This window comes from Leptodactylus fuscus, chromosome 5, assembly GCF_031893055.1.
Source record: "Leptodactylus fuscus isolate aLepFus1 chromosome 5, aLepFus1.hap2, whole genome shotgun sequence".
NCBI lineage: Eukaryota > Metazoa > Chordata > Amphibia > Anura > Leptodactylidae > Leptodactylus > Leptodactylus fuscus.
The window spans coordinates 157946381-158090559 of NC_134269.1; the positions used below are offsets into that span (position 1 = coordinate 157946381).

A 144179-nucleotide genomic window follows, 5' to 3' on the forward strand; every position below is an offset into this window, starting at 1 on the left:
GCTCCCCCAGACAGTATTATCTGCTCCACTTTGGGCCCCCCTTCTGTATTGTATGCTCCATAGTAGACCCCCCTACAGTATTATATGGTCCTCAGTACTCCCCTCCATCCCCCCCACCCACACATACTATTATACTTACCTATAAAGAGCCTCCGGGCGACCTCCTTCTTCTGACTGCAGGCGCTGATAACTTATGACTGCGGCCTACACTGACAGCTTTCTGTACCTGATTCCCCGTTAGTGAGTGATCTGGGCAATGGCGTGCATGCCAGCAGAGAGTGCTCTGCGTGCCCTTTCTGGCACGCATGCTGTAGGTTCATCATTACGGCCCTACACCATAAGGGCCTGGTCCTTACCAGCAATGGGATGAGAAAGAGTTATCTCCCATTTGTTGGGCCCATTATGCCACCAGTGGCCAGGTCCTGAGCAATAATAGTACAAAGCTGCTTCACAGTGACTAGTCTAAATCTCATTGTGCATATTTATTAAGCTACTTGTGTCTTTTATTATGTAAATTGTGCCTTTTTGTGGTCTTTTTCTGCCCTGAACTTCATTTATAAAGTATTTGCTCTTTTTTCCCCCCTGATGTTACACTGCTCTCACAACTTTTGCTTTTTGTTAAGAAAAGGGCCTGTGGCCTAAATGAAGATCCTTTTGACACTGTATTTTTATAATTGTGCCTTTTTAAAATGGGGCAAAAAAAGATACAAATGCCCTCCAGAACATGGGCAGCGTAAAGGAGCCCATCAGGTCAGACTGCATTAAAAAGAGCTTCTCAGATCCAAATTCCTTTATTCCATATATTTCACACCCTGTGAAGAGAGCATTCAAGGAGGATATGGCCCCAAAGGTCAAATTAACTGAAAGGGTTAAAATGTTCAAAAGAGGTGGGGAATACCCCGAATGGTACAGAAGTGCCAAATCTGGTGAAAGTGATATTGCTCACTTTTTGGAAAAACAGAATTCTCTTTCACATACTAATTAATACATTATACAATCCAAGTCATATGTGCACAGAACATAATAGGCATGGCAACCTACTAACAACAGCTTATAGTGTGCCTGAGGTCGGATTCACACCTACGCCGGGTTTCCGTGTTCTGCTGAGAGAATCTGGACAGGAGATGGAAATCCGGCGGTCGGTTTTCAAACCCATTCACTGGAATGGGTTTGCAAAGTGACCTCCTGTAAGCGTCTTCTGCCTCTCTATGGCGAAAGCAATTTTTTTTTTAACCGGACACAAAATCGGACATGCAGGATTTTGTGTCCGGTTAAAAATAAAAGGTTTCACCGTGAAGAGGCAGAAGATGCTCCCGGGCGGTCACTTTGCAAACCCATTCCAGTGAATAGGTTTGAAAACTGACCACAGGGATTCCGTCTCCTGTCCAGTTTCTCTCAGCAGACGGAAACCCAAAAGCGGAGACTGGAGGCAGGTGTGAACCCGCTCTGACTGCGTCACATTGTGCTGAGACAGCTAACCCTTCAAATGTCACGGTTGTGAACCGAGGCTGGATCCCTTCTTGGCTATCTAGGAAACTGTTCGTGTGGACCAAGGGGAGAACAGTCAACTAAATAAAGTGATCCACAGCTCACAGGCAGTCACCAGGTCAAGAATCCCAAGTTCTATGCAGGGAAATTTCTGGGGCAATACTGGCTGTGCATCAGTTTCAATATCAGCTGTTCTTTTATTGCCTTGCTCTCATACACTTTTTTTTTCGTAAAGTGGGGGTGCCAGGGTTGAGCCTTAGTGAGAGGATGTTTGGCCTCAGCAAGTCCAGCAGATTCATCATAATTATTCCAGAAAACAGCATACAAAAGTTTGGACACCCCTGGTCAAAATGACAGTTATTGTGAACTGTTAAGCAAGTTGAAGATGAAATGACTTTTAAAATGCATAAAGTTAAAGACTAAACACACTTGTCTGTAATTGTAAGCAATATCAATGTATTATTTTGTTTGAGTACAATTTTAGAGTTAAAAAGGGAAAGGAGTACTTTGCTAAAGTTTGGGAACCCTTGTAGATTTGTGCGCTGAGATAACTTTGACCAAGGTCTCAGATCTGAATTAGCTAGTTAGGGTTATGGTTTGTTCACTATCCTTGTTAAAAAAGGCCAAGTGATGCAAATATTACAGTTTAATAAATACTCAGACTCCTCTAACCTTGTGCCAAAAAAACAGCAGCTATGGATTCTTCTAAGCAGCTGCCTAGCACTATGAAAATAAAAATGGTGGATGCCCAGAAAGTAGGAGAAGGCTATAAGAAGATAGCAAAGCGTTTTCAAGATGCCCTTTCCTCAGTTCAAATATAATTAAGAAATGGAAGTTATAGGAACAGTGATGGCCAAGATAAGGTCTGGAAGACCAAGAAAAATTTCAGAGACTGCTGCTTGTAGGATTGCCAGAGTGGCAAATCATAACCCTTACTTGACTACAAAAGACCTTCAGGAAGATTTCCAGACTCTGGAGTTGTGGTACATTGTTCTACTGTTTAGCGATACCTGCACAAATATGGCCTTCAAGGAAAAGTCATCAGAAGAAAACTTCTCCTGCGTCCTCTCCATAAGATTCAGAGTCAGAAGTTTGCAAAAGAATATCTAAACAAACCTGATGCCTTTTGGAAACAAGTCCTGTGGACAGATGAGGTTAAAAATAGAACTCTTTAGCCACAATGAACAAAGGTGTGTTTGGAGAGAAAAGGGCACTGAATTTCAGGAAAAGAACATCTCTCCAACTATTAAGCATGGGGGTGGATTAATCAGGCTTTGGGGTTGTGTTACAGCCAATGGCACAGGGAACATTTCATGGGTAGAGGGAAAAATGGATTCAATGAAATTTCAGCAAATTATTTAAGCAAACACCATCTGTAAAAAGCTGAAATTGAAAAAATGAGTAGGATAAGGATGGCTTTTACAAATGGATAATAATCCTAAACACACATCAAAATCCACCATAAACTAACTAAAAAGGTGCAAACTAAAGATTTTACCATGGCCTTCACAGTCCCCTAATCTGAACACCATTGAAAATCTATGACTAGACCTAGAATAGCAGTGCATGCAAGACAACCAAGGATTCTCACAGAACTGGAAGATTTTTCTTAGGAAGAATGGATGAAAATCCCTCAAACAAGAATGGAAAGACTTGGCTGGCTACAAAAAAGCATTTCCAAGCTGTGATACTTGCCAAAGGGGGTGCTACAAGGTACTAACCATGCAGGGTGCCCAAACTTTTACATTGGGCTATTTTAATTTTTTCAAAAGTGTACGATATGAAAATATTTTTTTTGCCCAAAAAAAATGGGAGTATGTCATCTTTAATGAGGATCTTCAAACGGATCATTGAAGATCATTTTATCTTCAGCTTGCTTAACTGTTCACAATAACAGTCATTTTGTCCAGGGGTGTCCAAACTTTTGCATGCCACTGTAAATTATGGCTCAAATCTGTACCAGCTCCTAGCCTGATAGACGGCACTCTATACAGTGAGAGGTGGTGCTCATGGAGGATGTATACAGTCATATTCATCAGAAAGGAGAAATCCAAGCAATTAAGTGCTAAATTTTTTAATTTATACATACAATATGGCTACAGCGAAATGTAGCAAAAGCCAAAATAAACGAAATGGATGAATGTCAAATTAGAATATTATCAAATTAAAATATTATCAGGATAGGCTGTATATCCAGCTTGCTAGTGAGAGAACACGTTCCCAAGTAGCCTCTGCCCGCTTCCAGTCCACCTCACTTAGTCAGAGCTCCAGTCTACCTTCTCTGGGAGTTTTATCTTGTCCGGCCTCAAGTGTCATAGCAGAGAGGATATTCAGTGCTCCCGGGGGAGGTGTAACAACTAAAAGTATAAAACTGTCCACGGGTATCACGGAAAAGATTCTATTTGTCAAAATGAAGCAGGTGTGGATCTGTGAGGATTCTCAAAAACCTCCAACTGATGCTTCAGTGATGTCACCCTCTCCCTTTATCATCATCTTTCATTTACTGTACTGCTGCTAATGCTACTACTAAATAGTTACCAATACCTCCACTGCCACCTCTCAGGCAGACATGTCATGTGGCCTGGTCCAACATATTCTGCACTGTCACACATGTATCATCCTCCTGTCTCTGTTCCTTCAGATAACCCCAGATAACTTTTGTTCATGATGTCACTCCCATTTTCCATCATAGGCATACTTGCCATTTAACTTATATGCTCAGGTAAATGCTGACCAAAGCACCTATGCACCTACTGTTTCACAAAACGGTGATCACCGGTGATCTGATAAAAATTTGAAACAATGTGATGAAAGTAATAGACACTCCCCAAAATGGTATAAGAGAAAAGTATATCTGGTCCTGTTAAAAAAAAAAAGACACCCTAGGAACCCATGAACATGTAAATATTAGAGATGAGCGAGTAGTATTCGATCGAATACCTCCCTTTGCATAGTTATTGGTGTACTCGAACTGGAACTTTTTTTTACACCAAAAATTATGCGGGGGAGGTATTTGGTCAAATATACTCGCTCATCTCTAGTAAATATAAAAATGATACGGGAGTAAGAAAATGGTGACTTGTAGGAAAACTTTTTTTGTAAAGTTTTAGATTTTTGTTGAGGGGTTAAAATGTAAACCAAACTATATAAATTTGGTATTACCTGTATTGTACAGAAGCATAGAATACAGGCGATGTCATTTTGAATGTAAAGTGAACAGCGTAAAAACAAACTCAATAAGAAAGTCGCACAAATGCACTTTTTCTCCAATTCCACCCCATTGTGAATTTTTTTCCAGTTTCCTAGTACATTGTAGAGAATAATAAATGGTAGCTTCATGAGCAACAATTTGTCCCGCAAAACTTAAGCCCTCCTATGGCTCTGTGAAAAATAATAAAGTTATGGGTTTTGGAAGGTGAGGAGTCAAAAACAAAAGTTGAAACATTCCTTTGGTGGGGTTAATGATGTACCATATATTATTTTCTGATTATACATTCCCTGCTCAGCATGTAGATATTTTTGTCTACGTGGATACAGTAAGTTGCCCTGTTTTTTTTTTCTCCATAAGCTATACCTTTTAATTGATAAGTTAGTTGTACATAAACATTTCCTTTCAATTTTTATTATGCTGAAAATGCTATGAATTTTGCAAGATTGTGAAAAAAAAAAATTGATTGACATTATTTTTTGCAATATTTAGTGGTTTGTGGAACACCATAAATGAGATTATTATAGTTAGAGAAATATGAGATGTCTGTAACTTATTACAAGGGTCATGTATTCTTAAAGAGGACCTTTCACCATATCTGGGCACATGCGCTGAGTTCAGCGCACTGTCGGCTTTCCCGATCTGTGCCCGGTGTGAAGAGCTTACGGTCCGGTACCGTAGCTCTTCTATGGTCAGAAGGGCGTTTCTGACCATTAGCCAGAGACGTCCTTCTGCCTCGCGGCGCCAATCATGCTGTGCTGTGGAGCTGGGAGGAACGCCCCCTCCCTCTGCTCACACAGCTCGTCCATAGACGAGCATTATCAGGAGCGGGAGGGGGCGTTCCTCCCCGCTCCACAGCACAGCGTGATAGGCGCCGCGAGGCAGAAGGACGTCTCTGGCTAATGGTCAGAAATGCCCTTCTGACCATAGAAGAGCTACGGTACCGGACCGTAAGCTCTTCACACCGGGCACAGATCGGGAAAGCCGACAGTGCGCTGAACTCAGCGCACTGTCAGCTTTCCGGCAGTATATAACACTGCATGTGCCCAGATATGGTGAAAGGTCCTCTTTAACTACTTCAGAATGGGCCATTTTTCCTCATTCAGGACAGATAAGGTTTTTTTTTGTATGTGTACAACTTTTGAGGACTGCGTGTACAACTATGTGAGCCACCATGATATAGTTCCACTTACAGCACTCACACAGTTCTTGATATGACCTATTATGTCCTTATTTAGGCGGAAGGGGGGCAGAAAAAATAAACAAAAGATTAAATAACAAAAGATCGTTTAGCCTCTACTCTATTATCCATAGTCATCATGTGGACCATTGTAAGAGAGACTATGGGAGAGACTATGATAGGTGTTTGTAGAGCCTAGACATTCCTTTGTTCATCTATCAACCCCCTGAAGAGTCATTACAAATGAATGATGAAACGCATAGGGTAAGAGAGGAGTCTCTATAAGGGTCAGAAGTGGATTGCCCTTGTAAGGGCAGGAGTTTGTGGGGCTAAGGGACATGCAGGATTGGAGTGAGGGCTAGCAAATGCTGTCCTTAGATTGGTGAGGACATGTAGTGTTCCTTTCTTTGTCAGTAACATCTTATTAGTCAATAAGCCAATGTTGTATATGGTAGATATCCAGTATTTATGGTAAGATTGCCATTGAATGGTATTGACAGAATTTTGGATCACAGAAAAGTTTCCATGTTTGATGTTTGGGACTGTATTTATATATCCTCTTAATGGGATGTGTATTAGTATTATATACTTGAAAGGGACACAGCTTTAGTATCCATAGCTACATTTATCAAGAATATGGTGAGTATATTGCATGCTTCACAGTAGCCCCCACACAGTATTACATGCTCCACAGTGGCCTCCACACAGCATTATATGCTCTACGGTGGCCTCCAAACAGCATTACATGTGCCACAGTGGCCCCCACATAGTATTACAAGCTTTACAGTGGCCCCACAAAGTATTACATGCTCCACAGTAACCCCCCACAAAGTATTACTTGCTCCACAGTGGCCCCCCACAGTAATATGCTCCCAAGTGCATGTCCCCCAGAGCAAGTGCTATTATACTCTGGGATCTCTTGATTGTAGTGCACTGTCACTCGGTTTTGTTTGTTTGGGTGCTCAGAAAAGTCATCTCACCGCCATAACAACATATGAAAGGAGTTTCTGGCACTCACAGGGAATCATGAAGAATTTTTGCATTTATTTTCGCTGAACTTCACCTTTCCCACCATGTATCCGTCATACTGATGAAGGTCATGTTGACCGAAATGTTTAATAATTTTGGATGCAATTAAATGCAAAAATTCTTCATGATTCCCTGTGAGTGCCAGAAACTCCTTTCATATACTCTGGGATCTCGTCAGACCCCAGAGTATAACCAGTAGAGACCCAAGAGAATTAATTAAAAATAACAAACACTTATACTCACCTTACCTCACCTCTCCTGAAACTTCCTCTTCATTTTCTGCCATCTGAACATAGCCTAAATTTCATCAGCACTCAACATAATATACTAATTAGATTCTATACTGTCAGGTCAGTAATCCCAGACTCTCTGCTCCAGGACCACACACACAGTAGAAAGATCCTTAAACTGTGATATCCCTTCTTTACCTTTATCTTTTTATCTGTACCTACCATCACTGTGATGTTTCTACCGTGGAGCTTTTGGTACTTGTATTTTATATTACTATTGTACTACTGAATTTCTCTATGGTGGGACTATTAAAGGATTATCTTATCTTATCTTAAAGCCTAATTAGCATATTGGGTGCTGAATATAACTGCACTGATTTCTTAGAAATTGTGTGAACTAGAAAAAAATCCAAATACCCCAGAACAAAGGGAGGGTCACCTATTGAAAGATGTAAAAATTAGAATTTTTTAGAGTTGGTGAAAGTCCACTATTAGGCTAAGGCCCCGTTTAGCTGACGGCAGCAAAAAAGCCCTGGGGGGAAAAATCATGACTGCAACAAATATTGTCAATAACAGTAAAATTAATGTTCAAGCTTTTTATAATCTATGTTCTTTAAAGTACCTTAACATAGCCAAGTATAGCATATAGATAGCAACAGCTATCTCCAGAAGTTCAACAGACTTTGAATTGAGTAGCATTGCACATGCTTGACCATGGCTCCATTCACACAAGGACACAGATATTGTTTTTTTCATGTTTTGTTACACAGTTGTAATTATTTAAATAACTTCAAAACCTTTCTTCACTTCAACCTGATCTTCGGGGGTCTAATATTAAAGTGATTGTCCAGTTTCTAATACTAATGGCCTATCCTTCGGACAGGTCATCAATATTAGATCTGTGAGGGTCCAGTACCCAAGACCCCTGCAGTATGGAGGCAACGCTGCTCCTGATAACATTTACATGCCGGGAGCTATGCTGTATACTCATCATACAATTAGAAGCAGCCAGTTATGGTATTGCATCGCTGTCCATGACCTGGCGGACACTCGCAGATCTAATATCCTAAGGATAGGCCATCAGTATTGGAAACTAAAAAACCTCTTTTAACAAGTCTCAGTGAAATCGTTGTCCAACAACACCTACAGATGGATATGTAATCTATACTGCATATTTCTGCTATGGCCAATAGGCATGGATCCTGAGCAGGTTCTCTTTCTAAGGCCCTATTCACATCTGCTTTCGGGTTTACGTTTGGGGACCCCTGAACGGAAACCTATACACATTAAAAAGCAGTGATCTGGGAAACCCGCAGACCCCATAGACTATAATGGGGTCCGTGTGGTCGCCACTCAGTTTCCACACGAACCATGCGGAGAGAAAAGTCCTGTACCCTGGCAATAAGCTAAATATAACCCCTCTCCGTATGCTTTGTGTGGAAGCTGAGTGGATTCCATTATAGTCTATGGGTTTCCTGAAGGTAACTGCCTTTTAATGCGCATAGGTTCTTGTTCGGGGAGTTCTCCAAGCGTATTCCCTGAATGGAAACCCAAACACAGATGTGAATCGCGCCCAACACTGATATGCCCTACATGTCATGCAGACAGAAGGTGTTTGTATACTTTGCACTTAAAGACATATGTTGGCAGGGTAACGGATGAGATAATGTTAGGGTATAAGAATATGCCATACAGGGGAACCTTCTAAATGTCTCTGTAGCTGTCTGGTCATGGAGCAAATCCCACTGATGATGTCACCAGAATTTGCCCCATGATGTCATAGGTGTGCCCTCTGAACAGCACATAGCCTTCATACAGTATAATATATTGGCACTGCATATAACATACTTTGGACAACATCAGCTTTTGATGCACATGTCAGTAAAATCAATGCATATATGTCAGTATTCTGCATTGATCTGTAATCCTCAGGCTATTGTCACCTGCTGATGGGTTTGATGCTACTGTACCTTTTAGAAATAGCGCCACCCTCGTGTACAGACACACCTGTCAGAATAATACACAGTATGAGACAAGTCTAGCATTTGTATGTCGTGATAGGTATACTGCAGAAATATAACGGAAGCTATAGAGAGTCAGTCATGTGATGTGGATGGGGATTATGTCCATAGCAAGCCAAACACACGCCTCCATATTGGTTGCATCAGTCTCCGTAGCATCATCCAAGACGTAGCAGGTTTTCAGAGAGAGGCGTGTCCTGGGAGTCGGGAGGGCGTGGCTTAGGACGTCATCATGGAGAAAGCAGAGGAGAAGGGACCAGCGCTCCGGACAACGGGAATGATAGACAGTAGTGTGGGCGGGGCCTTGTGGAGTAGGCGGGGTCTATCTGGAACTGGTCCTGGTGCCAAGCTCTTCTATCAGTAGTTGCTGATTGTTCCAGCTCCTGATCTATCAGGCTGTACCCTTGGCTGTCCCTGTGTTGTGGTCACTTCTGTAAAAATGCTGTGGGCTGCGAATCAGGTCTGCAGGAAGTTCTCCACCGCAACTGTGAGTAACCTGGCACTAGCCTGGCATGACCGTACCTTGGCACTAAGGCACTAGGCTAAATATAACCCCATCTGCTAAGGAGGTCTGTGCCATGTGGCTCAGAGAAGGCTTGTACAACATGGGACTATAGAAAATTACATATATCTGTCATATATCTGTCCACATGCAATCACATATATCTGTCCACATGCAATCACATATATCTGTCCACATGCAATCACATATATCTGTCCACATGCTATCACATATATCTGTCATATATCTGTCCACATGCAATCACATATATCTGTCCACATGCAATCACATATATCTGTCATATATCTGTCCACATGCAATCACATATATTTATCCACATGCAATAACATATATCTGTTATGTATCTGTCCACATGCAATCATATATATCTGTCCATATGCAATAACATATATGTGTCCACATGCAATCACATATATGTGTCCACATGCAATCACACATATCTGTCCATATGCAATAACCCACTGTGTACAGAAAGCTGCTGCTGCTGGGGAAGACAGCTGCCTGCAGACACGAGCAGCACACTGCTTACCAGGCACCACTGACTATGGAGCTGCCTAGAAACCACAATGTTGTGTATGTCTCTGCAGTCTGGACATAGATGTCACTGTGCTGGCTATAAACAATAGAATACAACATATCACAGCTAGGAGGCTTTCAGCCACGTTCACACTGGAATTTCTCGTGTTTCTCCTTCTGTTTGTATTGAAAAAATATATTGATTTAAATGGAATTTGAGCTTTGGCAAATCTTATGAAGCGACATGGGTAATCGCTGTGTCATCAGAAAACTTTTTGGGCAAGAGTATGCAGTCACACTATTTACTCTTGTTGTGCCAGAGTCTGGTCCAACTGAAGAGTATGAAGCTAGAATAGTGCCATTGTGAACATGTGACAGATGGTACAAGGTGCCCTCTTAATTGCACAGCACCAAACCCCCTGCACCGTTCAACTAAGACATTTTTAAAAGTTAACATGTTGGTTATCTGCAGCCGCCACAAACCAGATCTTAGAAGGTGCTGTAGTGTAACTGCATACTGTATACAGGCTATAGGCAATGCTACCAAATGCCTATATATTCTATAGTATAGTAGGGTAGGTCCTAGCATTCTGACTTAATATACTTTACCTAGGAATGTTACCAAATGCCTATATATTACCATATAGTATAGAAGCAGGATAGGTCATAGCATTCTGAATATACTTTACCTAGGAATGTTACCAAATGGCTATAGAAGTAGGTTAGACCATACATGTGACTTTTCTCCAACGGATAGAATGTTCTTTACCACCTGCTGACTAAAAGCTTACAACATTGCACCAGCACTGAGGTATTAGAATTAGGAGATGTCTACAAGTGATATATATATATATATATATGTGTGTTTCCCTAAATTTGTAGCCATTCTGTACATCATATTGCCTATAACCTATAAATCAAACAATGCGGTCATAAGCTCCTCTAGTGGCGGTGCACATTTCTGACTTGATGCTCCACCTCAGTTCTTGTGATCGATGGGGGTTGCCTGAATAATCCTTTCAGTATGTGCCTAAATTTGATAATTTAGACCATTGTGTTAGAAAAACAGATTCCCCCCATATCTAGATTTGCTGTAGTCTGTGGTAATTGATAGAGTTGTTATGTAAGCGCTTTGTCTCAGGTGCGCCCTAGATAGTATTGTGTCAGTAAAACACGCATTCCCAGACAATCACTAAATGCCAACAATAGCAACATTGTAACGACTTGTAGCTTTCTTTGTAAGTGGTTTACCTAGACTGTGGTCGGAGCCATGTACTGTCTTAATATGAAAGGTAGGAGGCAGTATTTTTAAATGATTTCAAGTATTTGCTATTCAAGTTCTGATAAGGCATTATATGTGATGGCATCAGGTGACAGTACGATACCAGTATGACTTGCTCATACATGGATGTGCCCGTAAGTTTGAAAAGGCTAAAAAATAGTTGTCACTGAAAATTAAAGCTAATAGAGTAGATTCATTAAGACTAGCATTTCATATGACTGGCGTAGGGCACAACTGATTTATGAAGAGGCTCTGGGTTCTTTAGAAATCAGTGGTACGGCAGTGTACCTGAATGGCGATCTACACTAGTAAGGAACTGGTCCATTATAACTCACACCAGAAATATGGTGTGATTCTGAGGGGCCACACGGTGGTTAGCACTGCAGCCTTGCAGCGCTGGAGTCCTGGTGTTCAAATCCCACCAAGGGCAAAAAAAAACATCTGCAAGGAGTTTGTATGTTCTCCCCGTGTTTGTTTGGATTTCCATCCCATATTCCAAAGACATACTGATAGGGGGAAAATGTACATGTGAGCTCTATGTGGGGCTCACAATCTACAAAAAAAAAAAAGAAAAGAAAATTGGTGTCATTTGTAGTAATTTTGTTGGGCAAGCAAGGCCCAGAACGGAGATTGTGGCCCACGTTTGGCACAATAAAAAAAAAAAAAAAAAAAAAAAAAAAAAAAAGACTGGTGTCAATGAATTGATAAATTTCCCCCATTGTGCATATTTCAGTGGTCAACTTCTCAACTCACCTGGATGGTACAGGTTTTGTTTTCTTTGAACATTCACACACTTTAGTAAATTCCTGTTACTGAATTTCAGACTTTTGCTCAGGGTGATTTTACTCTGGAAATACTGGTATGGGGTGTTAAAATGCAGGAGTAATATATGTCTTTAAATACATAGGTGTAAATAAGGGATTATGAGAGGTTATATATGGGCATTTTATTATTGTATTGGGTATAAATTATCTCCATCCTAGTGGTGACAGTCTTTTGACTTGCTTGGTTGCCAATTCATATGACCATCAATGCAGGAACTTTCTTTGGTCAGAGACTTGTCAGAAACATAGCCGTGATTTCCTTATTGTGGGCAGGTTATCAGGCCGGGACACTACATGTATGAGAAGATAATCCGGCCACAATAAGGAAATCATGACTGGGTTTCTGACAAGTGTCAGATCATAGAAAATTCCTGCATTTATGATTGTAACCATTGTCATTTTGTCTCTATCATTCATTCTTCTATAGTTTTTATATTACTTAGTGCTTCTTATAGCAAACCATTGCCTGTAACATTGTAATTTCAGGAATGTCTGTAATGAGAAATTGTGTCAATGTATATTACAGGTTTACTATCAGAATAAGCTCCGATTAGCACTTATTGGTCAGAGCGTCTTTGGTCAGGAAGTTTACAGCAATCTACGCAAGGAAGGTCATAAAGTGGTGGGAGTTTTCACAGTTCCAGACAAGGATGGGAAGGCAGATCCTCTTGGTAAGTGTTGTAGTCGCAGTTGTCTGGATATTTGTTTCTGTAATATATCCATATTGTGCTGTGAGTCAATGTAATTCAGCTCTTGGCATCTCTATAACTGACCACAGGCTTTTGTTTCATTTTTGATCCTTCCAAAGACATTATTTATTTGTAAGTTACCTTTACATATAATTTATATACTATATCTTTTGAGCAGAAATTCTATACAATTGGTATCAGGATGGATAGCTGTCGTTGGCTAAGGGCATAAGGGTTAAAATTCACACAGTCTCTATGGCCTTAGGAACCCTAGGAACCTCCACCAACACGCTCCATGCCAAAATAACTATCTATACATACACACACACACACACACACACACACACACACACACACACACACACACATACGCACATACACACACATATATATATATATACAGCCTTTACCCATATCTATTTATTTTGGAGACCCTTTAAGTAGTATTTATGCTGAGGAATTGAGACCTGTATCATAATTAAAATTTTCCCTCTAGGACCCTAATTCTGAGAAAAATGGGGCTCCACTGATGGTTATATGGCAATACTATCCCATCCAGTAGAGGCGGGGTACCGTGCATATGGCTGTCTATTTTGAAGTGTAAGGCTAAAAAAAAAATCACAGAATAGAATCATAGGTCCCAAAATCAAAGGACTCAAAAATAATAAAAACCTAACTTGTATTAAATTAGCCGATAAAACATAAATATAATATGTGCTCAAAAGAAAAGTGTCAGAGTCAACCAAAAATGCTAAAAACTACCAGAGGAGACCTATGCCCTATGATATAGCAGATCTGGACCCTCATATGATAGCACATAGGCAGCCTAGGAATCAGGCCAAATTATATGCTAATCAGCTGGTGCTTTCTCGAAGAGGCCCCCCTAGGCATATAGTCCGGGTACGAGGTCCCCTGAACTAAGTCTGCCTAATAATACTGGAAGCTGGCTGCTGCCCTGAAATATACAGATGGGTATGTTCACACAGCTGAATCGGCCTCCTATTGTTTTCAGAGGGAGGCCATTCATCTGGCCCTAAACAGCAGTAGAAAGCCGGGAAGGAATGACAGTGCCCTGCATCGTCATCCCGTCACAGCTAGAGCACAGGAAAATATATGGCCTGCAGAAAATGAAGAAGAATTCCTCCTAATTTTCTGCTGTGTGAACATACTCTAAGAGTGTCTCTCTATCTCCTGGAATAGGGTCCAGAGCTGGGATGGGAAGGCCTCTACCAGCAAAATTTTTATCCGAGAAACACTATTCAGGAAGAGGAAAACTTTGAGTCCTTTATTTTGATGTGAGGTGCCAGGTTCATATCTGCCAAAGCAATCTGAGCAGGGAGGACTATGCAGCTTTTCATTCACAGGAGTCCTCTCCTGTCCTTATTTATATGGAAAGCTGAGTGCAGAAAGCAAGTATTTATTTCTTTATTTATTATAAATTCTTTATTTATAAACAAATTACCAATAAACAAAACAATAGTATAACGAGGCCAGAAAGCAAGTATTTTTAAGAATCACATGAGAGACAGGGCACAGGAAACCCGACTGGAGCCAAGACAGCTGAGTTTATTGCTGAATATTAGTTATTAACTTCTCCACTAATCTACACTAACCTAGGCCACCAGAGAAGAGACTCTTTGACATAAGATATCACCTAAAATAGAACTGTGTACAAGGGACATGAATGTAATATTTTTCCATGATCTGAACAAAAAAAAGTTGAAACACTGGTCCACTTGGGTCAAATCATTACATTTGTGGCCAGCTTGAATTACTTTTCTGTATCTATAATAACTTGTAATATAACTCGTCCATGGCTTAATATGTTTTGCACTAAAAAATGATATAACACATAAAAAATGATATGGACGACAGTCTACTTTTTTTTTCCCATGTGTTGCCTGTTTTCTCCTTTGCATCTGACAGTAACAGGTCACTGCTATTTTCTATCTCTGTTCCAGCGGTGGCAGCAGAAAAGGATGGTACTCCAGTGTTTAAGTTCCCCCGCTGGAGACTAAAAGGAAAATCTCTTCCAGAGGTAGTAGAGGCCTACAAGTCTGTGGGAGCCGAGCTCAATGTCCTACCTTTTTGCTCCCAGTTTATACCCATGGATGTCATTGATAATCCTAAACATGGATCTATCATTTATCACCCGTCCATCTTGCCTCGTCACAGAGGAGCCTCAGCTATCAATTGGTGAGCCTGTTTTAGTTAAAATATTAAAATGAACAAAAATTCTGGAAATATCACAAAAGAAAAGTACTTTATATATAAAATTTGCAAAATAATCATTCCTATAGGACACTATGTTCCATTAATTCCAGTATGTAGGTCTTATGCATTGTGGGGTGTTTCATTTGTATCCATCAGATTAGGTTGTATGTTCTTTTACCTAGAACTAATGGTCAGTCACAATATGGTATTTTTATTGTTTGTTTTGCCATTGATCAGATCATTTAATGAAATACTAAACCCAGAAATGACAGCTAAAAGTCTTATATTAACTTTCACTGTCAGTCGGAAGAATGTTCTTCATGATCCTGACACAAACAGTATATAAATCCTGCAGAGAACAAAGGTGTTCATCTCCTTTTGGGTTACTCCATCTTTGGCCACAGTCAATGGCATGGGGTTTGACTAAGGGCAGTGTTCAATGAGTATTTTGTCCTGCAGACAAGGCACAGCAGGGAGGCTCCTATAGCAGCCACTTGTATTAGGAGGCGTTCACACTTGCGCCCGTGTGTCTGCCCACCGGGTCTCAGTCCTATTCCCCAGAAAAACTGCATAGCGGATGGCTTCCCAGTGGTCAGTTTTAAAACCCATTCATTCAACCGGTGTCCTTATGAGGCCTCTCTGTGTGGAACCATTTTTTTTTCGGGCCAGAGACAAAGTCGGACATACAGAACTTTGTGTCTGGCCAAAAAAAACGAAAACAGTTTCTCGCAGAAAGGCTGCATAAGGACACTGTTAGTTTGCTTTTAAAATCCATTCAAATGAATGGGTTTTAAAAGTTGCAGCCAGCAAGCTGTCCCCTATCCAGTTTCTCTGGGGAATAGGATGGAGACCCGGCGGGCGGACACAGGCACAAGTGTGAACGCCCCCTTACAGACACATGACTGTAAATAGGAGGAGACATGACTGAGCACCTGGGATACCCAGAGTAGATTTTTTTGTATACTTCTCAGTATTATCTGTAATATGAGGTGAAATAGAAATCAAGGAAAAACATAAGATTAATGGAGGAAGAACTGGGAGATTCTTTTTTGTATGCATTTTATAGGTTTAGTGTTATGGTTTTTTTTAACAGGTCAGTTCATAATTTTTCCCATGGGAGAGATTATCCTAATGTACTTATCTTATCCTAATTCACAGGACCTTAATTCATGGAGATAAAAAAGCGGGCTTTTCAGTTTTTTGGGCCGATGATGGATTAGATACAGGGCCAATTCTACTCCAGAGAGTTTGTGACGTTGAGCCCAGCGATACTGTAGATTCTTTATACAACCGGTTTCTCTTTCCAGAAGGAGTCAAAGCCATGGTGAGAGACTTTCTTGATTCTTAATACTATATTTTCATTGTTGGCTAAAACTTTGTATCTTTCTTTAAGTCTGGTTGTTCTGCTATGGGTGCAAGCCGTGGTGCTCTCATGAGAGCCTATTGAGCTCTTTTTACATGTTTAATGTAAGCTTTGGGAAAGTTAATAGTAGCATCCATCGCCCATAGGAAACAATTGGCTACTGGCTTGTTCTGAATAATTCTGTTTGAAAGAGTGGAGTATATTGCTCTATTCCATCCTGTGACAGATACAGCTTATCCAGTAGATAAGGCCAATAGAACATGCCATTGGCATCTTTTGGATAATGTGTCTTGAGTGAGTACCTTTGTTGATCAAGATTAAATAGGCGTGATTATTTCAACAAACTTTAGATAAATGGTAATTGTAAGAAACATTGTAATAAATATCAGAGAGAAATCCCTCTTTCTGGTGCCATCAGCCTGTTTTTCCTGTCCTCCCTTCCTCTGATAAAATAACTTTCACTGTGAAAATCACTTTCCTATCTGTCTTCAGAGGGACTGCATGTCACATGACTCAGACAACTCATATCTATAGAAGTATATGGAGAGGGGAGGATGAGGAGAGAACAGGAAGAGCAGGATATAAAGAAAAATACGGTAGTCATAACCTGCCGTTAAAGCTGAATAGAAAGCATTTAAAAACAAATTAGCACTTTACTATAGGTGTCCTGCATGGTTCTGGGGCTGTTTCTGAGTAAGACAGTTAGTAAGAGCAGTTTCTCCTCTACTTACTGTGTGCAGTGTACGGCAGCTAGCCTACATCCACCAGATGAGAAAGAAACAAGCAGGATTCTTCTCTCTACATTTTCTGGGTGGATATTTGGTAAACCTCATTATAGACTATGGGTTTCCACGGGTAACCCCTTAATAAGTGGATTAGGTTTCCATTTTTCGGGTCCCCAAGCGGACTCGAAGAACAGAAACCCCAACACTAGTGTGAAACGTACAGGATATGTCATAGATTTAATGGCATTATTGTGTGCCTTCCTCTAGACAAGAGAGGCAAGCAGGTCCTAGATGGATACCTTGTCTGCCTTGCCATGTTCTTGTGAGCTAACTATTTATTGATGTATACAGTGTTTACTATATATAAAGTAAATGTAATGTAAATGATCAGCATTGTCTGGAAAAACATTACAATTGTATTAAAGAGAGTTACAAAATATGTAGACAAAGCAGCACAATTTGAAACAGTCTACATGGAATGTGTCAGGTTTGTGTGCTTAGATTTTTTTTTCTTGGGCTGGTTAGGTGGAAGCCGTTCAGTTGATTGCTGATGGAAAAGCGCCTCGTATAGACCAACCAGAAGATGGAGCTACTTATGAAGGAATTCAAAAGAAGGAAAATGCTAAGGTAAAAAGGTTTTTTGTTTTTAACAGTGGTTTTTAAGGAAGTTTGAAACAAGGTTATACAATAACAGTAACAATAGAATAGTAATAATAATATGTAGATGTAAATTATGGATAAATATAGAAAATGGCCTAAATATTATATTATTAGGAGAGAACTATGAGAGAATTTAAACAAAATAGGTCAATAAGGATAAAGTGTGTAAGAAGCCGGGTTATGATTGATCAGTTTTTATATAAATGCCCCAAAGCAATGCTTTATGCAATAATGGAATAGTGTTTGCAATGTGACAAGCAAGCCCTTCTTTATGTAATTTTGGAGCAAAACTCACCTGCGTTGAGTCTATTCTATATGACTGTAGGACAGTATAGTTTTTATCTAACATAAGGTAGTCCTCTGGAACCATACGGGATACTGATGAAGAGTATCCCACATTACCTAATGAGCTAATTATTGCACATCTTTATAGCATAGTTGCACAGAATTGAAAGTACCACCCTATATCTCCATTTGTGGGACATTAAAGTTTTAACCCAGATCAGCCCTTAAAGTACACACAACTTTCTTAAAGAGAACCATTTACCATCTCCACTAAATCCATTGCATCCTTCAGTATGCGCCGCTCCACCGATTTTTTTTTTTTCTCTAGCACACACCCTTCCTGAGCAATCATTTCTGTTAGTTTCAGCTGAAATATAATCTATCGCTGAAGCCTCGTCTACTAATATCACTTTCTTTTTCACTAAATTGGCTAGATATGTTGGGACAACTCTGCTCAGGCAATACACAATTGGATTCGAGGACATGATAAAGTGCCCGGAGCGTGGACGGTCATAAATGATCAGGTATGTAAAGTAAGAAAAAAAGTCTTCAAAACTGCTGATACTTTGTCCTTCAGAATCAAGACAAGACAGATGTACTTTATTATTTTTTTAACAATGTTTTACCAGATAGTAACACTATATGGATCTTCTTTGCTGGAGGGTGCAGTGCCCTCAGGTGAACCATTGCATATTGAAGGAGCCTCTAGATCAGGACTTGTCACAAAAAATGGACTCGTTCTTTTTGGAAAAGATGACAAAATGGTGAGTTGAGTGGTTGAAACCAAGTGTAATTCCAACGCACCCAAATGTCAAATGAGAATAGTGTTGACATATATGGTATATACATACGCTACATCTCAAGCCTGTAACTCTCTAGGTCTGGCAGAACTTCATCTCCAAGCATGTTGTCAGACTTTGTCCTGTGGATCGGGGTACATGTTACTTTAGGAGTTGTTAAAAATCTCTAATAGACAATATATACAAACTCCGAGCTTGGCAAGCTGTGTCTGAGGAAGTTTCATTGGTTTCCTTACAACACAATAGAATTTGTAGATGAAGATGGCCTGGGATATCTAGGGGGCTATTGCAAGGTGCTTTTTTAATATGCTTTATGTATTACAGTTAATAGTAAGAAATCTTCAATTTGAAGATGGAAAAATGATTCCTGCGTCCAATTACTTTTCAATGGGCGATACTACAGTTTTGGAATTAACAGAGGAGGAAAAGGCCATTGCATCACATATCAAGGTAAGGTTTAATGCAGGACTATACAATACATAGGCTGATAAAGAGAATGTAACATGACTGATGAATAAGGGACAAGATCTAGGCTTGTAAATCCTTTCTCCTACTGGATACTGCATTAGTCAGTCATACAGTACATAATGTGTCTCATTTATTTACCTAGGAAATTTGGAAGGGGATTCTAAGCAATGTTGCTGTGATTGAAGATACTACAGACTTTTTCAAATCTGGAGCTGCTTCTATGGATGTTGTCAGGTCAGTGATATAGTAAGAAACGACCGGATGTGCAAGTCAAATGCATATGAGTTTAATGTTTACTACGTTAAAGGATTTGCCCAAGATTGACAATGAGCTATTCTTAGGATAGGTCATTAATTTAAGATTGGTGGGAGGTCTGACATCTACACTCCATACCGATCAGCTGTTTTCAGCTCAGTGTACAGAGCTAAAAGCATATGGCTTCATACACTGCAAAGTCTGAGGACAGATCATTACTTATAAGCTTTAAACACATTTAATCATTTACTGCAGATCTAAGACCTAGTTCACATTCCCATTATTACAGTCCATTGCTCTTATACATCACATGATGCATGCTGGATATGTTCTTCTGTCTATAAAGTGAACAAACATAACAGATGAAAGCTTCCGCCATTTTTTTACATTAATGTGGATGCAGACGAAGCCTCCTCATTCCACCTCCATTTAAGCCTGTTAGTGTCATCTTGTGGCAGATCAGAGCAAGGGACTGTAATATCAGGAATGTGAACTTAGCCTTACTTGATCTTGCCAGCAATCCATGTAATGTTTATATGGTTTACTGGACTTTCCTTCAATGTATGCTGTCAATGGCAAAAAGTATCAGAGAGAGAAATAATGTAAGAAAGTTCAGACAGCTTCTTATTCCGCTCTCCCTATGACAATTAACATGCGTGCTTGGGCAATCTAGAACCTATGAATATTACATTTTCTTCTAGAAATATGAGTAGTATTAAAGTATTAGTATTAGTCAATCAAATAAACATATATTTGTATATCATCAAATAAAGTTATGTTAAGACTTACATTAAAATGCTTAATAGGATGTGAAAAGTATGTGTGAATTATGGTATCAAATGTGCATGCACTTACCCATATTCTTATTCTCTACCAGATTGACTGTTACTGGAGTACTAGTATCAGTCACTCGTATGGGGCTGCTCACATGATGATTTTGTCTTACATTTGTGTGTATGTTGGAAAAGAAAGTATAGAAAAGCATAGTCTACTTTTTATGATGTGAGCCTATGATTGATGTATGCCACACTATGTCACCAATTTAACACCCATGTTAAAACTCATTGCAAGTCCAACACTATTGTATTTATGTACACTGCTCAAAAAAATAAAGAGAACACTCAAATAACACATCTTAGATCTGAATGAATGAAACATTCTCATTGAATACTTTGTTCTGTACAAAGTTGAATGTGATGACAACAAAATCTCACAAAAATCATCAATGGAAATCGAATTTATTAACCAATGGAGGCCTGGATTTGGAGTCACCCCCAAAATTAAAGAGGAAAAACACACTATAGGTTGATCCAACTTTGATGTAATGTCTTTAAAACATGTCAAAATGAGGTTCAGTAGTGTGTGTGGCCTCCACGTGCCTGTATGACCTCCCTACAATGCCTGGGCATGCTCCTGATGAGGTTGTGGAAGGTCTCCTGAGGGATCTCCTCCCAGACCTGGACTAAAGCATCTGCCAACTCCTGGACAGTCCGTGGTGAAACTTGATGTTGGTGGATGGAGTGAGACATGATGACCGGCTCCCATTGATTTCAATAAGAGCCGTCTTTTTGGTCAGAATTTTGAGGAGGATATGGCCTCAAAATCCTGACCAAAATACACCGTGTGAACCCACCCTAAAACTTTTTGCTGATCATTGTAACACTCATTATGTGGACAAGTTGACTCAAAGGATCACCATCTCTGAGATAAGATGATTGACACACATGCAATTGTTCACTTTAATACAGCGGATTAAGCTTGAAACTCAACCAGCTTTATTATCTTCACATATGGCAAGTAAATACACAGCACAGAACAAAGCTTCAGGGGTTGGACAAAATCAGTCCAGCCACCCTATTATTAAATAGTGAAGTTTAACTCTTCCATACACACCTGCAACCACCGGTAACTTCTGCTTCTGTCTGCTGATGTTTTCCTGGTCTTTGCATACTGGGGTGTGATCATAGAACCAATAGACCTCTACACATCCATCAATCAGGTGACAGACGCCCCTACCAAGCGTGCACCAATAATCACTTCCCTTGGAATTCTGTATAGTTTAATATATCACACCCCTAAAACAAATATACAGGTCTTAAACAGAGCAAGTAACAAAGTTTATCAGCAGCAATATAAACTGTGTGACTGAGAAAAAAGGGGATGTCTTGGGAGATAGCAGGTATGTCAGGAAGGGTTAGACTTGACTGTGTAAAAATAGGGGTGTTTGAGTTACCACTGTATACCCTGAGTTTTCCAGCCACTAACTATAAACAACAGCTCCCTAGTTGTTGTTCTGGTGCTAGGACTTCTGCCCAGCACCCTCAAAACATCTAGAGTTTGCTTATAGCAGATCTCTTGCATCTCAGAGCGTCAGACTTTGAGAGAGACACATGGACACATGTTCAAATTTTTAAATGCAGTTTTTAAAGAGAAGACCAGGAATTAATTAAACATGCAAAAAGTACCAAATGTCATTTAGATACTCGCCCTTTATCTTCCACACCTGGTTTTGGCATCAAAATCTGAACGTGTGCCCTTCTGCCGCGGGTTAATTCACACATTCAGGTTTTTGCATGTAGTTTTTGCAACCAGGTCAAACCAGGAGAGAATTGAGGAACCTGGCATTCATACCTTACCTGGTTTAGGCTTCAAAAACTGCCTGCACAAACCTAAACATTAAGGTTTTGCTTACTCAGTGCTATTTTACTTAGGGCTAGTTCACACGGGGATTCCACTGTGCACATTCCATCGCGGCTGCAGTGCAGTGCACGGCATCCTGTCGCAACGTTCCGCTCCAGATTTGGCCCAAATGAATCAGCCGGGGAATCCGCCTGAAGAAAGGGCAGCTCGCTAGCAAACTACATAGACCTCTATTGTGGGGGGGCGGATTTTGAGGAGGATTCCGTGCCAAAATCTGCCCCCTCTTGCCCCGTGTGAACTAGCCCTTATGTATGCAGTTTCTAATTGCGGCCATGAATACTACGTGTTACTTTGAAATTCATTTGTGTTCTAGCAGCATTTAATTAAAAACATTTGTTTTACCAGCATAGTAATTTGTGATACTCACAACTGCAATTAAAAATGACATGAAGCTCTTAAAGAGCTCTTAAATCTTACGAAGAGAAAACTGAACGTGGCTGTGAGCAATGGTGGTCGGCGCTCCCATTCATTTCAATGGGAGCATTGGAGATAACTGAGTGCTGAACTTTGGTTGTCTCTGGCGCTCCCATTAAAGTGAATTGGAGAGCCATCCAGGACCGGTCACGGCCACATTCAGCCTGGCAGCGGTCAAGCTAAATGTGTAGGGGGACATAGGAAGGTCCTCCTGTTTTCGCTTTATTGGATAACCAGTTTAAGTAAAAAAAAATCATATGAACCCAGTCTATTGGTGCTTATTAAACATTCTGTTTTTGCTTGCATTAACTCATGTGCTGTTTTTCTATACCAATGAAAATGACTAACACTGATCAAAAATGCAAAAGACCTGTGTGGTTTCAAGAGATGTAGATGAATAGCAGTACCCTAACTGTGGTGTCGTAGCCGCACTCAGTCTTGAGCTGCCGATCTTTACACTTCTCAGTAAATGACCCTGATTCCTCTGAGCTGTATCTCATTTCTGGCCATGCGGGATCAGCAAGCCGCGTGGACACTTGACATGAATAGGTGTCTCACTTACTGAGGAGTGAAAGCATTGGCAGCCTGGGGACTATAGCCCCATCAGGTTTGTTGTCAAGCAACACCCAATACACACTCTAGGCTAGTTCACACGTAATAACCACCTGGCTTATTTTGGTCCTGAATAAATTAATTCCTAATTAGGAAGCGTTTTTTGACCTTGAGGCGTTTTCTGGAGCGGTTTTTGGTAAAAACTGCTTCAGAAAACGCCAGGCGGTTTTCTCCTCCCCTAAAGTGAATGGACTGTAAAAAAAAAAAAAAACGCTAGGTGTTTTCAGTCGCAGTTTTTTGCAAAAAAAATGCTAGGCGTTTTTCACCACCCATTCACTTCTATTGCTTTCCTCAGGCAGAATGTCGCTTCTTTTTTCTGCTAGCAAAAAAAATGCTAGCAGAAAAAAAAAGCTAGCAGTCTCAATAGACCACCATTGTATGGAGGCAGATTTTGAGGCAAAATCTGCTGTCAAAATCAGCCTCTTTGCCCACGTGTGAACTAGCCCTAAGAAGTTCTCTAGGTTGACTTCTAATGACCTTAATCGTATTAGCCCAGTGCAGAGAAACCCTTCTCTGCCATACAAACTGCCTGAAATATCTGGTTCAACACATACATCAGTTACATGTTTTCTTTTGCGCACAGGTTAGTGGAAGAGATCAAACAGAAATGTGCTGGGTTAGAGTTACAGAATGAAGATGTCTACATGGCCACCACTTTCCAAGACTTTATACAGATGGTAGTGAGGAAATTCAGGGGAGAAGATAAAGAAGAAATGGTTATAGATTATGTAAGTCTTAATTCTATTGTATGATATAAATTTGGGTCACAGAATCCATGGCCATTTTAATATCAGATATCTCCAAATGTTGCAAAACCTGTACAACATACCGATCCTCTGACTTGTATTGGACCTTGTCCGTCTTTGGCACCAGTAGATAAATTTAAAGTTGCAGTTCAGTTTGGACAATCCCCTCTCATATTAGCTGGTATTGTATCTGTGTAATATGGGCAGCGCCTTTGTGGCGGTGTGTGGTGTGGATAATAGCTTTTCTGCCTGGATACATTGCATAAGGCTTGTTTCTTGGAAGTAGATTATACCTTCTCCTCAACCACCCTGAAAACTGTTATTTTCATTAACTTACAAGGATAAGTGCTAAAGAGCTATCATTCTTATCTATTAAAAAAATGTATATAATTGAAGTTGGTAAATGAAGTTGAAAGCATTTTTGAAGAAGCAGTCTGCTAGATAAGAGCGCACTTGTGGTGTGAACGGAGCAGCCTGCCCTGCCCTTGGCCACCTGCCGCCTCCTAGGGCTGTTTGTGTTGAAACCTGAAACACGAGTAGGGTTAATTTAAGGTAAATGACCTTTCTGAACTAAATGCTTAATAAAGCCGCCTCTTAAAGTCACATGTGTATATTAATAAATTGCCTGACTGTCTATCCATTCTTTTCATCTACAGACGACCATAAATGCGAACAATATGACGGTGAACATGCCATACCAGTGTTTTATCAATGGGCAGTTTATGGATTCTGACAGTGGGAAAACATATGACTCTATTAATCCAACTGATGGATCAGTAAGTGAGATTGTTTTACTATAGACGCTAATACACAGAACTAAACATACAAGTAGTATTGTGCAGTTCTATTCTAGGTTCACATGACCGAATTTAGAGAAGAATTTCACTGCCACTTGAGATTCCTTTCTAAATTCTGTCCCTGTGTAACCTGCGGGTTTGTCTGCATATTAACCTCAGGTTAAATGTTACTAATCATAGTAGTCTTGTGCCAAGGGTACTGCTGCTGAATCAGCATGGAATCTGCAGGAAGATTGAGTAGGACGCTTTTTCAGTGTCCTAAAAAACAGACATGTGTATCACTGCTTCCCATTGAAAACAATAGGAGGCAGATTTCATCCAGAATTTGGAGCTGATTTTGAGGCAGAATCTGTGAACAGCCCCTAAGGCTGTGAAAAAATGCTGCAAAGTGAGATTTCAAAAATAGTAGTGTTAATAGTTATTTTTTTTGGCAATTAGCAAAATTAGACCTGGTTCACATTTGCGTTCTGTATTCCATTCGGGGAGTCCGCAAGGGGACCAATCGAACAGAATACCAAATGCATTGACAAGTAGTGAGCTTATTAGAGATGAGCGAACACTGTTCGGATCAGCCAATCCGAACAGCACGCTCCCATAGAAATGAATGGAAGCACCTGTGACGCCGGCTGCCGGCAAAGTCAGCGTCACAGGTGCTTCCATTCATTTCTATGGGAGCGTGCTGTTCGAATCGGCTGATCCGAACAGTGTTCGCTCATCTCTAGAGCTTATGAAAGCACACGGACCCCATAGACTATAATGGGGTCCGTGTGTTTTCCGCGTGGTGTCTGTACGAAACATGCAGAGAGAAAAGTACTTCAAGAACTACTTTAGTCTCTGCATGACTCGTGCGCACACTGCGTAGAAAACACACGGACCCCATTATAGTCTATGGGGTCTGTGTGCTTTCATTGCTCACCGCTTGTCAATGCGTTCAGTCTCCAAGCAGACTCCCCGAATGGAATACCGAACGCAAATGTGAACCAGGCCTTAGCAAAATTACATGATTAAACAAAAGGGAAATCAATATTTGGTGTGACCTCCCTTTGCCTTCAAAACAGCATCAGTTCTTCTCCGTACACTTGCACACAGTTTTTGAAGGAACTTGACAGGGAGGTTGTTCTAAACATCTTGGAGAACTAAGCACAGCTCTGTGGATGTTGGCTTGTTCCAATCTCTTCATGTAACCCCAGATAGACTCAAAATATAATAAGCTGAAGCTAAACTTCAAAATTGGGGCAAAAAGCTAAAATCCATAGAGAGGAAATTATTATCTATGAAAATTGGAGTAAATGGCTGATATTGTGGTACCCAGGGGCGTAACTACCGTGGTAGCAGTGGAAGCGGCCGCAACCGCTGCGGTTGTTTTTTTATTTTTAATAGGCCGTTACCGCTGGAGTTACTCCAGCTGGTAACGGGCCCTATTTACTTACTGATCCTGGCTGGGCCGGGATCGGTAAGTGACACCGCGGGCCCCACAAAGACTATCATTTTACTCAGCGGTCTTTGCAGGGGACAGGTAAGAAACAGTAGGTTTTTTTCGTTTTTATTCTTTTTATTCCCCCGGGTCTCCAATTATTATACTCTGGGGTCTGAAAAGACCCCAGAGTATAATAATTATTTATGGGTGTCCACAGTGGAGCATAATACTATGTGCAGGGGCCACTATGGGGTACAATACTATGTTCAGGGGCCACTATGGGGTACAATACTGTATGCAGGGGCCACTAAGGGACATAATACTGTGTTCAGGGGCCACTGAGGGACATACAGTAATACTGGTGCTGGAGCCACTATGGGACATAATACTGTGTGCAGGGGCCACTGAGGGAATTAATACTGTATGCAGGGGCCACTAAAGGACATAATACTGTGTGCAGGTGCCACTAAGGGACATAATAGAGCACACAGGAATGCGGAGGAGGGGGGCGGTTGAGGTCATCGGTGTGTGTGGGGGGGTGGCATGTCAAAAGTTTGCCACGGGGCCCCGCCATTCCTGGTTGCGCCACTGGTGGCACCCATTTAACATAAGAACTTTTCTTGTATGTGTGTGCCTCATCCCCTGTTCTGAGACTCTCTCACCACATTCTTGGCCTGACATATTTATTATAACTCATGCCAGTTTTCTGGTGTGATGTGAGTAACACAGGAAATCTACTCCAGTTTCTAACTGGCTTACACCTCCATCTTAGCACATGAGTGTGTCTCATGAATAAGTGAGAGGTCAGAGCCTCTTGATAAACCTTGTGTCTGTTAGGCCCTGTATTAAGAATGGTGCATGAAACGCCAGTCTACATAAATGTGCCCCATTCTGTGTGAGTTGGCATTATGAATCTTACGTGCAGATATTGGCTACATCTGGAAATTAGGCAGATTGACTGGATTCTCGCTGTGCTCTCTGATATGGTAGCTGGACCTCTCAAGATTACATGTTGCATGTGGTGTGATCATTGTAGGAATCTGTAGCACATACCCTAAGACATTTAGCAGCAATGTCTAATAAAGCAAAAGCAGCGGCATGAAGAAAAAAGAAAGATATAGCTAAATTTGATTAATAAATAATATAGTTTACAATTTATTCGCTTACAGGTGTTATGCAAAGTTTCTTATTGCTCTGTAGCAGATGTAGACAAGGCAGTGGCAGCTGCTAAAGAAGCCTTTGAAAATGGAGAATGGGGAAAAATGAATGCTCGCGATAGGGGAAGAATACTGTACAGGTAAATATACACAACATATCTTTTGGTTCTGTGCATTGCTCTGTTATGAAATAATGAATTGAATTATTTGGGCCAGATGAACAATTGCTCGCTGGTCGTCTGATCCTATGCACTGTAAAAGATGGAGGACTATTGACAGTGCATCGACTTGTGTTATCCGGGCAGTGCTGACGATAAATCATATAGTTGAATGGGGGAGGAATGATCAGTGCAAGGGTGCATTAACACGGAGTAACACTCCGCTCATTCTGACACATAAACACGTTCAGAGTGACCGCTGTAAAACAGAATCCCTTTGACTTCAATGGGTGCCAGTCTTATGCGCTCTACACATTGAAGTCAATGGGAGGCTTTTAAACCCATTGATTTCAATGTGTAGCGCGTGTAAGACCGACACCCATTGAAGTCAATGGGATTCTGTTTTACAGAGGTCACTCTGACACGTGTTTACGTGTGAGAATGAGCGGAGCGTTACTCTGTGTGAATACTCCCTAAAGATGTAAACTTGCCAGTTTTCTGCACATTGCTCCATTTATTAATAGATAGACTGTGTACCACTTAGATTTATTACATTGCTAAATGATAAATCTGGGGCATCTTTAGACTGTCTAGTTTAGGTTTATACCATCTGTTAGTTGGATTACTTTGGTCCACAATTTTACTTACTGTACTCATTTTTGTATACGGTATATAAGCCATGGTTCATGACGCCACTCCTCTTTTTGAGGGAATCTACAAACACCATAGTAAATGTGCCTGACTGTGCTGGGCTATACCTTAAGAATTCCCATCATCTACACGCACTTACCCTCCTCTAATTTTGGATGTTCTCATATCTGAAACAGCCACTTCAGTTGCATTTCCAATTTTTTTTAGTATTTAATGCATATTTGCTGCTCTTAGTGAATATATATATTTCTTATAACACTAGGCTTGCAGATCTTATGGAAGAACATCAAGAAGAGTTAGCCACTATTGAAGCTTTGGATTCAGGAGCAGTGTATACATTGGCCTTGAAGACCCATGTGGGGATGTCTGTGCAGACCTTCAGGTACTTCGCTGGATGGTGCGACAAAATTCAGGCGAGTTTATTTACTAGCTTACTTTAGTAGGTTGTTGGCTTATTTTTACAATAACTAGATTATGCCTTAGATATATTCTTAGTTACAGTCCATCACGTCCTTCAAGACCAATATATAATTCTACAGCGTAGGTCCACAAAAGGCAAATACTTCTACAGTTGTGGTCATGAGCGGGGTGATTCCTTCTGACTACAAACATGGGAGTCAGAATAAAACCTGGAATAAATGTCCCATATCCTGAAATCTCGTAAAAATAACTCATGACTTTATATCCTGCAAGAAAGACATCTTGGATCCTCCTGAACTTTGTTCAATGAATTAACCAATACAAAACTGTGTAGCACAAAGTTCTTGTCTCACTGCTTTTACAGTTAAGAATCTCCATCTTTGACAATAGTGAATCCCTTCCTCTAGATGTGGAGGATGTCCCCTTATCTTTGTTACAGGCCTAAGTAATAAAAAGATCATTAGACAAATCATTGATCATTGTAGTGGCCATTCATATATTTCTACATCGCTGTTAGACTGCTCCAGAGCTAACTGAATAACCTCATGTTTGATAACATGTTTTTTTTTTTTACATTTTTGGGTATTGAATATCACTTAACATTTATTTTTTTAGGGCTCTACTATTCCAATAAATCAAGCTCGTCCAAATCGCAACTTAACATTTACTAAGAAAGAACCACTAGGGTAAGTGCAATAAGCTACGAAAGTTACTGATAAATTGAGGCTAATCTGTGAATAAATAGGGGTGCGTTTTATATATCCTTTGGATCCATTCAGGTTTGCTGTGCTGTTCAATATGACTTCAGGTAACCTTATTTAAATTCTTGTTGATTTTTTGGGACCAGATACATGTGACTACTATTAACTGGAGGGTGGAAGTTATTTAGGTGTATAGTCCATGGAGAGGTATGTGGGGGGTTCACTTATTTGTCTATAGACAGAAAGCATTACACTTTGATATTCTCTCCCCATTATCCTGTTCCTTGGACTAATTGGAATTTATATCCACTCACTTCTGTATTTATCCACTCTGGTCCATAATTGATATATGATATCACATATTTTTTGGTTACTTAGTAATATTGTTACCATCTGTGCCAGCACCCGTTAGATTTGTCTGTTTTCTCTCTAAAGTGTCTTATTGTGTCTTTGGCATATATTCCATCTAATTGCCCTGCTAATTTATTGGATTGTGATTTTATATTTATGATAAATAAATCTTATTGTTTTATTTATTGGTGATTTTTCATGGTTTTCTGACTGTTGCTTTTTCCTATAGCTCTAATCTGTGAATAAACCCAAAGCTTCAGTTTTCTGCTGCGGGATGCACAGCCGAGTATATTCACCCATTGGGATTTGGAGCTAATTCTGCTTGAAATCTGCCTTTCATCCATTTCAGTGGGAGGCAGATTTTTTTTTAACAAGCAGAAAAAAGAAGGACCCTGCCTCTTGTTCAGGCAGATTCTGTGCCTGCCAGTTTCACTACAAGTAATAATAATAATAATACATTTTATTTATATAGCGCCAACATATTCCGCAGCGCTGTACAATTTGTAGGGTTCAAATACAGACAGAACGAAAGATTATGAAGATAATCTGTTTTCCCTTAGCCCAAACAGCGGCACAACATGGGGTTTTCCTGCCCCTGTGTACTGTTTAGGACAGGTGGAATAAGTTTTCTTAACTAACAAACAACCTCCCCCTCCCCTATATTAGGTCAGAGAGACCTCTCCCCCCCCGTGATAGTCACAAGAATAATTCATCTTCCTTATAGACAGTAAATCTGCATAAAAAGGGAGGGAGACTTGTGCTGCTGTTTGGGCTAAGGGAAAACAGATTATCTTCATAATCTTTCGTTCCCCCTACGCCAAACAGCGGCACAATATGGGGATCTAGCAAGAAATATCCCACTAGGGAGGGAAACTCTGAGAGGCTGAAGCCAAAATGGTACGGCCAAAGGCCACTGCATTGGAGGTGCGCCAGTCAAGCCTATAATGCTTAGCAAACGTCAGGTGCGAGCTCCAGGAAGCTGCACTACATATTTGGTCCACCGAGAGGGACTGCCTTTCTGCGCAGGAGGCAGATACGGCCCTGGTAGTGTGGGCCCGCAGACACTCTGGAACGGGCAGGTCTTGGGTCTGTAAGGACCCAATAATGGCTTCCTTTATCCACTTTGACTTTGGAGGCCTTGTTACCCTTATTGTGACCAAATACGTTTATGAGTAAATTCTCTGATTTACGAAAGGGGCTTGTCCGCTCCAAGTATATACGCAAGGCCCTCACCAGGTCCAAGCTATGCAACTTCTCCTCCTGTTCTGAAGTAGGGGAAGGAAAGAAGGAGGGTAGAGATATCACCTGGTTGATGTTCTCAGGAGTGGGAACCTTGGGTAGGAACCCACGGACAAACCGCAGTTGCACCCTGTCAGAAAAAAATTGAATATAAGGCTCTGAAGCTGATAGAGCCTGTAACTCTCCAACCCTTTTGGCGGATGTTATAGCCAATAAAAATGTTACCTTAAGTGTGAGGTATCTTAAGTCTACCTCAGACAAGGGTTCAAAGGGTGGTTCACACAGTCCTTGAAGCACCGAAGCTAAGTCCCACTGCGGGACTGGCGGTTGCACTGGAGGGCGGAGCCTAGAGGCCCCTTTCAAAAACTGTTTGACCAGAGGATTTTAAGACAATCGAGCCCCTAAGTGAGCAGACAGTGCCGAAACATGCACCTTTAGGGTGGCCGGAGTTAATCCCTTGTCCAGGCCACCTTGCAGAAATTCCAGGATTGTTTCAACAGCCGACTTGTCGGCCTGATTCTCTGTGCACCATTCCTGATGGATCCGTGCAATTCTCTGGTAGCTGCGGTTAGTAGAGTCTGCTCTTGAACTGGCCAGTGTCCTTAGGACGGCCTGGGATAATCCTCTGTCTCCACAAACGGTGCGGTTAACCTCCAGGCAGTGAGGTTGAACCTGTCCAGGTCCTGGCAGAGCTGACCATTCAGAGTTACCAGGTTGTGGACTCGTGGAAGCCTCCAGTAGGTCCCTCGACTCATTGACATGAGGTGGGTAAACCATGCCCTTTTTGGCCAGAATGGCATGATCACTATTGCCGATGTCTGGTCCTGCCTGAGCTTCGCCAATACCTTCGGAATCATTGGAATTGGAGGAAAAACGTAAACTAGTTTGAACCTCCATGGTATTGACAGGGCATCTATTGCCAAGGGATTGTCCTCCCGGTAGAGGGAACAAAATATCTCTACCTTGGCATTGTATTGGGTGGCCATCAGGTCCACCTCGGGGAGACCCCATCTCCGTGTAAGATGCTGAAATACGCCTGGATCCAGCGACCATTCGCCTCTCGTCGCTATGCCTCTGCTCAGCTGATCCGCTAGGACGTTGAGTTGTCCTCTGATGTGTACCGCCGACAATTGGGATATGTTGTCTTCTGCCCAGGTGAAAATGCGGTCTGTCACCTCCATGAGTGAGGGGGATCTGGTCCCCCCTTGTTTGTTGACATAATGAACCGCTGTCAGGTTGTCTGATCTTACTCTCACCGCTGCTCCCTTTAGATAAGGGGAAAAGGCCAAGAGGGCGCGGTATATTGCCATCAGCTCGCGCCAGTTGGAGGAGCGGGTCTTCTCCAGTTGGCTCCAGGTACCTTGGGCTAGGGTCTCCCCCAGATGCGCTCCCCAGCCCGAGAGGGAGGCATCTGTGGTCAACAGGGTCCAGGAAGTCTGGGCCGTGGACCTCCCGTCTTTGAGCTGGGACCACCATCTTAGTGATCGACGGGCCCTGATGGTTAACTGGATAGGCTTTTGCAGTCCTCTGGGACTGTGGTTCCATTCTCTCAGGATCTCTGCTTGAAGAGGGCGCATATGCCATAACGCCCAGGGAACTGCCTCGATGGTCGCGGACATTAGCCCCAGGACCTTCATTGCTGTCCTTATTGTAACCTTCCAGGTGCGGGAAAGGTGTAGTACCGCCAGACCAATCTTCTCCTTGCGCGGAGAGGGCAGGGAGATCATCATACTGAGAGAATCCAGACTGAAACCCAGGAATTGCACCCGGGTGGAAGGAACCAGAACTGACTTCTGCCAGTTCACCAGCCAGCCCAGCTCGGTTAGGAAAGCCACGGTGATACCCAACTGTGTGGCGAGAGTCTCCTTTGACTGGGCTTTCAGGAACCAGTCGTCCAGGTAAGGGACAATGAATATCTCTTGGAGACGCAGGGCGGCTACGACCGGGGCCACCACCTTGGTGAAGGTGTGGGGGGCCGATGATATACCGAATGGGAGAGCTTTGAACTGGAAATGACAGAGTTTCCCGCCTAGGCGGACGGCAATCCTTAGGTACCTTCTGTGTGGGGCAAATATAGGTACATGGAGATAAGCGTCCCTTAGATCTAGGGTGACGAAAAAATCTCCTGGCTGCAGAAAGGGAAGGACCGACTTGATGGTCTCCATGCGGAACCGGACTCTGCAGATATACCGATTTAGGTATCTGAGATCTATAATCATGCGCCAACCTCCGGACGCTTTTGGGACTAGAAACACTGGGGAGTAGACTCCCAGCCCCCATTCTTCCATAGGTACCGGTTCCAATGCAGCCTTGTCCACATACTCTTGTATGGACTCCTCCAGATGAAGTTGTTTGGTGCCCTGAAGAGGGCGGGTCCTGACGTACTTGTCTGGAGGTGGAGAAGCGAAGCTGATCTTGTAGCCGCTGTGTATAATGTCGAGGACCCATGGGTCCCTGATATGTCGGGACCACTCTGAGGTGAAAGCGGAAAGGCGACCCCCTACTGTCGCGGGAGCGCGGTGGGGAGGGCCGAGATAGTCATATGCCTCTTTTCGCCTCCTGGGAGGCGCCCCGACCTCCTCCTCTGGGTTGACCTCCTGAGCGCCTTTGAAAGCGACCTCTCGATGTTCCCCTTGAAGGGCGGTAGGTCCGAAAGGAGCGCTGGCCCCTTCCGCCAGACTGGGGGAGGCACTTGCCCTTGGAGTCTGCCAACCCCTCCATTATTCTGTCCAGCTCTCTCCCAAACAATCTTCCGGCCTCAAAGGGGAGACTGCAGAGGGTAAATTTAGAGGCGTTGTCCGCCCGCCATGGTTTGAGCCATAAAGGCCGTCTCGCGGCCGTAGATAAGGCCATGGCTCTGGAGGCCAATTTAGACTGATAGAAGACGGCCTCGGCAAGATAATCCACCATAAGATTGATGTCCGCTATGGACTCCAGCAGCTCGTCCCTGTGGGTTCCTGCATCAGTTTCCCTTTGCAGGTTAGCCAAATCGGACTGGAGCTTGGTCACCACTTCTCCTGCCGCGATGCTCACGGAGGCCTGCGCCGAAGAGGCGGCATAGATTCTCCTCAGGGATCCCTCCGTCCTCCGGTGCATGGGGTCCTGGAGATTAGACCCGTCTTCCGCAGGGAGAACCGTACGTTTAGACAGTTTGGCGACTGCCATGTCTACCTTAGGTGGAGGTCCCCAAGAGCTCAGCTGGTCTTCAGCAATGGGAAATAGGCCTCTAAATCTCCTGGAGGCATTGAATGCCCTCTCAGGCTTCCTCCATTCAGCCTCCATCCTCTTTATCACCTCCGGAGACGCCTTGAAGGATCTAAGAGATCCGGAAGGGCCCTCGCCCGATTCGGCATCTGGGTCCTTGGCCCTGACCACTTTCAGGAGCTTGGGAATCTTCTCCAGTGGGAAAGAGGCTTTTATCGGTTCTTCCGGGTCCTCTCCAGAGGATACCTGATCCACTATTTGCAAGCCCTCCAAGGACGGAAGGGACAGCTGCGGAGATTCCAGTCGTGGTCTCTTGCCTAACTGGGAAATGGAGGTCTCCAGTTTCTTCATAGACTCTCCGACAAACTCCTTCACCCATCCTACGACATCACGCAGTGAGGTCTCCTCTGAGGGGGAGCCTCTGCACCCACGGCAGCACTGTTAGGCGTACCCATCGGGCAGCGGAATACTACATTTTAAACATGCCAGGTGCCGGCGCTTCGCCGTGGACTTTCTCGGCGGGATATCCCGGGTTGAGGAGGAAGAAGACATCTAGCAAGGCAAGAGACAAAGAGTTAAAACCTGTGCTGGAAACTCACCCTCCCTCCCTCCCCTCCCCCCTGCCTGCCCCAGACCTTAAAGTAGTAGGGAACTGACTCCAAGTATCCTACACAAAGATACGCGTGTTCCAGCTTGAGTGCAAGCAGTCAAGCACTCAGCAGCAGGACAAAGGGGCTTTTAAAGGCAGGAGGGAAGAAGGAGGAGGGACAGGGGGGGGGAAGGGGCGGACACAACTTACAGGTCCCACCCCCCCTCAAAGAGTACAGAAACTGCCCCAAAAACCCCTAAACAGGGGGAAGATAGGGGCCACTCTAGAAGGAGGGGGGAGACTCCCCCTCCTAAAGGCATAATAGAGCCGAACACGCCAGCTTTAGCTAATCAAAGGCCGGGCCGCGGCGCGAGGAACCTCCGCGCATGCGTGGCAGCCCGGCCGAGTACGCCGCTTAATCAGCCCGCCGGGAACTCCCCCTAGAGATCGGAAGTTCCGCCGGCCGGAAGGTCCTAGGCGCCGAGCTGCGGCGCTGCCGCAGCCGGCACCCGGAGCCCGCGGCAAGCCAAGGATGGAAACAGAGGTCCCCACCTGCCGGAAACAAGAACCAGCAAAAAAGGTATTTTACACCGGGGAGGGAGAGAGCTCTCTCCCCCCCCGTCCACCTGTCTCTGTCCACAGGACAGAAAAAAACACGGGGGGGGGGGGGGGGGGAAGAGGTCTCTCTGACCTAATATAGGGGAGGGGGAGGTTGTTTGTTAGTTAAGTAAACTTATTCCACCTGTCCTAAACAGTACACAGGGGCAGGAAAACCCCATGTTGTGCCGCTGTTTGGCGTAGGGGGAAATATGCATTACAAAGAAAGTCATTTCACACAATGGGACTGAGGGCCCTGCTCGCAAGAGCTTACAATCTATGAGGTAGAGGGGGTGACACAAGAGGTAGCAGGGGCGGCATTGTTTATACAGGGGGTCAGATAATTCTGTAATACAAGTAGTGTCACTTGAGCAGCTTGTGCGTGGCCCCTGGAGTTTGGTCCGTAATGGTGATTGATGTGTATGGGACATCTGTAGTTGGAAGGAATATTGGGTAAAATAGTATAGGAGGATATCAAAGTATTCAGAAAAGATGTAGTTTTACTATAAATTGGTCAGTTTGATTAATGATTATTTGTTCTCTTGTGGCGAAAACTGCTGTATACCTGCAGAATAGCACAGCCATTAACAAGCAGTATAAAAACAGTGTGGCTAGCTATGGACCAATGAAGGCGCATGGAGAGGGAGCCAGGCTATGTACCTTAATGTTACCAGCCACTTTTTAGAAACTCATTTATTCTCAGAATGGACCATTAACCTAGTACAATATGAAAATTACCTGATCTTAAATGATCTGAGGATCTATTGCTGTGTTTTGTCCACAGAGTTTGTGCCATAGTGATCCCATGGAACTATCCATTGATGATGCTTGCTTGGAAAAGTGCAGCATGTCTGGCGGCAGGCAATACGCTTGTTCTGAAACCTGCTCAGGTACTTTTATCATAGGAGTCTATTGTAATGTCTTTATTATTCATCATAAATATTACCTAATCCATTCTTCTATGTACATTTTGGTGCTGCTCTCACATTAATACCTATTTATTTCAGGTGACTCCATTAACAGCATTAAAATTTGCAGAGCTTGCAGCCAAAGCAGGGGTACCCAAGGGTGTTATCAATATCCTGCCTGGATCAGGTAAAGTTTACTATTTCACATTATACCTCATGTAACAAAGTGCAGATTACTGCTTATTGTTTTGCTTCACCTGTACTTAATATTTTTTATAGCATTTATCAATAATCCACAGTTTGATGATTCAGAAATATGATTTTCAATGTTAGGTCATAACATAACTTAGTATGGTATATTAACTAGGTTTTTCCCATATTTAAGCTTGCAACAGTGTAAAAAAAACATAGAAATGTGCTTTTCTCATAAAGGATTCAAAGCACTGTGCTCATAATAGCTGAATAACTCATTTATAGCCAATAATAGCCAAGCCAGTATGACTCCTCCAGAAGGAAGGGCTCCTCATCTCCAGACAGCTGTTTGAAGGTTTTTGCCTTCTGTTAATCTGTAGCATCAGCCTAAGGCTGGGTTCTTTTCTTTATCTCCTGAACTTCTTTTTGGCTCCTCCCCTTTCCATAGACTTCTATAGACATTAATCATGTGACCTGCACTCTGTCACCCCTAAAGGTACAGCAGTGATTTTCAGTGCGGAAGCTATATTAGCAATGGAAGGGGGAGCAGGAAACAAAATTCATCTCTCTATGATAAGTTATATTACAAATTTTCTTATAATTGCATGTACAATTTATTTACGCTAAGTTTGTTGAAACAAAAGTATCTATTTAAGGTAAATCTTAATGGGCTGTAATGGATCTGTGATATCTTTCATGAGTTCCTGTAAGAGAATTAAACAGGGGCCTTAGGTATAACCTCCATGCGGAGCCATAATAGGGTACCCACAGACTTCTTTGGGATGCCTACATACCTCCATATGATAATTGGCAAAAAATAATGGCATGCTCCATTGGATGCCGTATTAGATGAGATATATATAGCTGCTATATGATTCCACATGTGTCGCCATATTATGGAACATAAGCTCCCTGGTTCTTGTGCTACCATGCAGCCTCCTACACACAGTTCTGCCATATGCATATGGACATAAGTGTATAACATGTTTCTACTACATTACTGAATTAATTTCAACTGGAAAGCTTTTACTATCACAATCTTCCTACTGGCTTCTGTAGGTGGTTTAGTTGGACAGAGATTATCTGAACACCCAGATATACGCAAGCTTGGTTTTACTGGATCCACCCCAATAGGAAAGCAAATCATGAAAAGGTATGCTCATATAGAGGTTTATACATGCCACAGACGGCTCTTTTTGACAGATGTAACCTGTATCTACCATTTCCCTTTCTGTAGTATTATACATTTATTCTTTTATGCTTTTATAGCTGTGCTGTCAGCAACCTGAAAAAGGTTTCACTGGAACTTGGTGGAAAATCCCCTCTTATCATCTTCAATGACTGTGATCTTGACAAAGCTGTGAGAATGGTAAGTATATCCCAACAAGATTTATAGATTTATTACATTACATGGATAAGATGCTAAAATATTTCAGAGTAGAATAGCTAAATATTAAGTCATGACCCCCATATTGCACTACTGTGCTACAATTTCTATCAACATTTCAGTTTATGCATAGTGGTCTCCTCCAAGCACGAAGACCGCACAGTATTAAAATAATCACACTATTAATATAATAATAAAGATTTAGTTATAGTATCAATATAATATAATAATAAATGGTAAGATTATAGTACCAACTATAGGTTATCATGAATTTTATCCTTGGGGTTATGTATGACCCCTGGGGCCCGCCAATCAGCAGAAATTTTATAGTATACACTAGCACAGTGACATGTCTATACAGAAGGCTGTGCCTGGTATTGCAGCTCAGCCCAGTTGAGACAACTTTTCTAAAAATCTGCAGGAGTTAAGAGATGGTGAACATGGTAAACTGCATCATCACCATGTGTATTTTTTCCTGCAGAACCAGCAACAAGTTGCCCATTGCATTGCCCATTGGTAACACTTTCTTGTAACTTTTTATTCCAGGGTATGGGGGCTGTGTACTTTAACAAAGGTGAAAACTGCATCGCAGCTGGTAGACTTTTTGTTGAAGAATCTATACATGATGAATTTGTTAGAAGAGTGGTAAGTGGACATTATTGTCACCTATGTACTAAAAGTCAAACATCCTCTCTTGAATACCATATGTTTGTAAATGCTTATTACATGATGTAGATAGTGTAATGAATAAATGGTGTATACACTTCTAATGGGCTCACATAAGAAGTCTGTATAGGTTGCTCCTTAGACTCTAGTTTATATGAGTACGGTAGTAAAAGTTGGCATGTATTGGAAAACAATATGAATAACATCAAGTTTAAAACTTTTTCTTAAAATTATAAAACTTCTCAAAAGAAAACAAGACAAGCTAAACAATCACATACATTTTTCTATGTGGTGGAAAAACCCAACACCATCTAGCTAACCTTTTATGCCTAATCTAGACAAAGCTACCGTATATCAAACTACTCCATTTCAGCAGGTTTGATCTAGAGCATGGTATTAGGATACATAGATAACCTGCTCCAGTCTTCCCATGTTTGCTTTCCAATATTGTATCAAAGTTATAATGAAGCATTATGACCATTCTGTAGGTGGAAGAAATAAAGAAGATGAAGATAGGAGACCCTCTGGACAGATCTACAGACCATGGCCCTCAGAATCACAAGGCCCACTTGGATAAACTGCTGGAGTACTGTGAAATTGGAGTCAAGGAAGGTGCAACTTTGGTTTATGGAGCCAAACAATTGCCTCGGCCAGGTATAAAATATTTACTACTTGCTGTGCTATTCTGCAGATAAAAATGACTAATACCTGAGTATTATTAATTGGAACGATAAAATTGGAACGATTCAGAGAAGATTATCATGGCCCTGCGCATGGATGACACACAAATTTGTGAAGTGTTCCATAAACCCCCCCATAAAACTGAGTAATACCTAAGTCTTCCCTGCAAATTTACATAACCATTAAAGAGGTTGTCCAGGCAATTCATTTTTTTATAGGCCGAGGGGAGGTTAAAAAAAAAAAAAAAATCATTCTCTCCTGTCTCCTGTCCGGTGTCCTCCCAGTGCGGACCTGTCCTGCTGCTTCAGTATCTTAAGGAGGACCTTTCACCACCTGGGGCACATGCGGTTTTATATACCGCTAGAAAGCTGACAGTGCGCTGAATTCAGCGCACTATCAGCTTTCACGTTCTGTGTCCCCGGAGCTATCAGTGCCAGTACTGTAGCTCTTCACTGTCAGAAGGGTGTTTCTGACAGTCAGGAACGCCCTTCCTCACAGCAGCGTCTATTCCACTGTACTGTGAGAGGGGGCATTGCTTACTGCCCAGTGATGATGCGGAGCGGTGAGGAAAGTCCCCACCCAGCAATCGTCTATGGACGAGCACTATCAGGAGGGCAGGGAGGCTCTCCTCACCGCTCTCACAGTACAGCGCTATAGGCGCTACTGTGAGGAGGGGCGTTCCTGACTGACTGTCAGAAACACCCTTCTGACAGTGAAGAGCTATGGCACCGGGACCGTTAAATCTTCACGGAAGGGAAGCTGGGGGGCAGAACGTGAAAGCCGATAGTGTGCTTAATTTAGCGCACTGTCAGCTTTATAGCGGTATATAAAACCGCATGTGCCCCAAGTGGTGGAAGGTCTTTTTTAAAGTAAAACTGCTCACTGGCTCACTGATGTCACGAATCCCTTCCGCTGAAGCTCTTGTTTGGTCTCAGCAGTCTTGTGTGGTGGGGACTTCCACCACATGTCAACACTGGACCAAGAAAACCGAACTACACTAGGAAGCACGGGATCACCATGAAAAGGTGAGTATGCATTTTTTTTATTTTTTTTTCATTACCCCCAGCTGATTTATAAATTAAATTGGTTGTCCATTTTTGCCTTGACAACCCTTTTAAGCGTGACAGGGTTCTTGAATCATTTGGTTACCATACTCTGGCCGTCTTCCTATGATACATAAGGGAAATAATATGTTAAATTTGAGAAATGCTTTTGAGAATTCATTTTCTGGCTGCTGGCTACCCGCAATGGGGCCTAATCTGCAGGGAGTATGGAACTGCGGCAAGATCGAGTAGAATTTTTTCTCAGCGTCCTTCTGCGATTTCTGTCTCCTTTTGAAAAAAAATGAGAGGCAGAATCTAATGAAGGTTGGGGGCCACAAATCAGCATCAAATTCCTATATGTGAACAGCCCCTAAAAGGTGAATTCATTCTATGAATATATTTTATAAGCTGATTTAATAATTACTACTGGCGCTGACTAACAAATTATTAAAAAGGACTAATTTATATACTATGGTGAACCGTGTGGTTTATGTTAAAACTTGCAACACTGTAGAAATTGTGATCAAGTGTTTTTTGTTTTTTTTTCCATTTGCATTTTTTCATGATCTCGGTTATTTTTCAAAGAAGAAATCCCTGTGAAGTCAATAAGTAAATTTTTATTTTGCTTAAATGTTTTAGGTTTCTTCATGGAACCCACTGTATTCACAAATGTGGAAGACCACATGTACCTTGCACAGGAAGAATCCTTCGGACCAGTAATGGTTATCTCCAAGTTCCAAGATGGGTATGTGTTCTTTGAGTTTAACCATGTGAAATCCTTTACCAAGCAAAATGAAATATTAGGTTGTGTGATATTAAGGTTAGTTTATTATTGAAGAGCTTAAAGGGGCTCTATCAGCAAAATCATGCTGCTAGAGCCCCACATATGCGTGCATAGCCTTTAAAAAGGCTATTCAGGCACCGTAAAAGTTAAATTAAACTACCCCGCCGTTTTAAAATATTAACTTAAAAAAGAATGTTCTCTACTTACGGAACGTGCACCCTGGGCGGGCATTCAGGGTGCGCCGTCTTCTTCTTCCCCGCCTCTTCTTCCTCTGACGTCTTCGGGTCCCGTCCTCCTCCGGCGCTTGCTCGCGGACACTGATAAAAAAAAAAATAGCCCGGGCGCATGCGCAGTAGCACGCGGCTTCTACTACGGCTACTGCGCATGCGCCCGGGCTATTCTTTTACGGTGCCTGAATAGCCTTTTTAAAGGCTATTCACACATATGTGGGGCTCTATCAGCATGATTTTGCTGATAGAGCTCCTTTAAAAGAATCAGTAGACTGCATTCTAATAAAGTGTGAGTCAGTAGTGGCCAAAGTGCAGATGCCAATTGCACAGAAAAGTCTTGCTGCAAATCTTTGTGGTTTATCAAGTAGTTTAAGGCCAGGCACTTTTGTGGGTAATACAGCTTTGTATATGCAGCACCATGCTGCCGATAACATTCATGAACAGACACTTATGTTTTGTTTTTCCCTTGTACAGCGATATTGATGGAGTACTGGCACGAGCCAATAGCACAGAATATGGACTTGCATCTGGAGTTTTTACAAGAGATATTAGTAAGGCCATGTATGTGACTGAGAAGCTGGATGCGGGAACTGTTTTCATCAACACCTACAACAAAACTGATGTTGCGGCACCATTTGGAGGATTTAAACAGTCTGGATTTGGCAAGGACTTGGGTAAATATTTAATTAACTAAAAAAAAAAAAAAAAAAATCATTTTACATTGCAGTGGCGTGATAGAAATATCTGATCTGTTTCCTGGATGTGGGAGGATTTTAATGTGGCTCCATCTGTTGGCTTGTATCATTTAGCTTTAAAGGAGTTTTCCAAATAAGAACATTTATGGCATGCCATAAATGTCTAAAAGCCAAGGGTTTGACATTGGACACCTGCACGCATATAATCGTGTCTTTAGACAGCGTGCTAGCCATGTTTTTTTTTTTTTTTTAATGGCTAGCACACTGAACCATTATAATTGGCTCTATGCACATGACCGTATATTTTTACAGATCCTATATCTGTCCACTTTGCGGCCAAGGTCACTGAAGGGTCCATCGAGACACAGGCAGCACATGTGTATTAGCCATGTGCCTTCCATGCTGTTCGCTCATTAATCAGGCGCATACACAGAGTTGCATGTATGTAGCTTAATGTGGAGAATGGGGATCTCCAACCACCTTAAGAAGTGCTGTTCCCTTCTGCTCTGATTGACGGATGTTGCAGTCTCACAATTGGATGCTATGGCTTCTCACTCAGTGCTGAACTTGATATTCATTTAAAAAGGCAACAAACTTCACAATATTTTAATACATTTGTTGCAAATAATGACAACGTTGACTTCAGCAAGATTACTGATGTTTTACGTTGCGCACAGATCAGATTTTCATCAGTCTGTTGTGATTTTAGTAACTATGAATTCTAATGGCATGTATTCCTTCATTGCAGGAGAAGAAGCTCTCCATGAATATCTCAGAACAAAAGCTGTCACAGTGGAGTATTAAGTTTGGAACTGCCACATATCCGTAACCATCATGAACTTAAGTTTATAGTGCAATCCGTCTTCACAAGAACTGTATATATAAAATGGGAGAACAATGAGAACCATGTGCCTATATTGTTACCTTCATACAGCTACAGGCCTTTCCATGTAACACCCTTTCCTTTATAAAAACATGATATATGCAATCTTTTTGTCATGGCAGGGATAATCTTCAGATTTTAGTGAAGAAAAGAAAAAGTAGCAATTGCAAACAGGGCTTCTATTTACAGACACGCCGATTGTACTACATTAGACATATATAGTTGTAAAGAGTCCCTTGAGATGCAACAGAAACATGAGAAGACTCTAGAATGACCTAAAACCATACTGAGTATGTTCTATTAAGGGGATTTACACTTATTTTTAATTGCTGGATTTGATTAGATTTTGATTAGTATTACTATGTGAGCAAGGACTGGAGGATTTCCCCTTTATAACATGGACTAATAGGGGATGTCTCGTTGGTACCCCTAAAGGATATCTGTCGCATGGAACATGTAGTAAAGTCTGCAGGTAGCATGTTGTAGAATAGGAGGAGACTACATGATTGGCATATAGTTTTGTGGAAAGAGATGAAAACTTCAATAATAGCTTTAATAGATACATTCATGTAACCCTGTGGTCGGTCCCCTCAGTGATTGACAGACTGTGCTTGCGGAGATAAGGTAGTCACCAATAGTACAACCCCAATTAATAGATGACCATTTCTAAGAAATGAAATAAATAAAAACACAAGATACTGAATCTTCCACAAAATTATAAATAATATATACACTGATATTTAAATTGTCTTAGATTGCTTGACCACTTGGACAGAGAAAGCCAAGGATAGTTATATGCACTCAGTGGATGTTTGTCGGACAACACACTTGTTCTCCGCTTCCTGAAAAATCTTATGTGGTAGCGGAATCAGATCCTGACAGGATGAGAAGAAAATAAATAAATGTTTAAAGTGTGCTTTATAAGTGGTTTTTGTTTTGTTTGCTTTTTTGGGGGGGTGGGGTGCAGAGACTGTCCCTTGACTCCCCGCTTTCCAAACCCCCCATACTTTTTCCATTCACAGAGACATATAAGGGCTTAAAGGGGTTTTCCCCCCCATCTCCCTGTCTCATCTCACTTCCTGTAGTCCCTCCCCCCCTTCCAAATCCAAGCTTGCTGTACAGGACACTATGAAGCATCACAAATATTTATTATGATTGTTAGAAATCTAATAAATGCAGGTCAAATAATATGCACATGATTTTAGAGAGCTCAGTGTTATCTGTGTGTTTACATAGAGATAACAGACAGCTCTTTATCAGCAATCAATCAACTGCAATTAGCTGAATTGATTGTCCTGTGGCAGAGCTGTGGATAACACTTGTCCTATTGGGTCTGGCCCTATGGAAATGTTGTGTAAACAATGGGTAGAATAATTTCACATAGCAGGAAAACAAAGCAGCATTGATAAAGCAATAGATTTAGGAAAAGTCTTCAATTTACATAAGTTACCAGTATAGATAGGACCCTTGAGACGGGACAACCCCTTTAAATGTTTGCAAAAACAAATTGTATTGTAATTAGTACATTTATGAAAAACAATGTACTTGGGGGATAGGAAATCAGAATGGAGTGGAATTGAAGACTTTATAGGCTTCGCTTTTATGTTGTTCACTGTGCAGCCAAAATGATGTCACCTGTACTCTATGTTCTTGTGTAGTTCTGGAGATGGTTATTTATACAGTTTTATTTACATTTTAATACCTTAAAAATTCAAAACTTTTAGATTGACATATTCTGACACCTGTAATTTTATTTTATTTTTTTAAATATTTCACGTATGTGGATACCAAAGGGAGTTATTTTTTGTGGGACCACTTGCACTTTTTAGCTCTACCATTTTGGGGAATGCTTTAATCATTTTTTATTTTTGGAGGTGGAACAGCAAAAAAAAAAAAAAAAAAAAAACCTCACCCCACACATACTCACTTGCTCCACTGTCTCCCAGCGTGTTCCGATCCTGCTGCTCCAGTGTTTTCAATCAGTGGCCTAAGTAAAGGGACCCGGGAGATCACAGTGCAGCAGAGTCTTTGCCAGAATAAAACACTGGAGTAGAAGGAGTGGACGTAGAAGGAGTGGACCACGCTGGGAGACCCTGGAGCCAGGTAAGTAGTATTAAATGGAGATTTAATATGCATAAAATGATGGAATACTTTGGTATAATAAAAAAAAAAGTCAAGTTGGTTTCCTTGAAACACCTTTATTGTTTGTCATTATAGCAATAAAATTATAACACAATTTTCAACAAGACTGCAAGAAAATATACTCTTGCCAGTGTAAAAGTTAGAAAGAGTGTGCTTTTATAAAAAGCATACATTCATTCCAGTAGTGAAATGATAAAACCATTAGCATTGTTATAGGTATCCGCCAGTCACTACAAGGTTAGTCAGTTCCTGAGGATAACTGACTGTCGGTCTAAGGCCACACACACTGCAGATTTGTTCTAAAATTTATATAGAAAATCTACAGCTATGTACAGCACATCTTCAGATTTGCAGTACATTGCTTTTTAGGGTTTGCCCTTGGCAAACTATGAACTCTGGAGCCCAATATGCACGTCCCATGTGTATCTGTCTTGGATTTGCTGGCCTGTTCTACAAAGGCATATCAGTTTACTAGGATCCCATGAAAATATTAAGACATACTCATGAAGTCTATTTGCATGGATCTTAGTGAAATGATCATCTACATTGTAATAAAAATTATAAACCCTAACAACTGTACATAGTTGCTAGCAAAATAACATCACCTATTAAAGGTGGCATTGGTTTTCTGACATTGTCACTTCCACGCTAGAAATCAGAGTATAACTCAGGGATGTGAAGATTCACTTCAAGCCAGTTCCTCTATCTTGCCCTTCTTTCCTTTTTTTTGCAGCCTGATGTTATGTTCTGTCACTTCACTGTCTGAATCAGAGCTTGAGCTTTCTTCTGAATTATCAGGCTCCTCTTCACTTGAATCAGAGCTGTTTAGTTCAACTAAGGCCACGTTCTAGAAGAAAACACAAAGTTACAATATTAGAGGTGATCTGCAGTAACATGAAAAACAAACAGTCATAACCAACAAACTCAAGTATTGTTTACAGACAGAAAACAGAAGATACTTGTAAAGCAACAGACACGGAAATAAGATCTCACACAGTAAATAACCTTCAGGGTCTTGCCTTTAACTTCATATCAGAAGGTTTAAAGTCATACAGTATAACAAAGTGGAAAGGTAAGCTAACAATACAAGTGCTTAAATACTATGCACTGTAGGTAGGCCAAATAATGCACCCTTTCTAACTGCCCTTTTCACCTAGGGCAAAGACTGTCAGAAAGCTGTGTGCACTTTGCAACCAGAACCTGTATACAGAAAGATGATAAAATGAGCTTGGCAAACATCTGGTGGCATGAGACAGAAAAGGGCATAATAATACTAACAATAAGTACTGCAATAATGTAACATCGTACACGGTATCCAACGCCTTTGCAATTGGTGGCCAAACACAAGAAAACAAACCTTCATAATACATGCTTATACACTGTCTACCAATAAGTATTTGGATACCAATGCAAATGAAGATATCTGCGGTCATGATGTACGTCACGCCTTCCGCCATTAAATAGGAAACAGCATTGGCATTAGTCGCATGCAAGATGCCATGAAGTGCAGAGTTGTCGGATTTCAAGAAAGGGGTAATTGTGGGGTACCACAGAAATGGTTGATCCTTAAGGGACATAAGTGAACTGAATTACCCAAAATCGACAATGCTCTATGCGATTATGAAGTGGAATGTGAACGGCGATTGTCGGAATGTGCCCCAAATCGGCAGACCTCTGAAACTGGGAGACAGAGACCGACGACCAGAGAAACCGCACATAAGTCAGGAGATTCAACAGGCATCCGGGAATATTGTGTTGATCAATACATCCGTAAGGAAGCATCTGCTGGGTTCTACCAACTATTGAATATGAGTAAATGTTGTTTTTCTATTTTACCACACGTGTCCAAATACTTATTGGTAGACAGTGTATAAATATCATGTCTGTAAGTGACCAAATGCTGTATCACCAAACTTACCATTTCTATTACTTTTTCGTCACCCTCAACGTTTTCTATGTCGAACTTCCCATCTGAACAAGATTCTATTTCCCTTTTAAGATTCTCATTGGCTTGTGCCATTTGAGGCAAAAAGTTTTGTACTCTATCAAGTACTGTAATGACAAGATGGTGAAAAGAAGGAGATTAAACTTAAAGAGTAGCTAAACTTTCGGACATTTGATTTTGTGTCATTAATAAGATTTGCAATATACTTTATGAACAACTTATGTATCTTCTTTCCATTGTTTCTGTATGGAGAGCTGACCCTGCCTTTCAATGAATGTTACGGTGTATGGAGTATGGGGGATGTGTAAAATGTAGAGAAAGTGAAGGTGGGGGAGGGTCACTAGTTTTAGACCTTTCACTGTCAAGGATGTTAAGCCCACAACCTCAGCATTAAATGATAAATCAAGCATATTTACCAATCCTCATTTCCCCAGACCCCTTTAAGGTTCTCCACTTATCTGTAGCAGCTCTGCACAAAGCCACAGACATCACTAGTAGATGCCCGAATTGTAGAGCTGGAAGCTAAAGGCTTCCTGCTTTACCATTCTATTCAGGTATATCTGTGTTCTAAGAAGGCAGATACAGCTGAAAGAGGACAGATTGTCATGTAGGACAGTAGACTGTCAACACCATGATTGGGAATCCCTGTACCAAACAGTACATAAAGCCAAAAGCAGATGGTATAGCGGCCTGGTGCCATTACTGCAGCTCAGCTCCCACAGAGGCCAAACAACCCCATAGCATCATCCCGCCTCCACCAAACTTTACAGTTGGCACAATACATTTGTCTGACATTCGCCGAATCCATGCTTGTCCATCAAACTGACAGACAAGTGTGATTCATCACCCCACCAAACAATTTTTGGCAAGTATGAAAACAAGGTACTGCGATTAGTTCAATGGCGTTTTTCCTGCTGACAGACTTCCTTTAAGAATAGGGACTAATACTTTTCTCCATACAGTGTATCTACACAAGGATCAAGTGGAATATATGTGCCACCAAAAATGCACAGTACAGAACACAAAGTAAAAATAGACTTACTGCTGCTTCTTGGCATTCTAGATATTGGAGGACAGGAAGCAGTTTTCTTTTTCTGCTTGGAATTTATAAGTAACTTGTTGTACAGACCTAAAATGGCACAGAATTAGCAAGGGATTCAGGATAATATATGGATATTAGAAAGCTGTAATGTTCTATTAATCTAGAAATAAACAGTCAAACAATCAGTTGTGCTACTTTTTAAAATTAACAATATTCTAAATAAAATCGCACTGGGAGGTCAATATAAAAAACAAAAAAACAAAACACACCATTACTCACCTCTCCTCAGTCTTCTGCCTGACATCAACAGTGACGTCCTGTTAGTGCCAAGTGACCAATGCAGCCAATCTGGGCATTCTGTTTGGCTGAAGCAGTGACTTGAACAGAATCACTGACCTAAGTAGTGGTCATTACACATCACTGCTGAGGCCAGTCACATAATATTCATAGACAGGTCACCATTAGGAAAGTGACCAGCTGCTGCAGGGGCCTAAACATCAGAATAAGACCATCAAGAATCAGCAACAGCACTGACTGGGCTGCCACAGTGTTAAAGGGGTTGCCCAAGAATTAGAGCAACACGTGATGATAACAATAATAAAAAAAAAATCTAAATAAATACAAAAGCACAATCACCTGTCCCTAGCGCTCCACTGTCCACCACTGATTGATCTCAGAAGTCACATGAGCCGCAGGACTTCTGGTAACAAGACACTGGTATGGGACATTGGCAGACAAAGATCCGCAAAGTACTGGCAAATATATTTTTTTTTGTTTGTTTTTTTAAATGGACACATTTATTTGAGTCAGACAACCCCTTTACATCCGGCCAAAAAATTCTGAAGTTTATGGTAAACCTCCAGACACTCCATAGAAGTGAACAGAGCACACTGGCATTTCATGCACAGGGAACTTTCAGCCCCCATTCTTCTGTTCACTGGGAGCCCAGCAACTGGACAATGATCTTACACCAAGTACCAGCTATGCCCCTTTATGTGAATGACTATAGGCTCAATAATGAGTACAGCTCATCCAATTAGGGACTGTAGGTAGGTACAAGACAAGTACTGGTAGAGAACATCTAGTGTCTCCTACACATAAGGCACATGTGCTCAGGATACTAATGTCACCCACCTCCTTCTGAAGAGCCCACCTCCAGCAGCTCCCCAGACCGCACAGGTTCTGCTCCTTGTCCCTCAGCCGCCTCCATGTTTCTCCCAGTAAGTTCCAAGACAGAAACGTGCGACTAAGTAGCAGGAAGCAGCAGCACAGTGATGACGTCACCGAGCGCCCCTGTCGCCGTCCATAATTACTATGGGCAGACCGTATACTGATACTGTGTTTCCATTACTATATGTGTCGGTGGTAAATGGGTTTATACTTCTCCAGTATTACATAAGACAAGCTACCAGCCATGGCGGCCTCTACTGGTCACCTGTATGCACTACACTGTGTGAGGCAGCTGGATATCGTATACCTGTGCTCAAGGTTCACACCTGCGCTTTAGTTTACGTTTGTCGGGTCCGCTTGGGCACTGAAACCCAAACCACTTTATCACCCGTCGGCCCCATAGAGCATAATGGGGTCCGCCGGGTTTCTGCCCGATTTTCGAGCGGACTCGGTGCATGAATCCACAAACGGAGACCGAGCTGGTGTGGTGTCGGTGTAGTATACGGCAACTGGAAGTGACGGCCACAGAGGGCTCGGCCAAATTCATTTTTTGTTGCTCTTGGTGACGTGTCAGTGGTTGCCGGGATACACAAGTCCCGCCCATACGCGTGGACACAGTAATTGAGAGGGGTCCGGTGACGTCACTGCATTTCACCACGCCCATTCCCCGTACGCCTGCGTAGCGGTGATTTGTCAGCTCGGCTGTCTGGTCACGGAGGAGAGGCATGCCCCATGGGGGAGAACGGCACCATGGACCGAGGAGAAGCCGGCTTATGTTTAAGGTATAGACCGCGGCGTGATGTCCTCTACAGTGGTCACAGACCTGTCATATGGGGAGCGCTGGAGCTGTCACTTGCTTTATGGTGGTCAGAAGCCTGCAGCTGTCACCTGTGTGTAACTCTGCACCTGTGCCCATGGGGTACCCTTCTACAAGGTGAAGGGTTGGCAGCTGTGTGTCTGGGGAGGGGGGACAGCACCAGTCCCATGTTCTTTATGTGTGACTGTGTTGATGTTACTGGTGCCCTTCTGATGGTTGTCACAGTGGTGGTGCCCTTATACAGGTTATGGGATGTCAGCTGTGAGTATTGGGGGGGCAGCATTGGTCACATATTCTGTACGTGTGACTGTTGATGATGTCCCTGTGCCCTTCTGATGGTTGTCACAGTGGTGGTGCCCTCATACAGGTTATGGGATGTCAGCTGTAAGTGAGTGCCAATCCTATATTCTGTATATGTGTTAATGATGTTACTGGTGCCCTTCTGATGGTTGTCACAGTGGTGGTGGTGCCCTTATACAGGTTATGGGATGTCAGCTGTGAGTCTGAGTGCCAATCCTATATTCTGTATATGTGTTGATGATGTTACTGGTGCCCTTCTGATGGTTGTCACAGTGGTAGTGCCCTCATACAGGTTATGGGATGTCAGCTGTAAGTGAGTGCCAATCCTATATTCTGTATATGTGTTGATGATGTTACTGGTGCCCTTCTGATGGTTGTCACAGTGGTGGTGGTGCCCTTATACAGGTTATGGGATGTCAGCTGTGAGTATGGGGGGGGGGGGAGGCAGTATTGGTCACATATTCTGTACGTGTGACTGTGTTGATGATGTCACTGTGCCCTTCTGATGGTTGTGACAGTGTCGGTGCCCTTTTGTGAGTCTGAGTGCCAATCCTATATTGAATGTGTGCTGATGATGTCACTGATGCCCTTTTGATGGCTGTTTCATTGCTCATACCAGTATATACCTTTTTGGCATTGGTATCTGTGCAGGGAAGTGACAATAATATAGATGGTAATGAGAGCTCTCACTAGCGTCTAACTGCTGATGGTCACATTATTGAGTGCCAATGTCTCTTCCAATGACTTGTTAGCTGAATATATCCCAATTATAGCATCACCTAGGTCACACACAGTGCCAGGCAGATTCCCTACAATTCCCCATTACTGATTCACAGTCAGTAACTTATGATTCATGAATATCTCTGTAATAAACCAGCAATGAAATGTGACCACTGCTCACAATTGGATTCCTTTCATCCTACTGATGTGACATCGTGGTATTCTCAGAATGCAAGCTGCTGCACGCGGTAAAAGGTGTTGTCTGTTATAATGTTCTACAGTGCAGTAGTAATGTCACTTACCACTATACCTAACAACATCCTCGGGGATTTCCCTTCGCCTTCAGGTTTCGGCTGCTTGTCTACACAAACAGTACGTGGCTAAATGACTGAGCCTGCAGACTTTTTATCATATGCTGCTTCCTTATTTTTAGAAGTGAATGCAGACCATAGACTTGAATGGCCGAGATGAGTAGAGAAAAGAGAATATAAATAATGCATGATACAAAGTCAAACTTTTGAGGTTGCAGACATTTTCCTGTTTTCTTGTATTCTTGAAATATTGACGCTAGGTTCACACATGTGTTCGTATTTCTGTCCTTTGTGTCTGCTTCGGGACCTGAAAAACAAAAACCAAATTTGCTTAAAAAGTGGTTACCCGCAGACTATAATTGGGTTCTGCTGAGTTAACGCCTGGTTTCTGCCTGAAAAATGCACATGGAGACCGGGTGCAGGTGTGAACCTAGTCTTAGGCCTGGATCACATCTGCGTTCGGTCCATTCCATTCCTCTTTCCGCATGAAAAATGTGGAGAGAAAAGTCCTGCAAGCAGCACTATTTTCTCAGCATTTTCTGTGCAGAAACCAAGTGGAAACCACACGGACCCCATTATAGTCTATGGGGTCTTTGGGTTTCCTAAAGTAACCACTTTTTTTATGTGGATTAGGTTTCTATTCTGGGGGGCCCCCAAACAGAAACCCATGTGCAGATGTGAACCGGGCCTTAGATGACTTGAGTTTGCATGTGAGAAAGTATATTAGGTTATAAACCCATTCATACTAACCTAAGGAATCAGTAGTAAAGAAACCGACTGTGTGCACAGTTACTGTTTAGTATTGTAGGTGACGTGGAGGTAAAATGTCTTGGGGCGGTAATAAGCTTCTGTTAGTCAGTGCTGGATGTGCAGCATATGGTGTGTTATCTAGTGTGTCATTTTATTTGCAAATGAAAGTATTTGAGGCTTGAATTTATTGAATTGTTTATTATATGGGTGTGATACTCTCCGGGAGAACTCACCACTAATAATTGTGACTTAAAGGGAATGAATCACCTAAAAGTAACTAAAATGTCTTTTTTTTTTTTTTTTTTTCTAATCAGTTTTTTTTTTCCTCCCTTCAATTTTCTTATGTTATTGCACATTATTATGGGAGCCGCTATCTTGCCAAATCTGCTGCACTACTCTGTGAATATTGGTTAAGAAATTTGCTTTTCAGTAGTCTCCTTGACTTATGAAAACCGTAGTGTGTTGGAGAGTGATGGTCTCCAGAACCAATGACGCCAGGTGACAGTAGGATGTGATGTCACTATATTTGACAAGTCTCCCATGGCTGCAATGTTTACATGTGGCCACAGGCTTTTGTCCCAGCACAGAATTTTTGGTAGGATTATGTTGTTATATTGTTTTACTAGGTCAAGGGCTTGTGGGGAATCACTCAGGTAGATGCTTGTAGCAGTGCAGGAAACAGGGACACAGACACTGGGTTGCACACAAGTTCAGGCTTTATTTACTTGTAGTGCATAAACTTCCTTTGCAAAGGCACAAATAACAAAAACAAAACCCTTCTCGGCTGAGAAACTAACTTAAACATAGGGACGCTTTTCCCTGACTATACAGGAGACTGGCTACCAGTCTCCCACCTTAGCAACAACAACGGGTGGCACAGTACCCGCTTTGGAGGTCCGGTCTGGACAGGTCAACTCTGTCAGTGTGGTGCCACCCTGCTAGTCTTCACACTCAGACTGTTATTAGGGCCTGATTAGTCAGCTGACCTCCCTGGTGTGAATCTTTACCATACACCCTTTAGGTGCCTGGCTGGAATGTACCTGTCTTCCCAGACCACACCCTTCACTCTCTCACAGGCTATACATCAAACATAGTTCCAGCTATAAAGAACTTTCTAGATTTCTTTTTTTTAATGAATTTTTCATGTTACTATTAATTCAAAACCACATATAAGAGTAACACAGGCTTCTGGGTGATACATTTTACACTGATACATTGTTAAAAACTCAGTCCAATAGAGAGATTTGCCAAGGAAATTGAAAACATATCTGATGATACATCTAATATTTCAATACTTTTTTATTATTAGCTTTGGTGGAACAGAATCTATACTATTAAAGAACAATAACATAATATAGCGCCCTTATCAGAACTCCTATTCTATCTGTAAAACAGTAGGAATGATAGAACAGCAGGCTGGTAGTTCTTATACTTGTTTCTCAGATTTCTCTCATGACCTCACATTCACTTCTGAATCAAATTGATCCAAATAAGAGATCTAAAAATATACAAACTCCTCACCGTAGACTTCTTAAGAGGTAGGTGTACCTTCACCTCAGTAAATATAATACCTGGCACCGATCATGACATGTCTATTTCAGTAAATACTTGTATTATCTGTCATATAACAATAGTGGAGTACCCTGCTTTGTTATTCTGTTATTCCTCTTAGAAATTTTGGAATACTTTGACAGCTGGGTGTTGTTATTCCTAATTTCAGAGGAGTGTATCCTTGTGGAATCTGGCACTGCCTAACTGAGTTATTTCATTGTGTAGGGACAAGAGAACTGTAACATTTGTTCATAAATTTCTATGGGCAATAACCAAAGAACAAAAACAGAGATATATAGGATGGCACTGCTGAATATGCAAATAAAAGTCCGAGTAGACTGGAGGTAAATAACCAAAGAACACATCAGAGTTTGAGTATAGTTATAACGGTATTTGTGGGGTTTGCGGACCTGCGGCTTCACTTACCAATCCCCAATCCTGCTCATAGCTGCCTCCGCAGAAGAGGAAGTGCGGGCGGCTGTGAGCAGGAGTGGGGATCGGTAAGTAAATAGGGCCCATTACCTGCTGAAGTTGCTCCAGCAGGTAATGGACTATTAAAAAAAAAACCAAAAAAACAGGGGCCCGCTGGTCCCCCTAATTTCCTGGGCCCTGTGGCTGCAGCTACTGCTGCTACCCTGGTAGTTACGCCCCTAATTATGGGGAATACAAGTGTTTACTAAGGCTGTGCTCACATTAGTTGTCTGTCAGAGGACAGAACAACTGACAGAGTGCTAAACTAGTGGTTACATATGGAGACTCCAACACAAGTTTAAACTTCACCTAAGATACATCAGGAGAGGTGACAGATACTCTTTAAAGGGGTTTCCAGATAAACTGGATAACATGAGGGGCTGAAATAAAAAGAAGCAATATTCACCTATCTGGTCCCACATTTTGGAGTGAAGTCCCTGATCGCATTCTGTGCTAGCCCAGTGTGGGCTGGAAGTGAAACGGTTTAGACTACCTCTGCAACCTGTCTCTAGCCTTAGCGGTCACATGTTGGGTTTTGGCAATGTATTAGTGACGTCATTGGTAAACAGTATGTGGCCACTGGGGCTAGTTAGTGGCTGCAGCAGTCACTACAGCTGCTTCACTTCTATCCTAGGTGGTCTTGGTGGAGAATGGAATGGAGGACCCAACTCCGCAACTGAGGATCCGTGGTAAGTTAGTATTGTTTCAGTTATTTTTAATTATTATTTAACACCGTCTTGTTCAGATTTTCCTATTTATGGAGCAAAACCTGCAACAAAAAAGTTGAGTATTTGCAATGTGGGGCATCAACCTAACGTGGATCTGTCAATATATATGTGCAGCTTCTTTTGGCCAAAATGGCTTACCATTTTGTTTTAATGGAGCGCAGGTAAAAATAATCTGTCCAATGTACAGAAAGTATATAACAGGTGATTTCTCCAAAATGACACCAAAATCATATTGTACCATTTGGTTAATGGGAACAGTTAAAGGATTTTTCCTGTCTCAGCAAATCGCTCCTGAGATGGAAATAACTTGTCCTAAGTCCTAGGGTGGGACTCACGAGAACAGCGGAGCAGTGCTGCAAGTGTTCCCGTAACTGCCATACAGGTAAATGGGAGCTAAGGAAACAATATAGCACGTTTAGTAACACTGTTTTTGCTCAGATGCAGACTGGTAGTTATATATGTGTCCACTCTACCAGTGAGGGGATGGCTGTACCTACATGCACAGCAGCAGGGGGGGTCTCTAGTCACAACAGCTTTGAGGAGGGGTTGCAGTAAACCGGTCATACACGCTCATCCACCATTCAAGCTTCTCTTCACAGCAGTCGTATAATGAGAAGGAATGGGGTGATTGTGGGGTTATAGAAGATAAATGTGTATTGGGAGAAAAAACCCTTAGGAGAGCAATACCGATAAGTGTAGAATGTTGTTTTACCTTGAACTATTTCTCAAAAATGTGTTAGAAAATTTCTGGTTTTACCACTTTCTTGCCCCTGGGCCCATATACTGCCTGTGCAGCTTACTGTATATACTAAACTTGCAGTCATCCATGAGAGTCATTTGAACACATTGCTTTTATATAGATTTCTGTGGTCATAGACATTTGGTGGGTCTGTGCCGCCCTTTCCTGTCCTCTAAATCCCAGTTGTGACTGTAGCATATGTGGAAAAAGATTTCTATAAAACAGATTGCATTTGTGCATAGGGATGTTTTTCTTTATATACTTGGGTCAGATATAGCTTTGTGTTTTTCCTCTTCAAAGCAATGCATTAAATCCCTGTGTGCTGACGTAGACATCTTGAGAAGCTCAATAGCCTGTCCTGCACTACTGCGACTATAGATGGCCGATCTATTCCACCATGCAAAGAAAGTCTGCTGTTAACATTATATCTATCAACATTATAAGTATTATTATTATTATTATTATTATTATTAATAACTCTCCTTATACATGAGACCCCCAGTGGTATCATCTGAATGTAAGCAGCATGGATTGGACTCGACCAATGTGTAACCCGTGGACAACTCCATTTGTATGGCTGGAAAACCCCTTTAATTGCTCTTTGTAGTCATTATGTCATATACACATGTATGCAAATTCTTTAGAACAGCTTATTCTTAAAGACAATTGAACATTGAAAGACAAGCTACCACACTGATTTCAGCGGTTCAGCTCTTTGACTAAGAAACCATCATGAAAGCTGAACATGAATAACCGGTCAGTCTGGAAAACTCCATCTGGCTTGAGGACACATCCTCAACTTAGTAGCATGTCTGACTTTTGGATTGTAGGAACAGCTAAGCCTTTTTCGAGATGGATTATTATGGACATCGGGTTTGGCTGTGTCTGGAGGAAAGGCGCTCTAGATTAGGTAACTATCTTTGTGTATTTCATTCACTTTAATTGCAGTAGGAAACAAAATTGGATGAAAAAGGAGACTAAAGAATGCAGTTTCATTTATGCCCATGAAGGGTTAAGGCTTAGTTCACACCTGCGTCGCACTGTCCGCCTGAAATCAGCAGAGGTAAAACTACATGGAGGACTTCTTCCTCCACCGGTCTCAACTCTAAGACAATGGACTCACGACAGACCCATTTATAGTCAATCGGGGATTTGCCACAAATTTCACTTTATATATCTTAAAAATAGTGATTTCAAATCCACACCACAGGTCAAATGATGTTGCAGAGTGTGAATGATGTTTTGTAAAATCTTAGCTGGTTACTGTGTAAAGTGACCTGCTGTGACCCTGGTTTACACTTGATAACTACTGTTTTTCATTTTGGTACCGGCTATGATTTTCTAACCTGTCATCACATGAGCTGTTGTTAATAGTCTGGAATAGCAGTCTAGGATTCCCAGGATTCCTCTCCTTTGTATGTTCTTACAGAGATACCCTTTTTTTCTAACACGTAGGAATAGCCTTAAAAAAGGCTATTCTTCTCCTGTCTTTAGAAGTCTTCTACCGTTCGGTAGAAATCCCGGTTTTCTTCAGTATGTAGATGCTCATACAGCACTGGGGATGTCCCCAATGTTGCGAGAGAAATCTTCAGCGATGCCTCCATCTTCTTCTGGAATGCCCTCTCCCTGCGTCTTCTTCCGTCCTTGGTTTCAGTCTTCTAGGCATTCACATTCTGCACTGCCATCGGGCCTCGAGCAGAGCCAACTGCGCATGCCCCAATGGCTACAAGAAAATGGCCGCTTACATGTGGCCGCGTGTATGCTCAGTTGACTGTTCTGAAGAGCTATTGTACTGGCACCGATAGCTCTTCACTGGGGGCACAGAATGGGAAAGTGCTGTCGGCTTTCTAGCGGTGTATTATATCGCATGTGCCCCAGCAGGTCTTCACACCAGTACCAGAAAAAGATAATAGAGAAGCTACCGTATACCAAATGAACAGAGCTGCCAATTGGTCAAACTTCCATACCTTCATCAGACATTACAAAATTGATCTACTATCCAACGAGGATACTAGCTTTGGATGGAAAGTCGGTACAAGCGATAGACCCCCTGACTGTAGAAATCTAGCAGTGCTTTGATGGTGCTGTCATGAGGAAGCCCTGGAAAGTAGGAACTAGTCCTACCGGTAATTGTTTGTCCAGAAATCTTTCATATCTTTTCATGCTATTTTATTGCATAAAATTGATGCAATAGGTCATGATACTGGTTAGATCAGCGCTCAATGTGCTGGACGTGTTATTGTTAGTACAACCGTGGTTTGCCAATATAAATTCCATTTTCAGTAACCAGCTTAACATGTAATGCACAAGTCAATAGTGATGAAATGTTCTTTTATTGCCTGACCTGTTAAATACAGATGGCTGACTTCACAATGTGCTGGGGCTGCAGCGCCGCAGTTTGTGAATGGATGTCTTGTACACAGAATAAATAGTATGGATTCCAATTAGTCATTGCTTGCAGAAGTTGGAAAGTCTGCTTTAATGCAATGCAAATGGTTCAGACCTCATTTAATATTGTAATTTATGTGTTAGATCAAAACAGACAAAAAGTGTATAAATCAGTTTCCTACTTCATCTATGAATAAAGGGTAGTAGATTATACATGTCATGTGTGTATGCCTCCCTTCATTGTAGCTCCAGCAACTACCCCACCCAAGATAAGGGGAAAAAAAGTGGTCATGGCAGCAAAACTGCAGATCCTTCCTCTGAGGATAGGGCAGTGTAGAATGGGTTGGTGAAAACTTTCAAATCGGTGGGGATCTGACCACTCAGACCCCACTGATCTGGAGAACGGGGGAAGGGGGTTATGATTGGATTGGTGGTTGGGCAGCACGTGCATCACTCCATTCGTTTCAAAGTAAGCACCAGAGATAGCCAAACATTGTATATTGACAGTACTCTCCCAATGAAATAAATGGATTGGTGTGTACACTGGCCCCATTCTCGTGAGCAATGGGAGTCTGAATGTTCAAATGGACATGGGAAAACCCTTTTTAAGATTGCTGTATCAAATGCCATTCTTGATAACTTTCTCAATTTATGTGCTGATTATGTTTTTTACTTTATGACCTACTGAAGATGCAGATGCCAGTAAAGATCCATCAATGAAGTGTTCTCTTCGCTAGACTAGGCTGGTTGGGTTGTCTGCAGTTCTCCCTACACTCCCAGCTTTTATAGGTGCCCTAGATACTGACTTGGAAAAGGCTAGTGACCGAGCTGAAACATTGCTGTATGGGGCAAAACTACCCTCACTATTTCCATGTTACTTGCAGAATACTGCCTGTTTTTTGGTTATTCCGTGGGATACTGAGTATAAATCTCTGCATGGTCTTCCTCCTGAATGCAGAAGACCTGTATTCCCTAGGGGAACTTTCTAAATGCGCTAAACATATGGAGAAAGGAAAAGTGGCTAGAAACGGCTGAAAGCCAATAAAGATAAGATAAGATAATCCTTTAATAGTCCCACAGTGGGGATATTTCAGAGCGGAAGTATAGTGGGGGAGAGTTACTGAGATAACAGAAAAACCAGAGGTGCTGTTTAATAGATAGAAAAGAGGAAAACCTTCATCCTAGTGGTATTTGAGAAGATGCCCCAGCGATGACACTTGTCAATCTCTCTTTCTGGTTAATATGAAGTGTTCGGGGAAAGGCGCAGCCCAGTGTTGTAATATTACTTGGACTTTGGAAAAGGATTGCTATTGAGATGAGTTCTTCACATACTGATAGTGAGTAGATGCGTTGTCATAGGTCATGAGGAAATTGCTCTTTTAGACTACAACTTTCACTACTGCAGTTTGCGGTATAGTTTTCGGCTGTACATGTAGTGTCTGCTTTGGCTGTCCTGTTTTATTTTAAAACCCAGGTCCAGGCTTATGAAACGTGTGAGTATACTCGTGTATATACATCTAGGTAGGTGTCATTTAGAGAGTTATCTTGTATTTAGCTCTGTTTGCCTGTGTGCATGTGTTTTTTCTTATATGTTATATGGTTCCTCCTTAAAGGGATCCTATCACTCAGACATATTTTCTTTCTAGGTACCACATCGGAATAGCCTTAAGAAAGGCTATTCTTCAACCTTTTATCGTTTTCTCCACACTGCCGTTTGCCTACAATCCCGTTTTTTCTCAGTATGCAAATTAGCTCTGGGGGCGGGCTCAAACAGCACTGGAGGCATCCCCAATGCTGCGAGAGAACTCTCCAGTGCTGCCTCCATCTTCGTCAGCAGCGTCATCTTAAGCCTCTTCTTCTTGCGGTGGCTTGTAAATTCTAGGCCTCGGGCCTTGAGCAGAGCAGACTGTGCATGCCCACAGGCCACGAGAAAATGGCCGCTTATAAAATACTGTGCAAGCGGCCATTTTCTCGTGGCCTGTGGGCATGCGCAGTCTGCTCTGCCCGAGGCCTAGAAGTTACAAGCCACCTCTGGAAGAAGAGGCTGAAGATGACGCTGCTGACGAAGATGGAGGTGGTGCTGGAGACAGTTCTCTCACAGCATTGGGGACGCCCTTAGTGCTGTTTGAGTGCTGGGGCCCGCCCTCAGTGCTGCGAGAAAGCTAATTTGCATACTGAGAAAAAAACGGGATTGTAGGCGAATGGTGGCGCAGAGAAGACAATGAAAATTAGAAGAATAGCTTTTCTTAAGGCTATTCCGACATGGTACCTAGAAAAAAATTGTGTCTGAGTGATAGGATCCCTTTAAGCTTGACTATATGCACTAGATACAGTACGTTATGGATGAGATGTGGGTTTGTAAGCTTACACAAGAGGGATAAACACAAGGCACAACTACCGTGGTAGCAACGGTAGCTGCTGTCACAGGACCCAGGACATTAGGGGGCTCAGTGAGCCCCTGATGTGTTTTTTTTATTTATTTATTTTTTAATAGGCTGTTACATGCTGGATCAACCCCAGAAGGTAATTGGGCCTATTTACTTACTGATCCTCGCTCCTGCTCCTGGTCGCCTGTAAGTGAGGCTGTGGGCCCGTGAACCCGCCCCCCCACACACACACACACTACTATCATTATACTCTGGGGGCCCCATGTCAAATGTTCACCTTGGGGCCCCCACCATTCCTAGTTGCGCCACTGGATAAACACCTTATGTACTTGCCACCTGGCATCTTCTTTTAGCTATCTCTCCTAAACTCCTTCCATTTTTATTAACCCCACTCCTTTTTTTTTTTTTTTTCTTTTTAAGTTATGTTCAACATATAAATAATGGCACAAATTTTAACCTAGATAGATGTATAAAACTGTCGCAAAATAGCTGTTTAATGTACACCTGCTGATAGTTTATTATTGAATTTAGTAGGAAAAAGAACGTTGTCATTTAGATGCCCCATATCCAAAATACACACCTTGTTTAGGTTCGTTCTTGTCAATTTTCTGCAGCTGATTTTCCACCCGGAGTCAATGCGACACCTTAAAAAATATACACCAAATATGATAGCTGCCCTTTTAATGTGCGCTTCAAGTTTTCTTCAACGTATTTTAGGGGCTGATTTTGCCAAAATACACTCCAAATACTGTCATTTACCATTTGGTATGTTTACGTGCCTGAAAATACTAGTAGGAATAGTAATACAAAAAAAAAAAAAAAAAAAAAAAAGGAGCCTCATATCAGCTTTGTATATTGCAAACCATACAGTGGATGTTGGGGTTATAAATGTTTTATACAGCGGAGACCCGGCAGCAATGTTTGCTGGGATGTGATTGCTGGCATTTAACCCTTTAGATGTCTTGCTCAGTTGCTACTGAGGCATCTATAGCACAGCACATATTAAATGAGATCGCCATGCCTTGGAGTATGGTGAGGTGGTGGCAATTTCTTGATTCAGATTGCTACCCTACTTTCCCTAAATCCCTAAATAAAATCCAAAAATAAAAATAAGTAAACAGAAACATATCCTCTAAAATGTCTACAAAAGAAATGTGAAATATATAGGAAATTCTTATACTTCTCCCTTCTTCTCCATTCACTCCTGACTTTGGCTTTACTAGCTAGTGAGGACAGTTAGTGTATTGCTTAAAAAATGGAGCCAAATATTCTTATAGTTTGAGAATTTTGGATGTGAGGATATGTTTCTGCTTACTTATTTTATATGGAGTGGATTCAGCAGAGCAAGTATAAGAAGAACGTCCTATAAATTTCATACCCATTTGTAGCCATTCTTGGCTTTTGCTCAATCCCCCCCCCCCCCCCCCAAAAAAAAAAAAAAAAACCCCAGCAAAATCTGCAACAAAAAAAACTGTGCTTCCGCAATGTGGGGCGTCAAAAATTAAGAATAGGATTGATGGGAAGGGGTCAGTGTTGATTTTTCATCTGTGCTTTCCTGAAGGCTACTAGGCAATATATATTGGTGTTAGAGATCCCCATGAATGGTAGACACTGATGATTTTGAATATCTCTTGCATCCTTACCACATATGGCGATTAAATTACTCAGGGCTTGTTCACATCTGCGCCCGGTCTCCATTCTGCAGGTTTCTGTTTCCTGCACAAAACAGAGGCAGGAGACGGAAACCTGCAGGACTCTTTCATACCCATTCATTTGAATGGGTTTGAAAGATGTCCGGCCGTGAGCGGCGGTGAGCTTTTTATGCTCTCCGCCGTGAAACCGTTTTTTTTTAAAAAAAATCGGACACAGAGTTGGACATGCAGTACTCTGTGTCCAATTTTTTAAAAAACTGTGTCGCGGTGGAGAGCATAAAACGCTCACTGCCGCTCACGGCTGGACCCGGTCTGACAGGTTTCCGTCTTCTGCTTGCAGAAGACGGAAACCACAGAACAGACTACTGAACGCTAGTGTGAACCTAGCGTAAAACTGACAGATTAAGCTCCCTCCCAACTTGTTTATATTTATTTATTTTTGTTGGTGGGATGCTTGTATAATCCCAATTTTGTGTTGAATGCTGATGATGTCTTTTTCTTCATCTGCAAGTTCTGCCTTGCCCACATCAGTTTGCTTTCCATGGTCCTTTTATACTGCTCGCACCTAGATAAAAACAAATGCCCTAAAGTTCTTATTTACAAATGCTGTGCTAGCTCTTCAGTATGCGAGGTTCTGGCTATGTGGAAAAGGTAAAGTATATGCACTTCTAAATCTGTTAGATATACAGTATAATTTTGTTTCACCTATTTCCTGCTTCAGCTATGTTGTCTTCATTGCAATACGTATCAGCTGTAATTTATTCCTAGCCCTATTAGTTTATCTAGGAACCATATTCAGTGCTGGTTACTCATTGCAAACCATAGATTATATCAGCATTGCTGTTCTTCTACTGCGTGGAGCTGAAAGCACATTCCCTAGATACCATAGTGACAAAGCAGGTATATATGTATCAAAAAGAATGATCCAGACAGAAAATGGCTTTCTAGAATTTTGTTACGCTATCTACAAATTTCAGTCAAACATAGCTGAATTGCCTTTTCCAGCCGGCTGGGAGAAGGTATGCAGAGGTCAAGTTTTCTGGACAGAAACTCAGATCTGTAAAGCAAGGAGCAAGACCAAGGTGGACTCAGGGTGCATTCACATGGAGTAAAGTGGCGCTGATTCTGGCATGATAACTTGCCGCAGAATCAGCGCTGATAAAAAGACTCCCATTGACTTCAATGGGTTTCGTTTCCGCACGGATCACATAGAAATCAATGGGTTAAAAAGCCTCCCATTGATTTCAGTGTGTTCCGCACGAAAAACGGAACCCATTGAAGTCATTGGGAGTCTTTTTATCAGCGCTAATTCTGCCACAAGTTATCGTGGCAGGATCAGCGCCACTTTACTCCATGTGAATGCCCCATAGAGTCCATTCACATGGAGGAAAATGGTGAAGAATTTGGTGTGGAATTTCAGCACTGAAAAAAAAAAAGCCTCCCATTGACTTCAATTGGTTCCTTTTTCTGCTGGTGCAGTGCACCGGCATCCAATCGCACACTCCGCTCCAGACTGGGAGGGAGTGTCTTCAGGCAGATGTCGCGAGGCGAATCCGCCTGAAACAATGAGCTTCTTGCTTTTTTTTCCGGGAGCCATTTGTTGCGGAAAAAGGAGCAGGATGCTCATTCTTTCAGGCGGATTTTGATTTCAATACGGCCTCAAAATCCTGACCAAAAAACCCTGTGTGAACTTACCCTAAGCTATTCATATAGGCCCCCCTTTGCATAAAGGACACTGTACGAGTACCTAATATTATTTTTTAGCATTTATTCAAAAGGTATTATGTTTGTTTAATGTTGCCCCTCTCCACAGGATATGGGGTAACTTCCTGATCAGTGGGGGTATGGCTACTGGGACCACCACTGATCATGAAAAGATGGGTCCCTTAAAACACCAAATACATGAAGGGGTAGGTTGTACATGCGTGGTCACTCCATTCACTTGTAGTGGACTGTGTATAATAGCTGAGCACTGTACTTTTATACCTCCAAGAGGCCCACCAAGAATAAATGAAGCAGCAGTGCACAGGCTCAACCTACCATTTATATAGTGACCCGCTGTTATCTTCGCCCCAATGGTCAAACACCTACCAGTCAGAAGTGACCCCTTATCCTGCGAATAAGGGGTATTTTGAAACAACTGGAAAAATCACTATGTACTACCGACAGGTTTCTATATAAACTCCATTGATGTCTTCATTAACAGCCCACATATATAGCATGACATTAGCCGGTATTAAGACTAAGTCAGAGGTGGTGACTATAGACTGATCCTCTGTCTCCTTTTCTGATGCACACTATATTGAAGATACTGCAATACTAAGTGCCTGGACTGTTAATGTAGCGGCCCCGCACCTCACATCTCAAGGCATCTAGGATCAATGATCCAGCACCCAGCAAATTCTGTAACAAGAACAAGCTTTAACCCTTTCAGATGTGTCCATGTAGTCAAGCTAATAAAACCAATATTAGCTGCTTCACGTTACAGCACATGATGTTACACTCTCACCATGTACTGATGAAGTCAGTGTCTCCAGACCTATGATCGTTTCCAGTAACACACCAATAAGATGTTTCTCCTTGCCTCCTTCTAGGGACCAGCTCAGCAGTATTTCACCGTTCCTGAAAGGAAACTTGCAGCAGAATGAGTGACAGCCATGGGAGCCCATACAGCTTACTTACAAATGAGGATCCAGTCAACTGGAATGTTAGCTTGAAATCAGTTCAGTCTGACAAGTTCTTATCTCTTCTCCTGAGCATGGTTCCTTTAGTGTGCCACAAAGGCCAGGAAGACAGACTGAAGAAAATCAATGGCTTGTCACCAACAGGACATGGTTTTAACCTCCGAGCTGACCAGCATCTCGAGTACCATCACTTCTCTGAGCCAAGCTATCTTGGGAATGGCGCACACTGCTCAAATATTTGCAGTACAAATTATGACTATGACACTTATGACTATTGTGATGGGAGGGATGTCTCCGAAACGGATGCAATGCTGCAAGATGCCAGGAATCCTGGAGACGGGGACACTGATGCTCTCCTTGAGGGGAGCAAAAAACTGCCAAAAGAGTCTAGCTTTACTATGGCACTCCAAATACTTGTGCCATTCCTCCTAGCAGGATTTGGTACAGTGTCAGCTGGAATGGTTCTAGACATTGTGCAGGTATGTATACATATTTGTCATTTTTAGTAATTTTTCTACAGTGATGAGGATTATTCCAGATTTATCCCTCTTTGCTGATTCTTGCCTTTCGCTACAGCTATTATGGTGTAATATTAAAAGCAAAGTCACAATTTATTGGAGTAAATATAATCAAACTAAAACACACCTTGAGATTATTTTTCATGTTGTCTTTATGTGAGGGTTATATCATTACTTTCCATATATTTTGGCAGGATAGCTGACATTTTTGGTAGTGTGAAAGGGGTATTGCATCTAGAAATGTATATCATAGTGTATAAATATGAAATCAGGCTCCTCTTCTTAAAGAGTGTGTGTCACTAGAACCCATGATATCAACCCAGTCCCACAAATTGATATGTTAGGGTGACCGATTTATATGTTGCTTTCGCCTTGTGAATAGGCTTTTTTGAGAAATAAGGGCATCGCCGTTGCTCCAGATAGGTAATCGCCAGTGCCCTTATTGCTGCAAAGAGCTAATTTGCATATTTGAAAAAACGGTCATGTCTCAGTAATGAAAACACTGAAGGAAACACTATAAGATTCAGGTGATCCTAACCTATGTATCTGCACAGCTGGGTTGATACGCTGCGGTCTGGTGCCAGACTCCCTAACCACATAATTGCAGTGAGCAATGTCTTTGTTAGTAGAAACTTTGCAGTCTGTTGTCTCTTCCAGTAGATTATGCCTTCAGGGACAATAAACACATTAAATACACTTGTGTAAATCCACTTTATTTAAAAAGAAAGCTCCAGTCAAAAATATCTCTCCATGTCATTTTGTCTCACATATTATTAACCCTTATGTGAGGTACACAGGGGTTAATGTGAAGGACATGATGGAGTTAAATTGCTATTACTGTGAAGCACAGGGAGTTCCTAAAACTAAATTAATAACCCCCAATGCCTGACATCAATAGGAATAATAACCCCAGAATGTACCTGTTGGCTTTTTATTTTTTTTACTTTCACTTTGCTGTACGGAGCTCTCCTCCTCCTCTTCCTCTCCTCCTCCGCCTGAGGAGACTTTGCAGGATATGCTTTGCCTCTGGGCTTTCCTCACCTCCTCTCATTGGTGGGCAGTGAGAGAACTCTCCTTCCTAATCTCCAAATCCCACCTCACCTCCTGCGCGCTCGACCCGATTCAATCACATCTCATCCCCAAGCTCACTGAAGTTATCACTCCAGCCCTAATCCATCTCTTCAATCTATCCCTAACCAATGGATCCTTCCCCTCTGCCTTCAAACACGCCACTGTCACTCCTATACTTAAGAAACCATCCCTCGACCCGTCCTCTCCAGCCAACTATCATCCCATCTCACTGCTCCCGTACGCCTCAAAACTTCTTTAGCAACACATCCACTCAGAACTCTCCTCCTATCTCTCGTCCAACCTGCTCTTTGACAGACTACAGTCAAGCTTCAGACCCCGGCACTCCACTGAAACTGCCCTAACAAAAGTCACCAATGACCTGCTAACCGCCAAAGCCAAGCACCATTACTCTGTCCTCCTCCTCCTCGACCTCTCCTCTGCCTTTGACACAGTTGACCACTCCCTCCTGTTAGAAATTTTCTCATCCCTTGGTATCTCTGAACTGGCCCTTTCCTGGATCTCCTCATACCTCACCGACCGTACATTCAGCGCCTCCCACTCGCACACCACCTCCTCACCACGCCCTCTCTCTGTAGGTGTCCCCCAAGGCTCCATCCTAGGACCCCTCCTGTTCTCCATCTACACCCTTGGCCTGGGCCAACTCATAGAAACTCATGGTTTCCAGTACCATTGCTATGCCGACGACACCCAAATATACATCTCTGGACCTGACATTACCTCCCTGCTGGCCAGAGTTCCAGATTGTCTAGCGGCTGTAGCCTCCTTCCTCTCCTCCCGCTTTCTCAAACTCAACATGGCTAAAACAGAGTTTATCATCTTCAGCCCATCCTGTATGGCCCCTCCACCCGACCCATCTATCAAAGTTAATGGAACCCCACTTACCCCTGTCCCACAGGCCCGATGCCTTGGGGTAACCCTGGACTCCGACTTATCCTTCAAACCACATATTCAAACCCTCAACACCTCTTGTCGCCTCCAGCTCAAGAACATCCACCGAATCCGCTCCTTCCTCACCCCAGAAACTACCAAGATGCTCGTCCAGGCCCTCATAATCTCCCGCTTAGACTACTGCAACACCCTTCTGCATGGACTCCCAGCTAACACCCTCGCCCCCCTCCAGTCCACCCTAAACTGCGCTGCTCGCTTAATCCACCTCACCCCCCGATCCTCATCGGCTGCTCCCCTCTGCCAGTCCCTCCACTGGCTACCTATAGCCCAGCGAATAGAGTTCAAGCTACTAACGCTAACATACAAAGCCATCCACAACCTGTCCTCTCCATATATCTCTGACCTCATCTCCCGCTACCTGCCCACACGTAACCTCAGATCCTCCAACGACCTCCTACTCCGCTCTGCCCTCATCCGTTCCTCACACAACCATCTCCAAGACTTCTCCCGTGCATCCCCCATACTCTGGAACTCCTTACCACGACACATAAGACTGACCCCCACAATCACAGGCTTCAAAAAGGCCCTAAAGACTCACCTATTCAGGAAGGCCTCCAATAACACTATCACCGCACTGCCATCTGCACAGCCTCCCCCCTCTCCTTCTGTCTCTACCCCCCTCCCCTCATAGATTGTAAGCCCTCGCGGGCAGGGCCCTCTACCCCACTGTGCCAGCCGATCACTGTTAGTATGATATGTACCTATATATTTTGTGTGTTGTATGTGACCCCGAAATGTAAAGCACCATGGAATTAATGGAGCTATGTAAATAAACAATAATAATAATAATAATAATGGGGAGTGTCCTATACTTCAGCTCTAGCTGAGCACTGAAGGGACGCTCCGTCTTCATTTACTACATGAAGGTCCCATGCTGGCTGCCGTGTCAGCAAAATATGCCACACGTGCCACTGGTTGCCATCTCCTGGTTTATGGGGTCCGCAGATTTCCATGGGTAACCACCTTTTTAAGTGTCTTAGGTTTCCGTTCGTGAGGTCCACTTGGGGACACCTGAACGCAGTTGTGAATATAGCGTAAAGGTGCTTTTTCTAACTATCCCTGGGGCTCTGAAACATAAGAAAGGTATGGTTTTTTTTTATTCTGCTAACAGTGTCTACAGCACTATGGGAGTGGGTTAAAGTAGCTGTGGACAGTGATAGACTCCCTTTAAAGTTCTTTCTACTGATGAGTTAACTGCAGCAGAAGGTCTCACTTATTAATATATGTGCTGCATCTCCATTGCACTCTTATCTTTTTCACTGTATAGTTTGGCCTTCCCCTTCTGACACATTGACTCATATTCACATGACCGACCCCACTCAACATCTGGTTCACAGGCAATAGCTTGAAAAGATCAGAATCAGCACAACAACCATGTACACATATAGTAGTATGTGTAACCTTCTGCGCCAGTTAATACAGTGGTAGCTTTTTTTCCTGGATTACCCTAGGATTGGAAATGGCAGCATTTCTGCAGCGTGCATTTTTCTAGAATCCCATCCACTATGCAGTGATTGTAAAACACCTATGGTTTTTGATACAGTGTTTACACCACTTGGGGTCCTGGCCTTAGCAGTAAAGGAAAATCTCACCCTTTATTGATAGTATATAATATTCCACATTTCAGTGACTTTATAGGTTACTTATCGTGTGTACTTTTTAGTTACATGTTTGGCAGACTGTTCCCCAGACTTATGAACCTCTTTTACTGTCTGGACTCCTGTTACCCAGGAACAGTACGTTGTGGGAGCTCAGATGGCACAGTTGGAACGTGGGGTGAAGCAGCGAACTATTATTTCACATTCCACTATGAGCTTTACTTTAGCACTGTCTACACCAGACACTTATTGTTATGACATGTCATGTCTTCAAGCAGTTGTAGCTGTCATTTCTCCGTGTCCATGTATGAAAAGACCAACACTGAATAAATGAACCATTAAGTTTCAATAGTCCTTGGTTAATAATAAGCCATGCTGACCACAATAACAAAAAGGGAGTTCTGGAAGTTTTTCAGAATGCAGCCATGCCTCCTCATGTCTTACACCGCAGCACTGTTTATTTAGACTATCGGCTGACTGTAGAAGTAGTCCCAAGTTTGATGAAGACCTTTCACCACCTCCACCAACTCCAGTTCTTAGCATCCGTTAATAGACGCTTCTCCATTTATTCTGGCACAGTTGCAATTTTTTTCTCTGGCCCCCACCATTCCTGGACAATAAGTGCTGTTAATTTTAGTACAAGATATGCTATTTAGGCTCTGTACTGTCAAGTGTGCAGTGTCAGGCAGGAGCAGTCAAGGGGGGCCGTGATTCGGAACCCCAGTCAGTTATGGACAGTGTCAGAGGTCAGAATCACCCTCCTTGTTTGATCCCGTCTGATACCAGCTACCTGTTAGAGTGCCTAAATAGCATATCTGGTACCAAAATTAATAGCATTTATTGCTCAGGAACAGTGGGGATAGAGTAAAAATTCCAACTAAGCAAGAATCGGTGGAGCAGCTCCTATTAAATGATGTAAAGAGCCGTCTTGGCGGAGGAGGTGAAAGGTCTTTTTTAAAGGTAATGTACTCTTTCATCTTGTTCGGAGAGCAATCCCATAGAAAAGCAGCCTGACAGTTCATTCTATTCTCCTAAGGGGTCTCGAGCACTCATTTAAGCGGAATTCTGATCAGACTAATGAGAATTCAGCATAAAGGGTATTTCTGGGACTACAATATTGATGACAACCGTGCCTCTACAATTGGAGAATGCATATATAACTAGATTCAGAAGCATACAAGTATATTATGATCCCATATGCTGTATCCATAATGATTAAAACTGTAAATCATAAGCTCTACATGTTTGATGTATTTTCCACCATACTAGGCACAAAACTCTTCAAGGGATTCTATAATTCGTAAAATGCATTTTTAGCTAAATATATGCCCGAATAGCCTTTAAAAAGGCCGTCCTCCTCCAGAACGGAGCGGTTCTGTTCGTGCCCGAGATTTCAACAGACAGAGCGGAGCGAAGAAGACAGGGCGGTACAGGATGTCTGGAGGAGGAGGGCATATGGAGCACAAGCAGTGGAGGGGCGTTTTCAGAGGTATGACGCGGGGCTGACATGGGGCTGATCTACATATACAACTTTTTTGTTTTTAAAAGAAACTGTGGCGTCAGTTGCAGTAGTAGAGGCAGTACCTGAATAGACTTTTTAAAGGCTATTCAGGCATATGTTTAGCTAAAAATGCATTTTCCGAATGATAGAACCCTGTTAAGTACTGTGGTGATCATTTTTGATGCAGTTTTTTAGAGCAAAATCCAAAGTAGATACAAAAAGGGTTAAAGTTTTTGTATTTATTTTATATTTTCTCCTCTTTTTTTAATACCATTACGGTTACATATACAAATCTGCTTATTGTGTATTGTTTATGGACAAATTTCTCTAACTAAAAGTTAAGTTTAGATCTGCTTTATGTTCTCTACGTTTATGCTTTTCCCATTATATCTGAGATTGCTTGTCTGCTAGCAACTATAAAATGGATGATACTGTACTGATATATTTTGTTTTTTTTCTTCCAAAGCATTGGGAGGTTTTCAAGAATCTTACAGAAGTGTTCATCTTGGTTCCTGCATTGCTTGGTCTTAAAGGAAACCTAGAAATGACATTAGCGTCCAGGCTCTCAACTGCAGTGAGTGAACTTTTGCAAAGCTTGAGATGAAAACTATTGCTCATAAAGTTAAAAAATCCTTCACAGGCCCATACTACTTACTTACAAGCATAGGTCTTTACATTTTCACGTAGTATAACTTATTTATGACTTCAAATTAGAGGAAACCTGACATTTTTTTCACCCCTTCCTCTTCAGTCCTTCTCATTGATGTAGACAAAGGCTCCTTTAAAGGGAGTCTGTCAGCAGGAACATTGATTGTAAACCAAACACCTTACTGTAGGGCAAGTCACATGGATTGTAGTAGTACCTTTTTATGGGCATTCAAAGCTCCCATGTTTAGAAATCCTGTTTTTTGTAAATATGCAGATGACTCTCCTTGTACTACTTTGGCCATGTATGAGGTATGTGCAGGTGCCTGACTTCCATACTGGCTGCAGGTGGTGAGTATATCAGCAGCATCGGGGCGGTGAACCTAGGATGAGGTGCAGGACAGTGGCGTGTAAAGAAAGAAGAGACGCCCAAGGTAGCACTTAGAGATTCATTTGCTTATTTTTAAAAGAAAAAAAACAACAGGATTTCTCAGTGTGGCAAATGCCCATAAAAAATGTTTATTTTACAACCAATTTTCCTGTTGGCAGACTCCCCCTTTAAAGGAAGCATCATCCATATTGATGAGAAAAATTGGGTTATATTAGTAAAATACCAGACACTTTTGAGTGGAGTATATCCAACACACACTTCAGGCCTTACTTGTATACGGCACGGGGCACTTTCAGTTTCTTTTGTATTAGGTAAAGTCATTCATTTGGAAAGGTCTTTATATGATGTAGAACATATTGCAACCACTTTTGGTTGGTTGAATACTGCTATTTTTATTAATATAGACATGAATGGACTTTATTTAGCAGCTACTTTCAGATATATTTTTTAATTGTGTATATATATATATATATATATATATATATATATATACACTCACTGGCCACTTTATTAGGTACACCATGCTAGTAACGGGTTGGACCCCCTTTTGCCTTCAGAACTGCCTCAATTCTTCATGGCATAGATTCAACAAGGTGCTGGAAGCATTCCTCAGAGATTTTGGTCCATATTGACATGATGGCATCACACAGTTGCCGCAGATTTGTCAGCTGCACATCCATCATGCGAATCTCCCGTTCCACCACATCCCAAAGATGCTCTATTGAATTGAGATCTGGTGACTGTGGAGGCCATTGGAGTACAGTGAACTCATTGTCATGTTCAAGAAACCAGTCTGAGATGATTCCAGCTTTATGACATGGCGCATTATCCTGCTGAAAGTAGCCATCAGATGTTGGGTACATTGTGGTCATAAAGGGATGGACATGGTCAGCAACAATACTCAGGTAGGCTTTGGCGTTGCAACGATGCTCAATTGGTACCAAGGGGCCCAAAGAGTGCCAAGAAAATATTCCCCACACCATGACACCACCACCACCAGCCTGAACCATTGATACAAGGCAGGATGGATCCATGCTTTCATGTTGTTGACGCCAAATTCTGACCCTACCATCCGAATGTCGCAGCAGAAATCGAGACTCATCAGACCAGGCAACGTTTTTCCAATCTTCAATTGTCCAATTTCGATGAGCTTGTGCAAATTGTAGCCTCAGTTTCCTGTTCTTAGCTGAAAGGAGTGGCACCCGGTGTGGTCTTCTGCTGCTGTAGCCCATCTGCCTCAATGTTCGACGTACTGTGCGTTCAGAGATGCTCTTCTGGCTACCTTGGTTGTAACGGGTGGCTATTTGAGTCACTGTTGCCTTTCTATCAGCTCGAACCAGTCTGGCCATTCTCCTCTGACCTCTGGCATCAACAACGCATTTCCGCCCACAGAACTGCCGCTCACTGGATGTTTTTTCTTTTTCGGACCATTCTCTGTAAACCCTAGAGATGGTTGTGCGTGAAAATCCCAGTAGATCAGCAGTTTCTGAAATACTCAGACCAGCCCTTCTGGCACCAACAACCATGCCACGTTCAAAGGCACTCAAATCACCTTTCTTCCCCATACTGATGCTCGGTTTCAACTGCAGGAGATTGTCTTGACCATGTCTACATGCCTAAATGCACTGAGTTGCCGCCATGTGATTGGCTGATTAGAAATTAAGTGTTAACGAGCAGTTGGACAGGTGTACCTAATAAAGTGGCCGGTGAGTGTATATATATATATATATATATATATATATATATTTTTTTTTTTTTAAGTTGTGGGTTAAAAAAAACTAAACCAAACATTTTGAGCCACCTGTCTCGCAGACAATTGCAAAAACACCAAAGCCCAGGTCCACATATTGCTTATTTGTTACAGAATCTTCGGGAAGGATCTGAAGCAGAATTCTCAAACAAAGTACAGTATACAGTGTACAAAGTAATTCTAGGCAAGCTGCGTATGTTTAAAGTTGCAAAGTATCATATCGCTTTCAGATTTTGGCAACAGATTTTACCCAGTGCAATGCAATGGATGAAATCTGTTCCATATCCATTATATACTACTAAGGGTCCATTCACACAGAGGCAAATGGCGCTTTATTTGGCGCTGAATTTTCCACACTGAAAAAAAGCCTCCCATTGACCTCAATGGGTGCCACTAGCTTTTTTTTTTTCCACTAGCAGAATTTTCGAATTCCACTAGTGGAAAAAAAAAAAGCTAGTGGAACCCATTGAAATCAATGGGAGGCTTTTTTTTAACGCTGAAAATTCAGCACCAAATAAAGCGCCATTGTGAATGAACCCTAAAGCAGCCCATGGTATGAAGACTTTGTAAAACCGCTCCCCAAATCTTACCATTCTGTACTTTTGCGAGTGTGATGTGGTGACAACAATACAGATGTAGCAGGGTTAACCCAAACATCTGCAGTTGGTTAAACTTCTGCAGTGTGATATCTTATTACACAAAACAATAAAAAGCAGTGACAAGTTGTTGGAAAAACATTTTTCCAATAGTTTTTTTCTTGTCTTCTGTGATGAGATATCACACTGCAGTAGTCTAACCAATTGCAGAAGTTTTGGGTAACCCTGCGACATCTATGTATCTGCAGATTTACAGGCTATGAGAGAATTTAGCGCTAGAAATGAAGTTGGATAATGCAATCCTTTTTCCACATTTGCTCCATTTGTATGGCCTTGTTATAGATGCCTTCTCCGATGCTTATACTTTTAGGGGTCTTGATTGCAGAATAAATTATAATGTGCCCAGGAAAGAGCATCTTTTAGATTTCAGGAGCCAAATGGGGCACACTATGGGCACAATAAGGTTATTCGCAGTGAGAGAAAACTGGTTTGTTCAAGGACACCCTTTCACGGGAACACATTGTGGATGGAAATCCAGAGGGCAACAGTTTATTTGTAACTGCACTGAAATCGCATAATGCTAACACAGTTATTCATGTTTACTGTGAACTCAACAAAATGTTATATGTACAAAGTATTTATGGCACAAACATATCGTCCTGAAAATCAATGCTGAAATAAATTGCTTTTAGGTAGCAAATGTCGGCAGGTTAATTTCTCTTAATGTCTCCGCACCCAAACCTTTAAGTTTCAATGTGGTGGCTCAAGACAATGGCACAGATTGTTAAACAAAGGGCCCAGCATTAAATAGTCAATATCCTTCTTGTAAAAAATGGCGTCAAGACTTGAAATAATTACCAAGAACACTGTGTGTTGTCCTACATTGCGGAAGAACACATTGTAGGACAAAATGGAATATAATAGATTTTATATATCATATAGAATGCTCTTGGGCAGTGTTTTTGTATCCTAAACACATACTGCTACGTTCTTCTCTATGGTGTGGTGCATATAATGTTTCTTAAAGGAAAACTTACAGGCCTTGCTGCTGCTGTCTCCTGTAGAACTACTGACCTAGTTTCACAGAACGAGAGTGTCTTAGGAACTCGTTTGAATAGTACTAGGAGAAGTACATGTGTTTTAAATATACAGGCCCACATTTACAGAGACTGGTGAGGAAGGTTGTTCTTGCATCTTGTACATACATTTTTAAAAACCCTCTTCAGGTAAATGGGACATTTGCCGAAATTTCTGCCAAAGATCTTTGTTGGTTGAATACACACTTTCAAAGTTAACTGTGCCTTGATAAAAATGATGGTATGTCTGTCTTCATTTTAGGTTAATGTTGGTAAGATGGATTCACCTATAGAGAAGTGGAATCTTATTATTGGTAATCTGGCTTTAAAACAGGTAATATGGCATACATTGAATATTCTATATATTCGCACGTTCTTACATAGCATTTACACTTAATATTTCTTAGAGTGCAGAAAGATCTTATTTATAACATCTAATCTAAATTATTTTTGCAACTTTTAATAACAATGCAGAACAGCCTCCGCACCTAACCTTTTACTTAGTAAAATGATCAGGATTAGACATTCTCTCTTAGTCAACTATTACATATTTTCAAGTTTGGTTATCTTGCCAAAAAGCTAATCCATTACTTGGAAGCAGTGGGAAGCCAGCAAGACTGCAGCGGAGCTCAGCCTTGACCTTCTACGATGAAGACCGAAGACGCACAGTGTTGTGAAGATCGGATTGCCAGTGTTTGCGCTTACATTTACTGATTCATAGCCTGTTAACTTGTTATCGCCCACATGTTTTTGCAAGTAACCCTGCAAAACCGTGTGACCAATAACAGTAGAACAGGCTGTAAATAATATAAGTGCAAACACCAGCGGGATAGTGTTTCCACAACAGTTAGTATCTTCCTTAGCTCATCACACATTTGCATTTACGTTGCATTCTTCCTGATGCTGATGGCTTGGCTTCATATCACTATATTTGCCCAGACACTTGGGTGTATCTTAGATTTTGTTCATTTAAATTTAGTCCATTGCCTCTTAAAAGGGTTTTCAGGGCTGATGCATTAATGGCGTATTCTTAGGTTATTTGATCAGTGGGAATCCTGATGTACAGCCAATATTGTGACTTTAAAGTGTAGATCCTGTTATAAACAACTATTCATAGATGAGTAGTACAGGTGAACGTAAAAAAAAAAACAACTTATGGTAATATATCTTATTATGGAGATACTGCTTGTATACATTATATTAGTCTCTATATTCAGCCTCACACATGGAGCTATATGGAGTAGGGAAGGGTGTAGGGTTCTCCTGCCAGATAGTTAATTTATTTCCTCATTCTGTCCACTAATAGCCTCTTATCTACAACCAAAGGCTGGGTTCACACCAGTGCTTGAACTCCGTTCAGGGTTTCCTTCCCCAAACCTGCTTAAAAAACGCGGAGATAAAAGTGTTGCAAGCAGCGCTTTTCTCTCCACGTTTTTCACCCTTTTTTGGGTGGAAACCCAGTCTATGGGGCACGTGGGTTTCCATAGGTAACCGCTTTTCTTAAGTGTATTTGGTTTCCATTTGGAGGGTTCCATGTGATAACAGTCAAACATGCCTCTTCTACCCAACATCTATCATTATGGCACAACGAGGACACCCCTCATACAGGTCTTGATATTTGGTCAATTTAAGGCCAGTTTGGACATTTTTAAGCCAGGCTTTCAATGCTTCAATATTGGAAAACACTTTGAGATCCAAACTTGAACAAGCAGAAGTTTAGGTAGTGAATATTGATTATTTAATGGTATTTAACAAGGGACTACATGAAGCAATTGAAAGAAGAACCAGGCATCTAGCATGATCAAGGAAATCGAACATAAATTAAGCTGCATGGTATTCTAACAAAATGGAGAACTTTTTGTCTGATTTCAGCAAGGAGTGAACAACTGTATCTTTTTTTTTGTTCCCTGTAGGTACAAGCAACAGTAGTTGGGTTTTTAGCTGCTGTTGCAGCGGTTATATTGGGCTGGATTCCAGAGGGCAAATACCGCTTAGACCATGCAATACTTCTCTGCTCCAGCAGCGTGGCCACTGCCTTTATAGCATCACTACTTCAAGGCATGTATAACAACAAGCAAAGGATGATGCTATATAGTATGACGTACAATATGTGATCTGTCACTTAAAGTTAAACATTTAGAACCGTCTAAAGGGGCTGTTAAAGGGATGGGCAATAAAAACATTTTAAAAAGTCAGACTTGCCTGAATCAGTCCACCACCACTCTTGTTCTGACTCTGTTGGGGTCCTCTGCCAGTCTCTGCTTCTAGGAAATGCTGCTAAGCCAATCACTGGGCCAGCAGTGGAACAAGAGCAGCGGGGATCAGTGAAGTATGACAACCCCTTTATCTTTTTTAAGTTTATACATATTTAAAAAGAACACTGCAGGCAAAACTGATAAGTGCAGGTGCTTAGAGGGCGGTGAATGGCATACAAATTCTCTTGTTGGTGCATCACACCCTTAAAGAGGACCTTTCATCATCTGGGGCACATGCGGTTTTATATACCGCTGGAAAGGTCCTCTTTCATGCAAGGCATGCACCTCCTCATCAATCAGACCCATTCTCCGTTGATTTTCTCCCAGAACTACAACCCTTACGTTGGGCTTGCTGATCAGAAAGGTGGCATACTGTACGGAAAACTAGTGTATCCACAAAAATAACTTTTACTATTTCGTCATCAATTTAAGTAAGTTTTCTGTGTTGTTAGGGCATTTTGAGGGGTTATGTAGGTCATTCTCTTCCTACATTAACCAGAGTGGAGATGGACACTAAAGGGCGCTTCTTGCTCTGGAGCATCCAGCATGATACCCCAATGGTTTATCTGAGCACTGTGAGTTTTGGATGTGGGAAAATAAATCAGATTATCTGACAGATTACAGCTGAATGCTGGGGTCATGGCATTGATCCATTTATCATCAGGGTCTCCTTTAAGGAGACCTATAGTGAAGAAGCTTCGAAATATAAAGTTAAGGAAACATCTTACCTGAAACATACCCCTAATAAATAGCTATAGCATAAAGTTCCTTTTTTTTTTATCATACACCCATTGAAGCATTTCCTGTAGACTTTCCCAGTCTTATGAACTGATTTCTCACATCCTCTTTATTCAGTCTGTTTCTTCAGTCATGTGTCCTTCATAAGTCACTTTCCCAGAAGAGATCTTTCTTTCACTTAGATTTCCAGTTTGCTTAGAGGAATTGTTTTGGGTATCAAATACAGTATATGTCTCTAAATGTTTGTGTTAGTCATGGAAATCTGAGTTCTTGTATAACAACATATTTATATATTTTCTTTATAATTTAGGAATAATTATGGTAGGAGTGATTGTTGGATCAAAGAAAACGGGAATAAACCCAGACAATGTAGCCACACCAATTGCTGCGAGCTTTGGTGATCTCATCACACTTGCCATATTGGCATGGATTAGCCAGGGTCTTTACAGCTGCATTGGTAAGCATGATCATTTTCAGTTATAGCTTATTGGTAGTATAATACAATACAATAAGCATGCTTGTAGAAATGTAGGCAATTTATTGGCTTAGATTAGATTGTCTGATAAAAGGGAATTTATTACTATGATGCACTAGTTAGGGTCCATTCACACAGAGTAAAGTGACGCTGATTCTACCACAATAACTCCCGGCACAATCAGCGCTGATAAAGACTCCCATTAACTTCAATGGGTTCTGTTTTCCACGCAACACATTGAAATCCATGGGCTAAAAAGCCTCCCGTTGATTTCAATGTGTTCCTCGCGAAAAACGGAACCCAATGAAGTCAACAGGAGTCTTTTTTATCAGCGCTGATTTTGCCGCGAGTTATCATGGCAGAATCAGCGTCACTTTACTCCGTGCATCCTTATACTAAACTAGTAATGTCAACTCTTAATTCATTATTATGGTATCTGATTGATTTCTTAACTGTATTATCTCAGGATATACATTGGTGGGAATTCCTTAGGATATGTTATTGCTTTCCGATTTGTGGGAGTCTGACCATTGAGATCTTGCTGATTACTTTAAGTGACATAGTAGCAACATTAAAAAAAAAAAAAAACTATTTCCACTTGTGGCCTTGTGATTCTGCTGTTCTGTATCTACACGACTGCAGGGTCAGGCATTGGCTACGATGGACTACGTGACATGTTCTAGCAATGTTCTAGCAATGTCCTATCAGAGTATAGAGGCATTTCTTCATTTAAAAAAAAATAAAAAAAATAGATATATTTAATTTTTTTAAATGAGGAAATGCCTCTATACTCTGATACGTTTGCATGATGTTGTGAGTTAAACCTGCCACATTGGGCCACATGGGTGGTGGAGTTTTGGCTGCATGTGGCTAGTCACACTGCGCCACTATGTAGGCTACTACCATGATTTATTTAATTGTTGTACAATAAATATTTGCCCCTGTCTATTTATGTCACTTTATTATGGGGTGCTGAATCATTTGTTCTTTTGTTATAATTGTTTGAGTCATTTCTATGAAAAGTACAAAGACTGGGTGTAGAACTATATTTCTACCACTAGAGGTCGCTGTAGTCCATATGACATGCCGAGCTCTAGCTCAGCAGTAGGTTAGTGTATGTAAGTGCTAGGACATCAATCCAGTTATAATATGAAAATGGTGTAATAAAAGGTGAGGCAAGGGGGAAGAAGACAAATCTTACTTTATACCTGTATTCCTTTTTATTTGCCATTTATTACTTGTTAGAGGAATCTGAATATTTAGCTGTTGATGGATGTACTAATATATACAGTATATGACTTAATAAAGCGGCTTATGCCAGTGCAGGGATAGTATCAGAGCTCTCTTGTAAGGAGTGGTATACCAGAATACAATGAATTATTACATTCACAGACAGCAAGCAGAGATCTGGAGAACTGTCAAAAAGTAAAATCCCTTGCACTTGAGCTTCATTTGCATATTGATAAAAAGAAAAACACTTTTTCAAGGAAATTATTCATGTCTTGGACTATGTAAGGCATGGTGGTGCAACAATGCATTTTGGCTGGTTTGATTTTGAGTTTCCTGGTGACAGAATCCCATTAGATGGTTGTTTCAGTCTTACTACACTGTTACCATATGGTGCTCATTCACTTTGGAATAGAACGGTCACACTAGGCATATAGTATGTCTCCATCTGGTGCACTATGTATATCTATATCAGTGTAATGCTCTGAATGTTCATTTGGCAGCTGCTACATCTCTATATTATTCTGATTCCTAACCTCAGGAGGTACAAGCAGCACTGATAAAGGAACAGGAAAGGCTGCCTATGCAACAGCATGTATGTTATAGCCACTGCATGGATGGGCAGCCTAGAAGAGATAGCAGAGACCTCACATGAGAAGTCACATTCACCCGAGTCTCCCTTTAAGAGACTTCTTCCATTACCTTAGAGCTTAGATCTTAAATCCTTTTGCTGAGGACAGAGGACGTGTTCTTGTGTAGTCTGTGACTAAAGCTATACAACGCTGAGTGCTGGCATGGTCAATTCTCATAGGTAATATTTCTTTTTTGTTCTAGATTCATACTCATTTGTTTCACCTTTGGTTGGTTCTTTCTTCTTGGCACTAACCCCAATATGGATTGTAGTGGCATCAAAGCATCCAGCTACGAAAACTGTTCTGCACTCTGGCTGGGAGCCAGTCATTACTGCCATGCTTATTAGCAGGTTGGTGCGTCCATGGCTTTTTTCTATTCTTGTTTCAGGACTGACATGTACATGTGTTACTTGTTAATATATTGATAAGAAACAGCAGGCGATATAGTTTCTGCACAAGACAGATGGAACATTTATGAAACTGTGGTGTATTGCTTATACCAGCCGACGTAATCTAGTACAGTTTCTGCTTTGATTTCTGTGAATAGCAGTGGAGCTTCCATATTTTTTTAGTGCCAAAGATATTAAGGTTTAAACAGGAAGAATCCATGGCTCAGTCCAGCAACTATTGTCCTCATGGGGTAAAATTACTACATATAATATAGAACCACATGCTGGAAAATAAAAAGGGAACACGAGCAAAACTAAAATATCTGAGGGGAAATTATCCTAAAGGGTTTTAATGGAAGCTGGCTACCATTAGCTATCATAGTACAACAATGTTGAACTTATATAAGCGACATTGGGAAACTAAGATCTCGCTACTGTTTAAAAGGGATTGTCTGGCCCCAAATCAATTTTTCATATTGATGTCCCATCCACAGGATAGGGCATCAGTATGTTATCTGTGGTGGTCCAACACCCTGATCTTACACAGGTTAGCTGTACCAGTAGTGTCTGGCTATCAGAAACTATAGCAGTGGATAGGGATCACATGTAGGCTGCTACTATTCAAGTTACAGGAGCAGCTCAGCATCCCGTCCACTACATCGCAGTGATTCTAGGGTATTGCAGAACTGCTGAATGGAAGAGCCTCGACTTGCTCTGTGCTCCCCATCCACTGTGGTTGCTTATGCCAGTTGGATGCCGCCAGAACAGCTGAAATCTGTGGTGGGGTTAGGGTGCTGTGCCCCCACAGATCACATCCTGTGGATAGGCCATCACTATGAAAAGCCAATTTGGGGACTGGGCAATGCATAAACCTAAGCTCTTGAAAAAAAGTAGCTATTAGTGTTGAGCGAATAGTATTCGAATCCTAGATTCGAATACCTCTGCTCCCATAGGAATGCATGGGAGTGGCCGATCGTGAAGGGGTTAAGCGTCGGCCGGCTTCAATGCATTCCTATGGGAGCGAGGTATTCGAAACTAGGATTCGAATACTATTCGCTCAACACTAGTAGCTATAGCTCAATTCTCGGGGTCATCCAGCGCTTTAAAAAAATGTAGTATTTGGAAATCGGAAGACCTCTCTACTCCGGAGTTGATCTTTTTCTATTGAGTAGAGGTGAACTGCTGCAGTAGTTAGTCCTCTACACATCCACCAAATAAAATGGGATTGTTCCGGAGAAGGTTGAAGGGAACCATTGGGGCATATTTCTTTTTTAAAATAAAACACCTCTTTATGTGCCAGTAGTTGCAGTTGCGTGAACCTTTGCTCAGCCCAGCACGATGCCTTCGATTCATGTGGTTACATAAAGATGACAAATATCAATAAAAATCTAGAAATATATTCACTTAAATTTCCCAGCATAGGGTTTAGCCCTCAGCAGGAGGCAAATGAATTTTCTCCATGATGTTTTTTCCGAACACACAGTTGTGCACATTTGTCACAAAATGTGACAGATTGACTGTGCCTCTTTATGTCTTTATGTAGCACAAGTGAGAGGTAAGAAAATTATGATTTTTTTTTTCCGCTATTTATTTTTAGCTCATTTTTTTGGAATATTTTCTCTGTTGTAGGTAAATTTCATTACAGATATTACTGTACGGGCATAAAAGAAATCCAACACAGTAATTATTCTATTAACATTTTTATATGCACGTATACAGCGCTTTCCATCCCATGAGTCAATGTATACAACGGCATCTATTCTTTGCCTCTAATTTAAAGGGGTTGTCTCTTTCCATACGTTAGAAATCCTAATTGTAAAACTTGTGTCTGTTGACGATAACCCCCATTTCATGATAATTACTATATTTTTGCCCTTTTTGATGCTTCAGGCTATTCCTGCCAGTTTAAAGGTAGTCTGTCAAGTGTAAAATGTCTCCCAGATAAATAATAGTTGCATGTAGGGGCCTTTACTACAAGTAGAAAAATACCTTTGTGACCAAAAACCGATGAAGCAATACAAAGATAACCATCTTTTTATGGATAAACAAGTCAGACGAAAGTACATCGGGTGCATCCTGTGATACCCAATTTGCTTACAGACAACCACAAGTGCTCTGAACGAGCTCAAAACCAGGAAGTAGAAGGGAGAGGAGACAGGAGGACAGCTGAAATCCTGACATGAGAAACCTTCTACTGCTTGCATGGACATCGAGTTAATGGGACAGATTTATTAAAATGGTCTAAAGGCAAAATTGTATTACTTATCCATAGTAGCTAATTACAATGCAGCTTTTGATTTCAGAAGCAAAATACAAAATGAAAGCTGTGCTGTGATTGGTTAGTATTGGCAACAAAGACAGTTTTGCCCCCATGAGTAACATTTCTTTGTAATTATGATCTACATCTATCACACTTGGCCATATTGTCCATAGCATCCAATCACAATGCAGTTAGATAATTAAAACTGGCCTCTGATTGGCTGCCGAGGACCACATGGCCAGTTTTCCTTTTAGCATTGTACTAGATGAAAGCCATTGTGGTTTGAGAATAATTTACAACTTCTCTTATTTATCATGTGTTTTTTTTTCTGCTTCATATACTGTCCATTATTATCTTTTGTATTGTTTATTGCAATAGCTAAAATATATAAGACCGTAATACTACTAGATAAAAAAGAGCGGATACATTTTAATTTATTAGGCAATATTGTAATATTACAAAGCTACACATATAATACTTTGAGGCAAAACCTGCAAATTACTTAACATATGGCATTGCTATTACATTAGATCAAATAGAGCCAATTCCTACTATCGTCTATTTTTGCCATCTTTTCCCCAGACCACCCATATGTTTTTTCTCTGTTACAAAATAGTTTAATAGTAGCTGCGAGACACATTTAGAAAGTTTTCTATTTCACGGCCTTATCTTGTAAGTCACTTGGCTTTGCTCAGCCGTTAATTAAGAAGAGGCCCGCAGCCACCGCACATCCCCGAGACTAACTACAAAGGAAGTCTCACATCTGGTAGCATAGCTTGTCACAAAGGCTCAGAATCCCTGAAGAGCGACCATCGGATCTGAACTTCTAGCATCTTAATAAGAAATCAAGATGTTGAATAAATGATGAAATACCTGATACAATCTGCTTCATTAAATGAATCCAACTTGTTTTTCAGTGTTGGTGGCCTTATACTAGACACAACTGTATCCGACCCAAATTTGGCTGGGATTGTTGTCTACACACCGGTAATAAACGGTACGCTTGCAATTTACTGCTCTTTATTGCCAATATATTTTTTTATTCATTCTACAAGTATGATTACTAAAATAATATGTTGCTGTGTGTATGAATTGCACGTAGGTATATGAAGTGGTCCCCACTTACCACTTCTATGTTTATTTAAGTACCAGTAATACAGTATGCGCCTGTGAAAGAAGTGAATTTCTTAAATAGCTACCACAAATAATTTACAAGCCTCTCACCCGCACGCATAAAGATAACATTTATGTCACAGCTGGTGAGGGAATTTTCATAACCATCAGCTCCGTGCCACGCACTATGATTATTGTGCTGTAAAAAATAAATCACATTCTAAAAGAAAAAAATATATATACAGTCTGTATAGTGTTTTATTGGGGGTTGGTTAACTAGATTCTTCATTCAGAATCTTAAAATTTCCATTAAGAAAATTTTCTACTGCCAAATAAGAAAGCCAGCGAATGCCCATTCATTTCACTTGTAAAAGAAAAGTTATGTAAATGTATACTAAAAATCATTCCTCTAAAAAGCTGCACAGTAGTTTTTTTTTTTTTTTTTTTTTTTTTTTTATTCCTTTCTTCAAACAGTTTCTAATGTGCAAACATGTAAAATTGGATTCTGTCAGCCATTAACTTTAATTGTAATTTATAATTTTAATATATAATTTCTATATATATATATACCGCATATACTCGAGTATAAGCCGACCCCCCCCCCTAATTTTACCACAAAAAAACTGCAAAATCTTATTGACTCGAGTATAAGCTGAGGGGGAGGGGGGGGGGGAATGCAGCAGCTACTGGAAAATTTCAAAAATTAAAATGGTCGGAGTTTTTGGTAGCAGTAGGAGCTGAGGAAGGGGAGGGGGTGTTTTGGTTGTCTGTCTGCCCCTTCCCTGAGCTTGAGGACTGGGTTTTTCCCCCCCACTTGGAATTCAGCCTGGCTGAATGCAGGGTATCTGTAGTGCTCCTATTAACCCCTTCCCGATGGATTGGAGCACTGTAGATACCCTATATTCAGCCTGGCTGTAGTCAGACTGAATTCCAAGTTGGGGGGGGTCTGCCCCTTTAAGGTCAGGGAAGGGGCAGACAGACAACCAAAACAACCCCCCCCCTTCCCCAGCACCTACTGCATCCCAAACCCCGATCCTCCATCAACATCAATCTAGTATTCATCCCCTATCCTATGGATAGGGGATAAATAGTTGAAAGATCACGCCGGCTTATTCATTTCAAGGGGGAATGGGGGTGGAAGGGGATATTGTTATATACACTCCAGACACTGTATTGTTTGCACGGTGTAGGTTGTACTCACATTCTGCTGCAGTTGTTCCAGGGAGAGAAGGTTTTCCAGCCAGATGGTCCACGGGGAGTGCAGAGGGATGCCTTCACTGTCTGGGTTCAAGGGCAGCTGCTCGTCGCTCTCTGCCTTCAACTCCTGACGGCCCGGACCCGCGGGGAGCGCCATCTTCCTGTGGACCCCGCCAGCATTGTCACTTAACTGCGCAGAATCAGCAGTTTTGGCGGCAAGGTCCACGGGGAGTGCAGCAGGATGCCCTCACTGTCCAACTCCTGCTGCAGCTCCAGGCTGGTGATGGTTCAGGTGTAGCTGCTCCTCGCTCTCCGCCTTCAGCTGCCGCCAGTCCGGACCCGCAGGGAGAACAGAAGACGTTCAGAAATGAAAGCAGCTCCTCTCCTCTATTTGAGAGCAGGACCTAGGTCACGTGGTGTAGACACAGGGATGCACAAGAAAAAACACAGTCCACAGCTCACCATAAATCTTGAAGAGAATCAGCTAGACCAAGAGTGCACGAAAAAATACACCCCCGGCTGGGGTGAAACAATGCAAGAACCCAGTAGAAAAATATTCCTTCAGCACAAGAGGTCTATAGTAAAACTTGACTTTTATTGGAAAAATATAAAAAATAGGTACCAGACATAGGGAAAAAAAAAGATGTAGAAAAACTTACATGGTCAATTCCAAGTATGCATGTGTGGTTGAAGACAGACAAGCCTACGCCTACGCGTTGTCTGTCTTCAACCATACATGCATACTTTGGAATTGACCATGTAAGTTTTTCTACATCTTTTTTTTCCTATGTCTGGTACCTATTTTTCATATTTTTCCAATAAAAGTCAAGTTTTAGTATAGACCTCTTGTGCTGAAGGAATATTTTTCTACTGGGTTCTTAGACACAGGGATAGCTAGAAACACAGGCTCGCTCCCATGCACTTAGCCCCTCCTCCCTCCCCCCTGAGAGCAGCAGACACATCACTTGACTTTTGAGCGATAAGTCAAGGGCTGTGTCAATAATGAATTGAATAAAGTAAGATAGTGGACAAACAAAGCAGTTTTGCTGAAGCAAAAGCAATGTATTTAGGGAAAGTCTTACATCCACATTAACAAGCAGTATAGATAGGATCCTTGTGATGGGACAACCCCTTTAAGATCTATCCAGTTGTTCAAAAGATGAGTCGCCTAGAATGGCTCATATTCATCATGTGAACAGGAATCCGCTATTTTCTATGAGATAAAAGAACAATGGTGAATAAGAGCTCATTTACATATAAACTTCTAGGTACCATATCTTTTGAATGTGTGGACAGATTTTAGAAGTAAAAACTCAAAATTGTTCAGCAAGAATCAGCGATGTGTAGCATTTAGTATTTTGTACTTGGTAACTGGACCTCCTTAACCCTCAAATTGAGTACATTGTATCATTGTATGAATGTACAGCTCTGGTTCTGCGATCAAGAAGAAAGAGGTTGAGTGCTTAACTGTCAGAGATAGCCAGACATCCTGAAGACAGAAGTGGTTTATTATTGCGTCTGTCCTCATTATTGCTCAATACATAGCATGGAATGAGAACTGTGTAGTGAATAGAGACCAAGGTAATGGGTGTCCCTTTATTCCGCATGTTCTTACCTGAGCTGTCTATGTGACGGTTACCACAGGGCGATGTTTGCTTCTATATTCTATAAATAAATATAGTGTATGTATGTATGTATATATACAGTACTCTTCAAAAGTTATAGGCAGGTGTGAAAATAATACTGCAAAGTCAGAATGCATTCAGAAATAGAAGTGTTAATTTTATTTTTGTCAATTAACAACATTAAGTGAAAGAACAATAGAGAAGTCTAAATCCCATCAATATTTGGTGTGACCACCCTTTACCTTCAAAAACAGCTTCAGTTCTTCTAGGTACATGCACATACTGTTTGTGAACGAACTTAAAGGGGCTCTATCAGCAAAATCATGCTGATAGAGCCCCACATATGTGTGAATAGCCTTTAAAAAGGCTATTTAGGCACTGCTAAAGTTATATTAAACTACCCCCCAGTTTTAAATTAAAGGGGCTCTATCAGCAAAATCATGCTGCTAGAGCCCCACATATGCGTGCATAGCCTTTAAAAAGGCTATTCAGGCGCTGTAAAAGTTAAATTAAACTACCCCCCCCCCCGTTTTAAAATAATAACTTAAAAAAGAATGTGCTCTACTTACGGAACGGGCACCCTGGGCGGGCATTCAGGGTGTGTCTTCATCTTCTTCCCCTCCTCTTCTTCCTCTGACGTCTTCGGGTGCCGTCCTCCTCCGGCGCTTGCTCGCGGACACTGATAAAAAAAAAAAAAGCCCGGGCGCATGCGCAGTAGCACGCGGCTTCTACTACGGCTACTGCGCATGCGCCCGGACTATTTTTTTTATCAGTGTCCGCGAGCAAGCGCCGGAGGAGGAGGGGACCCGAAGACATCGGAGGAAGAAGAGGTGGGGAAGAAGATGAAGACACACCCTGAATGCCCGCCCAGGGTGCACGTTCCGTAAGTAGAGAACATTCTTTTTTAAGTTATTTTAAAACGGAGGGGTAGTTTAATTTAACTTTTACAGTGCCTGAATAGCCTTTTTAACCCCTTCCCGACATGCGCCGTAATAGTACGGCGCGTGTCGGGTCTGTAACTATGGCGACCGCCCGGGAGCCGGGCGGCCGTCATAGCCGCCGGGTGTCTACTGCTTTAAGCGCATGGGCGCCGCCATTTTGGCAGGGATCGCCGGCTCCCGGAGCATGCTCCAGGGCCGACCCCCCGTTGCCATGACAGCCGGGAGCCTTGTTAAAGGCTCCCAGCCGGTCTACAAATTCTCTCTTTTGCAGGCTGGTGTATACAGCCTGCAAAAGAGATGATGATTTTTTGCAATGCATTGCAATGCATTAGCATTGTAATGCATTGCATTAGTGATCAGACTCCCTGGGGTTCAACACCCCTAGGGGGTCTAATAAATGCAAAAAAAAAAAAAAAGTAAAAAAAAATATAAAAAAATATAAAAAGTATTAAAAGTTCAAATCACCCCCCTTTCCCTAGAACAAATATAAAAGTAGTTAAAAACTGTGAAACATATACATGTTAGGTATCCCCGCGTCCGAAATCGCCCGCTCTACAAATCTATAAAAATATTTTTCCTGTTCGGTAAACGCCGTAGCAGGAAAAATAGTCAAAAGTGCCAAACCGCCGTTTTTTCACTGTTTTAATTCTGATAAAAATTTGAATAAAAAGTGATCAAAGCAATAACATTTCCCGAAAATGGTAGAACTAAAAAGTACACCCGGCCCCGCAAAAAAAGACGCCCTATACATCCCCGTACACGCACGTATAAAAAAAGTTACGGCCGTCGGAATATGGCGACTTTTAGAAAAAAAATTTTTTAACACTGTTTTGGAAATTTTTTTAGGGGTCAAAATGTAAATAAAACCATATAAATTTGGTATCCCTGGAACCGTACCGAAACACACAATATAGGGGACATGTTATTTTGGCTGCACAGTGAACGCCGTAAAACCAAAGCCCGTAAGAAAGTCGCAGAAATGCATTTTTTCTTCAAATCCACCCCATTCTGAATTTTTTTCCTGCTTCCCAGTACATTATATAGAATAATTAATGGTGGCATCATGAAGAAAAAATTGTCCCGCAAAAATTAAGACCTCATATGACTCTGGGAGCGGAGAAATAAAAAAGTTATGGGGTTTAGAAGGAGGGGAGTCAAAAACGAAAAACGAAAATCAAAAAATGCCATCGGCGGGAAGGGGTTAAAGGCTATGCACGCATATGTGGGGCTCTAGCAGCATGATTTTGCTGATAGAGCCCCTTTAATACCCTAAAAAAGAAGTCATTGCTAAAAAAAAAAATGGCCTGGGCGCATGCGCAGTAGCATGCGGCTTCTACTACGGCTACTGCGCATGCGCCCAGGCCATTTTTTTAAAATCAATGTCAGTTTGCGAGCGCCGGAGGAGGACGGGACCGGAGGACATCGGAGGAAGAAGAGGCGTGGATGAAGAAGACGGCGCACCCTGAATGCCCGCCCAGCGTGCACGAAGCGTAAGTTGATCACATTCTTTTTTTAGGGTATTATTTTAAAACTGGGGGGTGGTTTAATATAACTTTAGCGGTGCCTGAATAGCCTTTTTAAAGGCTATTCATGCATATGTGGGGCTCTATCAGCATGATTTTGCTGATTAGAGCCCCTTTAACCGGAAGGTTGGATGTTCAGGTCCAGAGACTGAGAGCCGGACCGCTGTTTCAACAGTTGCACATGGACACCAGTGGACCCCATTGACTGTAACGGGGTCCTCCAGGTATCCATTGATTTCCACCATTTCAAAACCAAAACTGTCGGAGAGAATGGTCCTCCATGTGGGACTTTTCTCTCCAACAATTGCTGCCAGTTTCTGTGATGAAGTCTCTAACAGAACATAACCCCCAGCCTGAGGGACGTATGACTAGAGAATTAGACAGACTTGTTGGGACCTAAAAGAAATGACTTGGAGACCTTTTAACTTTTGACTCCGGTTTATAGGTGAGTTTTTATAACAGAAAATGCTTTTTACTAGGGTAACACATAGCACAAAGTCCTATAAATCTACTGCCTTATATAAATAGCTATATTACATCATAGGATGAAATTTAGAGTTTGTTGGTAAGCTTCTGAACTGTTTCAGGTCAGACAGTAAGATTTATTCGCTGTCATTGCCGAATTGACAAACAGCTTCCTTCATACACTGTTATCCTGCGGGGCCAAGGTGTGACTGACCGTCTCAGATTTGTAAGCAGACAGTCTCCGCGCTTCTGCTCCGTATGAACCCAGCGTTCAGTCAATGTTCTTTTCTATATTTATACGAATTGGCTCCAGATCCATTCTAGAAGAAAATACGTGTTTCATTTTGAGTTTATTAGGTAATAGGTAGGAACATGTCTGTTTGTTCAAGTGTCAGAGTAAACTGTGTTTGCTGTGGTTTGCATTTAGTAGGTGATTACTAGGCAACATTTACATGTGTTGCTGGTAAATACAGCAAATTCTAATGATGATGGTTAACATTTCAGTGCCGCTAACTAATCCCACCCAGATGGCATGAGGCCTCGAATATGCCCAGTACAGAGGCAGAGGCTGACAGTCTGGGCCGCAAAATATAGAACAGGTCCTGTTCAGTCCAGTTTTGCGGCCCTTGCACCCTTGCTTCTGTGGATCCTATTTATTTAATGAAAGCGGCCGCAAAGCACAACCTGTGCACAAGCGATACATGGGTAACGCAGTGTGTCTCCTTTAATTCACAGCTGGCCAGAAGCACATGGTCGTGTGCAACCAGCCTTAATATGTGTGATAGTTACTTAATACTCATCTTTTTCTCACCGGTGGTTTAGTAATCTCTATTTTATATTTAGTTTGCCCTTTCTGTACTGGAAATCAGCCCTTTATGTTTCATTGGTGAGATTGTCAAAGAATAGTATTTCGACATAGTAGTCAGACTGAGCTGGCAGAGGTGTAAGGAGGAGGGACTGGGCTTCAGCCTTCAAGAATGAGATATGGTGGAGGAGGGATGTCTCAGACTACCCAATGTACCTAAACTGTAGCCACAGATCATAGTTCTACCTTAAAGGGGTATTCCCATAACTCTTGTTCTGCAGCCTGCAGGGCGCTGTGCTCTCTTCACTTCCTGGATTTCTCAGCACATTGGTGGGCGGGGTTTCACTTGCTCTGCTATCTGCTATGTTTGCAGTCAGTAATGAGGGATTGGTTGTAAATGAATTACCACAGTATAGAGCTGATATGGAAACTGATGTAGAAAAGCTGGATTTGAGTCAGCTTGCATTACATGCAGAGGTACCGGACTCACTATCTCAGCCCTTATCAGCCAAATTAAATTAAACCGGCTGATAAGTGGAAAATCTAAAGATAGACAGCACAGTAATCCCGGAGCTTACCTCCCCTATCTGAGGAGCTCCGTTGCTTGTCAGCCCCTCCCTCCCCCCCTGAGAGCAGGCAGCTACCTCACTTGGAAAAATGAGCAGATAAGCCCCGTGGCCATAGAAACGCAGTGTCAACAATGAATTTGGGGGGGAAAAGAAGGGTGCGTCTTATAGTCCGAATGTGGCCGCAATACAGACCCGGCATGCGCTGTAATAGGAAGGCGGATGCCGTGGAGGGTTAGACGCCGGCACATGTGCCGGGGCCTGAGACATCGCTATGCTCCTGCCCTGCATGAAGCCAGCAGCGGCAGGAGTGATGCTGCTATTCCGCTCCTCCGTCCCTCCCCGCAATAGCAGCATCACTCCTGCCGCTGCTGGCTTTATGCAGGGCAGGAGCATAGCGATGTCTCGGGCCCCAGCACATGTGCCGGCGTCTAACCCTCCCCGGCATCCGCCCATTACAGTGGATGCCGGGTCTGTATTGGCGGCCCCCCCAAAGTGTAAACTACCCCCCCGGGGCCGGTCCCCACCGGCCCCATACCTGTAAAGTTGCAGGCCGGCTCCTGCGTGGCGATATCGCAGGAGCTGACCTGTTCGGGTGACAGCCGGGAGCCTATTGAAGGCTCCCAGGCCTGTCACTGCTATATTACCATTGCGGCTAGTCTATGACCAGCCGTAATAGTAATATACAGAATGTCCCATAGACGGCAATACAGTTGTATTGCAGTCTATGGGACTTGCAATCAAATGACTGCAGGTTCAAGCCCCCTAGGAACTAATAAAATAGTTTAAAATTAAAAAAAAAAAAGTTTTAAAAATATATAATAAAAAAATGAAATAAATAAGAGTTCTAAATCACCTCCTTTCCCTAGAATACAATGTGGCCTTGCAGCTGTTGCAAAACTACAACTCCCATATATTTAAATATTTTACCATTTTTTGCTTCAAAATTTTTTTCCCCTATTTTCCTCCTCTAAAACCTAGGTGCGTCTTATAGTCCGAAAAATACGGTAAATTAAGATAGCAGCCAAACAAAGCAGTTTTGATAAAGCAATGTATTTAGGAAAAGTCTTTAATCCACATAAACTAGCAGTATAGATAGGATGCTTTTCATGGGACATCCCTTCTAAAGGAGCTGAGCTAAAAGCAGCCGAACAGCTGAGATCTGAGAAAGATAAATACCTGAGAATCATCCCTTTAGTAATGGCTTATATAACATTTTTCAGCTCCTCACCGGACAGTCTCTTCAAGGACAGCAATTTAAAGAAATTGGGTATCTGAAGAATAAACTCCTGAGTGCCTCTGAGCTTTATAGTGCCAACACTCTTTATGAGGGGTTAAAATAAAACCTGAACATAATCTGAATTCATAGTTGCAACCGTGAATACAATCTATGGGGATGTCTTTGAATCATTCCTTACTAAATGTGATTTGTGTATATTATGTGTATACACCTTATCTTAAAATAGATACACTTACCAGGGATCATGACATAATATACTGTTGTATCCCTCCGAAGCAAGTTCTCGGGTCATCCACATTTGATCTTCAAGTAAATATTTGAAAGGAAATCCGTGACATGTGAAGTAAATGTCAGGACATCAAAGGGGATTTGCATCTGTTCTGGCCCTTTATCTCATTGTGACATAAAGTCAACTGTTTGACTTTCAACAACCTCTTCAGTGGTTCTTGGGATGGCACAATAACTCCTTATGGTATGAAATACAGGGTGTCACCCAGCCTCCGCTTTTAAGGGGTGAGAGAGTTTGATGAGACTTTGTCTGCTTCTTCTCTCTTATCTAAATCTGACACTTGTAAGATCAAGAAGGAACATTGACTTCTTTGACAAATGTCAAGCACAGTTTAGAAGCTCACCACCATATATAACTGCCAGACAATTGTCTATATGCAGACGTAGCAGAATTTTATATTTTCACATAAACTAACCTAAAGGGACCGTCTGTTCTGGAAGCCTCTAGGTGTCAGAAGTTACTAGTGGATTCTGAGCATATACTGCAGGTCACTATATCCACCACTGATGTACCCCTCTTAATACTTGCATAGAAGCAGTGCTATACATGCCGCTTGTCTACCAGCAGCTTCCTGCATTCAGTGACAGGGAAATATATACTATATATGTCACTATAGATAATATAGTAATATTTCTGCTTACATGTCTATTTTCTGCTTATCAGTCAGGTCCCCGTGACCCATATTCAACACTAAATTATCTAATCAGTATTTGTATCTGAAATTGCTAACATGACAATATGGTGTCCCCAATAATAAAGATAATGTTACCGGAAAATCCATAAATCGCTAGGACTTTGGCTGTCATATAATGGAAAATGACTGTTTGATGCGTATAAGCTGAAAATGTTTATTCAAATATGTACGCCCACTTCCATAATGTTTATTCAACTATATATGCCCACTTTGATAATATTTATTCAAATATATACGCCCACTTTGATGGGTATAAATAGGAGATGATTTGCACAATAAAATATGCTTCCACCCAGATTCATCATGACTCTGTGCTGATCGCATCCGGCTGACTCGAGTCCTTATCTCTAATCTGACCATCATTCAATATACTTTGTGGTCCCGTTGAGACCACCCTAACAAGAAGCTACTAGAACAGATGATCAATGCAGGGTCTGGGTCTTGGACTGCAACATATTTTGTGCTGATGACCTATCATGTGGGTAGGCCTTCAGTATGAAAATTCCATTTATGTCTGGAATCCTCTTTTAATTGGGTCATATAATTCTATGAAAAATTATTGAGGTATGAATCGTTACTGTGGTACATTTCATTTTTTTAAAGGGGCTGTCCCATCCCAAGGATCCTATCTATACTGCTAGTTTATGTGGATTTAAGACTTTTACTAAATACATTGCTTCAGCAAAACTGCTTTGTTTGGCCGCTATCTTAAAGGGGTATTCACATAACGCTTGTTCACCAACCTGCAGGCTGTGTGCTCTCTTCACTTCCTGGTTTTCTTGGTACATTGGTGGGTGGGGTATCACTTGTTCTATCTGTTATGTTTGCAGTCAGTAATGAGGGATTGGTTGTAAATGAATTACCACAGTGTGAAGCTGATGTAGCAGAGCTGGATTTGAGTCAGTTTGTAATACATACAGAGGTACTGGACTCCCTATCTCAGCCCTAATCGGCCAAATTCAATTAAACCGACTGATATGTGGAAGAGCAGGAGATAAGAGCTCAGAAATCCTGGAGCTCTCACCTCCCCCCTCCTCTATCTGAGGAGCTCCGTTGCTTGTCTGTGGCAGAGACATACACAGGTCAGAGCTGCTCCCAGCACTCAGCCCCTCCCTCCCCCCCTGAGAGCAGGCAGCTACGTTACTTGGGGACTGAGAAGATAAGCTCAGAACGGGCCCCGTGGTTATAGAAACGCATGTAAACTATGAAGTGAATAAATTAAGATAGCGGCCAAACAAAGCAGTTTTGATAAAGCAATATATTTAGAAAAAGTCTTAAATCCTCCTAAACTAGCAGTATAGATAGGATCCTTGAGATGGGACAACCCCTTTAATTTATTCACTTCATTGTTTACACTCTTACATTGTTTCCATGACCACCGGCCTGGTGCTGAGCTTATCTCCTCAGTCAAGGCGGGGGGAGTGCACGGAAGGCGGGGCTGAGTGCACGGGAGCAGCTCTGAGCTGTGTATGTCTTTACCACAGACAAGTGACGTAGCTCCCTGCTCTCAGATAGGGGAGGGGGGAGGTGAGTGCTCTGGTATTTTTAAGCTGTTTTATCTCCTGCTCTTCCACTTATCAGTCGGTTTAATTGAATTTGGCTGATAAGGGCTGAAATAGGGAGTACCTCTGTATGTATTGCAGACTGACTCAAATCCAGCTCTGCTACATCAGCTTCTACATCAGCTTCATACTGTGGTAATGCATTTACAACCAATCCCTCATTACTGACTGCAGACATACTGCTATGAAGGGGATATAGCAGAGCAAGTGAAACCCCGCCCACCAATGTACCAAGAAAACCAGGAAGTGAGCAGACAGCATGCAGGTTGGTGAACAAGCGAGTTGTTAATACAAATAGTAAAACTGGAGACAAAACAGAACAATGAAGAAATATACTTGTCTTTATAATTTTAAGCACAGTTCATACCAGGACCACCACAGCAGCTCTAGTATATAGTGCCGACTTATTCTGCAGCACTTATCTGAAATATAGGGCTCAGCCTAAATTCCTGTAACTTGAACCTAGGATATTCAGCACTGCATAAACTGTGCCAACCACTGAGCCACTGTGCTGCCCTATAGTATTCAAGTGTTTTATATGACCTGCATATTACCAGGCACAGTAGCTCATACAAGCAAGCTATTGTGCCTTGTAAACAATATCGGTCAAATGGGGAAGTCGCAGTGATTTCTTCATATCAATGTAAAGGAGTTGTCCGGGATATTTTAAAAACCCTACACTAATCTAATACTCTACTCATGTGACCGCCCCAGGGACATTTTCTGATAATCCGGTGACGATCCGTTTCTCCATTTCTGAAAACGGATTGTCACTACTACTACCATCAACGGCTTCTTCCAGCGAAACGGCTCCTCCTCCTGTGCTAGCAGGGTACGCGCTCTTCTCCTAGCAGTACACTTCTGCCAGTAAATCACCTCTACTACAAGACTAAGCATGCACAGTAGAGGTGACTCGTCGGAGGAGCATGCACACAGTACAGGAGGAGAAGAGGCCATGTCACAGGAAGAAACCATGGAGGGTAAGTATGTAATATGGGTCAGGGGTTGGGCTGAGTAGGTAAAGTAGGACATATAGGATAGGAAGGATAGCTAGACAGGGCGGGGGTATATGGGGGTGAATGAGGAAGGGGGGGAGAGGTGAGAGGGATTAAGAAGTTACGTAGCAGGAAGCGAAAGGATGCAAAAGTAGGAGACACTAGGGCCCCCAGAGAAACCCAGAAATTACTCAAATCACACTAAAAAGTATATAGGTACATTTATCAACCCATTAATAGCACCAATAGACATTTAAAAAACAAACATTTTTTGCCCCCGAAAACCCCTTTAAGGTTGAACCTCCTCCAAACAGGTATTGATGGCATGAATGGTATGATTACCTCCTTGCCGGGAGGATAGAGTAGCCAAACCTATAACAATAAAACTTTCCTCCAGGATGGTATCATTCTGAGACGCAGACTTTCCAGTAGGGACAATAGTATATCATGTGGGCTAGTAAAAGGAGTTGCTGCTTTGCTACCTTAGTCTAAGTCTTAGTCTAACCACTAAATGAAAGTGCCATTTGGGTGCTTATGTGCCCCCTGTTCTCCCCATATCGTACAAAGATTAGCTGAGAGGACTTCTTTTCTTCCAAGTTCTTTACCCTTGTCCTTATCACAAAGAGTGTCTTATTGAAAACTGCGCTCACTGACAGAAGGAGAGTGCTGTTTTTCTGTTGTATATGGTACATTTGGTACACGTGCTGTGAAAAAATCCTTAGGGTAAGTTCACACTGGGTTTTTTGGTCAGGATTTTGAGGCCGTATTCGCCTCAAAATCCTGACCAAAAAGACGGCTCCCATTGAAATCGATCGGAGCCACTCAGGTGTTTTTTTCCGGAAGAAGCGAGGTGCTCATTCTTCAGGCCGTTGGGCCTCGCGATTCGGCCTGAAGACACACTCTCCTAATGACTAGGCCCATTCTTTGGGCCTAATCCGGAGCGGAGTACTCGGCTGGATGCCAGTGCTGTGCACCAGCATTCATTCGTGGCTACCCGTTTTTTGGACCGGAACCTGAGGCAGCCTCCTCCTTAAGTTCCGATCCAAAAAACCCCGTCTAAACTTACTAGAGATGAGCGAGTACTGTTCGGATCAGCCGATCCAAACAGCACGCTCGCATAGAAATGAATGGACATAGCTGGCACGCGGGGGGTTAAGTGGCCGGCCGCCGTCAAAGCGGAAGTACCAGGTTCTTCCATTCATTTCTATGGAGCGTGCTGTTCGGATCGGCTGATCCGAACAGTACTCGCTCATCTCTAAAACTTACCCTTCGTGATGTTGTACCCCTCACATGAAGGACATCCACTTAATGCAACAGCCCCAGTGATTTATAATGGGATCTGTAAGATTCCGTGGCAGTGTCTGACCTTAAAGATTTCCTTGCTACTACTATTGATAATACTGTACTATTAGTTTTGCTGACCGTTGTACTGTATGTCTTTTTTGGGTTCACTCAACTAGAAAAGCAAAATCTGTTTCTTGAATTTTCTGTTACATTTCCTGTTACAATAAAACATTGGCAACTTGTCCACAGGTATAAAATGTGGCCGTTGACACAATGAGGCAATACACGAGACCATACAAATTCTTTACATGTCTGCAGTCACTAGTATTACCGCTATACTCTGTTTCCTGCTCAGCAATATGTTAAGCCTGGATCCATGGCAGCCTGCCAGCCTACTTATTTAGGCTACTCATGATCTAGACCCAGCATTGGCAGATGACCTATATGAAAAAGGATAAAAAGCTTAGAATGACAACAACTGAGAAAAAGGATGCTTTTAGCATCAAAAGGAGGGCACCCGCTATGATTGGTACATACATAACAGGATGCTGTGCGCAGAGGATTAAAGGGAGGATATTTCAAATATTGTTTGAAGCCCACAGGGTTCTTTCATGACATGGCACTGGCATTTCAAATGAAACCTACAAGATGCGGGCAGAAATGAGCAAAGAAAGCGGCATTCATTAATTTGTACTGACCATAATGGGAAAAGCACAACACACGCCGTAATATCATGAGCTGCAGTCAGGATCTTGCAGTGTAATTTGCCTGTGCTCATAATTGTACTGTGCCGGGCGCTGGTTTATGTAACATCATCCTCTGCCACACAGCTCCGGCTGCACAGTACAGCAGATTTTAGGATTTCTACAACATCTAATGTATCTGATAGCATGACCTGTAAGAAAACCTGCTATTTTATCAATGTGTATATTATCTGAATATATTACTGTATTATCCATGCTGCTGTAACACACTGAATTGGGACTATTAAAGGATTATCTTATTTTATCAATTTTATGTCTCCATTTCCTGCAACCTTTTTTCCCCTCTTCTGCTGTGCTAGTACTTGCAACAGAATGACAGGCACAAGTAATGAAGATGTTAGTTATTACAGATATTTAATTTAATTACTTGGAGTGTTCTATGTTTTGCCTTAGACTTACTCTATAAGGGCCAGTTGAGATGTCAGAAAAATAAGTGGAATTAGACGTGGGTATCAGCCTAGGATTACTCTTCATCTTCTGGCCCCTGGCTCCTCTTGGCAGGATGCCAATATAGATGAAAAGGCACAACCAGAGGGGAGTCCCGAGTCGTGCACTCCGCAACTGAATCAGAATCCTAAGCAAGATTGCGCATGATGCTTATGTTTTCAGCGTCCTGCACTTATCTCTGCTTTCCATTGAAAACAATGGGAAGCAGAATCAGGCTAGGATCTGCTGCTGATCTTGGGGTGGAATCTTCCACTGTGTGAACAGGCCCTAAGTGTGTGTTTACATGTTCTGGTTTTCAGTTTTTGAAGCTAAAACCAGGAGTGGGTTATAAAAAGATGAGTATTACCTGTCCTTGGGGCAGGGTTTGCATATTAGGGTTCTTTAGGGAAGGGGGGTGTTTATAGGACAACTACTGCTACTCCACTTTTATTCAATACATTCCTGGTTTTAGCTGTAAAACAGCAGCACAAATACTGACTGTGGAAACCCAGCCTTATACTTTCCCTCCCTTTAAGATACACTATTAATTTTGGCTTTAAAACTGAATGTGTAAACACAACCTTGGAATAATTTCTCAGAAAAGGAACTTACACTTTATATGTACACTAGCCTCTTCCCACAACTTCATCTGTGTGTTGTTGGCATCAATAATCCGCCGATATTCAGTAAATTGCTGTCATTGATGGTTGGCCTGCTCCGGTGTTTCGGCAGTTCTCAAGCAGTCCTGCCGCTGAACTTGTTCTTCACGCCGTGCCTGTGATTGTCTCGGCATCTCAGCAGCTCGCTGGGATGCCATAGAATGAGCGTGTTGTTGGCGTCGATGATCCGCCTGCTCCAGCGTTTCAGCTGCTCTAAGAGCTGCTTGATGCCTAGCTTGCTCAAATCCCCCTGAGCTCCGCTTAATGTGAAGTCTGTTGACTTCCAGCTACCTACATAGCTCTCGTGGTTTTAGAATTTTGCGACAAATTAGATTTTCTTTTTCCCAACATGTTTAAAATAGGCAAACTGACAATTTGTATTAAGTTCACAGGGGCAAGAGGGTCAGATTTTGGCACGGAATCCACGTCATAATCCACTCCCTCACAATGGTGGTCTATGTAGACAGCTAGCGTTCTTTTTTCCGCTAGTGGCATGTCGCACCGACATCCTGTTGCGGCAGCCACGGCGGAATATGACACGTGGAATCCCCGTGTGAACACAATCTGAAGGGGCTGCCTGGAGAAGATCAGATAATATGCAAATGTTTGTTCACAATGGACTCAGGGTTATCTGTCTGTGTGTTTACATACAGAGATAACAGAGCAGCTTTATCAGCAATCTCCTATTAGCTGAGAGAGTCCTGCTGGCATCAGCAGTTTAATATAGTATATGTACATAAATTCATAACAGTCATGAAGCCATGTCAGTTACCAGGATAAAAAGTAGTCTGTGTTTTAATTGATGTTAAAAACAATCTATGTGCCAAATTTCATCCAAATCCGTTCAGCCGTGTTTGCGTGACTGAGAAACAAACATACAAACATCCAAACTTTCACATTTATAATAGTAGGATTCTAATACTGTATATTGGGATATTTGTACAGAGCTGAACTAGTGACTTTCACTTTTTTTATCAGAATAAAATACTAAATGTAGACCGCCCTCCTAGATTTGGTGGACACATCTTAATCTTTCCTGAACCTTATGCTATAGGGACTATTCACAATTCTCACTGTTTGTTTACTTTTGCTTTCTTTTAGTAGTATATGTTAAAGTTGAAAACTATGATATATGTATAATATCTCTTCACCAAGATTATTATATTTTGTTTAATGTCTGTAGGTATTGGTGGAAATTTGGTAGCCATACAGGCCAGCAGAATTTCCACGTATCTACATTTACACAGCATTCCTGGAGAGCTACCGGAAGAGACCACAGGCTGTTTCCACCCCTGCAGGACCTTTTGTGGAAAAGGTAATCTGTGGATGGGTTTCCTAAACCGGACAACACTTTGCCAATACTGAGACGATATGAAATAAATAGGGTGATCCCTTTATTCTAGACCTACATCATTTTAGATTTATAGCACTCAGCATATCCATACATTCTACATGACATTGATTTTATTGGTCACTATGTAATGCATCATTTACCCAGAAGGCCACTGCAGGGTCATTAAAGGATACCTCAAGTTTGATATAGTGACATGTCAGAAGTTTTGATCGGTGAAGTTTTGGGTATTGATACCCTACCGATTACTGAAACGAAGCAGCAAAATCATACAGTCCAATGTTCACCTTTCATCTGTATTCATTTTGGCTGATGAGAGGTCAGTGGTGTAAAGGCTCATAGAAAGTGTATAAATCCATATACTGTTATGCTTGCATCTCGCACCAGAACCAGGCATAGCACCAGCTGAGCACTTCTGGTGAAATTTTGATAGATCAGGATCCAGATTCTGAGACACCCATTTATCAAAGCAGTTTAAGGATCCGTTCACACGGGGTAGCATGCCACTCATTTAGACATGTAAACACGTTTCAGAGCGAGGCGCTTCAAAACAGATCCCATTGATTTCAATGGGTGCCGGCTTACGTGTGCTACACATTGAAATCAATGGAAGGCTTTATAACTAGAGATGAGCGAACACTAAAGTGTCCGAGGTTCGAAATCCGATTCGAACAGCCGAACACGGATTTCGAACCCCATTATAGTCTATAGGGGGAAATACTCGTTTCAGGGTTAGGCAACATTCGATAAAATCATACTTACCAAGTCCACGAGTGACGGTCAGGGCTGGATTCTGCTTGAAGTCTTGTCCTGGCGCAGGGTCCCTGCGTCCTCTTCCGGGTGGAATTCACTCTGCCTAGGCATCCGGACTAGGCAGAGCCGACTGCGCGTGCGGCTCTGCCCAGGTCCGACGCCTGAGCAGAGCCAACTGCGCATGCGCGTGCATGCCTGCGCATGTGCAGTCGGCTCTGCCTAGGCAGAGTGAATTCCACCCGGAAGAAGACGCGGGGACGCAGCGTGGAGAAGACTTCGGAAAGGTAAGAGAAGAACCAGCGTTGATTGGCAGAATGTATAGCATTCTGCCAATCAACGCTGGTTCTGCATCGAACATTAAACTTCGAACAGCTAGTAGTGTTCGATTGAGTACGAGTATTTCGAATACCGCAGTATTCGATCGAACACGTACTCGATCGAACACTACTCGCTCATCTCTTTATAACCCATTGATTTCAATGGATAGCGCGTGTAAGCCGGCACTCATTGGAGTCAATGGGATCTGTTTTGAAGCGCCTCGCTAAGCGCCCAAGTCTATGGCGTGTCAGATGTTTCCTGTGATCTATGTAGCTTTGCATTTCTTTACATCCATGCTAAACAATAAACATTTCATTTGAGATACACATGCTCCTAGATAGATAGATAGATAGATAGATAGATAGATAGATAGATAGATAGATAGATAGAGCTATATACACATATATAGCTCTATACAGGTTTATCATATGGCCATGCCAGTCTACTGTGACTGTCATGGGATAGACATGCTTGGGAGTTGTCCATTGACTACTATTCAGTATATTCCTCATGATTGGGTGTAGTACCTGCACATTGTAGAGCAGTGCCATAGCGGATGCATTACCGGAGGTTGGCAATTACTGACATAGACACTCTGATCTGCTGTTTTATCGCTGCATAATGATTGATGGAAGGGAATACTAAAAATAAATTATTGAGCAGGATTTCATTACACAAATGACTACATGACCCGCAGACCCATAAATGCAATTCCTTTTCTTTCACAGGGGTGAATAAGAAATCGGCTCAAGTTCTTCTCTCCCTTGTTATTCCCGGACACTTAATTTTTTTATACACCATCTATTTGATGAAGAGTGGCCACACATCCCTGACACCTATCTTTATAATGGTTTATTTACTGGCGGCTCTTCTACAGGTATGAAATACTTTGACATTGCACTGTTTATAAAATCTACTCCAAATCACAATACTGCATGCAAGTCCATGAAAGGGGTTGCCCAGCCTTTTACAAGTTTTTGGAAAATATATTTGAATGCAGTAAAATGGGGGAAAAAAGGAACAATACTCGCATTACCAATAATCCTAGACCTCTTGCACTTTGCCTGTACTTCCTGTGATGTCCTGACACAGATATGGATCTGCTGGCTGTAGCCATGACCTGACAGCACCGCTGAGGTCAATGATTGGCTACAGTGGTCACATGACTGAGCAGTTTTCAGGAAATAAATGGTTAGACAATCTCTTTATGAAAAAAGTATAGCTAATAATCCTGCGTAAAGGGATTCTATCACTGGCAAAACTCATTTTTAACTAAGCATATATTTGCATAGCCTTTAGAAAGGCTACTCCACACATACCTTTAATTTGTTAATCCTCCCAGCTGTTTTTGAATTAGCCCGCTTTTATTGATATGTTAATTAACCATCTCAGAGCAACAGAAGTTCACTAAGCACAGTGTGTTGTGTGTACATAGGGGGAGGTGAGCAGGGAGGCTGATGAGTCAGCAGCAGCAACAGCAGCCTTCCCTGCTCTCACACACAGTGCTCAGGGAACTTCCATTGCTGAGATGACTAATTAGCATATCAATAAAAGCAGGCTAATTCAAAAACGGCTGAGAGGATTAACAAATTAAAGGTAAGACTGAAATAGACTTTCTAAAGGCTATGCAAATATATGCTTAGTTAAAAATGAGTTTTCCCAATGATAGAATCCCTTTAAGGGTACATTCAGACTGTGGATTTGGCCACAAATCTGCAGTTAATCTTTGGTTACATGGCGATTTAATTTATATATAGAAATTTATATACCAAAGTTTGTAATATATCTTAAGGAAATCTATTTCCTTTTCTACTTATTTTTTTATTGCTGTCCTCCTCCTTATCTCCTTATCAGCCTGTTTGTTTACATAGAATCAGTAACCATATCTACTCTCACACAGAGCTGTATAGCAATGGGAGGGGGATGAGGAGGATGTTAATTTTATTTATTGCTTCTTATCTCTAGCCTAGCAGTATTAAGAGAGCTCCCCCTTAAAGGGATCCTATCATTAAAATCGAAAAAAAAAATTGTCTCTAATATGTAGTAATAGCCTTAAGAAAGGTTAATTATCTCCTACCTTTTAGATGTCTTCTCTGCGCCGTGGTTTTTTTTTTGCCGTTATGCAAATGAGTTCTACACTAAACTTCTAGACCTAGGGCAAAGCCGACTGCTCATGCCTGCCGGCCACTATAAAATAAGTGGCCATTTTCTTGTGGCCAGCGGGCATGCACAGTCTGCTTTGCCCTGGGCCCGAGGCCTAGAAGTTTGAAGCCAACCCCCGGAAGAAGACGCGAAGAAAACCCGTTCCTGAAGAAGATGGAGGCGGCGCTGGAGAGTTCTCTCGCAGCATTGGGGTCGCCCCCAGTGCTGTTTGAGCACTGGGGCCCGCCCCAAGTGCTGTGAGAACTCATTTGCATACCATTGAAAACCGGGATTTCTACGGAACAGCGGCACGGACAAGACCTCTAAAGGTAGGAGACGAATAGCCTTTGTTAAGGCTATTCCTATATTTTAGGGGCAAAAAAAATGTGATTTTAATGCTAGGATCCCTTTAGTCACAGAATAGCAGAGTGAGGCAGCAGCAGTTATCTTTGCATGTTTTTAGTATTCTCCTTCTACCCCCTTCCTTCTCCATATAATAACATGTAAAAGTAAATCATCTTGATAGAGAAGACAGCATATTTGCTAAATGAGATATATTACAAAGTTTATTATTTTTGCCTGTGCTATTCATTTCTGAAAAGTTTTTTTTTTTTTATAATTGGAGAAACACTTTAAAGTATGTGATTCCAGATTGTACCATCTTGTTTAAGGTAGCTGGAAACGTGTAAGCCTTTGGGAAGGAGCTGAAAATAGACACAGAGTGTAGCCGTGATAAAAATCTGCATTTGCACCTCAGATCTAGACATATTTAGGTCTTTTGCATTAAAAAAAGCAGCCAAATTATGGTTCGAAAAGCTTTGAGCTAAAGTGGATATTAAAGCCAGTTAGCTTATTCATGTCAGCAGGAAGACACGTGAAATTCTCCAATGGTTCTCAGCTAAAAAAGGAAGGGTTTCCATAGAAAAAAGAATGATACAGAGGTTGTCGATGTTTCACTTGGGCACGCTAAGTACTGTAGCACTTATATTGGTCTTCAGAGATGTCTATGTTTTATTATTCATAAGACGCACCTGGGCCGCTGTGCCCTTTATCTTGTTTATCATTCAATATTTTATTTCCCCTTTCTCGAGAAAGCGAGCTCGCAGTATATAAATTTGACAGCACTTGTTTCGCTGTCTATTCAATATGCATGGGCTGCAGCGTTGTGAATTATCTCGCAGAAGAAAGACTCTTTCCTCATATTATATTTTTTCATTCTTTTTACGTTTGGATTTATTAATGTTTAGAGATCGGAATAAGCCACCATTCTATAGCGGATATGGCACTGATAACAAGCGAGCGACAATGGTGTAAATATAAAGCCGGTAACTGAGCTGGAGGAGACAGGGAACATACAGGGCTATGTCAAAGCCTATTTTCTTTCATGTGATGAACTACGGTGAGCCAGCGTATACATCAAATACCAGTCTGATGTAGACCTTAGATGAGTAACACATGGGGTATGGGTATCTTATTGTAATACATTTTAGTTTTTTTTTTTATTTCTAAATGTAAACCTGGTGCACAGACTAATAAACTAAGGCTGAAATATGTATGGAGGTTTAATAGAAAGGCATTTGTCAAATTACCCATAGAGATGGACAACATAGTTGATAGGTTCCGCTCCACTGATTTCAACACAGTTGGAATTTTTTCTATAGTCCCCACATAATATGCTAACAAGGTTCTCTACTGTCAAGTGGGCGGTCCCAGATAATTTGCTCCAGTCCAGGATCATCCACCTGACAGTAGAGAGCCTAAGGGAGCATTCACATTAGCGTCTTCTCTCCGCCCAGAGGTTTCCGTCCTATTCCCCGGAGAAACTGGATAGAGGACGGGTTGCCGAAAGTCAGTTTTAAAACCCATTAATTTGAATGGGTTTTTAAAGCACACCGCCAGTATCCGTATGCAGCCTCTCCACGGGGAACTGTTTTGTATTTTGGGTTTTTTTTTGGTTTTTATGCAAGGACACAAAGTTGGACATGCAGGACTTTGTGTCCGTCCAATAAAAAACCCTATTTTTCCTGCGGAGAGACTGAATAAAGACACCGGCGGTTTGCTTTAAAAACCCATTCAAATGAATGGGTTTTAAAACTGACCAACAACAATCCATCCTCTATCCAGTTTCTCCGGGGGTTAGGACGGAAACCCCTGGGTGAACACAGGCGCAAGTGTGCACCCCCTGACTGTGTACTGAAATTAACAGCACCAATTGATTAGGATTGGTGGGGGCTAGCTTTTTTTTTCCCCCCCTCATATTTTGTTAGACTACTTTCCATAACAATCCTGCACTCTGATGATAGCGCTTGTACACAAGATTCACCATTGATCACCTATCCCTCTTTGCACAGGTTACAGGGCATAGAGTACATGTACACTCACCGGCCACTTTATTAGGTACACCATGCTAGTAACGGGTTGGACCCCCTTTTGCCTTCAGAACTGCCTCAATTCTTCGTGGCATAGATTCAACAAGGTGCTGGAAGCATTTCCTCAGACATGATGGCATCACACAGTTGCCGCAGATTTGTCGGCTGCACATCCATGATGCGAATCTCCCGTTCCACCACATCCCAAAGATGCTCTATTGGATTGAGATCTGGTGACTGTGGAGGCCATTGGAGTACAGTGAACTCATTGTCATGTTCAAGAAACCAGTCTGAGATGATTCCAGCTTTATGACATGGCGCATTATCCTGCTGAAAGTAGCCATCAGATGTTGGGTACATTGTGGTCATAAAGGGATGGACATGGTCAGCAACAATACTCAGGTAGGCTTTGGCGTTGCAACGATGCTCAATTGGTACCAAGAAAATATTCCCCACACCATGACACCACCACCACCAGCCTGAACCGTTGATACAAGGCAGGATGGATCCATGCTTTCATGTTGTTGACGCCAAATTCTGACCCTACCATCCGAATGTCGCAGCAGAAATCGAGACTCATCAGACCAGGCAACGTTTTTCCAATCTTCAATTGTCCAATTTCGATGAGCTTGTGCAAATTGTAGCCTCAGTTTCCTGTTCTTAGCTGAAAGGAGTGGCACCCGGTGTGGTCTTCTGCTGCTGTAGCCCATCTGCCTCAAAGTTCGACGTACTGTGCGTTCAGAGATGCTCTTCTGGCTACCTTGGTTGTAACGGGTGGCTATTTGAGTCACTGTTGCCTTTCTATCAGCTCGAACCAGTCTGGCCATTCTCCTCTGACCTCTGGCATCAACAACGCATTTCCGCCCACAGAACTGCCGCTCACTGGATGTTTTTTTTTTTTCGGACCATTCTCTGTAAACCCTAGAGATGGTTGTGCGTGAAAATCCCAGTAGATCAGCAGTTTCTGAAATACTCAGACCAGCCCTTCTGGCACCAACAACCATGCCACGTTCAAAGGCACTCAAATCACCTTTCTTCCCCATACTGATGCTCGGTTTGAACTGCAGGAGATTGTCTTGACCATGTCTACATGCCTAAATGCACTGAGTTGCCGCCATGTGATTGGCTGATTAGAAATTAAGTGTTAACGAGCAGTTGGACAGGTGTACCTAATAAAGTGGCCGGTGAGTGTATAAAAGGTATATATAATGTGCATTGCTAAATCTATCCAAGTCTAGTGGCCAAGTCTACAAAGTTAGGATGCTTGAACTGCCAGTCCCCAGTCAAAGAAATTCAATACACAGTTTTACATTTTTAATATTAATTGTTCCTTGGTCGTAGAACTGATGGGCTAAGAGCATATTAGAAGTCCCAATTATCAGGCCATTTAATAAGCCAGATAATCAATACAGTAATCTATTGTTCATAGCATTTTCTGACCTTCCCTTCTAAGCTACAGTGGGGCAAAAAAGTATTTAGTCAGTCACCAATAGTGCAAGTTCCACCACTTAAAAAGATGAAAAAAAAAAAGCGTCCAGCACTAGAAGCTCTAAATTTCATCTCTGCCATCATTATCCTGAGGTAAGCAGCATGTTTATCTCTGAAAAGGTCCTCTGTGTTGTTACAGATGGCTGCTGAACCCTGTCAGGCTGTATCAATCAATATTATATTCCACATTTTACAAAGTGACATCAATAACGCTCAGGCCGAGTGCAGAATTGTGGGTTTATTCGCCTTCGCAGATTATCGAAGCTGCAGAGTATGTGACATTGATTGTATTGATATGTATTTTTGGCAGCTAAGGCTGCTTGTGTTCCAAAGATGGTTTACAGCATTTTCTAGAATAGTTGCAATCCATTATTCCTTGTTCTGCTGTACATTCTTTGCCAACATCTTGGACTCAACATTGATCGCAAATGATCTTTTAAGTTAGGAGTTGGCTTGTGCTTCAGTCTTACTTTGGTAATTAAGACTTGTTGTTAGATTGTTAGCAGTAAGTGTAGCAATGCTTATTATTGGAAGAAACCGTATTAGGCCTGGTTCACATTGCAATCAGTATTCTGTTCGGGGTGTACGCTGTGCAAACCTTGTGAATATTTGCAAGACAAATTTTTGCAAGGTTTGCCCTACTCGCCTACTGCAGGTTTCCGTGCCACACCATAGTATTCAATAGTTCCAATACAGATGATTACAAGGTCAATTTATAATGGGCCAAATGTGCATTAATTTCTGATGGGCCACCTTACAGCCGCAGACCCCGGGATACCACACATTTCACACACATTATAATCCACCCCTGTACAGAAGAGCTAAACTGAATTCTTTGTGAACTTTTTTCTTGTTTTGCGCTGACCTCAGCACTTTCCTGGAAGGATGCGTGGTGAGGGGTTTGATATGAGCGGGGCCCATCAACCTCACCATATGTATGGCCATTTTACTGATATAAATGATTCCTTAAGGGGATCCTGCAAGCTGGCGTAGATATTGGTGCAGGTTCATGTCAGGAGGTGTGCACTTCCTCATAAATATGGTGCATCCCTTGCCTGTGTAGGGCATATGAAAAGTAATGGTAAAAACTCCCACCCCCTACCCACTATATGTTTGTGTAGATAGAGAGATAGATATAGATAGAGAGAGATGGATATATATGAATTAGGCCCATTCATTTGAGCCTAATCTGGAGCGGAAAGCCGCGACGGGATACCAGTGCACTGCAGCGGCTTCCCTTCGCAACAGCCTCAGCGGAATGTGTTCACGCGGAGCCCCATGTGAGCTAGCCCTTACTGGGTTTATTTCCATATTAATAAATAAACCTGCGTATGTGTGTAATATTCTGGATTTGTTCCTAATGTTTCAGCTTAACAAGATTATTATAAAATGACATCTCCCCTTGCCGATAGATAGAAATAGAATGTAAATTAATGACTGTTCACACTTCACACTTTATGGCAGGAAAATAAGAAGTGTAAATGAGGATTTAAAGTAATATCAGTCAATTACCGTCCCTGGATCCTAAGGATTACACTGCACATAATACTCTTATAGAAGGCAACAAACTTATTTAACGCCATCTTCCAGTTCTCAGACATGTTATGTTTGTCTCCTACAGTATTTCTCTCCTTACTGTCCTTGTATGTGAACACGTACATGCCATAAATATCTAGGCTGGTAAAATCAGTGGAGGGACAAGTGCTTTATCTTTATAACTACAGCACAGCCCCATTATATTGCTATGTAACCAGTTTAGTTACGGTATTTAGCTATATATACACTCACCGGCCACTTTATTAGGTACACCTGTCCAACTGCTCGTTAACACTTAATTTCTAATCAGCCAATCACATGGCGGCAACTCAGTGCATGTAGGCATGTAGACATGGTCAAGACAATCTCCTGCAGTTCAAACCGAGCATCAGTATGGGGAAGAAAGGTGATTTGAGTGCCTTTGAACGTGGCATGGTTGTTGGTGCCAGAAGGGCTGGTCTGAGTATTTCAGAAACTGCTGATCTACTGGGATTTTCACGCACAACCATCTCTAGGGTTTGCAGAGAATGGTCCGAAAAAGAAAAAAATATCCAGTGAGCGGCAGTTCTGTGGACGGAAATGCGTTGTTGATGCCAGAGGTCAGAGGAGAATGGCCAGATTGGTTCGAGCTGATAGAAAGGCAACAGTGACTCAAATAGCCACCCGTTACAACCAAGGTAGCCAGAAGAGCATCTCTGAACGCACAGTACGTCGAACTTTGAGGCAGATGGGCTACAGCAGCAGAAGACCACACCGGGTGCCACTCCTTTCAGCTAAGAACAGGAAACTGAGGCTACAATTTGCACAAGCTCATCGAAATTGGACAATTGAAGATTGGAAAAACGTTGCCTGGTCTGATGAGTCTCGATTTCTGCTGTAACATTCGGATGGTAGGGTCAGAATTTGGCGTCAACAACATGAAAGCATGGATCCATCCTGCCTTGTATCAACGGTTCAGGCTGGTGGTGGTGGTGTCATGGTGTGGGGAATATTTTCTTGGCACTCTTTGGGCCCCTTGGTACCAATTGAGCATCGTTGCAACGCTAAAGCCTACCTGAGTATTGTTGCTGACCATGTCCATCCCTTTATGACCACAATGTACCCAACATCTGATGGCTACTTTCAGCAGGATAATGAGCCATGTCATAAAGCTGGAATCATCTCAGACTGGTTTCTTGAACATGACAATGAGTTCACTGTACTCCATTGGCCTCCACAGTCACCAGATCTCAATCCAATAGAGCATCTTTGGGATGTGGTGGAACGGGAGATTCGCATCATGGATGTGCAACCGACAAATCTGCGGCAACTGTGTGATGCCATCATGTCAATATGGACCAAAATCTCTGAGGAATGCTTCCAGCACCTTGTTGAATCTATGCCACGAAGAATTGAGGCAGTTCTGAAGGCAAAAGGGGGTCCAACCCGTTACTAGCATGGTGTACCTAATAAAATGGCCGGTGAGTGTATGTTAGGAACTGCTGCAGATATAAACCTATGAAATGCAAAAGCTGAAAGCTTCGAGGGGAGGGGAAAGGGGGACAGCAGACAAATCTGCAGGTGAACTGCAGGTAAATGGCAACAAATTTTTGGTGTTTTTGCTTCCGCAATCGTGCAATGGAAAACACTGCTGAATGTTCCTCCAGATGTACAGCAGTGTTCTCTCCATGTCTGACTTTTCCTTAGGAGTCGTAGGTTGTAAATCTGTTAAAGGGAGTTTGTCACTGGAACGGTCTCTGTTGAACTGTAAGAACAGTCAGATTTCCAGGATTCATGTGAATAGAGCAATTTTTTTTCTGCTTCCCAATCAGTGGCTTTGTTAATGAGACACTCGTTTTTTTTCCAGGATATGCTAATGAGGCATCACTATTGCTTTTCGTTGCACTATAGAACTGTCTATGCGTTCCAGTGCCCAGTCCCTCCATTACTCCCACCCTGCCTGCCACGATTGACATGTTCACGGTCCGGCCCTGTTGGTCATAGCAGAGAGGAAGCTCTCTGGTGTGATGAGAGCAACCATGATGTTCAAGTTGCACCAAACAGCTTGTTAGCACATCAGGAAAAGTAGAATATCTCCGCAATAGAGGCAAAGATAAAAAAAAAAAAAAAAGTGTTCTATTCATGTGGGGACTGTTCTGGTGACAGACTTTGAGTGTTTTACAAGCCCAAATACTGCCAGTCAACATGGACAGTAAAGATTCTGCAATTAAATGTAATCTCTCTCTCTCTCTCTCTCTCTCTCTCTCTCTCTCTCTCTCTCTCTCTCTCTCTCTCTCTCTCTCTATATCTATATATATATATATATATATATATATATATATATATATATATATAATTTCCTAAGAGTTGTGTGCTCTGTTGCTGTTCTTAAAAGAAGTTGTCGGGGTGACTGCTGGAAGTAACTGGGAATGAGAGTAGCAAAGCTTACTATCAATTTAAACACAGATGTCTTAAGCGTGTCACAAAGAGTTAAATCAGTGGGCACACTTGCCATATATTAAGGGCATTTGTTTCATGACAGATGGGCTGTAATGTATTCTCCAGACAGGCACACCACATACAGTCTAGGTCTGTGATGGTGAAATATTGCAGCGTCATGTACACAGCGTAGCAGTTTACAGGCTTCAGGTTGTCGGTGGGAGAAGAAAGAGTGGAGTCAGCGTTACTGGGAAGGTTTTCCAAGGTAAACACGCTGTTAAATATGTTTTTGGACTTAGGTCAGCACACCTAACAGATGCATAATGAACTGGGCTCCAGCAATGAAGGGGCTTGTGTGTCCCCACAGCCTGTGATTATACGGCTAAAATATGACATTGTATCAAAGCAAAATTGGATGGGAAACATAGAAAGTATTAAGAAAACTTGAGAGTTTATAAAAAAGTAGATGAGGAAGTGAAATGCCTATGAAAAGTGTCTGCATGGTTTTCAGGACAATTTTGGTAGTGTACTGATGCCTGGGGTATATATTAGTATATAGTGTTTTGGGAAATCACAATATTTGTGATTCATATGTTTGGTTTAGTTCTCTTTATCTGCCTTTTAGGAGTTGGTAAGCCCTGATATAGTTTAGGTCAATTTTATGTAGAAATATGTTAAACTTTGAAAAGTTCCCATATGTTATGATAGCACTGTAAATAATTTACATACCCAAGTAAGAAACCATTTATGTGACTTCTTCTGATTTACAATATATATTCAATTAGATTTACCGTATATACTAGAGCAGGGGTAGGCAACCTTTTTTGTTCACCGTGCCGATTTAAATAAAAAAATCAAAGATGAGGTCCTCGGAGTGCCGGGCAATAATTGTAAAGCTGATGACACCTACACTAAAGTCATATAGCACAAACCACAACATAGAGGTGCTGTCATACTGCGCTCCAAGCCACATGCACTTACCACTATTTGCCTGGATACACATGTTCTTTTCCATTAGAAGCAATGTAACATATGTAACCCACAATTAGAGGTAATGTATGTGACTGGGAGCAGAGTGAGGTCATACCTGTAAAGAGCTGACACACAATGTACCTGGATGCTCCATCCAGTCCCTTGGCCCTTCAGTTTTCTGTAAGTGAAACACAGATTAATTTCAGTCACTTTTAGTTCCTGGGGTGCAGTAACCGTAAAACCGTAGCCAGGAATTAATGGGTGTCACACTTACACCAAAGTGACCACACTGGTGCCCAGGAACTGGATTTGACTATAATTGCATCTAGTTACAGTGTCACCACCCAATAAAATCACACTAAGGCTGAGGCCCCACATTACAAAAATGCAGCTTATTTTGTTGCAGATTTAGCTGCGTTTTTTTTCCGTCAAAGCCAAGAACGGCTAGAAAAGGAATGGGAAATATATAGGAATCTTCTTATATGTCTCCCTCCTGCTCAATCCACTCCTGGCTTCGGCTAAAAAAAAACCCAGCAAAATCTGCAACAACAAAAAAAGCTGTTTCTGCAATGTGGGGCTTTAGCCTAAGGCTGAGGCCCCCACGTTGTGGGAACACAGCTTTTTTGTTGAATATTTTTCTACGTTTTTCTGAGCCTAAGGGCTTGTTCACATCTGTGCCCGGTCTCCGTTCTGCAGGTTTCCATTTCCTGCACAAAACAGAGGCAGGAGACGGAAACCTGCAGGACTCTTTCATACCCATTCATTTGAATGGGTTTGAAAGATGTCTGGCTGTGAGCGGCGGTGAGCGTTTTATTCTCGCCGCCGCAAAACCGTTTTTTTTAAAATCGGACACAGAGTCGGACATGCAGTACTCTGTGTCCGAATTTAAAAACCGGTTTCGCGGTGGAGAGCATAAAACGCTCACCGCCGCTCATGGCTGAACCCCGTCTGACAGCTTTCCGTCTTCTGCATGCAGAAAGCTGAGAACGGAGATTGAATGCTAGTGTGAACCTAGCGAAAGCCAGGAGTGGATTGAGCAGAAGGGAGATGTATAAGAAGCTTCCTATATATTTTCCATTCCTTCTGTAGCCATTTTTAGCTTTGGTTGAAATAAACTGCATCAAAATCTACAACAAAAACTCTGCATTTGTGCAACGTGGGGCCTCAGCCTTACACCTCCTGCACACAAATGGCACGGATGTGGTTTTCACTGACCTATATGTTAAAAATGAATTAAAAATAAAAAACAAAAAACCCGGACCAAAAAGAATATATCAAAAATATATAAATTTTATTAATATAAAAATACACAAACATGTAAACATAAATAATAATAAATGGAGGAGCTGAAGTGTCCACACTAAATGAGCAGGTGAGAATGTGGCATGTAAAAATGTACTAAATCAGCTGAAGTGCCAAACATACCAAAACAGCAAAAATATATAAACCCATATATATATAAAGAAGAGTGAACAACAAATGCCTGAGTGAATGTGAAAAATAAGGTAATGAATATCACATAACTGCAACGTGCAACTCTAAATGGAAGAAGTGAAAAAACACTGAGGTAAGATATAAATTAGTGTGAAACCCAATGAATACCAAACGTAGGATAATAAAGGTATGCATGAAACTCCCTGTAAAGCTGTTACCTATACCACATACACAGCCTGCCCACGCCCAAAAAAATGAATTGATAAGACGGAAAATGCAGACAGATATAGGGTACGTATAGGACAGATATAGGGTACGTATAGGACAGATATAGGGTACGTATAGGACAGATATAGGGTACGTATAGGACAGATATAGGGTACGTATAGGACAGATATAGGGTACGTATAGGACAGATATAGGGTATGTATAGGACAGATATAGGGTACGTATAGGACAGATATAGGGTACGTATAGGACAGATATAGGGTACGTATAGGACAGATATAGGACCTGCTCCATAATTTTTAGCTCTTCATTTTGGCCCAGGTACACAGCCACAAAAAATGGCTGTATATATGGGTCAATTGAAATGTATAAGTCTGTACTCTTATCCAAATTTGTGGATAAAAAGTCTGGTCATGTGCATTACAGCTTAGTAACTCCATGTGCCTCATATTAATAGCAGTTAACCCCATCATGTCCCTCACATTAACCCCCTGTGTGCTTTACATAAGGGACACTGATATGTGAGGCATATGGAGGTAATAAGTGAATATCTTCATTATATAGATCCTTTATTAGTACCCCTTATCAGTAACCCTTATGTGAGCCACACAGGGGTTAATGTGAGGGACATGATGGGGTTAACTGCTATTAATGTGAGGCACATGGAGTTACTAACACTAAAGTAATAACCCCAAATGCCTGACATTAATAAGAATAGTTAGTAACACACACGTACCTGGTGTTTTTACTTTCACTTTGCTCACCGGAGCTTCCTCTCCTCCTCAGGGCTGCAGACGGCAGGAGCTCCTCCTCACGTGTAGCAGCAGGTCCAGGGAGCCCTTATCCTGTGCAGTGAGAGGCTCACCTCTGATTGGTGGGCAGTGAGAAAAGAGGGCGTGTCCTACACCTCAGCTCTAGCAGAGCACTGAAGGGACGCTCTCTCTCTCAATTTAGTGCATGAAGGTTGCGGGCTGGCTGGCGTGCCAACAAAATATGCCTCGCGTGCCACTCTTGGCACGCGTGCCAGGGGTTGCCGACCCCTGTACTAGAGTATAAGCCAAATTTTTCAGCACAGTTTTTGTGCTGAAGAAGCCCCCCTCGGCTTATACTCGAGTCAGCAAAAAAAAAATTTAATTTTTTTTTTGGGGGGGAGGGTGGTCTATGACCAGCCGCAATAGTAATGTATAGAATCTCCCATAAAATATTGGAAAAAAATATATAATAAAATAAAGTAAATAAAAGTTCTAAATCCCTCCTTTCCCTAGAATACATATAAAAGTAGAAAATGACTGTGAAACACATACACATTAGGTCTCCCTGTGTCTGACAGTGCCCGGTCTACTGAATATAGGGTATCTGCAGTACTCCTGTTCTGTCGGGAAGGGGTTAATAGGAGCACTGCAGATACCCTATATTCAGCCAGGCTGAATTCCAAGTGGGGGAAAAAAAAAACAGTCCTCAAGCTCAGGGAAGGGGCAGACAGACAACGAAAACACCCCCTCCCCTTCCCCAGCAACTACTGCACCCAAAAACTCCGACCATTTTAATTTTTGAAATTTTCCAGTAGCTGCTGCATTTCCCCCACCCACCCAGGCTTATACTCGAGTCAATAAGTTTTCCCAGTTTTTTGTGGTAAAATTAGGGGCCTCGGCTTATATTCGGGTCGGCTTATACTCAAGTATATACAGTATACAGTACTTCTGTGTAACTGATCCTGACACCTACATATACTAGAATATATTTTCTATTCATTGATTCAGATTTGTACATTCTTTAAGTGATTTCATCGGTGCATGCAAAACATCCATTTACTTGAAGTATGCCGCCTGTTAGACCCCCCCCCAAATAATGCATGGCTTGTGTGTGCTGATCCAGGGTCCGTCCACAGAGCGTTGCGAGAATGGCGCTTGCAGCCACATCCTAATTCTAGGACTTATCTCTTTCAGGTATTTGCTCTGCTGTGGATCGCAGACTGGATGGTGCATCACATTTGGAGGAAAGGAAAGGACCCCGACAGTTTTTCCATTCCTTATCTCACTGCATTGGGAGATCTTTTAGGAACTGCTTTACTTGCCATCGGTTTTCATATCCTTTGGCTTATTGGGGACAGAGACGGCGATGTCGGTGACTAGCGCGTATCTTGGACTTCCAGCTCTGTTTTGTGCCTAGATAATCATTCCTTCCTACTTCCATGCTAAATTAAAGGACATTTTGTTTTATTTCAGGTTCTATTATGGATGAAAATTCTTCAATTTCTACAAATTTCCAATAACTTTAATATTAAGGATCAACAGAAATGGGGAGGGGGGTTTGTGTATTTTGCTAAGAGGCTGAATTATCATGGTTTGATTGGCAGATAAGTGTCGTATAAGTCATGAAAGCAGGTACAATTTTTGTCGCAAATCTGAATTTTTTTCTCAAAAATAGTGACTTTTTAAATTTTGCGCTCTGCATGCCACTTTCCTTGGTGGGGACAGAGCCATCAGCCCCATTAAATTTATCATTATTGTATGCCAGTTTTCTGGCGTAAATGATGCCTGTAATCTACGCCAGCAAGGATCTGGTTTAGATTTTTATTTAGGCGCTCATACCCGACATTCGCCTTGTCATAAATTAGGCGCAAACTACAGCATGGCAGGGATTATCAAGACTGGCGTAAAAAACACTCTGGTCTTGCTATGTCTTGCTTATCTTTTGACTTGTGCATGTTTCATGGCTGTGTTCCTCATTTCCAGAGCATATTCATGTTAGACTTTTCCATAGCTCCAGGTGGGTTTTATTGTGAAACTTTTTTTAATGATTTTAATAGCATTAATAATGATGGTACGTATGGTTTTCTTGTTGCTAACTCTGAATTTTACATTGTTCTGTAATTTATTGTGTTACTGTTATGTTACCCTGCAACTATTTGTTGTCAAAGATGCCAGCTATTAGTAGTGTACCGGTATACTATTGTATAAAGGCTGGCATCGTTTTATCAATTTATGGATTGCCAAAGTTTAGTTAGGTGGCATTTCACGTACGTTCTAGAAATCCAGCAAAAAATAATATATTTCAAAGTAATATGTACAGTATTGTATACATAACTATTCACATATTGGTGCAAATGCCAATGAATTGTTTTCAATTCTAGCTGTTTGGTTTCCTACAGAAGTGCCTCCTCGGCCAATGAGAATTTTATCAATTGTGTCTGTGCCACTTTTTCAGTGTAAGAAAAAAAAAAACACACACACACACACACACACAAAAAAACTCATTACCTGGGAGTCTTATGTACATGACCATGTCATGTCAAGTCTTAAAAAAAAAAAAAAGTTACCAGTAATTCAGCACAACTACCGCTCAGTATGGTACTAGTAGAAAATAATTTTGGCCGTTCTCCTAAAAGATAGTTTAGGGGAATAAACCAATGAAATTAAAGCATTTCAGTTTTCATTCTTTGTATAGTAATTTCCAAAATAGGTCCCAGTTGTTTGGAGATGTATAGTTTATATCATTGTATTGTATATGTTCTGTAGTGTACAGTACCATCAATGGAGGGAAAACTTTGGGCCAAGGAGAATTCTTTTTCTAGAAGTTTTTGTAAACTTCGGACTTACTTTGGCTGTATCCCCTTCCTTAAGAAATGTGGCACTTTAAAGATGGTGATTATATTTTTAATATAGACCCCCTGTATTGTATTTTGCATATGGGACCTACATGGTAAGAGAATTTGACAAAACAGGTGTATTATGGGGGCACGTTGTTCATTCTCTTTCGCCATATTGTATTTGCGTACCTTCTTTATTTTATAACTGACATTGTTATTGTCTGAAATCGATACATGAGAACATGTAATGTGTCAAATGTTATCAATGTACAACTTTGTTTTTCTCCTTTGCCAACTGGTCTGTGGACTTCACATTAAGGGTTAATAATAAGAATTATTACTTACTAAAATGGGTATTAAACACACAACGCTGCCCAATTCTGCCAATAAAGTCTGTGAGACACATTGAGTACATTTTTTCTTTTTGAGTTTTGGGTTATTTCATCAGTCTTAACTGCGGACAAGAATGCTGCAAGACAACCTGTATAAGGGAGGTATGTGTTTGTGATATTGAGTAGAAATCTGTTCTTCTGCACAGTATACAGTATATTGGCACTGTACTCCCCTCTTCTTTTATCCTGTATATGTGGACATGGCACTGTACCAGTCCTCTTATCCTGTATTTATGAGGACTCTGCAGTTCCACTGTCCTTCTCCTGTATAGATAGACACTGTGTAATACCACTTTTCTTGTCCTGTATATATGAGCACATCACATTACAACTTTTTATGGTCTGTACGTGTGGGCACTGATCAGTACCCCTTCCCCTATACAGTAAGCTTGGTTCCGTTTCTATATCTAGGCAGTATGATTGGCTTTGATACCACATGTATACAGTAAGCAGACTGTGTTACTGAATCTAGACAGTCAGCATCATTCTGTTACTATATTTCCGTGGTAAGCATTAGACCATTTTAAAAGCTTAGACTGGTGGTTGCCCCCAATGTTCATACAGCACAGAGTCTATAGTGACTGTGGTGGAAAAATATTACAAAAAGGCTTGCAGATCCATAATCAATGGTAATTGTGTCTATGGCTTTAAGAGAATATATTCAGTATATGATGAGAAGCTGATTCATTAGAAGGCCTTATTGTTCAGCAAGTTCTTCTCACAGCTTATTATCAAGGTCTCCTGATAAGATGGTCTGCTGTCCGTCTCACTCCCATACTCCCTTCATGTGGGAAACAAGATACAAGAGCTAGGCCTTATTGTGAAACATTCCAAGGTCTACTGACAATGAGCCAGTGTTGGCAGGTGCGCAAGATGGAGGACACGGATATTCATGTGTTAACTAATGTGTTGTCCACGTGCTCATCATGTGTAAACACCCATTTTATTCTTTAACCAATTATAACATGCATTTCTATATGATGTATTGTGTGATGAGTAAATTGGCATGAAGCCATTATTTCCTTTTATAATCCCATGGGCAGCCTCAATAAACTGGAGAGAATTATCATAGAGAACACACGTTGTGTCCTGGTGATCTTTCTTTTCCGAGATCGTAATAATTAATTAATTTGGACATCTCCTGACAATTTGAGACTGGAACCACTTGTGTTCCGATAACATGACCTTAATCCACCCCTGGAGAAAAAAATAAGGGACTGGGTTATCAGTATGCGATATGTTGGGGTCCAACACCTGGACAGATCAGCTGTTGCAGCAGCCTCTGTATGCTAGTGGACTGGGAGAACATGCAGCACTGTTCCTATACAAGTAATAGGAGCGGCGAAACAGCCTCATCCTCTGCATAGTAGTGCTTCGGGGGAATTGCAGCGCCACTCATATTACTTCAGTAGGGGCAGTGCTGTACATCCTCCCAGTCCACCAGCACCTTCTGGCACCTGAAGGCTGGTACAATAGCTAATATGTGTGGGGTCCAGGTGTTGGACCCCACAGATCACATCCTGATGACCTATCCTATGCATAGATCAGCAGTATGAAAAAAATCAATTTGGGGCTGAATTCAGATCTAATCTAATCCTACTAATATTATAAATGTGAAAGTTTGTGTGTTTGGATGTTTGTGAGTTTGGATGTTTGTTCCTCAATCACGCTAAAACGCCTGGACGGATTTGCGTGCAATTTTCCACAAACATAGTTTTCCCTCAGGATTGAGTCACAGGCTACTTTTGGTGCCACTAAACAACATGGCTTCCTAGCAGGAGACTCACAAAAGCAGGACTCCTAGCCCCAGCTAGAGACTCACACACACTGCCTGGCATTTCCTGCCTCAACTTGCTTGCACACTCCTTACTGTCACCTCAGGAGTAGCCCTCACTCTACTCACTCACATTTACATATAGATTTCCACTATACATACACAATACAACACATCACAATGTAATTACATGTATCTCCTATCACTGCTATATACAGTACCTGATACATATATACCCCTGTACACAGGCTGTATATACTATATAATTACATGTATCTCCTATCACTGCTATATACAGTACCTGATACATATATACTCCTGTACACAGACTGTATATACTATATAATTACATGTATTACCTATCACTGCTATATACAGTGCCTGATACATATATACTCCTGTACACAGGCTGTATATACTATATAATTACATGTATCTCCTATCACTGCTATATACAGTACCTGATACATATATACTCCTGTACACAGGCTGTATATACTATATAATTACATGTATCTCCTATCACTGCTATATACAGTGCCTGATACATATATACTCCTGTACACAGGCTGTATATCCTACTAATATTATAAATGTGAAAGTTTGTGTGTTTGGATGTTTGTGAGTTTGGATGTTTGTTCCTCAATCACTGCTAAAACGCCTGGACGGATTTGCGTGCAATTTTCCACAAACATAGTTTTCCCTTAGAATTGAGTCACAGGCTACTTTTGGTGCCACTAAACAACATGGCTTCCTAGCAGGAGACTCACAAAAGCAGGACTCCTAGCCCCAGCTATAGACTCACACACACTGCCTGGCATTTCCTGCTTCAACCTGCGTGCACACTCCTTACTGTACACAGGCTGTATATACTATATAATTACATGTATCTCCTATCACTGCTATATACAGTACCTGATACATATATACTCCTGTACACAGGCTGTATATACTATATATTACATGTATTACCTATCACTGCTATATACAGTACCTGATACATATATACTCCTGTACACAGGCTGTATAACACATCACATTGTCTGTATCACAACATACACAATATAACACATCAAAACACATTTGCTAGCCCACCAAACTTTTTAAAGCACTTTTACAGTTTCACATGTCTGTGTTCGCCCAATACTCAACTCACCGCAGACGAAGTCGCGGGTAAAAGCTAGTACATAATAATGGAGAGAAGTCCAGTCTGTGGGTGTATAATATTATTATGGACAATGTACTCTGCTTTATAGAGGTAATATAAAGTATATAGTGATGTATAATATATAGTGATGAACAATCTATTGCAAAATTAATATCTATTAGTTAGGACATAATTAAGGAGTAAAATTGGTGTCATTACTCTAAAATTGACTTTAGTATGACAAGCTATTATATTATGGAAATTCTCACATCATGACCTCCCCGAGGTGTGCACTCCACCCCCCCCCCCCTTTTCAACCCAAATACCGAGCAGATGATTCGTACAGAGTAAATTTAACCCCACGTTTGCCCTTCTGCAACTTTGTCGGCTTCATAGAAGTAGATGGTATAGGGGACTGTCTAGGTACTTGCTGTAGTAAATCATCTGGCAGATGTTGCTGAATCACTTATTTGTACATCATATCTGAGCAAGTCTGTGGGGCACAGTTGATGGGAATCGCGTTATGACTAATGTTTTGACAATGGAAGTATATGTTACATATGGGAAAAATGTGTAGATTATAAACCCCCTGAGGTGGTTATTTCTGTAGTCACATTTTCCTAGATTGTGACCTCACATGTTCAGACGAGAATTTTTAGCTCGAGGTTACCAAATGCTTTGTATGTCTGGAAAAGAGCCAGTATAAAGTGCTGACATAATAGGTGCATTCTGGTTGTGTCGTATGGTAAGTACTGGTATACAGTATATTAAATCCTATTGAATCATTACTCTATAATGTAAGTATGCTAATTCCTGGATGCACTGGATATCTTGTAGGAATTTTTTTTTTTTTAATGTACTTGTACCTGAGCTGAGCTGCAATGCCTTTGCATGGCCACTGCACAGTGCAGGGAGTGGTCTGCGTCCAGCACTGTATACTACTTAATACAGCTGATCAGCAGGGGTGTCTGGTGTGGGAACCTCTCTGATCTGAGCTATCCTATGGATACAAACTTTACTATGTACTATTAACACTGCATACAGAGATCATCGCACTAAAAGTATGTCACAAAAGCCGATGTAACTGACCCAGCAACAACCAGGTATCTATAGTAACATTAAAAATAATTTTATAACTGGAAGGTTACTTGTTAGATCATAATGTTTAGGTGGTCCCAGGGGCTACAGTACAGTGCTGTAGTCCAATATATAACCAGTAACACCACATACAGTCAATATTGCATGCCCCTTTCATAAAAGATGATTATCCAACCTTCATAGACAAAACACATAGATTTTGGATGTATTGGAACAATAGAATTTTTGTTGTTGTTGTAACTGATGCAATGTAATATTTAATTACCGGTATTTATATAAATCTATAAGTAACAACTGCCAATAAGGCATCAGTCACATGACAGCAAAAAACAGACAAATCAGTTATATATACATATATTTATGGCCATTGCGTTTACTTTGTCATTTTTTCTCTTTCCCTATTAGTATGTCTTTGGAGTAGGAGAAGAAACCCATGCAAACACTGGGAGAACATACAAACTCCTTGCAGATGCTGTCCTTGGTAGGATTTGAACCCAGGACTCCAGTGCTGCAAGGCTATAGTGCTAACCACTGAGCCACCGTGCCGCCTCCATGTCTGTCATTTTTTGATGCTGGAGCGTCATCTGTTTTGCTAATTTTTAATTGTTTTTTTCTGACATACGACTATACTCATTCACTCTCATTGTTTTTAAAATGGCAGTGTGATGGCAATTAAGAAATGTCCATTGGGCGGCCATTGTTTGCTGTCATGTGACTAAGGCCAAATGGTATTTTCAGCTTATATATCTTATGTATGTAACCATTGTTCAGTGACTGTAACAAGCCCAGGGATCATTGGTTACTGTTGAGAATCTGGTTAGTGTGACAATACTCTGAGCGTTCCTTATCTCTTCTCGTTCTCAGGATGGCTGAGTTGTGTTACCTATTTAAAGTTCACTTGACGTTGTTATGTATATCAGTTACGTTTGTATAGTCAGTATCCTTATACAGGATTAAAATTCACCGTGGGTCTGTCTACACTGAGTTCTTATTACTGCTCTTCTTTTTAATCAGTTTAAAGGGAATCTGTCAGGGCAATTCAGGACACTAAACTGACTTGTGGACCAGGGGTTTAGGGTCCCAAATCACCCTGCTATAAAGCCATCCATGCCTACAATAAATATAATCACCCTGCCCCCTGCTATAATCCTTGTGCCAGTGCAGTTCTTCACTGAAGCCAGAGGCGTACACCTCCACTTCAGTGCACATGCACCATATCTCCAGCACTTGTACAGTGAAGTCAGGGTGTACATCCTCTGCGAGACTGAAGAACTGCGCAGGTGTCAGGAGCACCAGAGACAACGCCACTGAAATGCATTGGGCTCATCTGTAGGTAACTAGAAAGGGTTTTTTTTTTCAATTTGGGACCCTGAACCCCAAGTTTATCAGGACCTGTGGGTAGTTTGGTGTTTTGTAGTTTAACATTCTCTGTGTCCATATTGGTTTCACAGTGTATGTAAGTACTGTACTATATGTGGACTTTACAAGAGGTGTTTACTGTTAAAAATGTGCTCAAAAAGTTGGTCTGCTTATGGAGAGCTTTCATAGAGTATAACGGGAGAATAATTGGTCACTGAAAAAATCTGAGAAGGGCTGGCCTTCTGGAGAGAATTTACTGTATTATGTTACAATATAGTAACAAATGACAATGGTAAAAACCCCACAACTGTGAAGTAATATCTGTAAGTATTTTTTTTTTTTTTTTTTTAATTGAAACCCATCTCCTTTACAACTATGCTGTACATCATTGTTACTATTCTCTGTACTGCTACAAGATCTGCCCATACTGCCGATTAGTCCCAAAAGTGGTATTCTGGTAATTATAGGTTATTCTCGATAACTTCCTGATGGTAGTACGACAGCAGGAACTCGTACCAGAATAGGGGTCCTAGGTGCCCTGTATGTATGAAGCAGCTGGTTGAACACTGTCACTGTATTCATTGCCGTGGAACTGTCAAAGACCACCTCCATCATCTGTAAGGCGTACAGTATATGCCACCTGCCACTCCATTCATTAGGGCACACCGGCCCAATCTTGTGATCAGTGGGGTTTTGTAGTGGTTGGACAACTAGTCCATTATCTTCAATCTTGCAGATAGGGGTAACTTATAAAAATTAGAATACCCCTTTAAAGAGAACCTTTCATGTCCTCGGGCACATGTGGTTTTATATACCCCTAGAGAGTCAACAGTGCTCTGAATTCAGCGCACTGTCAGCTTTCCTGTTGTGTGCAGCGGGGGAAGCGCTATCAGTGCCCCTCCTGACAGTAGTGTACATAGCTTTGCACGGTCAGGAAGGGGGGCCTTCCTTACTGCCCAGCGATGGATGATGCTAAGCGGTGAGGAACCCCCTCCCCCCCCCCTCAGCGTCATGGCAGGAACGCCCCCTCTGACAGTATAGAACTATGGACAGACTATCAGGAGGGGCGTTCCCAGTTAGACTGTCAGAAACACCCTTCTGACAGTGAAGAGCTCTCGGTAATGACACCAATAGCTCTTACAACGGGGCACATAACAGGAAAGCCAACAGTGCGCTGAATTCAGTGCACTGTCAGCTTTCTATTGGAATATAAAACCGCATGTGTCCAAGGACATGAAAGGTCATTTTTTAAAGATTCTGTAAATCTTGTAATTTTCTGATTTGAAATTCCAGTTCACTGTAGACCTAAATCTGAAGGGCTATCGATCACTCGTAGGACTGCCCACTGGACTCTTAGGCACAGACTTTAAAGAAATCATTTTACATTATACTTCATTTTTTCCACTAGCCTCTCCTGTTCTATAAAATGTTGGCTATATATCCAACAACATTTTCAGAATGTCAGGTTTATTTTCAAGAGCATATTCTTATGGGGTAACAAATTAACCCCAAGTCTGTTTCTTCCTCAGGTCCTTCTGAAGACATAAGAATGAAATATATTGTCAGTGCACGGTCCAAGTCGCCCAAACTGTTGTGATGAAGGCATGTGTTCACATGCAGACCCAATCGGACAAGTGAGTGACAGATTCATCATTGCTAAGTAAACAGTGTAGCTTTCCAATGAATAACTAAGCGTACGGCTGTCGCTTTGGCAGGGTCTCTGATAAAAAAAAATTAAAAAAAATCTATTTTCTTGAAATGAATAAATTCAGCTTTCAGGTTATATACACATTGTAAACCTTAGATTTTATTTGACCAGTATATCTAAAATACAATCTGAAAAGTTATCTTCATGAAATATATCCTAATGTTTAGTGTTTACAGCTCCTATGCAGATCTATGTGTGCCTATGGTTATAGACCTCAAACAAACCCTATGTATTCTGATCCTGCAGGTACTATATACAGCTGCCGCTTGCTTTTTATTATGTTACATGAAATAACCCGAAGTAGAGGACATCTGTAATGCAGCCGTAATCTGGTGTGTAAAAATAGCTTTCCACTTGCAGTAAATAGCTCTATGGTTGCTGAGGTGGTAACCCTGGCTGCAGGTGTTCCTCAGTCAGCGACAGAACCAGCTTGTGGCTTAGTGGTTACCGAATGTTCTTAAAGAGGACCTTTCATGTCCTCGGGCACAGGCGGTTTTATATATATCGGCTTTCACGATCTGTGTCCCAGGTGAAGAGCTATCTGTGCTGGTACCATAGCTCTTCACTATCAGTCTGTGAGGTGCGCCTCTCCTGACTGTCTGTCCGTAGCGCTGTACTGTCAGAGGGGACGTTCATTACCCCCCCCAGTGATGACGCTGAATTCAGCACTATGGTGGCTTTCTAGCGGTATATAAAAGCGCATGTGCCCAAGGACATGAAAGGTCCTCTTTAAACAGGATTTCCTAATAAATGTATTATACAGCTTTGGTCACAAGATATCTGCAGCTAAATAAGGCACGGACCGTCTTAGTGAACGTAAGGGTCAGGCTCCAGAGTCTGCAGACTTTCTTTGAAACGCGCTGGGAAAAATGCAATGTGTTTCTACTGTGGTCTCTTGGGCTGTGGCCTGCCACATGTGGCCTCAGCCTTAAGAACCTTCCCATGAGCATATCCATATTTTGATTTGTTGACTATTAAAAGTTAAACAGTTTTGGAAATAATTTTCATATTTTGCAGACTTTTAAAGCTTTTCTCTAATAGTGGTGACAGTCTGTTGTCTTGATAGGTTGCCAGTGGATACGGCCAAGAATGCAGGAACTTTCTATGGTGTAGGAGTCTTGGATTTGTCAGAAACTTAGACAAGTTTTCCTCATTTTGGACAGATCAGGGATGCTACATGCAGGAGAAGATAACCCAACCACGGTAAGGAAATCATTGCTGGGTTTCAGTCCCTGCATTCATGGTCAAATCCATGGGCAACTGATTAAGACAACAGATTGTTACTACTAAGATGGTTAGAGAAGACCTTTAAAAGTCTGCAAAATTTTAATTATTTATATTTTCAAAAATGTTTAACTTTTAACAGTCTACAAACTGAAAAATAGTTCTGTTCAGAGGAAAACCCCTCTAAAGAACCGTGAGTAATATCTGACGACCTCTGAGGTTAGTAGTATTCTATCCTACCTGATAGGAGTCAGCCCTAATAGTAAAGATCCTTAAAAAAGGATTTGCAATGTATCTCCTTATAGGGTACATGTCTCCGCCACAGGGGCAAAACGTCTCCAAACCACTTTCTACATAACAAGTGGAGACCTGGTAGTCTCTGCTCATATTTGCTGCCCCATGTGTAACATCAGAAAAGCATTAATGGTCCCCCCCGTCATTCTGTTGGACAGTGATGAGAAGTCCATACAACCCAGACTAAGGGATCATTCAGATAGTCTAAATGTGGCCAAATATTAGATTGCTGTAGATCTTTTGGCCATAGTCCCGACCTCCTGAATGAATGTAGTTGTCAGGAAGAGAATCCTTAGCAACCATTCTGAACTGATAACAAATTGTCTCTTATTGCCATATTATTCAGATTTATGTCAGTAAATGGAGAATATCTGATACATTACACAGTGATTTCCTGACCTATAGACAGGCCGTTCTCCTGTAATACTGAATTACCTCACATGGATGTTTCTGATTAAATTAACTATCGAGGCACTGTTCGCATTTCACAGCTTGCTATAAAAATATTAATTTTATTCTTAGTAAATTACCGGAGCTCTCTTGTGTAGTAAAACGTTTACCTTTGACCTTTGGCGGATATCATAGTCATCTATCTTGTTGATAGAAGCGTCCAGGGGCCACCTGTGTGCTTTTTCTGACCTACATAATACATCAGGCGCCAGAACCGCTCCTTTAAATTGCTCTTTAAATGCGGCATTCCCTTAGAGCCCACTAAGCCATTTGTTTTGCTTTGGAGCATCCATGTCCCATGTTATGGACACATGAAGTCTGGAATATAATGGAGATAAATGGAGCTTGCCTCATTATTTTGGTTCCTGACAGTGACAACTGGGAAATAACGCTCGACTTCCATCTCAGAAGACGATTATTCTGACTGGTATTGAACAAGGTAATGCCATGCAGAGTCCTTTTCAAGTGAAGCTTAGCCCCCCAGTGTGCCATCCTCAACATGGGATAATTGCATTACATTCTTACACATGACATTTTACAAGGCGGTATTTTTATACATGGTGAATTATATAGGGGTTTTCTTTTGTAGTCTGCATTAGACAGGCAGCCTGACCATACTTATCACAGTGGCTGATGCCAGTGGCGGATCCAGGGTTTGTGGGGCCCTGGGCAATTGACTTTGGCGGGGCCCTACGCGCAGCGCGCTTCAGCAAATTAGGCCCAGCCCACTTTTATGTTGACTCCGCCCATTCTCATTCATTTTTCATGTGATTCCACACAGTATAATCCTCCTACAGTCACCCGTAAATTATATGTCCCCCCTCCATCTCTCCCCCATTTTCATATACACCCTTCATCTACCCCTAGTTTCATGTCCCCCCCTCTATGTCCCCAGTTTAATGCCATTCTACCCCTTTATCTGCCCACAGTTTCATGTCCCCCCCCCGTCTCTGCCCCAGTGTCATGCTGTTCTCCCCCCCTTCATCTGTCCCAATGTCATGCCATTCTCCCCCTCTTCATCTGCCCCAATGTCATGCCATTCTCCCCCCCTTCATCTGCCCCAGTGTCATGCCATTCTCCCCCCTTCATCTGCCTCAGTGTCATGCCGTTCACCCCCCCTTCATTTGCCCCAGTGTCATGCCGTTCTCGCCCCTTCATCTGCCCCAGTATCATGCTGTTCTCCCCCCTCCATCCACCCCAGTGTCATGCTGTTCTCCCCCTCCATCCGCCCCAGTGTCATGCCGTTCTCCCCCTTCATCTGCCCCAGTGTCATGCTGTTCTCTTCCCCTTCATTTGCCCCCGTGTCATGCCGTTCTCCCCCCTTCATCTGCCCCAGTGTCATGCTGTTTTCTCCCCCTTCATCTGCCCCAGTGTCATGCTGTTCTCTCCCCCTCCATCTGCCCCAGTGTCATGCTGTTCTCACACACACACGCGCTCACCTTTCCTCGTTCCCCCGCAGCTCTCTCCCTCATACACATATTGTAGGCGTGATGTGACGTCATCACATCGCGACTACAAATGCCGGAGCTCAGCGTTAAAACAGGAGCTGAGCTGTGACAGCTCCTGCTTTAATCGCGTATGTATTCAGCTCATCGGTGGACGGACGCCGATGAGCTGAGATCGTGACAGGCAAATGCCGGGGGGCCCCCAGAGGCTCTGTGGGCCCCGGCACTTGCCCGACTATGCCGAGCTGACCGGGACCATTTTGTTAGGGCGGGGCCCCGTGGCGGTTGCCCGGCTCGCCCGACCCTGGATCCGCCCCTGGCTGATGCTGGATGATAAATCAGGTACTTTTTTAGACCTATGAATTGGCTAACTTTGGGCAAAAAAAATTATAGTTTTGCCCCCTTTTTTTTAGGCGAGCTGGAAAATTTGTTTTACGACTAGTTGGGCCAGTTTGCACCAGAATATAGAAAATGCTTTGTGCCAAGTTCATGTTGCAACCGCAGTAGTAAAATCTACCCTACTCTGCACACGTGCCAGGGCTACGTAATAGCATGGCCAAAAAGGGCATTTGTCTAGGGGTGTCTAACACAAACTACATTTTCTTTTCAACTTCAGTACTGCTTGGCAGGCATGAGCCATCTTTATACTACATGGCTGTGTATATGGGGCAGCATGACAGGTATTACTTAAAGGGGCTCTATCAGCAAAATTATGCTAATAGAGCCCCACATATGCGTGAATAGCCTTTAAAAAGGCTATTCAGGCACCGTAAATATTATATTAAATCCCGGTCCTGTTTTTAAATAAAAGCATAAAAACATATATGCAAAACTTACCTGAACGGGCACCATGGGCGGGGATAAACGATGCGACGTCAGCCTCGGGCACGCCTGCCTCTTCTGTCTTCTTGGAGCGACGCCCTCTGGTTCCGTGTCTTCTTCCGGCTTCTTCTCTTCAAATCCCGCGCCTGCATAGTAGCACTTCCCTCTGAAGCGCTACTGCGCAGGCTCACTCGCCATTTTACTTAATGGCAGTTCGCGAGTGAGCCTGCGGAGTAGCACTTCAGAGGGAAGTGCTACTATGCAGGCGCGGGATTTGAAGAGAAGAAGCCGGAAGAAGACACGGAACCAGAGGGCGTCACTACAAGAAGACAGAAGAGGCAGGCGTGCCCGAAGCTGACATCGCATCGTGCATCCCCGCCCATGGTGCACGTTTGGTAAGTTTTGCATATATGTTTTTGTGCTTTTAATTAAAAACGGGACCGGGGGTTAATATAACATTTACAGTGCCTGAATAGCCTTTTTAAAGGCTATGCACGCATATGTGGGGCTCTATTAGCATAATTTTGCTGATAGAGCCCCTTTAACTGTATAATTTTGCTTTTTCTTTCACACTTAGCCCAACATTACTGAGCTATTACTCGGTGCTGAACCCCAAACTACTGGCCTTGAACAACTTCATCGGGACCTGTATATTGTAAGTGGTGTTTAACATTACCAAAATTCCTTCCCAACTCCAAATATTGCAAATGGATTAAGTCCCTGGATCAACATACCTACTACTACATCTACGTAAACCCTCCTCCAGGTCCAAAATAAGGTACAGACGCTTGTGGCACCCCACTGGTGACTGCGATCCAATCGATGTAAGTAACACTAACAACCACCATTTCTTATCCAGTTATAATTATTTCCCCCTAATCCCAGTATTCTCAGTTTGTGGTATCAAAAGCCTTTAAAAAGTCTCGATATACTACATCTATGGCATAACCCAGCTCCAGTCTAGAACTTACCTTCTCATAAAAGTTGATCCCTTCACATAAGGGATCAGTCCTAAGTTTGTCATTGCTCTGAGGTAGCATCTCTTAGAAGTCCTTAAAATAATCTTCCTACTACACAGGTTAAACTTACCAGCCTATAGTTTCTGAGCTCATTTTTAATGAATTTTTGCATCATATTTGCTAAGTGACAATCCTGTGGAACAGACCCCGTCACTCCTGAATCCTCAAATATTAGACATAAGGGTTTGTCTATCACTGTGTATAATTCCCTCATACTCGGGGTTGTATGCCATCTGGACCTGGTGATTTGTCTCTTTTACTTGTCTAATACTGGATGGACACGCGTCTTCTGTTTGCACCGTCTGTTCACTTTTCAGTCTTCAATTACATGGATGGATGTAAGACCCATGCGAACGCTGGAGATTTTATTCTAAAAACAAAAGAGGAAAAGATTCTGGAAGATTGTGCCATTTACATGGATCATCCAGTTTTCCCTGACCAGAAGCTTGGGAGCCACATATGCTTCTAGAAGTATTTGTGAATGGGTGATGGCAGGGATATCATAGTCGTAACAGAACTTGCCACTAGGGAGAAGACATTAGTCTATAGATTAAATAAGATTCTTTGCTTTCATGAAGAAGTGAACTCAACTCAATCTCTTACATCTAAAAGTGGCGCTCAACCTACAAAAAGGATGACTGATATCCATGTTAGGGTCCCTATTGCAGACCCACACAGGTCAGATGAACTTACTGCAGCTTAGAGTAACATAGGATTAAATACAAAGAGTGCGGAGTCTGAAACTGGCCTAAGACATGAGGATGTCGGGTTTCTGAAATACGTCACAGTTTGGAATGTAGTGACTAATGTAGATACAGTAATGTAAGGGGGTAAGAAAAACATATGAATTGGTGTCTATAGATGCAGATACTGGAACATATGGCAGAAATGTGTGTCTAGTTACAAGCACTTAGGAATCCAGTATAATAAAAAATCTATTATACACCAGTCAATACATCAAAGGACAATGTACATAGCTACACTTGGGTAATTTACTAATGTTATATCTTCTTAACCACAGACATCTAAGGTTTGTGTATATGGCCTTTGCTTCACTGAATTTAGTGACCATACAATGAAAGCTACGCTATGGAAATGTTCCAGTCTGAGGGTGATCAGAGATGTATTGTACAATAAACTCTTGTACATACATTAAAAATACAGTGATGCATTTATCAAAAACTGATGTATAGAATGCACTAAACCACCGGCCAGTATATTCTAGAAATATAGCAAAACTTTCAATAGGGGCTCCTTAAAGGGGTTTCCAGTATCAGCAAATAATTGTTTTTGTTTGTATAATGAAAAGTTGTCAAATTGTCTAATATATTTTCTGTGTCAATTCCTCAGTTTTCTAGATCTCTGCTTGCTGTCATCCATTCTTTTACTTTCAATGGGTAAAAATCAGTCCATGGTCATGTGATGAACACAAAGGTGCACAGCTCGTTACCAGGCAGATGTCTGATTATTGTGTTGTATGGTCCATGGTCATGTGATGTACACACAGGAGCACAGCTCGTTACATCACATGACCATAGCCTGATTTTTATCCGTTGAAAGTAACGGATGGATGGCTGACAGCAAGCAGAGATCTAGAAAACCATGAGAAAATGATACAGAAATGATAGCCAGCTTGAGTAAGGGTAAAGGAATTCATTTTAAAAGACTGCAGAATAGGACTATACTGTATCAAAGAAAGTGATGCATCACAAACATCTAATTGATGTCACTAGCAATGACATCCGCTACTATGTGCCATATATGTTCACTGTCTATAGCTACACTATTTCTGTGATCTGAAGGAAACCCGCCATGAAGAAATTTGCATGTTGTGTGTCTGTCTGTATGTCTTGCAGTTTGTAATGTGCCACTTTATTTGGGGACTGGTAGATATGCTCCTAATCTGCTTCACATTACTTTTAGATGTCTAGATCGTTGGTTGCTTTACCCCTTGTAACCTCTGTCTTGGTACATTGTGCTTATAGATTGTCATTTGACATCATATTGGATTGGCCTTTATTGCCATTGGTGCTATATCGATGACTTCAGCCAGTAGTGTTACTCTATGGATTCTATGCCTCGGTTATTGATAAATACTCCAGAGTAGGTTTCTATTGATTATATATATATATATATATATATATATATATATATATATATATATATATTTATGAGACATATCAAAAATCTGCAGACCCCCTTGCATGTGGAAAACAAACTTAAGACAAGCAGCACATTGAGTATATGGCAAATCAAAAATCACTTAATATGTATCCAGTAGGGCTTAGCCATCTCTCTTCATTCTTAGACAGAAAGTCCTCCTGATGCATATAGGTAATGTTAACCCAGATAAGTCCGAAATATCTCTCCAGACAAACATCATAGAAATGACTGGACAGATGGAGTCTGACAACAATAACTTGTTTATCCCATTTTTAACATTTAGAAATCTGATCATAAGTGAATTTTTGATGTGAGCAAACTGTAGAAAATGGGCAGGACCCAAGTCATACTGCTGTAACTTCACCCCAACTCTGCCAACAAGGCTCGGAATCATGGAGCAAATGAGATACCGTCTGGATATCCCTTCCCCGGGTAAAGTCCAGAGATGCCCATAATGGCAGCTGTTCAGAGATTCTATATGATAATTTGAAGTTTTTCCTGATACCAGAAAAATTTTCCATTTGGCTACGATGTCTTAAGTTTGTTTTCCCGTTTTTCACATGCAAGGGGGTCTGCGTATTTTTGATATGTCTAATACATATAAAAAAAAAAATAAAAAAAAAAAATCGATAGAAACCTACTCTGAATTTATCAATAACCGAGGCATAGAATCCATAGAGTAACACTACTGGCTGAAGTCATCGATATAGCATCAATGGCAATAAAGGCCAATCCAATATGATGTCAAAAGACAATCTATAAGCACAATGTACCAAGACAGAGGTTACAAGGGGTAAAGCAACCAACGATCTAGACATCTAAAAGTAATGACCACTAAGAACTGCCAAAGATTCCTTGCGACAGCCCCCATGGGAGCATGTAACATTGCACATGGAGGCCATGGGGCACAATAGACCGCTTCTAACATGTAATGTGAATAATAGCTAGAGTGACCCAATCATAGACATGACGGGAGAGACAGGCCAGGTTAGAAAGCCTTATGTTAGTGGTCCCTATTCCTTCCGTTCCCTGGATGCCATCAGTTTCTACAATCCAATCCTAGGCCTCCTATTCTGCCACAAAGCGATTATTGAGCATAACATAACTTGAATGGCAATATGGATCAAATAATGATCTCAGAAGAAATAGAACTACAGATGACGCAGGATTCACTTACAAGTTTATTGCAAACAGTCAACATCTGTATTTTTTGTTGCCTCCCCAATGCCAAATTTTCTTCTTTCCATTGTATAATACAATCCTAATAAAATCCTAAGGCATCATCCTCCATAACATGTCTCACTGGCGGGCAGGTCTGGGTAGCTAATAAATTAGAAACTAATATCATTGTAAAATTGTGATACAGCTTGTGAGGCCCGCAATACAATAGTTACATGTAGAAATGAAGATGACTAATGTTCTAATAATTCATAACCAGTGTATGGTATAGTAATCATTATCATATATGGAGGGATTCAAAACCCTATAAATCCTCCATTTGGGTCATCACCTGGACCCCTGTGTACACAATGCCCCTTCTGTAATATGTTTTAATGGGAATTTTTATTAACTATTCCAAGTCCATTGTATTAAATATTTAGCTTTTGTATTATACAAATTATTTTGCCTTTTCATGACAATAGCCTCTTGCCTACAAGCAACCGCCCCATAGATCAGCATGGGAGCAGCTCTTGGAGCCCCCAACCAGATCTGCAGGCCGCTGAATGGAGTCTCTATGGGTCCGTATTAGACTCATGTATTCTGTGTGTAATGTATTTCTCAGTACAACTGACCAAATTTTCCTTTATCAAAAATTATGCATAATTTTTAAGGAGCTCTGATATAGCGGTGTACTCGAGGCTTAACCAATGGAAGGTTAATTCAGATATGACAGAAGAAGAATATAAACCATTACATAAGAGGGGTAGTTATGTAGAATAGTAAGGTATGGGTATACGTAGTACAGCTGCTCGTCTCTGTAGAATATACCGTACTCTTAATAATGTAGAAGACATACACATAGCATGCATAGCAGACAAGTTTACACCCAGTGCAGATCACCTCTGATAAAAATCCAGACTTTACCTATCAGAAAGGGGCTGAGTGTTTCCAGTGCCCTCGCTGCCAGCCGGGCATCAATATCTCCTGGTTTGCGCTGCTTTCCTACCTCTCGTCATCATTTGTACCAGCCTCTTGTTTCTTCATTACTTCTAGATTTCTATATTTTGCAGACACTTCTCAATATTGGGGAAGAAACATGTAAAGAATTACTGCAGCCTGACTGATACGATATGATGAAGTTGGGGGAGCCATTGCAGTATACTGTAGTTTCTAAGTACATAGAATAGGTGCGGGCTGTTCAGAACTGGAGGTAAACTGACCAGCAATAGACATGAGCAATGGAGCCATTTCTGCCATGTATTGTAATCAAGGGTCAAAACATTTTGAGGTCTGTGGTTATGAATTTTTGGGTATTGAAGTGTAGTTACGATTTCAGTTCTTTGATCTAATCTATCACCTCTGGATTATTTTGGGGTGTCAGAATACAAGTTGATAAATATGGTGGTATGAGGTAATGGTCAAACATAGGTTAGGTGACGTTTGGGAGGCCTATATGAAGGAGTAGGTCATATGTCCATAAGACATTTGGGTAGTTCATCATTTATACATTGTCCACACGGAGTTACACATGACCCATTCACGATGACCAATTGTGCCCTGCAGAGTAGATGGAAGACACGGGCACCAATCTGGTGTCATCCAAATGACTTGTGTCTCCACAATGGGGTTTCTACCTAATTTGGGAGACACAAGTTATTTTCTAAGTAACTGGTCAGAGTGAGCGCTTGGTCACTTTTTTCGAGCTTCTTTTCCATCTTGGAGCAGTGAACGGCAATCTTTCTAATCAGTCCTTGGAATCTCCGACCATTACGCCGTGTCATTTTTGTGAGGAATAAGTGAAATAATTGAATAGCAGAAATACTTCATTTGCATTCATTCGGTAACAGAGTTTCCACACTTGGCAGATCGAGAACTTTTGTACTTAATTTAGAGAAGTAGAAATCATCAATAATTTACTGGAAACTCGGGAAATAAATTAACTGAAAAATTCTATATTCTACTCCACAAACATCAAGAAGCAGAGGAAACATTTATTCTTTTTGTAAGAAGTGAGAATAATGAACTAACTTTTTACTGTGTAGGAGAATATTCTCTTAACTCTTTTGAGTATTTAATGCAGTTTTTTTTTTTTAAATACTAGACTATATCTGCTTGTGTAGCTAAAGATGCCTATCACTCCCCTCTTAAGGCTATTACAAGTTTTCTTAGGACAAACCATCAATTAATAAGGTTGAAACAGACCCCAGCATGCCAAATATAATGAGGTAGTGGTACTGTGAATGCCCCCTTTACTGCACTACCCATTGATGTCAATATAAGAGTGGCTCAGCCTGGTCCTGCCTTGTCCATTTAGTTGAATATAATAAATATGGCTTAACTGCAGTATCAAGATCAGCTTGTATGGATATTGCTGTGCTGGATACTGTAGGGGAAGGGCTGTCGTATCTTCCATCTGATGGTCATGAAGGCCAGACCCTTACTTATACACTGAAGACATTCTCCATCAATGTAAAATACAGGAAAAAGAGCTTAAAAATTATACTTGAAATTAGGTCTATGAAAACCTATCCTCTATTCTAAGGCTTCTTGGTGACTTTGCCTGTGATTCCCATTGCTACTAAAGATCACTAGGTTTCCCTGCAATTCCTTCGTACATCATGTATCTTTCTATTTGGCCAGAGAATAAAAAAATGTGACAGTGTTACATTAAGTCACCATGATTAGAGATGAACGAACAGTAAAATATTCGATATACGTTATTTGAATAGCCGCGCAATATTCGTCTATTTGAATGAATATCGAACCCCATTATAGTCTATGGGGAAAAATGCTTAGTTTCAGGGGAACCCACAACTCGACTCAGGAGGGTCACCAAGTCCACTATGACACCTCAGCAAATGAGGACAACACCTCTGGAATGCAACTGGGACAGCAGGGGAATCATGCCCGGGGGCATCTAACAAGCCCAAGTCACTGTATTACCCCACCATCACAGCCTATCAATTACACACTTTCCACACTCAAAAAACCTCTATCAAAGTGGGAAAATACCTGGAAACCTTCTTTCCTCCCCAATTGGATGGACAGAAACACAAATTTGACGCTAAACAAACATTATTAAGCACCCCTTTAAATCACGTTGCCCATGACAACCACAGATGGACTAGGCAAAGGAAAATCCAACAGTACCCACCCTGAACTGTCATTGTGGATGTGTGTGTGAGATGTGGTAAGACCTTCCCAAATTCACTTTTCTGGCCCTTAACACGAGCCTTTCCAAATTAAGTTACAGGCCTTTAAGCTGAGCTACCAGCAGAGATTGAGGCCCTTCAGGTGACTTCAGCCTTTTACCTGCAGAGTCCCTGATGGCAACTGTGTCTCGTCATCGTCGTCACTGAGGGCCAATTGCTGGTCAACAACAACAGGAGATGGCGAATGCTCCAGTGTTTGGGCATTTTTAGATGTATAGTAATGCCCTTTTTATGGTCTATACACCGAGGAAAGCTGGGTTTGAACGTATATAGCAGCCACTAATTGCTCTGTATTCCTGCTATTTTGTGGGAGGACACCCCTTGAAAAGCTGGGTTGAATGTATATAGCAGCCACTAATTGCTCTGTATCCCTGTTTTGGTGGACACACTGTCCATGGAAAGCTCAACTCCTCTCCCTGCAGTATATAGCTTTGAAAAGAGCTGTTGTTTCTCTTCCGTTTTTCCCTGCCTACTAGAAGCTAATACCTATCTAGCCCTCAGCAAATGCCACGAAGATGGCGCTGGCTATTCTTTTAAATCAGAGGTCACATGTTTTCGGCAGCCAATGGGTTTTTTCAATTTTTTTCAATGCCTCTGTTGTCGTAGTTCCTGTCCCACCTCCCCTGCACAGTTATTGGTGCAAAAAAAGTGCCAGAGAAGGTGGGAGGGGATACGAATTTTTAGTGCGTTTGCATCGTGGTATTCGATTGGGAATGAATACCTCGAACGGCCTGATATTCGATCGAATACCTATTCAATTGAACAGTGTTAGCTCATCTCTAACCATTATATCTTCTGTGCTTAGTTAATGTGTGAAGGATCTGGAGAGGTTTCTTCTAAGATCCTAAACCATAGCATTTGCAAATATCTGATCCAGAGGCACAATGTGTTACAATTAGAGATGAGCGAACACTAAAATGTTCGAGGTTCGAAATTCGATTCGAACAGCCGCTCACTGTTCGAGTGTTCGAATGGGTTTCGAACCCCATTATAGTCTATGGGGAACATAAACTCGTTAAGGGGGAAACCCAAATTCGTGTCTGGAGGGTCACCAAGTCCACTATGACACCCCAGGAAATGATACCAACACCCTGGAATGACACTGGGACAGCAGGGGAAGCATGTCTGGGGGCATAAAAGTCACTTTATTTCATGGAAATCCCTGTCAGTTTGCGATTTTCGCAAGCTAACTTTTCCCCATAGAAATGCATTGGCCAGTGCTGATTGGCCAGAGTACGGAACTCGACCAATCAGCGCTGGCTCTGCTGGAGGAGGCGGAGTCTAAGATCGCTCCACACCAGTCTCCATTCAGGTCCGACCTTAGACTCCGCCTCCTCCGGCAGAGCCAGCGCTGATTGGCCGAAGGCTGGCCAATGCATTCCTATGCGAATGCAGACTTAGCAGTGCTGAGTCAGTGTCACGGAGCGAAGGTATACGTCTTCCTCCGGAAGGTCTTTTGAATCAACACGGACGCAAGAGGTCGGGAGACAACAGCAATTTATTGTAATCCACAAAGTTAGTAGCCGGCGGCGGTCACATCAACCGTAATAACAATAAGTCCACAGAAGTCACAATCCAATGATAACTTTGGTTCCTTGGTCCTGTAACTAAATTCTGGCTCTCTACAGAGCTGTGCACAGGCCGGCTAACACATACTAACTGCTAGCTATATACTATATACTAAACTGTTACTTCCTCTATCTGTGGGTGGGGAGGGCTGAGTCACAGATCCTTCCCCCCTCACCTATGCCAAGGAGAGCAGACTCCCTGTCTCCTGTGGACAATGCACCGTCCAACATCTTCTTGGAGACACTGATCAGATTATCTCCACCCATTGTCCTCACTGGTCCTCACTAGTTAGAGGTATTTGCATACAATGTGCTAACACACTAGACCCTAATCAGCCAACTACACATTGATGTTTACAACAGGTTAGAGAATACATTCCACATGAAATATATATTACACATTGCCTATAGTATAGACTCTAACCATCCCGTGACAACCCCTCCCCCTCTCAAAACATGTGCATGACACAATTGGCCTACACAGGTAAATTGGGGAATGCACATCAGTCTCTATAGCTCATATTTCCTCCTGCCGGGATAACCCATCTGCGTTCTGGTGTTGGTTCCCTCGGCGGTACTGAATGGTAAAGTTGTAGAGTTGAAGGGCTGGCATCTGGCAAAAAATCCGGTCGATCCATGTTGGCGTCTCTCTGAGCTTGGCTTCGGGTCACTGCTCCCACAAAGTGGCACTGTAGATTTCCAACATCGTTGCCTAACAGAACATCGGCCGGCAGCCCGCTCATCACACCAATTGTGCATCGTTTTGGTCCATAACCATAGTCGAGTTCCACGGTAGCTTTAGGAATACGTTTCCGAGTACCTCCTGCCAACTCGATAGAAAGGCCAGGGCCCTCCTCTAGGGCCTCGGGTCGAACCACTCGGGGGTCCGCTACCGTTAGGAAAGCTCCCGAGTCCCGGAATCCAACAACTGTTCGGCCATCCAGTAGGACCTCCTGCAAGTGCTTCCGCTGAAGGTTTGCGGGATGTGTGGCGGAAGGCTGAATCCCATAGACCCCTGGAGGTGGAACAGATGGGTCATTCATGGAGTCATCTGGAAATGGGGCCAAACTTTCAGTCCTAGGGGTGGTTCCCAGGTAGTGAATAGGCCGGGATGCCACGGTGGCCCGTGCCCCCATGTTAACAGGGCAACTAGCTTGCAAATGTCCAGGCCGCCCGCACCCAAAACATCTGCGCTCTAGCATTCTTCCAGTAGGTCGTTGTCTAGGGACAGGGTTGTTCATAGCTGGAGGCCGATGGGCTGGGGCAGGGGTAGAGGGGGAATTGTAATCCTGAGGCCGGGCACGAAAGGTGGGTGGCTGGATGAAGGGTGTCTGGCGGACTGTGGTAGTTTTCCGCTCCTCTGCAAACAACCTCTTCCACTGCGGCTTGATGGTCAGGCCCTCATCTGCAAGGGAAGCAGCTTGCTCCACTGTGGCTGGGTTCCGTTCCAGCACCCACTCACGGATCTCAGCGGGGCACTGGGAAAAGAACTGTTCCTTAAGTATGACTTGGAGGATCTTATCGACTGTGACAGCCTCCTCTCCTTCTAGCCAGCGCTTGCATGCTTGCTTCAACTTGTGGGCGAACATGTGGAAGGAGCTTCCCCCATTGTAAGACAAAGAGCGGAACTGAACTCGGTAGGTCTCTGGAGTGACTGCATAATACTTCTGCACCGCTCTTTTAATGGCCTCATAGTCCCGCTGATCACTAGGGTCCATGGCTCTGAGAGCTTCCGCAGCCCCATCTCGTAGGTGCCCCACCAGATACCGGACCCAATCCTTCTCTGGGACTTCCATCAGGTGGCACTGGTGTTCGAAGTCCTGAAAATATCCATCAACATCCCCAGCCGCTTCCTCAAAGGTCTTGAAGTGTTTATGGGAGACATATGGTGGTTCTCTCACTGTTGGGCTGGGGGTCGACGTTTGATTATAATTCCTCATAGTTATCTCAGCCATTCGCATTTCATGCGCCATTCTTTCCTTTTCATGCGCCATTCTCTGTTCCTCCTTCTCCGTTTCCTGAGCCCTCTGTAATGCTCTACTCCTTTGCTCTGCAGTTGCTTCTAGCCCCAGCACTGCCAATTCCTCCTCATACAAAACAACCCATCTGCTCTTTTGGGTCTGTACCTGCCACTCCTGTATCTCTCCAGTCTCCTGGGGGCAGCCCTCCTCATGGTCGCTTTGCAGGGTCATCTCCTCCAGTGCCTCGATCAGTTGCTCTTTCGTTCTTCCCTGGTAACTCAGGTTTAGTTCCCGGGCCCTTACTTGTAGACTTGCCATAGTCCAGTTCCTGTATTCTGAGGTTGTGGCTCCATTAATCGCTGAGCTGCTGTAGTCCATCTCGCTGTCCGCTGTTGATCCCACCACTGCCAACCAGTTGTCACGGAGCAAAGGTATACGTCTTCCTCCGGAAGGTCTTTTGAATCAACACGGACGCAAGAGGTCGGGAGACAACAGCAATTTATTGTAATCCACAAAGTTAGTAGCCGGCGGCGGTCACATCAACCGTAATAACAATAAGTCCACAGAAGTCACAATCCAATGATAACTTTGGTTCCTTGGTCCTGTAACTAAATTCTGGCTCTCTACAGAGCTGTGCACAGGCCGGCTAACACATACTAACTGCTAGCTATATACTATATACTAAACTGTTACTTCCTCTATCTGTGGGTGGGGAGGGCTGAGTCACAGATCCTTCCCCCCTCACCTATGCCAAGGAGAGCAGACTCCCTGTCTCCTGTGGACAATGCACCGTCCAACATCTTCTTGGAGACACTGATCAGATTATCTCCACCCATTGTCCTCACTGGTCCTCACTAGTTAGAGGTATTTGCATACAATGTGCTAACACACTAGACCCTAATCAGCCAACTACACATTGATGTTTACAACAGGTTAGAGAATACATTCCACATGAAATATATATTACACATTGCCTATAGTATAGACTCTAACCATCCCGTGACAGTCAGTTTTGCTCAACTACACATCTGATGCACACTCGGCACTGCTACATCAGATGTAGCAATCTGATGTAGCAGAGCCGAGGGTGCACTAGAACCCCTGTGCAAACTCAGTTCACGCTAATAGAATGCATTGGCCAGCGCTGATTGGCCAATGCATTCTATTAGCCCGATGAAGTAGAGCTGAATGTGTGTGCTAAGCACACACATTCAGCACTGCTTCATCAAGCCAATACAATGCATTAGCCAGTGCTGATTGGCCAGAGTACGGAATTCGGCCAATCAGCGCTGGCCAATGCATTCTATTAGCCCGATGAAGTAGAGCTGAATGTGTGTGCTAAGCACACACATTCAGCACTGCTTCATCAAGCCAATACAATGCATTAGCCAGTGCTGATTGGCCAGAGTACGGAATTCGGCCAATCAGCGCTGGCTCTGCTGGAGGAGGCGGAGTCTAAGGTCGGACCTGAATGGAGACTGGTGTGGAGCGATCTTAGACTCCGCCTCCTCCAGCAGAGCCAGCGCTGATTGGCCGAATTCCGTACTCTGGCCAATCAGCACTGGCTAATGCATTGTATTGGCGTGATGAAGCAGTGCTGAATGTGTGTGCTTAGCACACACATTCAGCTCTACTTCATCGGGCTAATAGAATGCATTGGCCAGCGCTGATTGGCCGAATTCCGTACTCTGGCCAATCAGTGCTGGCCAATGCATTCTATTAGCTTGATGAAGCAGAGTGTGCACAAGGGTTCAAGCGCACCCTCGGCTCTGATGTAGCAGAGCCGAGGCTGCACAAGGGTTCAAGCGCACCCTCGGCTCTGATGTAGCAGAGCCGAGGCTGCACAAGGGTTCAAGCGCACCCTCGGCTCTGATGTAGGAGAGCCGAGGGTGCACTTGAACCCTTGTGCACCCTCAGCTCTGCTACATCAGAGCCGAGGGTGCGCTTGAACCCTTGTGCACACTCTGCTTCATCAAGCTAATAGAATGCATTGGCCAGCGCTGATTGGCCAATGTATTCTATTAGCCTGATGAAGTAGAGCTGAATGTGTGTGCTAAGCACACACATTCAGCTCTACTTCATCGGGCTAATAGAATGCATTGGCCAGCGCTGATTGGCCAGAGTACGGAACTCGACCAATCAGCGCTGGCTCTGCTGGAGGAGGCGGAGTCTAAGATCGCTCCACACCAGTCTCCATTCAGGTCCGACCTTAGACTCCGCCTCCTCCAGCAGAGCCAGCGCTGATTGGCCGAATTCCGTACTCTGGCCAATCAGCACTGGCTAATGCATTGTATTGGCGTGATGAAGCAGTGCTGAATGTGTGTGCTTAGCACACACATTCAGCTCTACTTCATCGGGCTAATAGAATGCATTGGCCAATCAGCGCTGGCCAATGCATTCTATTAGCGTGAACTGAGTTTGCACAGGGGTTCTAGTGCACCCTCGGCTCTGCTACATCAGATTGCTACATCTGATGTAGCAGTGCCGAGTGTGCATCAGATGTGTAGTTGAGCAAAACTGACTCAGCACTGCTAAGTCTCTGCATTCGCATAGGAATGCATTGGCCAGCCTTCGGCCAATCAGCGCTGGCTCTGCCGGAGGAGGCGGAGTCTAAGGTCGGACCTGAATGGAGACTGGTGTGGAGCGATCTTAGACTCCGCCTCCTCCAGCAGAGCCAGCGCTGATTGGTCGAGTTCCGTACTCTGGCCAATCAGCGCTGGCCAATGCATTCTATTAGCCCGATGAAGTAGAGCTGAATGTGTGTGCTTAGCACACACATTCAGCTCTACTTCATCAGGCTAATAGAATACATTGGCCAATCAGCGCTGGCCAATGCATTCTATTAGCTTGATGAAGCAGAGTGTGCACAAGGGTTCAAGCGCACCCTCGGCTCTGATGTAGCAGAGCTGAGGGTGCACAAGGGTTCAAGTGCACCCTCGGCTCTCCTACATCAGAGCCGAGGGTGCGCTTGAACCCTTGTGCAGCCTCGGCTCTGCTACATCAGAGCCGAGGGTGCGCTTGAACCCTTGTGCACACTCTGCTTCATCAAGCTAATAGAATGCATTGGCCAGCACTGATTGGCCAGAGTACGGAATTCGGCCAATCAGCGCTGGCCAATGCATCCCTATGGGAAAAAGTTTATCTCACAAAAATCACAATTACACACCCGATAGAGCCCCAAAAAGTTATTTTTAATAACATTCCCCCCTAAATAAAGGTTATCCCTAGCTATCCCTGCCTGTACAGCTATCCCTGTCTCATAGTCACAAAGTTCACATTCTCATATGACCCGGATTTGAAATCCACTATTCGTCTAAAATGGAGGTCACCTGATTTCGGCAGCCAATGACTTTTTCCAATTTTTTTCAATGCCCCCAGTGTCGTAGTTCCTGTCCCACCTCCCCTGCGCTGTTATTGGTGCAAAAAAGGCGCCAGGGAAGGTGGGAGGGGAATCGAATTTTGGCGCACTTTACCACGTGGTGTTCGATTCGATTCGAACATGGCGAACACCCTGATATCCGATCGAACATGTGTTCGATAGAACACTGTTCGCTCATCTCTAGTTACAATGTCTTGAGATTCTAGACACTAGAAAATGAGATTGCTTATAAACGACAGTGTGGAAATATGATGGAAGTCTCCTTCAGGATCCAGAGATATCCTGCGTCTACAGTAATAAGAATAACTTACCAATGGTTTTGCATTAACCTGAAGCCTTATCCATTAGGATGTTCTCAGCCCTCTTCTGAGTAATGGGCACACTTGA

General features: G+C 42.1%; 3 protein-coding genes and 1 non-coding gene across 4 annotated transcripts; 3 read left to right on the forward strand and 1 right to left on the reverse strand.

Moving 5' to 3' along the window:
* Window positions 1–9463: 9463 nt before the first annotated feature.
* On the forward strand, window positions 9464–43906 carry ALDH1L2 (aldehyde dehydrogenase 1 family member L2). The gene is made up of 23 exons (XM_075274549.1): window positions 9464–9643; window positions 12828–12972; window positions 14952–15186; window positions 16363–16528; window positions 17818–17919; window positions 18672–18761; window positions 18867–19001; window positions 19362–19487; window positions 19648–19739; window positions 24070–24214; window positions 24889–25008; window positions 27616–27743; window positions 28675–28825; window positions 29448–29518; window positions 36298–36403; window positions 36521–36608; window positions 37673–37766; window positions 37883–37982; window positions 38547–38645; window positions 39155–39320; window positions 41030–41135; window positions 41879–42078; window positions 42848–43906. Exons 1-23 carry the CDS (start codon window positions 9596–9598, stop codon window positions 42901–42903), a joined length of 2769 nt encoding a protein of 922 aa, XP_075130650.1. The 5' UTR covers window positions 9464–9595; the 3' UTR covers window positions 42904–43906.
* LOC142205381 (U6 spliceosomal RNA) lies at window positions 39376–39478 on the forward strand. The gene has a single exon (XR_012716391.1). It is a non-coding gene; the product is annotated as a U6 spliceosomal RNA (small nuclear RNA).
* A 1296-nt stretch (window positions 43907–45202) lies between the features above and the next one.
* NOPCHAP1 (NOP protein chaperone 1) lies at window positions 45203–49393 on the reverse strand. The gene is made up of 4 exons (XM_075276335.1): window positions 49246–49393; window positions 48112–48198; window positions 47043–47176; window positions 45203–45971 (listed from the first exon to the last, which is right to left on the reverse strand). Exons 1-4 carry the CDS (start codon window positions 49319–49321, stop codon window positions 45813–45815), a joined length of 456 nt encoding a protein of 151 aa, XP_075132436.1. The 5' UTR covers window positions 49322–49393; the 3' UTR covers window positions 45203–45812.
* A 567-nt stretch (window positions 49394–49960) lies between these two features.
* Window positions 49961–116208, forward strand: SLC41A2 (solute carrier family 41 member 2). Its single transcript, XM_075274576.1, has 11 exons — window positions 49961–50063; window positions 64690–65258; window positions 70903–71010; window positions 75157–75228; window positions 76808–76952; window positions 78198–78344; window positions 80424–80571; window positions 83788–83867; window positions 100202–100333; window positions 102169–102317; window positions 115974–116208. Exons 2-11 carry the CDS (start codon window positions 64740–64742, stop codon window positions 116157–116159), a joined length of 1686 nt encoding a protein of 561 aa, XP_075130677.1. The 5' UTR covers window positions 49961–50063; window positions 64690–64739; the 3' UTR covers window positions 116160–116208.
* Window positions 116209–144179: the final 27971 nt, after the last annotated feature.

Coding starts and splice junctions, on each gene's coding strand:
- ALDH1L2 (XM_075274549.1), top strand. CDS start 9,596: ATGCTGTGGGCTGCGAATCAGGTCTGCAGGAAGTTCTCCACCGCAACT. Junction 16,529..17,817: donor CAGAAGGAGTCAAAGCCATG/GTGAGAGACTTT, acceptor TGGGCTGGTTAG/GTGGAAGCCGTTCAGTTGAT. Junction 17,920..18,671: donor AAAAGAAGGAAAATGCTAAG/GTAAAAAGGTTT, acceptor TAAATTGGCTAG/ATATGTTGGGACAACTCTGC.
- SLC41A2 (XM_075274576.1), top strand. CDS start 64,740: ATGAGTGACAGCCATGGGAGCCCATACAGCTTACTTACAAATGAGGAT. Junction 80,572..83,787: donor ACTGCCATGCTTATTAGCAG/GTTGGTGCGTCC, acceptor CTTGTTTTTCAG/TGTTGGTGGCCTTATACTAG. Junction 100,334..102,168: donor CAGGACCTTTTGTGGAAAAG/GTAATCTGTGGA, acceptor TTTCTTTCACAG/GGGTGAATAAGAAATCGGCT.
- NOPCHAP1 (XM_075276335.1), bottom strand. CDS start 49,321: ATGGAGGCGGCTGAGGGACAAGGAGCAGAACCTGTGCGGTCTGGGGAG. Junction 47,177..48,111: donor TAGAATGCCAAGAAGCAGCA/GTAAGTCTATTT, acceptor TTGTCATTACAG/TACTTGATAGAGTACAAAAC. Junction 45,972..47,042: donor ACGAAAAAGTAATAGAAATG/GTAAGTTTGGTG, acceptor GTTTTCTTCTAG/AACGTGGCCTTAGTTGAACT.